The following is a 144179-nucleotide window of genomic DNA, read 5'->3' on the forward strand; positions in this document are numbered from 1 at the left end:
ACAACAATCACTCTTGAAACGCCCATTATATTGCTTTATTTAAATCTGAACGTAAAAACTAAAAGATGCACTTGCAGGAACGTTAAGCCTCATTACAGATCCAACAACTAAAACTTTTTCTTATTCATTTAAATCGAATCTCTTGCTGTCAAATGTTCGAATTGATTTTTTTTTTAACTTTTACCAGTCGTTCTTTACGATTTAGTCTCGATTCTCTCAGTCAACAATGCTGAGCAACATTGATTTTACCATTTGTGCTTTCGAATTTCAACTGCTCTCTAAATTTGTTCAACTGTTTTGCAAAAAACTCCACTTACCCAACTGACATCTTTAATTTAGTCACGATGACATGAAGCTAATTTAATCCATTTTGCTTTCTAATTTCAGATATGCTTTTGAATTGGGTTAATTCATTTATTGGATCACTTCAGTTATTTGTTGATTCATACGTTTATTCTCGCTCGAGTTTCAAGTTTTAACATCGACAGTGCATGAATCGAAGATCAATGAACAAGATCCTCCCCTCCTGATAAATGACCGATTTAATATTTGCAAGTAATTATCTCGCGAGCTTTTTTTATACCCATCATTTTAATCTTATTAGTGTTGGTAACACTAATTTGCTTTTTAGGACAAAGATCTACAATAAATATGGAGCTCTAAAGCAAAACTTCAATGAGAGGCCTTTTTTTATATATATAAAAAAAAAATCATATATAATTTTATTTAAATTTTGTATTTCTAATTTTTCATATGCAAAATTATTAATAATTTTATCTAATTCATTTAATTTCTCTTGAGATATACATGTTATGAATTAATAATTGAATCATTTCTCATTTTATGGTCTAGAGAGTGATTCCCAAAAAAATATTTTTTCTCAATTTATAATCAACAATTTAATCATACTTTTTTACTATGAAAATTTGTACTTTCTCATTTAAAACACTAAATATTCTTCTAAAAATAAATTAATATATAACCTATTAGAAATATTTGGGGCCCCAAAAATTATGAGGCCCAAAGCAGCTGCTTTAGCAGCCTTACTCTTGGGCCAGCACTGGATAGAGAAAGTGTTGGAAAAGGCTGAATGTTTTTCTGGCCTCTATCTGGAGTATGGTCTAGTGGTGAGCACCCTCCACTTCCAACCAAGAGGTTGTAAGTTCGAGTCACCTCAAGAGCAAGGTGGAGAGTTCTTGGAGGGAGGGAGCCGAGAGTTTATCGGAAACAGTCTTTCTACCCCATGATAGGGGTAAGGTCTGCGTACACACTACCCTTCCCAGACCCCACTAATGAAATTATATTGAGTTGTTATTGTTGTTGTATCCGGAGTAGATGCATCATGAGAAGAGGAGGTGCATTTATGGAGATTTAAGATATGTAAATAAAAGAAAAATGCATCACCCACTTACATGCATTTAAGAGCTTCAAAATCTAATGTAATAGGAATGTTTCATATTATCTCACCCTTTGTTAGGGGTGGGCATAATATCGACCGAACCGAAAAAATCGGCCGAATCAAAAATTTTGATTTTTCGATTTATTCGGTCGGTTTGCGGTTTATAGTTTTTAAAAGTTCGGTGCTCGGTTCGGTGTTAGGTTTTAACGGTTCGGTTTTCAGTTAAATAGAAAAACCGAAATTTTTTTACCAGCTTTTGGTATTTGTTTTTACTCTTTCTTGGTATTTTTACCTAGTTATACTATATTAGAAACCTATTTACCATATTTATTTAGGTTCATTATTAATTACTTTATATATCTATATTTACAAGTCATATACAAAACCATAAAAAAGAAAAAAATTCAAGATCCCTTAAATTTAGCATATTAGTTACACGACACCCACCCTCATTTTCAATAATCCCTACATTTAAGATTATGTTCCTTTTTCAAAGGATTTCAAAAATATTTTCTCTCTTAATAATCAACCAAAATCTCTCTTAATTTGTTATACCCACCGTTATCCCCCAAAATTATCGATTCTTTCCCTTTTCCCTTTTCCAAAGCTTTTCAAACCCAATTTTCCTCTTTCTTACGAATCACCCAAAAATTCTCTTTCTTATTGATACAATGCAAACGAATTTTGGAATATCGCTCTAAAATCAAGTTGTGGGTAAGTTTTGAATCTTATTTTCTTTCTTTCTAAATTCTTTATTGTATGTGACTTGTATATGATACATCAATTTCCAAAATAATACTTGATATAATACTAATACAATTATAGTATGATTATATTAGATTTTTAGTGTAGAGTTGTGATTGAAACTTGAAGAAGATGAAGATCATAATTGTATTATAATTTTTCAGAAATGTATTAAGATTGTATTATAATTATATATGTATCATAATTGTTGAAGGAATTGTATTATAAATGTATGATAGTTGTATATTCATTGTATATTGTTACTAGCAGTTGTGAATTCGTAACGAATTTCACAATTTGTATCACAATTATATGATAAATATATACTAATTTATTAGTATTGTATCGAGTATTATTTTGGGTATTATTGTACCATATACAAGTTAGATACAATTGTGTTTTAGGCATTGATGTATCTGATATAATTCAAATACAATTATGATACAGTTATCATACAATTCTTAAATATTTCTTTATTTTCAGTGTTGTCCAATCTCCCAGCAAAAGAATGATACAATTGATAATTTTTTTAATAATATAAAGCTCTAGGCAATGGTAGGAAGAGAGAAGATGGAGATTCTAGGCGTAAATTAAGGGATATTGATGTAAAAAAAGGAGGAGAAGGAAGAGGAAAGGGGAAAAAAAGAAAATGATGTAATTGAATCCCTAATTGAAGGCACTAATAATGGGGTGGGAGCCGTTTAAGGAGCAATCTACATAATTTGTAAGAAAAATTTAGATATTTATTAAAAACTACAAAATATAGAGAAGATAGGTAATTAAGTTTCTAATATAGTATAATTAGGTAAAAATCCCCTCTTTCTTAGTCTTAAAGCCCAAAACTAATTCTCAACCTAAAGAATCCCCAATCCATTGATGTGTCAGACCTATAGCCTGTCACCTTGTCCAAGACCGACATATCTTTTACAAAAAACATGTAATGCAGTAAATTTAAACCATCTGAATAATGAATTTGTATATACTAGTAATAAAGAGAAATTAACTACCAAAAATCACATAAATACATAAAACTAAAAGTCTATCACGGAATATCAATACAAAGAGAAACACAAAATGACAACAAGTAACAATTCCAATCTGAAACTTATCAAATAAAACTTACTTGTTACTTTTCAAATGAGTGAAAAATTCGAATCATGCCAGATTAATGTATGTTAAGACAAAAATTTAAATTGCGAAGATTTTGACTTTTTATAGTTTAGCTTTAAATATATTTTGCACCAATGCAACATACTGTTAATACTATTTTCTTTTCTGTTTTTGTAATGTAGAATGATTTTTTTTTGCATAAAGATTCTTATCTTTTTCGTGTATTTGATGGGATTTCTTATTTCTTTTGTCTTTTTCTGTCAACAAGAAATCTTTTTTCATTATTTCGCAACATTTTTGCCATGGCTCAAATGAGTGAAAAATTCGAATCATGCCAGATTAATGTATGTTAAGACAAAAATTTAAATTGCAAAGATTTTGACTTTTTATAGTTTAGCTTTAAATATATTTTGCACCAATGCAAGATACTGTTAATACTATTTTCTTTTCTGTTTTTGTAATGTAGAATGATTTTTTTTTGCATAAAGATTCTTATCTTTTTCGTGTATTTGATGGGATTTCTTATTTCTTTTGTCTTTTTCTGTCAACAAGAAATCTTTTTTCATTGTTTCGCAACATTTTTGCCATGGCTTAAAACCGAAAAACCGAACCGATTAAACCGAATCGAATATGAATAAACTGAATTGAACCGAAGTTATTATGGTTCTATTTTGGTTATTAAAATCACAAACTGAAAAGCGAATAAACCGAATCGAACTTCTACAAAATCAAACCAAACCGACCGACGTCCACCCTTGCCTTTTGTTGAAATGCTTATATTTCCTGTTGTCAAGACTAAATACTCTGTACTGAAGATAGTAACCAATTCATATTTTTCGATATACTTTTTTATAACTTCAAATATGCTTCCTGACTTCCTCAGATTTAGAAAATGATTGTATGATAAATTTTATATTTTTAAATAATCGCGCGAAGCGCGAAAAGTTCACTAGTTAAATAATAAATGTAATGCATGTACAAATGGCAAAGGATTCCGATTTTTGTACATTTTCTCACTCAAAATGATTAGCCAGTTCATCAAATATAACAAAAATAATATTCACAGCCATGCAAGAAAAATAATTGCACGTGGTACCTATAGCATAACAGTGTTGAGAAGGATTTTCACAATTGTTTGAAATATGTAAGAGTAATAAAATACACGTAATCACATGAATTAAGCAAAAGAAAGCATATGAAAGTAAGGATTTACCATCCTGTTTCATTGCTTATTTCTCAAGGTAACATGGAGATTAACTGTCACGGGCCAAAATCTCACCCGTCATGATGGCGCCTATTTCAATACTAAGCAAGCCAACAATCTCAATATGAATACAAAGTCTGACTGATAAAACACTGTCTGAAAGTATAGAAAAATACAATAACTGAAAGAAAGAGAGTCAAGGTCAGCGGACTCCACGCAACTACCTTGATTGTCTCCAACTGATAGCACTCTGAGATCTAACGGTCGCTGTGTCCGAAAGCACCTGGATCTGCACACGAGGTGCAGAGTGTAGTATGTGTACAACCAACTCAATAAGTAACAAGACTAACCTCTGAGTTGAAAGTAGTGACGAGCTCCGTAGGTACAGTCCAGTATAAATAATGGTACAGAAATGTAGGCATGCTTTCAAGTTCAACAGTTAAACTCAAGACAAGTGAAATAGATCAATATTGCAAGATATGAGGAATATGACATCTCCGTGGAAAGACCTCATGTAATACTGATCACAAATCATTCGGTCACTCGGTAATGTTTATGGCCTATCCGGCCCAGAGATATTCCATCCCGTATATATGTACACATCGACTAACAGTCAGTCACTCAGTACTGTATAAGGCAAATCTAGCCCTGGGGTAATTTATCCCCAAATATAAATGATCCGGACAAGATCCATGTCTAGAGAAATTCATTATAATATAAATAAGTAAGGCAAGTCCATGCCCTGGGAAGTCCATCCCGAATATATAATCATCTACGCTCACTAAGGGTGTGTACAGACTCCGGAGGGGCTCATTCAGCCCAAGCGTAATATAAAGCCGATATGGCCTACTGCAGGCGGGCAGTCCCGATCCGTATAATAAATAAGCTTATAAGGCCTGCTGCAGGCGGGTAGCCCCGATCCATATAATAATAAAGCCTATAAGGCCTGCTGCAGGCGGGCAGCCCCGATCCAGAACAATAAAGCCTATAAGGCCTGTTGCGGCGTGAAGTCCGATCCCATAATAATACTAATATATATAAAGCCAATATGGCATGCTGCGGCGCGCAGATCGATCCCATAAATATCCTCACAATGGATGAATATGACTGAGTGTGAAATGTATATTTTTAAAATAATTAATTCAGTAGAAACACGATCCCATGGGTCCCAAAATATCGGCACATAGCTTAAACATAATCTTTAATAAGAGCCTCATCTTAATTTCTCTAACACGTGGGAAATGTTCAGATAATAACATGATTCTTTAATTTTTACAACTTCACAGTATTTATTCAAGTCACAATTTCAATGGTGCACGTCCACACGCTCGTCAACTATCGTGTGCGTCACTTCCAAACAATTTATATAACACCAATTCGGGGATTCATACCCTCAGAGCCAAATTTAGAAGTGTTACTTACCGCAAATCGTGTAATTTCTTACTTCGCTATGCCCTTGCCTTGTGAATTGGTATCTGACAGCCTCGTATCTAGCCACAATTAATTCGATTCAGTCAATACAAATTATTGAAATTAATTCCATAAGAAAATACTAATTTTTCAATAAAATCCGAAAATTAAATCAAAAATCGCCCGTGGGGCACACGTCTCGGAACCCGACAAAAGTTACAAAATCCGAAAGCCATTCAACCACGAGTCCAACCATACCAATTTTACTAAATTCCGACATCAACTCGACCTCCAAATCCTCAAATCTTATTTTCAAATCTCTAAGTTCAAATTCTCGATTTACACCTCAAAAACACATAATCTAGTTGAATTATTCGATGATAATTAAATATTATGGAGTAGAAATGAGCACAAGTGACTTACCTTAAGATTTCCTGTGATTTCTCGCTCAAAAATCGCCTCAACCCGTGTTGGAAATGTTAGAAATGACAAAAATCTCGGACTATTTTGTTTTTAAGATCCTGTCCAGGATTTTCGCTTCTGCAGACACTTGGCCGCTTTTGCGGCACCACTTCTGCGGTCAAAATCCTGCTTTTGCAGGTGTGCATCTGCGCATAAACATCTGCTTCTGCGGACCAGTGGCTCCCAAGCCAAATGTCGCTTTTGCGATCCTCCACGCGCAGGTGCCAGTCCGCACCTACGAAATTCCTTCCGCATCTGCGCTATCTCCGCTTCTGCGCATCCCAGCTCGCACCTGCGACCAATGTTCCGCAGGTGTGATTGCACCAGAAGGCTTCAGCTTCAACAGTCTTCCAAATTCAAAAATCGATCTGTTAACCATCCGAAACTCAACCGAGACCCTCGGGACTTCAACCAAATACACCAACAAGTCCTAAAACATCATACGAACTTAGTCGAGCCTTCAAATCACATCAAACAATGCTAAAACCATGAATCATACCCCAATTCAAGCCTAATGAACTTTGAAATTTCAAATTTCTACAAACGACGCCGGAACCTATCAAATCACGTCCGATTGACCTCAAAATTTGCACACAAGTCATAAATAACATAACTAACCTATTCAAATTTCCAGAATCGGATTCTGACCCCGATATCAAAACGTCAACCCCCCGATAAAACTTTTCAAAAATTTATTTTTCGTCATTTCAAGCTTAATTCCACTACGGACCTCCAAATAATTTTTGGACACGCTCCTAAGTCCAAATTCACCATATGGAGCTATTGAAATCCTCGAAATTCAAATCCGAGGTCGTTTATATATAGGTCAACATCCATTCAACTTTTCCAACTTAAGTTTTCAATTATGAGACTAAGTGTCTCATTTCACTCCGAAATTCTTTCGGACCCGAACCAACTAACCCGGTAAGTCATAAAATAACTATAAAGTGCAATTTGAACAGTAAATGGGGAGACGGGGTTGTAATACTCGAAACGACCGGCTGGGTCGTTACATTCTCCCCCTCTTAAACAAACGTTCATTCTCGAACGAGTTTAGAATTATACCTGGAGTATCAAATAGGTGTGAGAATTACCATCCAGCTAGTAATTTTGAAAAAGAATTGTGGTGTGCTATATTTAAGAAATACCATACATATGTAAACTCATTTCTAGAATATAAGTTAAGAGTAAGGATAGATATTCAAAAATAAACGAACCTGACATAGCTGAATGAGACTTACATATGGCAATTAAAAAATGTGACTTATAAATCGCAATTAACAATCCGCGACTTGTAAAACGCAGTTCGCCTTTACGACAAAGTAAGCGACCTAGGAAGCTGGTTACTACCAGCCACATATAAATGCTACTTATATCGTGTTTAATAAACGCGACATATTCTCTCGCTCAGTCTCCCAAGTAGTTTCTCCGACTGGCTGGCCTCTCCACTGCACTTTCATTGAAGTTATGTTCTTTGATGTCAACTTTCAAACCTGTCGGCCTAAAATGGCCACCGGCTCCACATCATAAGTCAAATTATCATCCAGCTGCACTGTGCTAAAATACAAAATATGAGATGGATCCCTGACATACTTCCGGGGCATAGATACATGAAAAACTGGATGAACACTCGATAGACTAAGCGGTAATGCAAGTTCATAATCCACCTCTCTAATCTTCTTAAGAACCTCAAACGGCCCAATATACCGAGGGCTCAACTTGCCCTTCTTCTCGAACCTCAACACACCCTTTATGGGTGAAATCTTGAGCAGAACCTTCTCTCCAACCATGTAAGCAACATCACGGACCTTCATGTCGACATAACTCTTTTGTCTAGACTGCACCGTGCGAAGCCGTTCCTGAATCACTTTGACCTTCTCCAAAGCATCCTGAACCAAGTCAGTACCCAATAGCCTAGCCTCACCCGGCTCAAACCAACCCACCGGAGACCGACACTATCTTCCATATAAAGCCTCATACGGAGCCATCTGAATACTCGATTGATAGCTGTTATTGTAAGCAAACTCCGCGAGTGGCAGAAATTGATCGCAAGAACCTCCAAAATCTATAACACAAGCGCGTAGCATATCTTCCAATATCTGAATAGTGTGCTCGAACTATCCGTCCGTCTGTTTGAGGATGAAATATTGTACTCAACTGAACATGTGTGCCTAATTCTCGCTGCACTGCTCTCCAAAACTATGATGTAAACTGCGTGTCTTGATCTGAAATAATGGACACTGGCACACCGTGTAGGCAAACACTCTCGAGGATATAAATCTCATCCAACCGCTCCGAAGAATAATTAGTACCAACTAGAATAAAATGCGCGGATTTGGTCAACCGATCTACAATCACCCAAACAGCATCAAACTTCCTCAAGGTCCGTGGGAGCCCAACTACAAAGTCCATGGTAATACGCTCCCATTTCCACTCTGAAATTTCAAGTCTCTAAAGCAATCCACCTGGTCTCTGATGCTCGTACTTAAACTGCTGACAATTTAAACACCGAGCCACAAATCTAACTATATCTTTCTTCATTCTCTTCCACCAATAGTGTTGCCTCAAATCCTGATACATCTTCGCGGCACCTTGGATGAATAGAGTACTGCGAACTGTGAGCTTCCTGGAGAATTAACTCACGCAAACTATCTATATTAGGCACAAAGCATGCCCTGCATCCGTAACACACTGTCATCTCCTATAGTGACTTCCTTGGCATCACCATGCTGAACCGTGTCCTTAAGGACAAGAAGATGGGGGTCATCATAGTGACGTTCTCTGATACGATCATAAAAAGAAGACTAAGAAACCACACAAGCCAAAACTCGGTTCGGCTCCAAAACATCCAATCTAACTAACTGGTTGGCCAAGGCCTGAACATCCAAGGCTAAAGGCCTCTCTACTACCAGTAAGTATGCTAAGCTGCCCAAACTCTCTGCCTTATGACTCAAGGTATCAGCCACTACATTGATCTCTCCGGGATAATAGAGAATGGTGATATTATAATCCTTAAGCAACTCCAACCATATTCGCTGCCGCAAATTAAGATCATTCTGTTTAAACAGATGTTGTAGACTCCGGTGATCGGTATAAACCTCACAATGGACACCATACAAATAATGCCGCCAAATCTTCAAGGAATGAACAATAGCTGCTAACTCAAGGTCATGGACCGGATAATTCTTCTCATGTACCTTTAATTGTCTGGATGCATAGGCAATCACCCTACCATCTTGCATCAGCACTGTGCCGAGACCAATACGCGATGCGTCATAATACACAGTATAAGACTCTGAACCTGTAGGCAACACAAATACTGGGGCTGTAGTCAAAGCTGTCTTGAGCTTCTAAAAGCTCTTTTCACACTCATCCGACCACCTGAACGGAGCACCTTTCTGGGTCAATTTAGTCGAAGGCGATGCAATAGACGAGAAACCCTCCACAAAGCAACGATAATAACGGCCAAGCTGAGAAAACTCTGAATCTCAGTAGCTGAAGATGGCCTGGGCCAACTCTGAACTGCCTCTATTTTCTTCAGATCTACTTTAATTCCTTCACTAGACACTATGTGTCCGAAGAATGCCACAGAATTAAGCCAGAACTCACACTTAGAGAATTTGGCATAAAGTCTCTCCTCCCTCAGCCTCTGCAATACAATACCCAAGTGTTGTACATGTTCTTCCTGGCTACGTGAGTACACCAGGCTATCATCAATAAATACCACTACAAATGAGTCAAGATACGACTGGAATACACTATTCATCAAGTGCATAAATGCTGCTGGGGCATTGGTCAGCCCAAAAGACATCATGAGAAATTCATAATGGCCATAACGAGTCTTGAAGGTCATTTTTAGAATATTCGAATCCCGAATTTTTAACTGGTGATACCCAGATCTCAGATCAATTTTGGAGAATACCCTCGCTCCATGAAGCTAGTCAAATAAGTCATCAATACGCGGCAAAGGATATTTATTCTTGATTGTAACGTTGTTCAGTTTCCTGTAATCAATGCATATCCGCATAACACCATCTTTCTTTTTCACAAACAAAATTGGTACACCCCAAGGTGACACACTAGGCCTAATAAACCCCTTATTAAGGAGTTCCTAAAGTTGCTTTTTCAATTCTTTTAACTCAGCTGGTGCCATACGATATGGAGTAATAGAAAAGGATTGAGTGTCCGGCACCAAGTCAATACCGAAATCAATATCCATGTCGGGTGGCATACCCAGCAGGTCTGCAAGAAATACATCCGGAAAGTCTCGCACTACCGGTACTGAATCAATAGGAAGAGTACCTACATCAACATCTCTCACAAAGGCCAAATATGACAAACATCCCTTCCCAACCATACGTTGGCCTTCAAATAAGAAATTACCCTACTAGCAACATAATCTAAAGAACCTCTCCATTCAACCTTTGGAAAACCCCGGCATCGTCAACGTCACGGTTTTTGCGTGACAGTCTAGAATAGCATGACATGGAGACAACCAATCCATACCCAGAATTAAATCAAAATCAATCATATTGAGAAATAATAGATCAACTCTAGTCTCCAGTCCCCCATGGTTACCACACACGACCAATACACATGGTCCACAATAATAGTATCGCCCACCGGCGTAGATACACGTACAGGTAAAACTAAGGACTCACGGGGCATATACAGATAATGAGTGAAGTACGATGATACATACGAATAGGTAGAACCAGGGTCAAATAATATAGGTGCCTCCATGTGGCACACTGAGACAATACATGTGATCACTGCATCTGAGGCAACGACATCTGGCCTGGCACGAAAAGCATAGAATCGGGCCTGACCTCCACCTAATCGGCCTCCCCCTCTTGGGAGACCCCTAGCCGACTTAGCCCTACCCCGAGCTGGCTAGGCGGGTGGTAGAGCAATTGGTACAGAAATAGTAGCCTGACTCCTCTGCTAAACTGGACCTCGCGTAAGGCGGGGACAATATTTCCTCACATGACCCAGCCTTCCACACTCATAGCACTCACTCTCGAAGAATGGTGGCGAGTTCTGAGGCGGACCTCGAGAACCAGAATAACTACCAGAAGAGCCTGGTACAGATGATCCCTGAACTGAAGGAGCACGGGGCGTACTCTAGGCTGGAAGTGCACTGAGAGATGACTGACCCTGATGAGAACTGTATGAACCATGGCTGGATAATACACCACCGTGAACTGGACGACCCGTATGAGCGTGTCTGTAATGACGACCCCTGATGTGGTAGGACTTCCCTCCAGAAGGTACTCCACCAGATCTTCCCGAAACTCGAGGCCTCTTGGCCTCCCTCTAACCATGCTCCTGGCTACAAACCATCTCTATCTGCTGAGAAATGTCAACTACCTCATCAAAAGTAGCACCAGATACCCTTTCCCTAGTCATAAGTAACCGCAACTGATATGTGAGGCCATCAATGAACCTCCTAATCCTCTCCCTATCAGTGGGAACCAACCAAACTGCGTTACGATCCAACTCAAAAAAACTTAACTCGTACTGCGTCACAGACATGCCATACCTGATGTAACTGCTCAAATTGCCTGCGCAGCTCCTCTGTGCGAGACTGTGGCACAAACTTTACCAAAACGAGAACAGAGAACTCCTGCCACGTAAGTGGTACTGCACCGACCGGCATGCGCCTCTCATAAGCCTCCTACCATACTTTGACTCAGTACCGCTAAAATATGGAGGTCAAAGCCTCTCAAATCTCTCAAGTCTCCTTTACTCATCATCTGCCATAACGGGGACTACCGGGACCTGAGCAGCTGCAATCGACTGGGCTGGTAGTGCCCCCGGTATCTGAAGTCGATGCACTACCTGCTCTGGAGTATGGGCAATAGGGGTATGAGTAGCTCCCCCGGCCTGAGAAGTGGTTGGAATATGTTCCCGAGCTGGAGAAACTGGTAGTGCTACAGGTGTTGCTCCAACTACTGTACGAGCTACACCTCGACCTCTACCTCAGCCCCGACCTCTACCACGACCCTGACCTCTCACGACCCTAACTGGTGGCTGACTGTCCGATCCAGTAGTACGTGTTCTCACCATCTGTGAGAGAATAGAATAACAAAATTTTAGTTTTCCGGAATCAACAAGTTCGCATGACCGAATACAAGAAAGTGAAATTTTCCTAAGGGTTCGACAGCCTCTCGAAGATAAGTACAGACGTCTCCGTACTGATCTGCAAGACTCTACTAAACCTGCTCATGACTTGTGAGACCTATGTAACATAGGCTTTGATACCAACTTATCACTACCCAAAATCTCACATATTGTGATGGCACCTATCTCAAAACTAGGCAAGCCGACAATCTCAATAAACCATCATATCTTTTAAGCTTAAAAACATAATATTTAAATTCGGCGGAAGAAATCTCACAAATACAGATATAAACACTCCCAAAATCCGGTGTCACTGAGTACATGAGCATCTAATATGAATACAAAGTCTGACTGATAAAACACTGTCTGAAAGTATAGAACAATACAATAACTGAAAGAAAGAGAGTCAAGGTCAGCGGACTCCAGGCAGCTACCTTGATTGTCTCCAACTGATAGCACTCTGAGATCTAACAGTCACCGTGTATGAAAGCACCTGGATCTGCACACGAGGTGCAGAGTGTAGTATGAGTACAACCAACTCAATAAGTAACAAGACTAACCTCTGGGCTGAAAGTAGTGATGAGCTTCGTAGGTATAGTCCAGTATAAATAATGGTATAGAAATGTAGGCATGCTTTCAAGTTCAACAGTTAAACTCAGTACAAGTGAAATGGATCAATACTGCAAGATATGAGGAATATGACATCTTAGTGGGAAAACCTCATATAATACTAGTCACAAATCATTCGGTCACTCGGTACTGTTTATGGCCAATCCGGCACAAGGATATTTCATCCCGTATATATGTACATATCGACTGACAGTCAGTCACTCAGTACCGTATAAGGCCAATCCAGCCCTGGGATAATTTATCCCCAAATATAAATGATACGGAGAAGATCCATGTCCAGGGAAATTCATCACAATATAAATAAGTAAGGCAAGTACATGCCCTAGGAAGTCCATCCCGAATATATAATCATCTACGCTCACTAGGGGTGTGTACAGACTCCGGAGGGGTTCCTTCAGCCCAAGCGTATTATAAAGTCGATATGGCCTATTGCAGGCGGGTAGTCCCGATCCGTATAATAAATAAGCCTATAAGGCCTGCTGCAGGCGGGCAGCCCCGATCCAGAACAATAAAGCCTATAAGGCCTGTTGCGGCGTGAAGTCCGATCCCATAATAATACTAATATATATAAAGCCAATATGGCATGCTGCGGCGCGCAGCTCGATCCCATAAATATCCTCACAATGGATGAATATGACTGAGTGTGAAATATATATTTTTAAAACAATCAATTCAACAATAACACGATCCCATGGGTCCCAAAATATCGACACATAGCTTAAACATAATCTTTAATAAGAGCCTCATCTCAATTTCTCTAAAACGTGGGAAATGTTGAGATAATAACATGATTCTTTAATTCTTACAACTCCACAAAATTTATTCAAGTCACAATTTTAATGGTGCACGTCCACATACTCGTCAACTATCGTGTGCGTCTCTTCCAAACAATTTATATAACATCAATTCGGGAATTCATACCCTTAGAACCAAGTTTAAAAGTGTTACTTACCTCAAACCGTGTAATTTCTTACTCCGTTATGCCCTTGCCTCCTGAATTGGTCTCCTAAAGCATCTAGCCACAATTAATTCGATTCAGTCAATACAAATTATTGAAATTAATTTCATAATACTAATTTTCCAATAAAATACGAAATTTAACTCAAAAATTGCCTATGGGGCCCACATCTCGGAATCCGACAAAAGTTACAAAATCCGAAAGCCCATTCAACTACGAGTCCAACCATACCAATTTTACTAAATTCTGACATCAACTCGACCTCCAAATTCTCAAATCTTATTTTCAAATCCCTAAGTTCAAATTCCCGATTTAGACCTCAAAAACACGTAATCTAGTCGGATTATTCGATGATAATTCAATATTATGGAGTAGAAATGATCACAAGTGAACCTCACGATTTTTCGTGATTTCTCACTCAAAAATCGCCTCAACCCGTGTTGGAAATGTTAGAAATGACAAAAATCTCGGACGCCTCTGTTTTTAACATTCTGTTCAGGAATTTTGCTTCTGCGGACACTTAGCCGCTTTTGCGGCACCGCTTCTGCGGTCAAAATCCCGCTTATGTGGGTGCGCATCTGCGCGCAAACATCTTCTTCTGCGAACCAGTGGCTCCCAAGCCAAATATTGCTTCTGCAATCCTCCACGCGCAAGTGCGAGTCCACACTTGCGAAATTACTTTCGCATCTGCGCTATCTCCGCTTCTGCGCATCCCAACTCGCACCTGCGACCAATGTTTTGCAGGTGCGATTGCACTAGAAGGCATCACCTTCAATAGTCTTCCAAATTCAAAAATCGATCTGTTATCCATCTGAAACTCACCCGAGACCCTCGGGACTTCAACCAAATTTACCAACAAGTCCTAAAATATCATACGAACTTAGTCGAGCCTTCAAATCACATCAAACAACGCTAAAAACACGAATCATATCCCAATTCAAGCCTAATGAACTTTGAAATTTCAAATTTCTACAAACGACGTCGGAACCTATCTAATCACGTCCGATTAACCTCAAATTTTGCACACATGTCATAAATGACATAACGGACCTATTCAAATTTCCAGAATCGGATTCCGACCCCGATATCAAGAAGTCAACCCCTCGGTCAAACTTCCCAAAAATTCAATTTTCATCATTTCAAGCCTAATTCCACTACGGACCTCCAAATAATTTTCGGACATGCTCCTAAGTCCAAAATCACCATACGGAGCTATTGAAATCGTCAAAATTCAAATCCGAGGTCGTTTACACATAGGTCAACTTCCATTCAACTTTTCCAACTTAAGTTTCCAATTTTGAGACTAAGTGTCTTATTTCACTCCGAAATCCTTGCGGACCTGAACCAATTAACCCCGTAAGTCATAAAATAACTGTAAAGCACAATTTGAACAGTAAATGAAAAAACGGGGTTGTAATACTCGAAACGACCGATCGGGTTGTTATATTAACAAGGATGCCATACATCGTATTGGAATGGGATAGATGAAATGACGACTTGCATCCGATGTCCTATGTGATAAGAATGTGCCATCAAGATTTAAATGTAAGTTTTATAGAGTGGTTGTTAGACTAACTATGATGTATGGGTGGAGTGTTGGCCAGTCAAGAACTCACATATTCAGAAGACGAAAAGTATCAAAAATAAGGATGTTGAGATGGATGTGTGGACATATTAGGCGGAATATGGTTAAGAACGAAGATATACAGAGCAAGATGAGAGTAGCCTCCACGGTTGATAAGATAACGAAAGCGAGAATGAGATAGTTCGGGCATATGCAGAGGAGGTGCGTAGATGCCCCAATGAGGAGGTGCGAGAAATTGGCAGTGGCAAATCTTAGGAAAGGTAAAGGTAGACTGAAGAGGTATTGGGGAGACGTAATTAGGCGACATGACACATCTTCAGCTTATAGAGGACATAACCCTAAATAAGAATAAGAAGGCGTGAAAGATCCAGGATTTAGAGTAAAAGGTAATTAGTAAGTAGCCGAGCATTCTCTTTTCCGTAGGAGAGTACGGCTTTAGTTTGGAGCACCCTATTCTGCTCCCTTTGCGCCTTATCTGTAGTACTACAAGTATGCTAGTATTGTTTTATTCTTCGTTTCTATAACAACGTGATGTTGTTGCTGCTTAGGCTAGCTTACTATTTTTGTTGATACTTTGTTTTGCTAGTATTTTCGACATAGTGTCTTACTATTGTATTCCTTTTTACTAGTACTATCGTATTTTTTTCCTATTCTTTTACTAGTACTATTGTATTTTTTTCTATTCTTTTACTGTTGTATTATTCGCCAGTACTTTTGGCATAGTTTCTTTCTTATTTCTTCAAACCTATTATGGAATCGCTTTCTTTGAGCCGAGGGTTTATCGCAATCAACATCTCTATCTCTATAAGATAGGGGTAAGATCTGTGTACACTCTTTCCTTCCTAAACTTCACTTGTGAGATTTCACTTAGATATATTATTGTTGTTGTAGTTTTTTCTTCTTCTTTTTTTATTTTCTAACTTTGGGGAGACCTAACCTCAAAATAAATAGAAATAATGCAAGCGTAACCCCTTAACGGTCGCGTTTATTTTTGTATTTTCTCTTCTTATTATCCTTAGGTTGTTATTAGTTGAACTTTCGGATTTATCACGTTTTCTCTCTTTAACTTCTTAAAACTGTAATAATATCTGCCCTTCTCCTCATTCTTTGAATTCACTCTAGTCATATTCATTCACTAGTTAGTATATACGCGCTTCGCGCGGTCATAAGAGATAGGAGTAATATATTTAATATAATTTTTTTTTACAAAATTAATTGAGTTAAAGAGGATAAATTTTTGATATATATTATATGTGTGCATACGGACGGAATATATATAGTTCTATAAATGAATCAGATTCCAAATATACATATTTTCTTAATCAATTAACTCTTTGATCTTTTTAAAAGAAGTTTCAAGAAAATATCATTTCCTTACCCCTAAGAGAATTACGCGTACTTCTTCACCTTTAAATTATCTTCTTTTTTGGCATAAGGTTTATATTAAATTAAAGTTGATAGTTTTTCCTCCATATAAGTACTTATTTACTATAATCACAAGTCAATTACAGGCTTCAAGAGTGCTTTGTGTCACACATGTTGCATCATTCTAATATGAAGATAAATTTCGAAATCTTCTAAGAATAAAAGAAGTTAAAATGTAATGTCATATGTGTTAAAAAAAGAAAAATGTGAAAGACAGGACCAAAAGAAATCCACTTCTGTGACTACAAATGACTCTGACTTTCTTAGACAACCTAACTTCTTCTTCTCCTTCACCATTGATACTGCTTATAGGTGTTTGAAACTGCCAAAGTTCCAAACCTTTTCCTTGAACTCCATCCAGAAAAGGTTGTAGGCAAGTTGAAATTATTTTACCAATGATAATTAACGATCAGAAAGATCACTAAAGGCTCCACGAAAGTCGTGATCTCCACGAAAATCCTAACTAATTTATCAATAAACTGATCCAAGATTGACTTTAAAATAGACAGCACTTTGCTTCTCCAATTCATTCGAACTACAGATCTGCCTCATTTTAACAACCTCCTCCTCAGATACTCAAACAAATTATAGTTTATATCCATCTCGTACTTCGATCTCTTCACTATCTTTACACCTTCAGACCGCCAGTTACACATCCATTTCCGACATACTTACCCACTAAATTATCGCTTTTCCCACATTTTTTATCTCATGATTTTCCTATTTATAACCTCCAGAATTAACAAACTCTTATAAAAGTCCAGCCAAAATTGTGTTAAGATACAAATTCTCCTGAAAGTCAAATAAAAAATTTAGATGTAAATCTCACGAAAAGGAAGGTCGCAACTATAAGAAGCTCTAGGAATTTTTTCATGCCTTCTTTACTCAACTTTTTAAAGATTGATCATATCTCTGTATATAAATATATAATTTATTGATAGGTAAATAAAAGGAGGAAAACAAACTACCATGACATCCATATCCGTGTCTACCAAATTAGGAAAAACTAAGAATAAGACGTACCAACGATCGTAACGACATTGAACAAAAGGCTAGCAACAGACGCAATAAATGATAAATAGATGAGCGAATTTAGTAAAAATACTAAATCAACATGACAAAAATAGTGCTAAAGCTAGTAAGAGAAAAAAAGAAAAACACAAGCAAGATGAGAAGATGAATACCAAAGGAGGCGGCATATGAGCGGTTAGGGAAGAAATGTTTCTTTTATTTAATAGTGACGACTTTTGGGATTCTTTTTTATCGGATGTATCCAAAGAGACATGGCTTTTGGACTGCTAATATTAACTAGAATACGTACCCGCGCGATGCGCGGATTGTTTCAAAGAAAAAAATGATATAGTAGAAACATGTCTTTATTGTAGACTAAATTTAGCGATCACATTCAAAAAATAAATATATGAATTTCATAGGATTGTATCTATGCGAGGGACCACCAATATTTATGCACAGAAACATGATTAGCAGAGAAGGTTGGATAACTGTAATAAGCCAAAAGCTAAAGTAGATTTCCCAAAATTCATTTCGAGTTCATATACACATCGTCCATAGTTGCAGGGAAAGTAAAATAATGATACAAAATCTCAACCAATAATCAAACATATATTCATAGTAGATATAAAATAACCGGAGTTTTGTTATAGTTAATTTGGATAAACACCAAATCCAAGAGAACATACGTGCGATAGAAGGCAGCAACATTCAATTTTTACTATTAATTATAATATTTCTAAACGAAATTAGCGATTTCTGTGTAAATTTGAATAGCTTAGCTGTTACAACATACTGGAGTAATGCTACATAAGTACTTAGCTTTTAAAAACGATTAGGCCACCTGAAAAAGCAGAAATTTGTCTCAAGTTATTATCAGAAAAAACAAAGAACAGTTATACATATGTGTAATTTACAGTAATTAAGACATCACATTTTGTTGTGGTGTACTTTGGATCAGAAGTATATGAGAACATGATCAAGTCAGTCATGTTGGTTGATGATATAAACGACGACTCACATGGATAACTAAGATCTTGGAAATACCCAATCCTTGTTAGCATAATCTATATAACAGTTTTAAGTCTTAAATTAAATGCATACATTAAAAATATTAATTCTCATCAAAATTTTATGTCACTTACAAACATAACAGTGATGTTGTTGCAATCGAAAATACATTCATCATAAGCTACATGTTCCTTTATAGCTGAGGCAAAGTTTGCATACTTAAGGTAACTTTTCTTACCTGTAGAAACAAATGTATGTTGCAGACTATTAGATGAAATAATAAGTAGAACTTTTGGTACTCTTAGTGAAACAAAAGAATGTGAAATGTTAAAAGATTTTACGAACAATATGTTGCCTTTATTGTTCCACGCGAATCCACCCTCAACCACACATACATAGTTGCATAAAAAGATGGCAACACTTATTACAGTCATTCTAACTACTACCGCTGTGAAAGTCCACCAGCACGAACAACTATCTACATCAGAAAAAAATATCTCATTGAATTTATACAACAAATATATTTTTTTGAGCTGCAAAAATTTAAAAACAATACATTTATCAGCCTTTCGGCTTTGATCAAGTGAGGGAGATGGGGTTTTGCTTAACTCACAAAGCCACGCCTTTTCATCTTTGCCCCCACCCCCCACCCATCCAACACACCCAAAAGAAACACAAGAGTGGAAAGGATCTCTAACCTTCTCATGATCCCAGATGTTCAGTATAAAAGGATCTCGCCTAGTTTAGTTCCAACTCATGATGTTATTTCTTCAATTCTTGGGAAAAGGAGTCAGATTAAATCTATCATTTAATTACATTTCTGCAAAATTAGTGTGTTGTGTATGACTCTCAAGTACTACGAAAGCTATCTACAAACACAAAACAATGATGCAATAAAGTGAATAGGCAACTTCATGGAGAAAAAATTAGACTACATAGTTAGCTGGTCAGAAGCAAACCTTAGACATCAAAAGAATGTTCTTTGCATGTTCACCTAGCAGCTTCCGAACTTCCACGAGATCTGAACCCTTACGAACAAAAGAAAACGCAATCACGTCAATATGATTCGGAACTCCCCAGTTTAAAATGTCATCCTTGTCTTTATCTGTCAATGTTGGCAGATCCACAATTACTCCCAGGAGATTGACATTCTTTCTTTCACCAAGAACAACAGTGTTCTCGTAGCGGCATCGTACCAAACCGTTCTCTTTGTCACAAGACAAAACTGTAAAGGTGATTGTGCCATCTGCACAGAGGATCACACTTTGTGGCTTTACATCCTCTGCTAACTTTTTGTAGCTCATGCATATCATACTCTCATCACCTTTAATTTGTGATCTCCTGACCATGTTTAAGTTGAACAAGCTTAGAATCTTTTAAAAACAATGTTCGAATTTCTGGACCCTACAAGATGAAAATGAAGTGTCAGAACTTTCCCATAAAAAGGTGAAGGCAAGACAGGGCTAGACAATCACATATCAGTAAATATACTTCTTAATAGGCGTAATTCTGGCACGTCGGCGAGTCTTGCTGCTGCACAAATCAAAGATTTTACAGCTTCTCTACACTCCTCAGGACATGTCCTATAAACAAAAATTACCCAGAATGAACTAACAGGTGGTAAATCATCTTGTATTGAGAAGGGGAAAAAAAGGTTGTCAAAATCAGTTATGAAAATTTTCTGCAAAACCTTTGTATAAAGCAACAATCATTTTAACTAACACGAATATATCAAAATAAGCCATCATTAGAATAAAAAAGTTGACCAAACATTTAATTACCAGTATATTTTATGGGAAGCTCTAGAAGCAAGTTGCAATTTTCTACCTGTGTAAATATAAGCACAACTCATGTGCTATGTGCAAAGTTAATGATAAGACATGCAAAATATGATGGTTAATGCAATGTAACATGAAATTTAAATGATGACCTTCACACAAGTTGCTTTAAGTGAAGCATTTGACAAAATGTATCTCAATGTTCATGTACATACGGATGTTATCATCTTGCTTGATAGACTCTACGTCCTCATAACTCACAACTTCGCCGATGATATCTACAAAGCAAGGAAATATGTGCAAAATTAGTAATCATTATAGACAATATAAATGAAGATTGTAAAAGAATTAAACAGTTAGATGTATATTCCAAAGGCAGCTGGTATCAATTTTTCTGAGTTTTGTTAAAAGGGAAGGTTTCAGAGAATGCAAGGAAAGTGTGGGCATGAACTCCATTAGCTACCTATGGAAGTAAGAGATCAAAAGCTAACCTTAGGCCTTCATAAAACCACTGAAATACTATCTGTAAATACTATATAAAGTAGTACCAAAAATATACCGATGTACTGGAGATCTTCAGAGAAATGGTACAGTACTAACCTTTCTTTAGTTCCATATGCCTACAAAGGCCTTCTAGAAATCAGATTATGATTTTCGACAGAGGATTTAACAATGTCAAGAAATTCAACTTTAATCTAAAACTTAATCTTTGATCTTATGTACTGTAATTAGTATTGATTTAGTTCACACTTAGAGTTCATAAGATAGAACTGGAAAATAAAATTGGAAAAAATGAGAGAAATTTAATTACCAAATAGCTCAGTATTGTCAAATTCTTGGGGATTTGACAGCTGCTCATAGGTTCTAAATTTGAAAATACACATGTTGAAATGTGGATCATGTATTTCGTCAACAATGATCTTATGCGTGAACATCAACTTAAACTTGTGATCTTTGGTCTTCAGCTTCATATTATTTGGACAAACTACGAAATTCTTCATGATGTACAAACCCATTTCCTTAATTTCTTATTTGAACCTTTGGATAAAAAACCTGCCAATACTTGCGTGAATGCGGTCGCCCTACAAAAAAACTCAATTAGTTAAAATGACTAAGTTATTCTGTATATGACTGTAATATACTTATGCATATGTAAACAATGACAAAATAGAAAGTAATTATAAAGTTTTAAGCAATACCTTTTCATCCATCATAACAATCTCAATTGAAAAAGGGTTGTCAGGCCTGTCGCGATCCGGATTTTTCCAAAGCCTGACAATACGAACTTTTAACTTCCAATTCATTGACTTGCTGTTAATTTCAGTAACAAAATTGATTTCAGCCGCCATTATATCCTGAAATAGACAGAGGTATTTGTAAATATAAGTAGAAACTAAAACTTCACGGAAATATCAGTTAAAGGAATATAATCTCAACTGGAATAAAGATTGTTCATGAAATACAAATCATACTGGTCACCTCTTGTACTCTAGAATTGCTGTTTGATATGCACACGATGGAGAAAGAATATAACTATATACTGTAAAAGTAGAACTGATTTGATAAAAATGTGAAATCATGTTACTGGAATCCTGGGCAGAAGAGTTCGTGGGTAAGGAGTTGATATCGTGGTGAGACATCGTGGGTTTGAGGTGCTGAATTTGGAGGATAAAATTTTTAGGGCAAATAGATGAAAATGGCGTTCCCAGTTGCCGTTTTGAAGGTTTCAAAATGTATGTATATACCTATTTAATAGGAATTGCTTTTTCTTTAAAAAGAAAACGTAGAAACTACTTCTTCTTTTTTTAAATATAGAATAACGTAGAAACTACTTTTTTTTAAAATATAGAATACCTAATTAACTGTTTTCAAATTTCAAAATTTCAAAATAGAAACTAATTTAACCTAAAATAACTGATTTGTCCTAAAGTTGATGGCATTTTATATGTGGAACACTTGGCAAATTTTTAGGTCTGACTTCTTTCCTTTTAAGTAAATATAGATTAGGATTAGAAATGAAAAGATTTAGTGGGAAAATGTTGGAAAATGGAGAAAAGGATAAATAGGTTATTTGGCCTATTAGAGATGCCAAGTCACATATATATATATATATATATATATATATATATATATATATATATATATATATATATATATATATATATATATATATATATATATATATATATATATATATATATATATATATATATATATATATATATATATATATATATATATTTCTTTATTGTTTTTCAAAATTTTCATTACATAAGGAAGTTGGGGAAGGGGAAGAAAAGAAGGTAGAGGGTACTGTATAAAAGACTTCTATTGATATCATCAGATTAATTATAAGCTTTGATGGTGTATTTAGCTTTGAAAATGTTTTTATTGGCTTATAATAACTTTTCCCTAAGAATTATTCAAAGATGAGAGTAAATTTGAATCTTTAGATGATTATGTGTTTATCCACAGAAACATTATAGGGAAATGCATTGGTCAATAATTTCATTGGCAATTTTTACCTGTATTTAGACATCAAACTTGCAAGTCCCAAAAAGTAGTTCAAAATTTGGCGAAATCACACAATATGATGAGACTAAAGCTAGCTCAATTTGTTTTTACTCACAACTACTCGACTGCAATAACAAGCTCAAAGTTATTATCAAATTATACTTATGCACAATAATTAGGAACTTAGGAGTCTTGATTGTTTACCCTAAAAAAACGGATAACAATTGAATTTATATGTGATTTTAAGGATATGCGGATTAATTCAATACAAACGATAAATTGCGTTAGATTAAACAGATAAAAGATGTAATAAATTATCAAACCAATCAAGAGGAGTGATCCCGGACTTAGTAACAGCTTAATGAAATGTCTGCCTTCGATCCCGAGCTCATGTTACTGGTGATTTGATGAACAAAAATAAGAACTTTGAATAACAGAGTAAATAAGAGTATATTTCCTTGATATGCGTGTTACAGCGTGGTTAATGAATAATCAGACCCCTCTTTATATAGTAGGGGGAGTTTTACCCTAAGTACAATTACATAAAAGGTAAAAAATTTATGTTTAACTAATTACCGTTTCTCTGTCGATACGTGCCGAGATCCACGCCGTGATAGCCGGCTGGTCGCGGATATCATGGTCTTTTGTTTGTCGTGCTCGATTATCTGGTAATGCTCTCCGAGGCTTTTGGGGTTCGAACCGGACCTGGGGGTCATGGCCCCGATACTCCCGAGGGCAGGTATTTTGCCCGGACCCCGGATCATGGGGCCCCTTGCCTCGATTCCGATTTCTTGCCTTTGCGTTTCTTGATCCGTTCGCTTCATCGGAAACCGAGGCGTCCCATGGGCTCAATTTCACCCGTATACGGATAGTCCCCTCGTTTCTCGGAGAGTAAGTTTACAGAAATGACGAGAAACGACATGAGCACTTCGATTCCTTCTTCAATACGCCGTGACAAAAACGACAAAGAATCTGAAACGTCCCGTCAGTCGCATCGTAATGACTACAAACGTCCCATGGGCTCGATTTCACCCATATACATTATTAAAAAAGGATTTTATTTTATATTATGCAACGACAAGGACTTAGAAATATAAGGTGCTTCAAGGAACAAGTTGGTTTTAGTAACTTATCGCTACTACTCGCTTGAAGATCTTTTTTTTGTTAGCTCGAAAAGTCACACATATTAATTCACATTGAACACCTTGTGAAATTCTCACATTAAAGCATCCACTGTGCCAAGAACCCACCACCAACTCTAGCTCAGGAGTAGAGTTACCCTTAATATTTTTCCTTAAAAAAATATAATAAAGACCGAGTAAAAGCCTATGTCATAATATTTGTGTGATCGTAAGATTTTTAAAATTTGTAACTTTAAACCCGGAGTATAATATTTGTATGTTTATACAAACTTCTTATTAAAAGTAAGAAAATTTAAATTATTTTCATATATAAAAGTGTATCATTTTTTTGGAGTGAATAAATAAAAACAGAATTAGTTTTAGCACGATGATGGAAGGTTCCAAAAGTACCTCATTCTATGTTCCTATTTGTTTTAAAGTGGATGTTACCTTTTTCAAATAACCTAAATTTTGTGTTTATGTGATATTTTTGGGGGAAAAAACCTTTAAAAGTTGGGGAAAAAAATTAGAAGTCGTGTTGTACTTGTTTGACAATTCAAAGCGAGGTCAAAATCCATTCCAACTATAAAACTTGAAAAGGAAATTGGCAAAAACGCTTTCTCACATTGTTTTTGAGATCTTTTCTTTAATTTTTCTTTTTATCCCTAAAGGTATCTAATACGGAACAAACACGTTTGAATAAGACATGAGTAAAATAAAATAAAAAATACAATTGTACTTGCAATTGATGTTGAAAAGAAGTTTACGAAATAACTCATAAATACTAAAACCAATGAAATTGAATTTGAACAGAAACTTCACCTTGTATGGGCCAAAAATTATCCCTATGCATGGGTCAAATCAACATTAGGAAAGCCCATAAAGGCTGCCATGCGTCACCAATGTGACTTCAACAAAGGATAAGCCGAGGTCGAGGAGTCAACAATTCCCTCGGTCGAGGACGAGTTCTCCCTTTAACAAATGGCTAGTTTTTAGAATCTTAAAAGGAATATTCTAATGAATATTCCCAAAATCTGTACTATTAGGATTTTTGTGGCACATGCTTCCATATAAAAAGAAAGATATGTAGCTTTGGAAAGGGGGTGGGGACACTCATTGTAAAAGAAGCATCACTTAGACATTCTCTGAATATTCTCACTTGATATACATACAAAACATACCTTTTTCCAGATCAATTCTTAATGTTTTCTCTCGCGATCCGAGAAGAATATTATTATTCAAAGGTTCATCAATAACATATCATTATCAAAAGGAATATCACCAAATTCAACTTTTTTTGGTTATCTCACTTGCATTTATTTACTTAAATGCTATTATATTTCATTTATTGCTATTGAATGTTATTTCCTTTGTCCTAGAGTTATTAAATACCATCATTGCTACATATTCAGCATTGTTTCTATAGATTTTGTAACATCTTGCCATGACACTAGTTAAATAATCTAGTGGATATCATTATTGGCTAAGATTAGCCCTATCTTGTTAATAAAATCTAATTGTTTAAACTTAGATCTAGATTTTGGGTCAAATTGCGAGGTAGTTTTCTTCCAATATATTGAGAGTAACAGAGAGATCTTTATATGAAATTAAATCCCCATGTATCTAGTTTCTCACGCTGCAAACCGTTCGTCAATACGACATCGGTGTAGAGAGATATTTGCATTTTTGCGAGACTGCGTAAGAAGCCCCTATGGGACCCAACCTTCACTTATTCTTATCTCATTTTTGGGATGAGCTTTGCTCATTTTTTGTCCTACTTCCAGCCTCACACTCTCTGTAAAGCACAAAATGAGCAGTAAATAGGGAAATGGGATTGTAATACTCTAAACGACAAGTCGGGTGGTTACACTGCATCTCTCTTCTTCAAGTCTTCTCTCAAGGCCCGCACATTTTCGCCCTCGTGAAGCTGACTTTGGAGATCCCGGTATTTATTGCGGTACTCGGTATATTTCCCTTTCAGCTTCACAAAAATATCTTTGCGCCTTTTCTCCCTCCAAGCACTCTCGATTTACAGAATAACTGTCTACAAATCAAAGAAAAGAGGTTAGAACTTAAAATAAGCTAAGGCAGTAGGAAAAAGGCGGATAGCAGTCATACTTACCCTGAGAGTGCTGTCAGTTATCTTCTTAAGGGTCTCACCCTCGACGTCAGAACAAAGAGGACCAAGGGAAGGGACTACCTCCTCATTGTTCACAAGCAAATCACGATCCATTGGGATCGTGATGGTCCTCGAAGCTCTCTCCAGTCTCACCTCGAGATGGGTGAGCCCCTCATCGATCATTCTCATATCGTCCAAATCAATATCCAAGTCCGACTCATCACCATCCTCGGTAACAGTTTTCACTCTATCACCAGCGGGCGGAGAAACATCCATTGTTGCCCGAGAGGACGAAGTCTTCTCTTGCCTTGGAAGTGCGGGCCATCGATAAGTGACCCACAATGGCCGACTCTCCCTCGGAACACGCCATTGCCTCCACGGTCACCACTTCTAGTTACGGGGCCTCGGTGCTCTCCTCAGCATCTTCTCATATATAAATTATGGTTGTCTCGCTCAACGTGAAGCCTTATTCCACGGCATCTACGGCCAAAGAAACTCTGCCACCCATATCCACAGATCTCCTTTTACGAGGTCGAAGGTCCCTGTGACTAGGCGAGTGCTCTTCGTCCTCGTCAACGAGCGAAAACAAGGGAGGAGCAGAGGTTGAAACGGACAAAATAGGAGCGGAGGAAAGGGTTGCAACAGTTGGAATGGGGACGGAGACAGAAGCTACAACGGCCGGAAACGGGGGTGGAGATTGAAGTAATAACTCTCCTTCTCTGGAACGAAGGTACGGGGGCCCTAGCCCTCCTCGCGGTCCCTGTAACAGAGCCTAGAGTAAAACAAGGAACGGATTATCACAAACTACTAGAAAACACCGTGCAAAAATAACGTCGATGATAAGGAAGAGATTACCTGTCGAGGGGAGAGTTGGTCTGAACCTCTGGAAGAAGCTCGACTCCCCGCCGTATGGGGAAGGATCTAGCTGACCCAGTCAGCTAGATGTGTCACCAACTGGAGAGGTCGATTAGTAGCGGTAGAAAAATAAGAGTTAATTGGTCGGCCCATAACAAAAAAAGTTTTAAAGAAAACAAGGAACCTAAACGGCACGGGTACTTACGGGTGGGGTTACTGGCTTCAGGAAAGCCGGCGACATCAAAGACTGTGGCCTCAGTCTTGACGAAGAAGTAGTCGAGCCAGAAATGCCGACTACCCTTGTCGTCCATCCTCACCACCAAGCATTTTATCCCACGGTGGCAAAGGTTCACTAACGTTCCTTGATAAAAGTGGGGGGCGAAAAGGTGCACCAAGTGGTGCACCGTTATCTCGACTTCGACCAACTCAGCAAACTTCGCCAACATCTTGACCACCTTGAAGACGTAGGAGGCGAGCTGCATAGGGCAAACTTTGTAGTGGCGGAAAAATTCTTCTATCAATGGAGGGAAAGGGAACGAATAACTGATGGTGAACGGATAGGTGTAGAGGGCACATTATCCGGGATGATGGACTCGTACTTCATCATCACCCGCAGGAACTACCTCCACGTAATCAGGAAGGCCGAACTTAGCCTTAAATTCAGCTATACGCTCGACAGTCATCGTGGATCGAAATCTCTCGGTCACCACTTCCGATGACTTGTGAAAATCGGGTTTGGCACCAGGGTATCGAGGAACAATCTCCTCTACAGAAGGACGATTTTCCTCCTCAGCGACGACTACGACGTCTTCCCCCTGATCGGGGAATACGACGGCCAAGGGAACAGAGTAATCTTCCACATTAACATCGGATGGAAAATTCGACATATTTATAAGGAATACTGGAAAGAGAAACGTGAGTATGGTAGGAAATGGAGCAGGGGAGAAATTCAGAAAGGAAGTTTAAAGCTTGAAAATTCAGAAGGAAGGTTTAAAGCATGAAAATTTCGAGGGGAAGCTTAGAGCAAACAATTCAGAAGAGTGTAAAGTTCTGATTCTAATTTGGTCATCTCTATTTATAGAGAAGGGGGAACATGACCTGAAACGGGCCATCATGATTGACACAAGATCCGAAATGGTAGAGCCAATCAAAGGCCGCGCAAAAATCGATGCGGCGCTTCGGGAACAAGCGTCATCATGACCCCCGACGTCATGACGTCACATCTTTTCGTGGACCAAAGGTATCCAACAAATCGCCTGGGAAATTTAAGAATTTTAAAAGGTAGTTCAAAAAGAGCCACATCGCTTGCTTGTCACAATGATCTCGACCGATGTCGTGCATTCAGTGAACTCAACTGCGAAGACGGCCACGAGCAACACTATTCGCTCATTGAACTCGCTCGCGTGAACGACCTCAACAAGTGAAGGGACTAACTGTATGGGCCAAAATTTATCCCAGTTATGCATGTGCTAAATCAACATTAGGAAAGCCCATGAAGGCTGTCACGCGTCACCAATGTGACTTCAACAAAGGATAAGCCAAGGTCGAGGAGTCAACAAATCCCTCGGTCGAGGACGAGTGCTCCCTTTAACGGAACAGTAACATCTAGCTTTTAGGGATAGGATCTTAAAAGGAATATTCTAATGAATATTCCCAGAATCTATACTATTAAGATTTTTGTGGCTCGTGCTCCTATATAAAAAGAAAGATATGTAGCTTTGGGAAGGGGATGGGGACACTTATTGTAAAAGAAGCAACACTTAGACATTCTCTGAATATTCTCACTTGATATACATACAAAACATACCTTTTTCCAGATATGATCTTAACGTTTTATCTCGCGATCCAAGAAGAATATTATTATTCAAAGATTCATCAATCACATATCATTATGAGAAGGAATATCACCGAATTCGACCTTTTTCGCTTATCTCACTTGCATTTATTTACTTAAATGCCATTATATTTCATCTATTGCTATTGAATGCTATTTTCTTTGTCCTAGAGTTATTAAATACCATCATTGCTACATATTCATCACTATTTCTATAGATTTTGTAACATCTTGCCACGACACTAGTTAAGTAATCTAGTGGATATTATTATTGACTAAGACTAGCCTTATCTTGTTAATAAAATTTAATTGTTTAAACCTATATTTAGATTTTGGGTCAAACACACCTGAAAAAACAGTTAGTAAAAATTAAAAGTTTTGTAAATAAAAAAACAGTATTTCAATATTTCTAAATTCTCACTGTCATACTAGTATTGAAGTTAAATATTGCTGGAACAATACAAGGGGAATAATAACTCATAACCCAGAAATAGTAGGATAAATAATCAATATAACATTGGAGATACACACTTCAGCATAATTGTTGCATAGTATATATAGCTGGTAATTTCTTTATTCATTCTAGGAAGTTGAGAGATGAAATTAGCTTTCTAATGCCAATTATTGGTTTTAATTTGCGATATCCACTTATCCATTTCTATGTAATTGGTACTTGTCCATAGGATGTTCATACTAGTTTGTTGATATGTTTCATCTGCTAGAACTAGATTTGATCTAAGCGAGCGCAAGCAAGGTATGTGACGATGAGTGTTGTTGATCTGAGTTATTGATCTGAACACAATGACAAAGGAAAATGTAAGATAGTGAAGTATATTTCATATACAACACCAGTTACGCCTCAATCCCAAAAATGTTGAATCCTGATTGAATAATGTGAGTGCTTCAATTTATCAAACATGCAAGTCTGTGGTTACTCATATTCTTGAGGAATGATTTCTTACCACTAGATCAATGTGGCGACTACAACAACAACTCAATGGAGTCCCACATGTGGGATCCACGGAGGATAATATATACACAGACCTTACCTTTACCCTAGAATGATAGAGAGGTTATTTCCGATAGACCCTCGGCTCGCGAAAGATAAAAAGAAATAGTAGAAACACACAGTAACTACAACAAAGACCAGAAAGATAATAACAACAATCTAAGAGTCAAAAGGTAGATGGAAGGAAGCATAGACTTTTGCTAGGCACTCCATTTCACATTACCTTGTCACAGAAACAGAGTTGGTACTTGATCACGCCCAACTCTCATCCTAAAAAGGATAAGTGGTCACGCCCAACTATGCCTTATAAAAAGGACTAAGCGGTCGCTACAAAAATAATCCGGTTCAAGAGTCCGGAGTCGAATCGCACAGGGAACTAACCTATTTGCTACAACTTTTAGTATCGCTAATGATAAGCTCAGACAATTTTCAAATTTCAAGATTTTATTTGATAATTAACAAAAATTATTTAACTAAGGAAAAATGACAATAAAAACTATCAATAAGCAAGAATGAAGTTGAATTCAAGGGTAAAAGAATCTAGAGTTATTGATTTCTCCAATTGTCGGATTCATTTCTGACACGTTAGCTATAATCTCGCCGTAACACTCTATAAAGATGATGAGTTCTTGCTTACTGTACTTATCTCTCGATCAATTACGATAATTTACTAGAAGCATTCTCTCGAACTACTCTAGTTGACAATTTGTTCAATTCATAAATATCACACCAAAGCTTCGTTATCTCTAATCCCACTTTTAAATTCAACTAATTAATCTCTTAACTTACTTGAAAGTGGCATTGTTTAACAACAATCCAATCAAGTATTCTTTCTCAAGCAACACTAGAAAACTAGACACGATTAATCAAGGGCCCTTTCAATTAATCACAAGAAACACATAGTTAAACAATTATAGAGTAAAAACGGCTCAATTATATCAAAACGTAATCAAGACTTCATCCAACAATTAGTTCCATTAATCCTAGATGACGGGTTTAGCTACTCATACTACTATGCACGATTACAATATAAAAGTCATAACCAATAATGGAATTAAGAAGAAGAAGATGAAAAACTCGTAGGAGAATTCTCCGTCTTACTCCTTTTGTGTTCTTGCCTCCAAAGTTCTTCTAAAAATAGATATACCCTCTTTTTGAGCGATCTGGGCTTCATATAGGTCAAGGTTAGTCGCCTCACAAATTACAAAATTGGCCTTGGACGAGTTTTCTCGGAAGCACGTGCGCGGCCGCGCATCGACTGCGCACTTTGGCCAGTTTATGCCTGACATGCGCGGCCCAGTGCTCGGCCACGCATAGACCGCGCACCTGGAGGATTTTCTGCAACATTTTTTTTCTTTCTTCTTTTTAAGCGCGCTAACCTCCAATTGGCCTTCAATGCTCCATATTAGCTCCAAAACACTCTTTAACGTCCTCATAGCCCGTAATTGCTCCTGCAAAGCATAAAGTTCTTAATTAGAGTAATTTGTTATCATTAATATTCAAATATCAATAAAGTGCAGCTAAGTTAGAGTGCAAATAGTAGCTAAACTACATAATTATAGCCTACTATCAATACCCCACACTTAAACCATTGCTCGTTCCCGAGTAATCAAACCACACTCCACAAAGGCCTAACTTCACTAAGTGACTTCCCTAACTCATCACACCAAGAATATTTCACATAAATTGAGCATAGTAGTGTAACATCTTCACCTCAAGAGTTGACTCTCACGCACCACGCAATATTCCTAACTTACTTACTTACTCTAACGCAGAGGTCAATAATTACCTTTTCTTCATGAATCAAGTGCCTGCTCACAATAAAAGAGACTCATTCCACAATCAATAAAATTCACGCACAATGAGGGATTTCAAAATAGACAGAATTTACTCACCCTCAGAAACGATATTCTTGTGCCACAAAAGATGCTCCATAGGCTTGCCCGTAATGTACTACTCTACTAATCGAGCTCATTCAGTCTAGGATTAAGTAGGACTTTATTTGGTTGTAATGTAGGCTGCGGGTCGGGTAGGATATATTTGGATATAAGAGTGACTACACCTCCCTAAGCATTTTAATACATATACTTTAACATTTAAGTCCATACTTATGTGAAACCATAACTCTACCTTCACATCAATATATATTAACTCCATACTTCTTTAAGCACAATTATATCAAGAGTCACCACTAATCAAGAAATTTTTTTTTTCACAGCAATACCATTATTTTTTTTCCTTTTCTTTCTTTTTCAATTTAAGTGGCTCTTACTTTTTTCAAAACAGTGCATCTTTCTCCTTATTTCATTAGTTCCACTCAAAAGCCAAACCAACCACCACACACTTTAACTTTTACACAGTTCATAACAATTCAAGTGCTCATGAGAGGTTAGAAGAACCAAATATATGGTTAATTCAAACAATTGGGTAAGGCTTGTAATGTGGTTGCCAAAGAAATAGGATTACAGGCTCAAAGGGGTTAACTACGATACATAATAATTAGGTGGGTAAAATAAATATATATGGCTCAACAAAGAAACGCCTATATCACTTCCAAGACTGAACAAGACTATTATTTCGCTTTGCAAACACACATGGCACAAGAGTCACTCAGGATTGGATTCATCAAGACACTCTAGTCAAAACAGTTAAGCAAAGTTAAGATCATACAATTTAAGGTACTTCTACAAGAGTCAAAACTGAGCCTAAGCGTCACAGCCAAAGTACGCACTATTCTCAAGGCATAACAAAGTTAAGAGATATTGCTTCAATTCAGCCCATAGCCCAAGGGTTCCTAACTTAAAAAAAATCAAAAAAAAAACTAACTATACCCGGTTCAAACGAAACCCTTGGAAAAGAACTGTGGCCCAAAGAAAAACCAAGGGGGAATTGATACATTACTAATAAAAGAAAATCTTTTTGTGTTTTTTTTTCTTCAACTTGAATCTCTCAAAAAACCCGTCGAATGATATCCATCGTCGGGACAAATTGAAACTTGTGAAGATTTTTGTTTTTATTTTATTTTATATATATTCAGTTAACTAACGAAACTACACTACTCTACATAACTCTATACATACAACATACATACAAAATATCCCCCACCCCACACTTCATATGGTGGCATGTCCCCATGCCACACAAATAAAAAAAATTGCAAGGTAAAGGAAACTTCCCTGGTACATTAATCCTAATCGGAGATAATGACGGGGTCGAGATGGCACGCCCTCCCTGGCGCACGCAGCCAAGCCATGATCTTCTTCTCAGATTTTGCATTTTGGGTGGCCAATGCATCAATTCGAGTCCCCAAATCCATGACAGAAGTGCGTAACCCTGCCATATCATGTTCTAGGGCTGTCATTCGCGTATCACATCTGAACACAGATGTTCCCTCAGCTGCAGCAACTTACTCGTGTGGGGATGACTTAGCCACAGCCTCAGCCTGCCCTTCATCTCCCTCCTCTAGCGCATCAGACTCATCACTATTAGCTCTGCCAGGTACTACAGGATCCTTCCCAATTGTCACTTTATCTGCCCGGAACTTTGGTTCTTTTTTCACTCTTCCATCCACGTTCTTGTTCTCCGGCACCCGTGCTGCCCGGCATAATCTAGTGACTAGTGAAGGGAAGAAGAACCCATACCTCTGTACTGGACAATGGATGAATATCTCATCGTGAATAACCTTAGCCACATCAAAATCGTGGTCATTCATGAAGCACCAGATCAATGCAACTCTGGGACCGTTCACCTCAGTGGTGTTGGAGGAAGGCAGCAGTCGGTTATTGATGGTATAAAGCCAACACTTCCCTTCAAATGTGAGTGAGGTAGAGTGAAACTTTCGCCCCGGTGTAACCCACACTATGTCTTTGTTTGACACACAGATTGTTCTGAAAAACAAGTTCCAGAAGGTTAGTTCCCGACTATACGTATCATAATAGTCCTCCTCCCCACCAAATACTGGCAGTCGATACGCCCTCCTAATGGCGTCTATCGATGCATCAACACTCTTTTGTCGCACAGTGCAAATATGGTCCTCATGTTCAGAGCAGTTCGTGTAGAACTCTCGTACAACCATCAAGTTGGCCTCCTCAGGTTCTTCAAAGAAAATATCCAGCCTGCGTCGAACCAACTCCTGATACATATTGGGGCACTCAATCTAGAGGGACCCCCTATCAACACCCCGTTCTGGTATGGGCTTCTTAGGAGCCTTCTGACAAAAACATTCTTGGGCTGAGCTTGATGCAAACCTTGTGCTATCAAACTGAGGTGCATTGGTCGAGGCCCGTGCCCGGGACGAGCTTGTATAAACACTAGAAGAGGCACATGTGGTTCGTCTTTTCTTTGAGGGTGTCATAGTACCTACAAAACAAATACCACTATCAATACAAGGCGAGATGTGTGAACCAATAGCGGTTACTCAGACTTCACCCGCACAATTGGTCACAAATTACATTCACAAACTCACTGTGGCATTTAAACAAACACTTGATGTGCAAATTCACCCCAAATTCCCCAAACACCCAATTATACCTCAATTCCACCACAATCTTAACAATGTCTAATCCAACCCAACAAGATGAAATTCCACTATCCTCACATACCAACAAGTACACTTAGTAATACAAAGCAAAGAAAATAACAATAATGACTTCTACTACCATACAATAAAAAGAGAAGAAGAAAAGAAAACAATTGGAAAAACTAAAAAAAAATTGAAGAAAAAGGAAAATAGAAGCCATGGCACTTACCTGAAGAAGCTTGTGAGGAATAGATATTGAGGAGTGATTGAGTAGGGAAGAGGAGGAAAGGGAGGTAGGTTTTTGCTTTTGAAATTGGGGAGAAGGGAGGGTTTTGGGCGTGTGTTTGTTGTGAGAGAGGAGGGTTTGTTTTGTTGTTATTCAGATTTTAGGGGAGGAATAGGGGGGGTCGGTTATTAGTCAGGAAATAATAAAAAATAATAATGAAAAAATTTAACTAATGAAATAACCTAAAACCGGCGCCTAGTGCGCGGCCAGTGCGCGGCCGCGCACGTGGGGCAGTGGAGGTCGAAAATTGCGTGGTCTATGCGCGGTCCGTGCACGGCTGCGCATGTGCAGCAGTAGGGGTCCGAAAGTGCGCGGCCTGTGCGCGGCTTGTGCGCGGTCAGTGCGCGGCCTGTGCGCGGCCGCGTACATTTGTCCTTTGAAATTTCTCTCTTTTAGCCATTTTGTACCTATCTCCGGATGGATTTCCTCACCCTGAGTCCTTCTGTCGCGCACAATTTCATCCCTGCACATTAATAGACCTGTCAAAACTTTCACCGTGAAAAATAAAAATAAAGAAAAAATATTGGGTTACCTCCCAAGAAGCGCCTGATTTAACGTCGTGGCATGACGAATTACAACAAAACCATGGGTTGCCTCCCAGGATGCGCCTGATTTAACGTCGCGGCACGACGCATGCTTTTATGATTGCACTTTGCTCACATATTGAGGCTCTTCCAAAGACATCACAACTTTCTCCCCTTTTTCTTCAACCATTCCAAGGTAGTGTTTCAACCTTTGCCCATTCACTTTAAACCTATTCGTTCCATCTTCGGACTCAATTTCTACTGCTCCACTTGAGTACACTTGCACAACTCTAAATGGTCCTGACCATCTAGATTTTAGCTTACTCGAAAACAATCTTAATCTCGAGTTGTATAACAACACTAGATCTCCGGGTTTGAAGTTCCGATCTAGAATGTGCTTATCATGCATCATCTTCATCCTTTCTTTGTACAATCTTGCATTCTCGAATGCATGGAACCGGAATTTCTCGAGTTCATGTAGCTCTCTGACTCTACTTGTGCCTACAGTTTCCATATCCAAGTTCAACTGCCGTAGTGCCCATAAGGCTTTATGCTCAAGCTCCACCGAAAAATGGCATGCTTTTCCAAACACCAACTTGTATGGAGACATACCAATTGGAGTTTTAAATGTTGTGCGGTACGCCCATAATGCATCATCCAACTTCTTTGCCCAATCAGTCCTTGTCGCATTCACTATTTTGGTTAGGACACTTTTGATTTCCCTGTTGGACATTTCCATTTGCCCGCTTGTTTGTGGGTGGTAAGGTGTGGCAACCTTATGGCGAACTCCATACTTTTCTAATAGCCTTAAAAACGCTCTATTGCAAAAATAGGTTCCACCATCACTGATTATAGCTCTCGGAGTGCCAAAACGTATGAAAATATTTTTCTTTAGAAAGCATGTCACTCCTTTGGCATCATTTGTTGGAAGGGCCATAGCTTCAACCCATTTGGAGACCTAGTCAACTGCTACCAATATGTACTTGTTGCCATACGAACTGACAAATGGTCCCATAAAATCAATCCCCCACATGTCAAATACTTCCACCTCTTGAATTGTAGTCATCGGCATCTCGTGACGGCGAGATATGCTGCATGTCCTTTGGCACTCATCACAACTTTTTACCCAAGCATGGGCATCCTTGAATAAAGTCGGCCAATATAAACCTGACTCCAACACCTTCGCCGCTGTCTGAATTCCTCCAAAGTGCCCACCATATGGTAAAGCGTGGCAAGCCTGCAAAACAGAAGATTGATCTTTCTCGGGGATACACCTCCGGATCATGTTATCTACACATATTTTAAAGAGTAATGGTTCATCCCAGTAATAAGACCGACAATCGCGAAAGAACTTTTTCTTTTGAGTCGAAGAGAGTTCGTAAGGTACAATACCGCTTGCCAAATAATTAGCAATATCAGCATACCATGGCGTCTCCTCCATTGCCACTGCTAGTAATTGTTAGTCCGGGAATGTCTCAGTTATATCTTCAACCTCTACTTTCTTTTCAGCTCCATCCAACCTTGAAAGGTGGTCTTCCACTTGGTTATCTGTCCCTTTCCTATCGCGGATCTCTAAATCGAATTCTTGTAGTAAAAGAACCCAACGGATCAAGCATGGCTTTGATTCCTTCTTTGCTATCAAGTACCTAAGTGTTGTATGGTCAGTATAAACAATCACTTTTGAACCAATCAAGTAGAACTTGAATTTGTTGAATGCAAACACCACAGCCAACATCTCTTTCTCAGTCACGGTATAATTGATTTGTGCACCGCTTACTGTTCTTCTTGCATAGTAAATTGGGTGCACCAGTTTGTCCTTTCGCTGCCCCAGGACTGCTCCTATAGCATAGTCACTCGCGTCACATATGAGCTCGAACGGTTGCTCCTAGTTGGATGCAACGATGATTGGTGCAGTCACCAGTCTCTTCTTTAGCTCCTCAAATGCCAACCGGCAATCATCAGAGAACACAAAGGGATGATACTTTTCAAGGAGTTTACATAAGGGGTTAGAAATTTAAGAGAAATCTTTTATAAATCGCCTGTAGAACTCGGCATACCCAAGGAAACTTCTCACTGCCTTGACCGAAGTGGGCGGTGGAAACTTCTCAATCATGTCAACCTTAGCATGGTCGACCTCAATACCTTTACCGGACACTCGATGCCCCAACAATATACCTTCTTGTACCATAAAATGGCACTTCTCCCAGTTCAGCACTAAATTTGTCTCCAAACACCTTTTTAACACTCTTTTTAAATTGTGAAGACAGTCTTCGAATGAATCCCCCACCACTGAGAAATCATCCATAAAGACTTCTATAATATCCTCCACCATATCAGTGAAAATGGCTAACATACACCTCTGAAATGTAGCTGGTGCATTGCACAGGCCAAACGGCATTCTGCGATAGGCAAAGATGCCATACGGACAAGTAAAGGATGTTTTCTCTCTATCTTCAGGGGCTATTGAGATCTGATTGTACCCCGAATATCCATCGAAAAAGCAGAAGTGAGATCGCCCAGCCAACCTATCCAACATTTGGTCAATGAATGGCAAGGGGAAATGGTCTTTCCGGATGGTTGTGTTCAGTTTTCTATAATCCATGAAAATTCCAACCCGTGACTGTACGAGTCGAGATCAACTCGTTATTCTCATTTTGCACGACCGTCATTCCACCCTTCTTTGGCACACACTGAACTGGGATGACCTAGTTATTGTTAGAGATGGGGAAGATCATACCCGCATCTAACCACTTAATCACTTCTTTCTTCACCACTTCTTTCATGTTCGGGTTCAGCCTTCTTTGATGTTCTCTGGAAGGTTTGTCCCCTTCTTCCAAGATAATCTTGGGCATGCAAAAGGCCGGGCTGATACACTTTATATCTGCCTTGGTCCAACCAATAGCAGTCTTATATTCTTGTAACACCTGTAGGAGTTGTTCTACCTGCACAGCTAACAAACCAGATGAGATAATAACAGGTAAAGTAGAGTTAGGCCCTAAGAAAGCATACTTGAGGTGAGCTGGAAGCGGTTTCAGGTCCAACTGTGGTGGCTCCTCTATTGATGGCTTCGCAGGTGGTGTTGCCCTTTCTTCTAAGTGTAGTGGCTCGAACTGGGGTTCCCTTTTCCAGAACCCTTGACCTTCGAGAGCCATGACCCACTCTGCCAACTTTTCACCATCCACTTCTTCCAAATTCATCAAGCAAGCTTCTAATGGATCTCCTACATTAAGGGTCTCATCCTCCTCTTGTAGTATTACATCCATCGCCTCTACTAGTTAACAATTTGCAAATTCGTTGGGCCTCCTCATAGATTGTTGAACATTGAATATTATTTCCTCATTATTCAACCTCAATTTTAACTCTCCAGTCTCACAGTCGATCAATGCTCTCCCAGTGGCTAAGAACGGCCTCCCCAAAATTATTGGTATTTCTTCGTCAACTTGACAATCAAGAATAACGAAGTCGGCAGGAAATACAAACTTCCCTACTTGGATGAGCACATCATCCAGAATTCCTGTCGGCCTTTTGACTGTGCGATCAGCCAGTTGCAACAACATTAAGGTCGGTCTAGCTCTGCCAATGCCTAATTTTGTGTAGATTGCCAAAGGCATCAAGTTGATGTTGGCTCCTAAGTCACACAATGCTTTAGCAAAAGCATAACTTCCAATTATGCATGGGATAGTGAAACTACCAGGATCAGACAATTTTTGAGCCATAGGTCTTGTCACTACCGCGCTGCAAGTTTGAGTTAGAGTTATAGTAGACAGGTCCTGGAAGTTAAATTTTCGAGACATCAGATCCTTCATCATTTTTGCATAGCCTGGAATTTCCCTCAAAGCATCCATCAGCAGAATATTCAATTGAATTTGTCTAAGCATTTCCATGAATTTCCTGTATTGATCATCTTTATTTTGCTTTGCCAACCTTTGAGGGAATGGTGCGGGAGTTAGCTTCTGCCCACTGCTTGGTGTCTTTTCTATATTTGCACAACCTGTTCTGGGAGTTGTTCAAATTCCTTCTCCTTGCTTTGTCCACTGGTGCCTGTTCAATTACAACTTTTGTGAGCTCTGTTGACTCGTCGGTCTCTAATGTCAATGGAGTACTTGGCACTGTGTCTCTCCTAGATTGAACAACTTTTTGCTCTCTGTCTAAATCCCTTCCATTCCTGAGACTCACTGCCATTAGCTAATTTGGGTTCTGCTCATTTGGATTGATGTTTGTGTCTGCAGGAAACATTCCTTGTGGGCGATTGTTCAAGGCCATAGATTACTGGCCTAATTGAGTTTCAATGCCTTTAATAGCCGAATCATGTATGGATAACTTTTCTTGCATATTTCCATTTGTCCCCATGAGTTGTTGCAGCATGCCCTTGATTTCTATCATATTATTGTCCTGCGGTTGATGAGGCGGTTGGTAAGCCAACTATTGTTGGTGCTGCTGATTGTAGCCTTGCTGCCTTTGATAAGGCACGACTTGGCCTTGTGGTCGTGCTTCCCCTGGAATGGTATTGTATTGTTGTTGGGTTGGTCTGTACTGCTGATTTTGAGGTCCCCATTTATGTCCACCTTGCCTCTGACCCCCAAAATTATTGACGTAATTCATGTCTTCTCTGAAGCCCTGGTTATCATTCTCTCCACTCCACGAGCAAACATATGACTGATTTATACAGGGAGTGCATATGCCTCCATTTGTCGTATCAACAATGTGCACCTGTTTCGTACCCATCTCATCAATTTTCTTTGTCGACAAGCTCATCTGGGTCATGAGAGTGGCTAGGTTTTCTGCATTTGTATTATTTCGGTCAAGAGCAATAGAATGCACTATTGGAGTGAGTGTTTTATCTCTTGTCATCCAGCCTGAATTTTGAGCCATCTTGTCAAGAAGAATCTTGCACTCTGTGAATGTTTTGCTCAAGAATGCACCCCCGGCTAAAGCATCTACGTTGGCCTTCAGACCGTCAACCAAACCCATATAGAATATTTGTCCTAGCATCTGATCTGGAATGCCATGGTGTGGACACTTCACTAGCATACCCTTAAACCTCTCTCAGGTTTCCTGTAAAGTTTAAGTCGGTTTCTGCCTAAATTGCAATATCTCATCAATTTGCCTCGCAGTTTTGTTGGGTGGATAGAACTTGTTTAAGAACTGCTTGAGTAGTTCCTCCCAAGTAGCAATGGAGTTTATTGGGAGCGAATTCAGCCAAGTTTGAGCCTCCCCAGTCACTGAGAATGTGAACAGTAATAATCTGATTGCTTCAGGAGTCACATTTGGTTGTCTTTGAGTGACACAAATTGATAGAAAGGTCATCAGATGTTGTTGTGGGTCTTCGATGTACGAACCATAGAACAACCCTTTATTATGCAACAAGTGCAGCATGTTGTTGGTAATTTAAAATGTCTCTGCTTGTATGGGAAGGGCTGCAATTGCGGTCGCCAGGTTATCAGCAGTTGGTTACACCCAATCATATAGAGCAGCTTCCAGCACAAGAGGTGATACCACTCCGATATTTGGGTCGACTCGATCATTCTTATTGTTCTTGTTGACGTTCTCGACGTCGTCCATTTCAATTTCTAATTGTTCGTCTTGTTTTATCTGTTCGCCCTTCTTGTTAGCCCGATTCAATGACCTGAATGCTTTCTCGGGATCTTCAAAAAGTTCACCAGTTCTCAAGGAGCTTCTAGGCATGCACCTGAGTCACAGAAGAGTTCAAACGTGAGAATTTCAATGGAAATATTTTTAACACCACAGAAAATTGATCTAAACTAAAAATCCTAGCAATTCTTCCAAGTTGTAATAAATAACACCGTTAGTTCACCGGAAACGGCGCCAAAATTTGGTCACGCCCAACTATGCCTTATAAAAAGGACTAAGTGGTCGCTGCAAAAATAATCCAGTTCAAGAGTCCAGAGTCGAATCCCACAGGGAACTAACCTATTTGCTACAACTTTTAGTATCGCTAATGATAAGCTCAGACAATTTTCAGAGTTCAAGATTTTATTTGATAATTAACAGAAATTATTTAACTAAGGAAAAATGACAATAAAAACTATCAATAAGCAAGAATGAAGTTGAATTCAAGGGTAAAAGATATTGATTTCTCCAATTATCAGATTAATTTCTGACACGTTAGCTATAATCTCACCGTAACACTCTATAAAGAAGAAGAGTTCTTGCTTACCGTACTTATCTCTCGATCAATTACGATAATTTACTAGAATCATTCTCTCGAACTACTCTAGTTGACAATTTGTTCAATTCACAAATATCACACCAAAGCTTCATTATCTCTAATCCCGCTTTTAAATTCATGTAATTAATCTCCTAACTTACTCGAAAGTGGCATTGTTCAACAACAATCCAATCAAGTATTCTTTCTCAAGCAACACTAGACAACTAGACACGATTAATCAAGGGCTCTTTCAATTAATCACAAGAAACACATAGTTGAACAATTATAGAGTAAAAACGGCTCAATTATATCAAAATGCAATCAAGACTTCATCCAATAATTAGTTCCATCAACCCTAGATGACGGGTTTAGCTACTTATACTACTATGTACGATTACAATATAAAAAGTCATAACCAACAATGGAATTAAGAAGAAGAAGATGAAAAACTCATAGGAGAATTCTACGTCTTGCTCCTTTTGTGTTCTTGCCTCCAAAGTTCTTCTAAAAACAGAGATACCCTCTTTTTGGGCGAGCTGGGCTTCATATAGGTCAAGGTTAGTCGCCTCTCAAATTGCAAAATTGGCTTTGGACAATTTTTCTCGGAAGCATGTGCTCGGCCGCGCATCGATCGCGCACTTTGGCCAGTTTCTGCCTGACATGTGCGACCCAGTGAGCAGTCGCGCATAGACCTCGCACCTGGAGGATTTTCTGCTGCATTTTTTTTCTTTCTTCTTTTTAAGTGCGCTAACCTCCAATTGGCCTTCAATGCTCCATATTAGATCCAAAACACTCTTTAACGTTCTCATAGCCCGGAATTGCTCCTGCAAAGTATAAAGTTCTTAATTAGAGCAATTTGTTATCATTTAACATTCAAATATCAATAAAGAGAAGCTAAGTTAGAGTGCAAATAGTAGCTAAACTACATAATTATATCCTACTATCAATAAGCGGTCGCTGTAAATATAATCCAGTCTAAAAGTCCGAAGTCGAATCATACAGAGAACTAAGGTTTATATACAACTGTTTACTACCACTAAGAAGACAAACTCGAACAATTCCTAAGTTATAAATATTAAGATTCTTGTATCTAATTGTAACGACCCGTCTATTCGTTTTGTGAGTTGTAGCCCCGTTCCCCTATTTACTGCTCATTATGTACTTTATAGCTATTATGTAACTTGTTGGGGTAGTCAGTTCGGTTCTGGTGAAGATTCGAAATGAATTGAGATACTTAGTCTCAAGGATGAAAACTAAAGTTGAAAATTATTGTTCGGATGTTGACTTATGTGCAAACGACCCCGGAATAGAGTTTTGATGATTCCAATAGCTCTGTATGATGATTTTGGACTTAGGAGCGTGTCCGAAATATTATTTGGAAGTCCGTAGTTAAATTAGGCTTGAAATGGCGAAAATAGAAATTTAAGCTTGGAAGTTTGACCGGGGAGTTGACTTTTTGATATCGGGTCGGAATCCAGTTCTGAAAATTTTCATAGGTTCGTTATGTCATTTATGACTTGTGTGCAAAATTTGAGGTCAATCGGACTTGATTTGATAGGTTTCGGTATCGAATATAAAAGTTGGAATTTCTAAGTTTCATTAATCTTGAATTGGAGCATGATTCGTGGTTTTAGCATTTTTGATGTGATTTAAGGTTTTAACTAAATTTGTATGATGTTTTAGGACTTGTTGGTATATTTGATTGAGATCTCGGGGGCCTCGGATGAGTTTCGGATGGTTAACGGATCAAATTTGGACTTAGAACAATTGAAACTTGTTGTTGCCTACTGATGCAATCGCACCTGCGAAATTTGGCTCGCAGGTGCGAGCTCGCAGAAGCGAGCCTGGCATCGCAGAAGCGGATGAGGCATCGCAGAAGCGGATGAGGCGTCGCAGAAGCATGACTGCAGAAACGACGCAATGGTCGCAGATGCGGCCTGGGCCAAGGGGGCCTTGGACCGCAGAAGCGGACTCCTTGTCCGCAGAAGCGAAGGCTGTCGCAGGAGCGGGATATTTACCGCAAAAGTAGAACCGCAGATGCGGTTAAAGATTCTGCAGAAGCGAAACCTCTGGGCAGTATACAAAAACAGAGGGTTCTGAGTTTTTGTCATTCTTGGGAATTTCCAACACGGTTTTGGTGCGATTTTTAGAGAGAATTCATGGGAAAACTTGAGGTAAGTCACTTTTGATCATTGTTAGTCAATAATATTGGATTATCATTGAATATTTCGACTAGATTACATATTTTTGAGGTGAAATTAGAGGATTTGGGCCTAGGGATTTCAAAATAAGAATTTGAGATTTGGAGGTCGAGTTGATGTCGGAATTTGGTAAATTTGGTATGGCTGGACTCATGATTGAATGGGAGTTCATATTTTATAACTTTTGACGGGTTCCGAGATATGGGTCCCACGGGCGATTTTTGAGTTAAATTTCGAGTTTTTGTTGAAAATCTGTATTTTCAGATGGAATTAATTCCTATAATTTGTATTGATTGAATCAAATTATTTGTGACCAAATTCGAGCTGATCGGAGTCGGAAAATCAAGGAAAGGGCATACTAATTGATTGATTGAGCGTGATTCGAGGTAAGTGACTTGTCTAATCTTGTGTGGGGGAAATCCCCTTAAGTTTTGGAACTGTTGTAACCATTTATGATATGTGAGCGCCGTGTACGCGAGGTGACGGGTGCGTACACGGGCTGAATATGAAAAATTTGGTTCTTGTTGATTTTTCATCTTTTGAATTTCCTTAACTGAGTTGCCTTAGCATATGTAGTGATCGTGTTTAGCCTAGTATCACATGTCTACGTGCCTTAACTCTTACGTGCAATATGTGCAACATGCTTAGCTGAATTACATTCTTTTCTTGATTTGATTTAAATCTTTAACTATAAGATTTCTTGCTGAAAATTTATTGTTCCTCCAACTACCTGCTGCATATTTATTTTTGGGACTATGAAGCGGTTCCTCGGGAGATCCCCCGTTACTGCATATTTACTTTTGGGACTACGAGGCGATTCCTCGGGAGATTCCCCTATACTGCATATTTACTTTTGGGACTACGAGGCGGCTCCTCGGGAGATCCCATATACTGTATATTTACTTTTTGAACTACGAGGCAGTTCCTCGGGAGATTCTCCTGTACTACATATTTACTTTTGAGACTACGATGCGGTTTCTCGGGAGATCCCTTGTACTGTAGATTTACTTTTGGAACTACGAGGCGGTTCCTCGGGAGTGCCCCTGTTGTTTACCTCTATTTACTGTGCTGATATTTTCTGAAACTTCTTATTGTTTAAATCCTCAGTCATTTTAAAAATATTATTATATCTTCTGCCTTACTTTTCTCTTAAATCAGTAGAGCCCTGACTTGACCTTGTCACTACTCTACCGAAGTTAGGCATGGCACTTACTAGGTACCGCTGTGGTGTACTCATACTACTCTTTTGCACATCTTTTTGTGCATATCCAGGTACTTCATATCAGATCAGGTATCAGTGAACTAGCTGTACACGGAGACTTCAAGGTACATCTGCCAATGTCCGCAGACCTCGGAGTCCCCCTTTATCCTTATTATGTTGTATTCCTGATTTCTTTTTAGATTTCGATGTATTGAGACACTCAGAATAAATTCTTAGAAGCTTGTGACTTATTTCTACTGGGTTTTGGGAGTTGAAATTATTGGATTGCAGTTTTATATTTATTTCATATGTTGAGAATTTGGCTTCAATTTTATTTTATGTATTTTCGCAAAACAAAAAATTATTAGGCTTACCTAGTCTTAGAGACTACGTGCCATCACGACATCCTATAGAGGGTGAATTTGGGGTCGTGACAATAATTAACTAACAAATTAAATTAGTAGATTAACAACTAGGGATACTAAGGGTTGGAGATAAGATTATGGAGGTCTAGAGTTATGATTTCCCCAATTGTCGAAATCCTTCCCGCTACATCTTCTATAATTTTGCCTAAGTATTCTATACCGATCGTGAGTACTTCGGGTGTCATAATTCTCCTCCGAGAAACTATCACAATTTTCTAGATATATTCTTCCGAACTACTCTAGTTGGCACTAATTCACCGCTCACTAAGATTGCACCAAGATTTCGTTATTCCTAATCCCAACTTTACACCCTCCGTATTGATTCCTCACATACGTTAGGAGTGATGTTGTTCAACAACTACCTAAATATATACCCTTTTTCTAAGCAATACATACTAAATAAGCACAGTCAATTGAGGACCCTTCAATCAACTAAAATAATCATGTAGTTGAACAAGAATAGAAAATCCAACGGTAAAATTATATTAAACGCAACAGAAAAATCATCATTCAAAAGGTTCCACCAAACCCTAGATGGAAAAGTTTAGCTACTCATAACCATACTAACAATCATGATAATAATTGAAAGAATTAAAATATAGATTAAGGAAGAACGGAAGAGAAAACTCTTGTGATTCGTTGCTTCCAAGTGTTCTCGTAGCCTTCTTGCCTCTCCAATAATGTCCCCATTTTTGGTCGCTCCTACTCTAAAAAGCGTCCCTTCCCTCTTAGACACGTTTAGGGAGTATTGATAGGCTAGGGTTGAATTCCTTGAGTCCAAATCCGGGTTGGAGACTTTTAACTCGCGACTTTTAATTACCGGACTATAGACCTCGCGAAGCCAGGCTTATAGCGCGGTCAACCTGGCTATAGATCTCGCGAAGCCTGGCTTGTAGCGCGGTCAATCTGGCTATAGAACTCGCGAAGCCTGGTCTATAGCGCGGTCAAGCTGGCTATAGACCTCGCGAAGCCTAGTCTGTGGCACGGTTTGTGTACTTCGTGTTGTTGTGCTCGTTTCTTATATTTTTGTCCTCTTTTTGTGCAACTTTTACTTGTATTTGTCTTCCGATACTCCTACACATAAAATAATATAATTTAGCTCAAACGTTGCACAATTAACCTCTAAACTAACAACATGTAAGGCGGGTAATGTACTAAAATTATAGCATTTTAGCCAAACATCACTACCCCACACTTAAACGTTGCTCGTCCTCGAGTCAACCACCAATTCACACTAACCTTGAGCACTTTATTTTCTTTTAAAACATCCGAGCACACCGTACCTATGACTATGGTTGATAGCAACAATTATGCTTTAGCATATGCCTTCAACAGACACTTCCCTTTACTTTATGACATATTTCAAAAAATTATTCAACAACAAAACAACATGATTATAACAATCTTAACCTCACAAACCGACTCAATATCATAATGCATTCATGGCTTGAACACTTAACATCATAGAAAAATTTAATAACGTCACATATCCCTTGCGAAATCATGTGCCCTCACAACAAGAACAAAAGAGTAAGTTGAATCCACACATTCGAATCAAGTGCTCAAATATATTTTAAGAACTTAGATAAATCAAAGAAATTCATCACTCTTACAAAGAGGTCACATGCATGCACAAAGTACCATAGGCTTGTCCATTATGTAAACCTCCACTAATGTAGGCTTGCTCAATCTAAAATTAATTAGGACTTTTTCATGATTATAACGTGGGCTAAGGGAAGGGTAAGATATATTTTGGATTAGTGGTTCATCCTCCCAAGCACTTTAACATATCACATAATAAACTTTAAAAGTAAATTCTTCAATCCACTTCAATTTCACAAACAAGATCACACCCAAAAATATTTTCTATTTCTTTAAGCACTGCTTTACTTTATATCCCACTAGCAAGAACAAGACAATAATTTATCCATCTATATTTTTCCTTCTTTTCTTCTTTTTTTTTTCTAGTATTGTTTTTCCCTTTTCAGTTTCCGCTAGTGGTGTATTACTTTACAAAACAAGTGCACCTTTCTTTCTTTTATTGGTTCCACTCGAAATCCATCCCACACTTAGTCCTTACTTCTTCTAGCGCTCATTTCACAATTAAAGTGTTTTAAGAGGTAAAAGGATCAAAATAATGATAATTAAGAACAAAGGGGTGTAGGCTTGTAAAGTGGTTGCCAAATAAAAGTTTATAGGCTCAAAAAGATTGACTAGGGATAATTTTTATTTGTGGTAAGCATTAAGTTCAAAAAGATCAAATAAAGCCTAAAATTATTTTTCAAACTGAGCAAAACCTAAATTTTCGCTTCAACTCACATGCCGGGCAAGTTCTAGACTCTAATGTAATGACACGGACTATACAATTTCTCACCACACATGGCACATGACTCACTAAGGACGGTTCCATTTCGATTCTCAAATAATTGTAGGGTATTAACTGAGCCACAAAATATTAAGCATCAAACACAAAGTGAAGCCAAGAAAATGAGATATAGGCGTCAATAACATATTTTCTACTCAACAAGGCATCATAAGCATTTTCAAACCATAGGGAAGGTACTATACATGCTAGAGCCTAGATATGCTACTATCAAACAAGTCAAAAGGCGTCTAGAAATTTCAACTTCCTTCTTTTTATTCCCTAAATCCTAATCTACTCTAAAAATAAAAAACTATGGCCCGGTTCAAACTACATCCCATGGAAAAGAATCGAGGCACAAAGAAAAACCACGAAGGATTATTACTACCTACAAAAATAAAAGAAATATTTTTGGATTTTTCTATTTTTTTAAAAAAAATTATGTTTTTGGTTAGACTTTAAACCCTCAAGAAAACTAAATAATAGATCCATCGTCGGAAAAAGTCCAATATTTTTTATTTTTCTCAAAAATAATTATTCAATTAAACTAACACAACTAAAATAGCATAGAAAGTCACCCAGACAATCTCATCATCCCACACTTAAAATTGTGCATTATCCTCAATGCACAATCATAAGTACAAGAGGGTAAAAGAAACTCCCTGGTTGGCCAAAGGCCGAAGCATTAGCAACTCATGGGGTACTCAGACTTCTCCCATACTTGGTTCTTTGTGCAGGCACCCCACACTTAGTTCTAACCATCTCATTTGCTTTTGCTTTCTTCCAATGGCCTTGCTTCCCATGCTCCTAGAGAAATCAAAAACAACACTACAAGAATAATACAATAATAAAAAAAGAATTAAAAAAAAAGTAAAGTTGGGTTGCCTCCCAACAAGCGCTTGATTTAATGTCGCGGCACGACGCGAATCACTTTTTGCTTCCACTTCGAACTTATGAATTGGACCCCAAGTTTTGATTCTGCTCTATGATCATGCTCTTTGGGCAATACAAATTGTTGCGAGCCAAAAATTAAGTGATGCTTTATGCACTTTTGGCTTTCAACCGAGGAGTGTCAGCTTGCCTAGACGGCCTTGAAAATTTCAGAATATAGGGCTCATCCACCTCATCTTTTTGACTCTTGCATTGGCTCATACAGATCAGTTTACATACCTCCCTCTGAACATTATGTCGAAGAATGATTGGAGTGAGGACCAATATTAGTAAAATTTCCAAGTTTTAGGTCATTTAAGCATTTTATCAAACACCTCGAGTGCATAGATCTCTACATCTCTTAACCATGTAATTAGTTCATCCAACTACCATCATTTACCAACAATTTATAACTTCCAATCATCACATGGGTGACCATTTATCTACACACAACCAACAAAATTATATCAATTAATCACCTTTCAATCTCCACCATGGTTATGTATTTAAATTGAAAATTTATGGCTTCCAATCACCATACAGTGAGTTCCAATAATTAATTCATACTCATATTCCCATAATAAATCCGTACATGTAAGTCTAAGCGTGTAAGATTACCTTTTTGGAAGAAAAATCTTGCAAAACCCTCCTTTGAGTTATTAAAGAATTTTCTTGAACATCTAAGTATTTTATGTGTAGATTTCATCAATACTAGTGTAGAAATGATGGAATTTCATACCAAGATAATGGGGATTGCTTACCTTCAAGAAGAGAGAAGTTGGTGGTCTTGAGAGAGTGGAGAAGAGCTCCAAAATTCGTCCAAGTGAAATGAACCCCCAAGGTGAGTACTTAAAAAGGCTTCAGGTGGGGGTAGCGTGCCAGTGCCAGCGCAAACTTCTATACTTCACTGGTTTTTCAAACTTGCTGAGAGGGCTGGCGTGCCACAATCCGCGCATTGCACTGTCCCTAGCACGCTCCCAGTTATTTTCTTTTCAATTTCTTGCTTCACCACTCACCCTCATTTGATACCTTGCTATGATATAGACCCGAATTGACTTCAAATTTTGCACACAAGTTATAATTGACAGTACGGACCTATTCCAATTTCCGAAACAGGGATCCGACCTCGACATCAATAAAGTCAACTCCCAGTCAAACTTTCCAAAATCTTTCATTTTTTCAACTCTCGCCAATTCATGCCAAAACGACCTACATACCTCCAAATCAACATCCAGACACGCTCCTAAGACCAAAATTATCATACGGAGCTATTGAAACCATCAAAACTCCATTTTGGAGTCGTTACACAAAAGTCAAACTCCGGTTAACTCTTACCGCTTAAGCTTCTAAAAATAAGAATTCTTCTTCCAAATTGATCATGAATCATCCGAAAGCCAAATTCGACCGCACACGCAAGTCATAATACTAATGTGAAACTGCTCGAGGTCTTAAACCACCGAACGAGACGCTAATTCTTAAAACGACAAGTCGGGTTGTTACACCTAAGCTCCCATAATTTCAAGATGTCATGTTTCTCAAATCAACAAGTTGAATAAAAACAAAATATAAAAAAATAAATTTCAAACTTGAAACCTAGCAATATGTACACTTACATCTACACCGTTAGTTTTTCGGCAATTGCGCCAAAATTTGATCACGCCCAACTCTACTCCTAAAAAGGATAAACAGTCGTTGCAAATATAATCCGGTCTAAAAGTCCGGAGTCGAATCCCACAGAGAACTAAGGTTTAGTTATAACTGTTTACTATCACTAAGAAGACAAGCTCTAACAATTCCTAAGTCATAAATATTAAGATTCTTGTATCTAATTAACCAACAAATTAAATTAGTAGATTAACAATTAGGGATACTAAGGGTTGGAGATAAGATTAAGGAGGTCTAGAGTTATGATTTCTCCAATTGTCGGAAATCTTTCCCCTACATCTTCTATAATTTCGCCTATGTATTCCCTACCGATTGTGAGTACTTCGGGTGTCGTAATTCTCTTCCGAAAAACTATCACAATTTACTAGACATATTCTTCCGAACTACGCTAGCTGACACTAATTCACCGCTCACTAAGACCGCACCAAGATTTTGTTATTCCTAATCCCACCTTTAAACCCTTTGTATTGATTCCTCACATACGTTAGGAGTGATGTTGTTCAACAACTACCAAAATATGTACCATTTTTCAAGCAATACACACTAAATAGACACAGTCAATTGAGGGCCCTTCAATCAACTAAAATAATCACGTAGTTGAACAAGAAGAGAAAATCCAACGGCAAAATTATATTAAATGCAACAGAAAAATTATCCTTCAAAAGGTTCCATCAAACCCTAGATGGAAAAGTTTAGTTACTTATAACCATACTAACAATCATGATAATAATTGAAAGCATTAAAATACAGATTAAGAAAGAACGGAAGAGAAAACTCTTGTGATTCGTTGCTTCCAAGTGTTCTCGTAACCTTCTTGCTTCTCCAATAATGTCCCCATTTTTGGTCGGATCTGCTCTAAAAAAACATCCCTTCCCTCTTAGACATGTTTAGGGAGTATTTATAGACTAGGGTTGAAGTCCTTGAGTCCAAATCCGGGTTGGAGACTTTTAACCTGCGACTTTTAATTACCGGGCTATAGACCTCGCGAAGCCAGGCTTACAGCGCGGTCAACCTGCTATAGACCTCGCGAAGTCTGGTCTGTAGCGCGGTCAAGCTGGCTATAGACCTCGCGAAGCCTGGTCTGTAGCGCGGTCAAGCTGGCTATAGACCTCGCGAAGCCTGGTCTGTAGCACGGTTTGGGTACTTCGTGCTTTTGTGCTTTTTTCTCGTATTTTTGTCCTCTTTTGTGGAACTTTCACTCGTATTTATCTTCCGATGCTCCTACACATAAAACAACATAATTTAGCTCAAATGTTGCACAATTAACCTCTAAACTAACAACATATAAGTCGAGTAATGTACTAAAAATATAGCATTTTGGCCAAACATCAGTAAATTCGGCCAAAAACAAGAAGCTATCACCATTGAGAAATTGATTAATAGAATAGGTAAATAAACAAAGGAAAGAAATAAGACTTTCACTATTTTCTCCACATTTACTACAAAGCATCATTGGACAAGAAAATCCAAATACCTTCCATTTCCAGTATAACTGATTAATAGAGGCAGTCAACAAAGAGGAAAATATTCTAGACAGGATCAAGAAACATCAAGGAAAATTCGAAAGAAATAAGTAAATAAGCAGTCAGCAATCAGATGCCAAATAGCAGTAATACTCCATATTACCATAAAGAATCTTCCTGATCACTTCTATCTTTGATGTATACATCAAGCACCTCAGAATCATGAAATCATTCCTAAAAGACCGTACTATAAGAAGTTTGATTCAGAACATGTCACGATGGTGTAAAGCCTTGGCCTCGGATAACATTAACCATAGTAGCTGTGCTCACTGAAGCCCATGTTTTGTCCACACCACCATGTTATTAAAGAGAGAGATGATATTGACACCAGTGAAAAATGATCTTCTGAATAATTTGAGCCTAAAGTTTCTTGTATCGTTTATCTCAAGGAACACATTTTTTTCTTGGGCCCTGCTTAAAAAAGGCAATAGCCTATGATCTCTTTTAAAATTGTCAACCACAGGTTACATGCAACATGTAGTACTTTTCCTGTGCTGAGTAAGAATTTGTCTTAAGAATACTTTATCTGTGCTGAGTAGTGTTGGTTGTCACTTGACCTTTTGCTTACTATACCTACATATTAACCAAAGCTGAGACAAGATACTACCTCTAGAATCTAGAAGAACTTCACTAGGTCCAATAGGGCTTTAGGCGGAATACTATCATGCCCAATGCATGAAAACAGAAGAACCAAAAACATAATCTACAAGCATTCAAGAAAAAACATGTTATTGGACAACCTGCAATCTCTAGGAGTCCTACGGAAGTCTTGTGCAACTAGAATTCTTTCAGAATCTCTTCTTGTATCTATATCTTAGAGTCCTTGTATAGATACACCATTGTATTATAAATATTGTGTAACGATTGAATGCAAAATGAGGAAAAGTTTTTCCATTCCATAGTTTCCAATCGTGTGTCTTATTTAATACATGTCATTCAGATTGAGATAGCCACATTTGTAAAAACAACAAGAACAACCATGTAGAAACATAATGATTTAGCCTCTTTGATAGCAATGAGATATGAGCCAACAATAACTTTGAGCTCAAAAACAGAAAAGAAACAACATATCAATAAAGTTGGTAAAACTCTTAAAACTCATTCTGAAATGAGAATGATCATGCTTCGATTTCAACAGATTCAGCAATAACATGTCAATTTGTTGTAATATGCTTGATACTTGATAGAAGCTTGAAGAGGAATGAACAATATAAGTTGAAAAATTCAACACACAAAGAATGCTTTGTTGTCAGTGTCTTCAGACTCCTACATTCTACTTTACACACAAAGAATGCTTTGTTGTCAGTGTCTTCAGACTCCTACATTCTACTTTACACACAAAGAATGCTTTGTTGTCAGTGTCTTCAGACTCTTACATTCTACTTTTGATGTACAAATCATAGACCTCAGGCATTTCATCCTTGAAAGGAAGCACATATCTTTCTAAGAACTTCGACTCAGAACATATCACAGCAGTATAAAGGTTCAGACTACACTTTGTCGGCTCCTTTTGGCTGACTAGCTTCAAAACATTATGTCTAGGCAGAACTCTTTTCTCCAAGCTACATGTCAAAAACGTGGGATGAGAAGCCAGGTAATGAGACTCATATCCAAGTTCCTTCATTAAAAAATTTAATGCATTTTTTATCTTAGCTTCGGATTTTGTCAAACAGAGAGGACATGTTTGGACCAATGTAAAAATATCCGAGTCAGACCACCCGAAGCTCCTGAAGATTTCTAATCTCTTTTTCACCGTCAACTCGTCAAGCCATGCAAGTGCATAAACCCCATGTATGAACATGTTGCAATCGCGAGAAAGAAAGAAAGTTTTTTCTACTCGATCCACTAAGTCTTTGAGGCGCTCAGCCTTTTGTGTCAAAATTCTAGGATTCCAAAGCATAAGCTTCTCTATATCAACACTTGAAAACCCAAGATTTTGCAGCAATGATATATTGGGTGGCATTACTTCATGAAATGCATAACTAAAAAATACATTAGGATGCCTCTTAATGATCTTAGCAACAAAATCATCATTAAATAATAGGGTGTGAAGATAATCAACATTTTGTCTGATAGCACACCCTACCCTAGTGCTGAAATAACATCCACTGTTTTTGATGATTTTGACAAGGTCCTCTGACCCACATAACCCAACTTCTTTAAGAGTTTCAATTTTGGGCTTAAGGTATTTATCTACATCACAAAGCAGCAATGTGGGGACTGAAGAAACAACCTTTTTGATATGGGTCTTGTCTAAACCGACGTGTTCCAAGAAATTGAGCACTGAATTAGGGTTATAATTTCTGGGTCTCAAGCGACTTACCTTGGCACTTGTAGAAAGGGCTTCTCGTTGGGAGAAGCCAAGTGAGTTCACTAGTGTTTCTACCAAGAATTCGGTTTGGGAAGTTGCGGCAGCAGCTGTTGAGTAAAAGACATGAAATCTGAAGCGATAAACGTGAAGGAGATGCTTAACGCCATTGTTGAGAAACCCAGACATCTAGAGCAGCGTTTTAAGAGGGTTAAGCGTTTTACATATGCCCCGAGGTACGAGGTATAAGTCCCATAAATATTTAATTTTTAATATTTTATAAAATAATATAATAACAGTAAATATTTATAAACAGGTAAAATTGCATAAAAATTGAAGGAAATTATATATATATGTATTTCATCCCCACAAAAAATGAATCAAAATAATCTATATATATATTTATTTCATATATTTATAGTTTTCTTCAATTTTATATATTTCATATATATATATAATATATATATGCTCCATCCCCACAAAAAACTAGTCAAACAATCTATTATATGCTACTTACAAGCAATGTTTTAAAAGGCGAGGGCGTGAGACGAGGCGTTTTACTTGATATGGGGCAAGGCATAAGCCTGGAGGCACGAGGAGGGGGGCGTAAGCTACATGGATCTTTAAAAAATTTAATTTATAAATTAATAAAATAACATAATAACACAAAAAAATATAAAATATAAATTAAAAGTTAAAAACTAAAAGAAAATTAAAGGAACTCATAAAAAAAAATATCTAACATGATTCTTAAGTACAACTAATGCATACAAATCACGTATAACGTCTTTAACTTTCAAATAATTAAAAACTTACAATTTCTTTTTAAAAAAATGATCAAACTCCACATTTTACCTTCCTAAAAGTAAATAATTAATAAAATCTTATTAGTACGATAATTAAAATATTACTCCTTCATGAATAAATACAAATTAGTTTAAGATATCAAATTAATAAAAGTGTATAACAAGAAGGGACAAATGAACTAAGACACGACCAATAACAAGTGAAGATATAAATTCGCAATACTATGTCTCATTATTAGAGTTATGTTCAATCTTCATATTTCTATCGATGAATAGAACTTTTATCATTAATTTATTAAAGAATTTTGAAGGTCAACGATATTAATTAGGAAATTCGACACGTGATTTGCGTTAGAACTGTTAGGCGAGCCCCGAGCGTTGGGCGTTAGGCGTGTTTAGGGCGTAAGCCTCACAGAACTAAACCTCATACATGAAACCCAGGGCGTTTTGCAAGTGCCCCGCCCAGGGGCGAGTCCCAGAAATGCCTTTTAAAACACTGATCTAGAGTTGATAAATACAGAATCCTCTATTTGCCATGATTTGGATCTTTTTAATTTTCATGTCTTCCATTTCAATTTACGGAAAATGGGAAAATGCGCACATCTTTTTGACTTATTTACGGTCAACTTGACTTAATTTTTTTTAAAAATTTCAGAAATCATTTTATTACTGGTCCAATCCAATTAAATAAATAGAAAAGGGCCAAAACTATGACATAACTATTGGTTAGAGTTAAATATATCCATCTATTAGTTTAAAAATACCCGATTTTCTAACTTATCCAACGCAAACACTAATCCGCCCGTCCGAAATTAATAGGGCAATATTGGTTAGTGACTGATGGAAATCCGACCCTTCACAAAAAATAAGAATGAAATTACGCATATTCATTACTCTATGGTCAATATTAATTTGTTGTGGATAAGCTCAATTTGAGGCCAACGTTTTTCCTAAAATGCATAGAAATTGAAACTACCAAAACCTTATTTTATTTCTAATTAGAAGACCTATGAGAGAATCATGCTTCCGTTTATGATATTTAGTTGCTTCCGTTTATAACATATGGCCCATTTTACAGGCATGATGCAAGAGTGCTCAGTAGCATGGCGATGCTTTCGCTCAGCACAACAAGTGTGTGGGGGCATGAAATACATTGGGTAATGCCATGAGTTCTTAAATATGAAGTTAAAGCTTGGAATTCACCACTCCAATCAGCTTGAAATTGTTTAATGAGGCGGCCAAAAACTTAATATTCCTCATTAACTTAAATGTAAAATAAATGCTACTCTTAAGTCTACTGAGATCGCTCTTGCACTTCATTCAGGTGAATTTACTGTCAAAGGAGACCTCCCTGCCGCCATCTGTCAAAGAACTCAAGCCAAGATACATCGTCATCTGGATGATGGTCGACTTTCAACTCACGATGATTTCTCCAGATATTGTGAGTAAACTGCTAGTAAATGAAGCTAGGATTGAGTATCCAAATTGAAATAGGCATGTGTACATTGATGTTGAAAATGTTCCAAACCATTACACCAGTAGCATTCAAAATCTTATTGACATGTTCAGCACCAAGGAATCTTTGAAAATGGGGTAAGTGCTGATTACATATGTAAAGAAGCTGCTTTTAGAGCCTACAATGCTGATTAAATTAAGCATTTGGAAATATATTTTCAGCATATATTTTTACAAGAAAAAGCTTTAACTTGACTTCTTAACCAAATCTTCTTCAGCTATGTGTATTCTTATTAGTTTCTATCTTCTTGGAGTTTCGAATTACAGAAACCATAGTATAGTATTTCTTTTACTCTAACAAGCATTCTCCTTTTGGACTGAGATGTAGTAGTAGTAGTAGTAGTAGTTGTTGTTGTAACAACCCCTTCACCCTAGGGGGTCAAAAGATGAAAGACAGAAAGACAATGAAGGAACTTTAGCAGCAATACTATCCACTGATAAAAGATAGACTTGCAAATCATCCCAAGCAAGAGTATATCATTTGAATAGAGTGCTGCAGGTTATGGCTTTAGCAGCACCAAACTCAAAACGACCGAAAGGAGGTGGAAATTTCAGCTACAACCAGGAAATTATCTTGATAGAGATATACATTTATAAATCCACATAAAAAAAGGGAAGCCCGGTGCACTAAGCACCCGCCGTACGCAGTCTTACCATGCATTTCTGCATTTATAAATCCACATAATAGAAGGTAAAACTGTCTTCATTCTCCACTTAGGAAAACAGCATCAAATGGCAAATAAGAATCTATTCGTCAACAGAATCTCTCCTAAGCTATGAAAGGTGAACCAGCTAACGTTTCCAAGAAGAGATTTTCTTGAGAACAACATTATCCACAAAGTGGTTTCCTCGACGCATTCTACTATCGTCTACTATTCATGTATAACTCATAGAGCTCAGGCGTCTCATCTGTATAAGGCAGCACATAACTATTCAAAAATTTTGATTCAGGCACCATCAGAGCAGTATAAAGATTTAGGCTACTCTTTGCCAGCTTCTTCTGGTCAAGAAGTTTCAAGATTTCATGCCTAGGCAATACCCTCTTCTCCAAGCTGAATGTTAAGAGAGCGGGGTGAGAAGCCAGGTAACCGGCAAGCTCCTTCATGAAAAAATTCAATCCTTTTCCAAGCCTAGCCTCTGATGAGGTCAAGCATAAAGGAAGTTTCTGCACCAGTGTAAGAATTTCCAAATCGGACCACCCAAATCTCCTGAAAGTTCTTAATTTCATCTCCAAACATGATTCCCCAAGGGATGCAGTAACCATAAATCCATAGATAAACATGTTGGAGTCCCGAGGAATGTGTAAATTCCTTTCTACTCGATGCACTGCATTCTCAAGCCACTTAGTCTCTTTTAGAAGAAGAATCCTTGGATCTCGTAGAATAAGCTTCTCGATATCCTTACCTGAAAACCCAAGATTTCGCAGGAAAGCTACATTGGGTGACATTACTTTAGGGGCATTATACCAAAGGATTTTAGAGTCTTTCCTAATGGCTTTAGCAAGAGAATCATCACTACCTAACAGTTGTCGGAGATAACTAATATTGCGTCTGATTGTATTTTCAAGACTAGAAAGCAAGAAAATCCCAGTTTTTGAGAGGACTTTAGCTATGTCGGACCCAGATAATCCAAGTTCTTGAAGAACCTTAATTTTGGGTTTAAGGGTTTTGTCAACATCAGAAAACAGCAAACTAGGGGTGGCACAAACAAGGGTTTTGATGTGGGTCTTGTCCAAACCAATTTGTTGGAAGAAATTGATGACTAATTGAGGCTTGTTGTTTCCAGGTTTCAAGAAAGTTACCTTGGCGCTAGTAGAAATAGCTTTTTCTGTGGAGAAACCAAGTGAATTCACTAGCATTTCCGCCAACAAATTGTTGCGGGAAGTTGCAGCAGCAGCAGCTGTGGAGTAGAAAAGTTGAAACCTGAAGCGATACATTGAAATCTCACCAGTGAAGATAGAAGGGGGATATATGGCGATTGTTGCTTTTTCTCTTCAACTTTTTTATTTCAATGAGTCTCATTGCGTTTTTATCCCAATCTTCATTTGTGTTTTTGGGGTTCAAAATGTCTTTTTCCATAATGGAGAAATATACAAAAGTCTAATTCTTTGGCAAGAGACTTAAAATATAAACTCATTATGAAGCTTAGAATTAGATCATTATTTGTTTCCGAAGAGCAATTTTAATATCATTTGGATGTCAAATTACCTAGATTTTTACTTAATACTATTTCTTTTCTTTTTTTCTTTTAATTTCTTTTCTAAAGATATACAAAATAGTACTCCCTCCGTTTTATTTTATGTATATCACATAGATTTAGCACGTGGTTTAAGAAAAATAAATAAGATTTTTGAATTTTATAGTCTTAAACTAAAAATATGGATTATGTACCAAAATGCCCTTAAAATTTAAATGTGTCATAAAAAATGTTGAAGCTAAAAAGTTACTAAATATAAAAAGAAAAGTAAGACAAATAAATTGAAAGGGAGGAAATTATTCCCAATTTTATTATTATTGAAACTGCCAAGCCACCTGCTATACTCCATGTGATCCACAGTAAATGAAGAGCCGTGCAATCAAGATCACACTGTGATGGGACTCAAGCAAGCTCAAAGAACAATTACAACAAATTCGCAATCACAATCACGAGCGAGTTACATGTACGTTTGGCATTTTGCATTTGTTTAATCCTCTAATTAGAATTTCTGACTCCACCACAACTATCCACTAACTGCTATGACAAAATCAAAGGCATTATCAATTTGTAACTATGCACCAAACTCAGGACTGCAATTTTCATTTTTCCAGCGCGAACAGCAAGAACTCAGCAACGCAATGCACCTCAAGGAATATGTGGTAGTTACACAGATGAAAAAAGAAAGCTACCCTACTGATAACGCTTATCACTTCATTCGGTCCTCATTGCCGCTATCTGTCAAAGATACTCAACTAACCTGTAAAATTGTTAAGAGAAGAGCTCCTACACCGATAAATGGACATAAAGTTATCACCAAATATCTGTTTACTTGAGATGTAACAAAAAGGTGGTGAGGAAATGGGCAGACATAACAAAATCATCTGCGTGAGAACGACATTGTCATTATTTCACAAGACGACAACAACAACAACAACAACAAACCCACTAGTTTCCCACTAGTGTGATCTGGGGAGGGTAAAGATGTACGCAGTCTTACCCCTACCCTGAAATGGCAGAGAGGTTGTTTCCGACATTATTTCACAAGACATTCAAATTAAAAGCCTAAGTGTTTTCCAGAAACCTCAACATAAGTAGCTTCCCCTACACCAATCCATAGATTTTCTAGGCCAATCTCTTCAAGTACATGCTGATTGCTACCTCAAGGGGTTAGACATCAAAACCGTTGTTTCTAGGCCAATCTCTTCAAGTAGAAACAACGGTTTTGATGTCTAGACCACGTTGTTGTAAGAAATTGCTGACTAATTGAGGCTTGTTGTTGTAAGAAATTGATGACTTCCTCGTTCTTTGATTGTCTTCTTATCTCAACCCTTCATTCGTGTATTTGGGGTTGAAAAGGTTACTTCTTTATTAAGAGAATGAATTTCTCAACGTTGAATATACTCACTATGAATCTTAGACCATTATTTGTTTCATACGAGCAACTTTAATAAGTATCATTTGGATATGCATCTGTCATTTTCTTGGCAATAATTACCTAGATTTTTACTGAATACTGTTTTGTTTTCTTTGTAATGTTACATTGAACATTTGTTTTTGTTTTTTAAACGGCAATATTTGAGCCAATTTGTAAGACAATATTACTAAACATTATTTCACAATGTTATTCTTCAAAATTGCCAAGAACATCACATCAAATCCATTTTAAATGAAGTACCTGCAAACAAGATCACACTGCATGATTGCACTTAGAGGTGGCAAAATGAATAAATTTGCAAGTATCCACCTACATTATTTAAAAATGGGTTCTGATACCGTCTACTAAAAACGGGCCAAATATGAGCCCATATTATCCGCTAAAAAAATAGATAACGCGCAAGTCAAAAATGGATTTCACCCATCGATGACCTAGTTGTACAAGACTTTGGTTGACTTTTTGGAATTGATCCTTTGCAGATTTGCCATCTTCAGGACCTCAGCAATTGAGATTGCAAATTAAAAGGCACAAGTCAAGCTTCCAATTCGGACTCAAGCAAGCTCAAACAACCATACCACAATTTCCCACTACAACCAAGGGCAGACTTAGATGCAAGGAAGAAAGTTTAATTGAATCCCCTATGTCGGAAAATAATAGAGCGCAAATAGGGTAAAACCCCCTTTTTTGTTTACATTTAATTGTTAAATCTCCTTGACAAAAGAAAAGCTTTTGGTATGGAGATAAAGATGGTTCGATGAGGCATTCTTGTATTTCTTTTAAATTCTCCTCAAAATTTCCGACTGACCACCAATGTACACAAACCGCTATGGCAAAATCAAAGGCATTGTAAACTTGTAATTATACACCAAAAGGAACGTAGGACTGCAACAGCAAGGACTCAGCAAGTTACATAGACCTGATTGTCGTCATCTGTCAAAGAACTTAAGGCAACCTGCAAAACTGTTAAGAACAGAACTCCTACACCGATAAATGGACATAAATTCACCACCAAGTACAGATACTAAGATCTAGGCACTTGTTGACTTGAGATGGAACAAAAGAGTGGTGAGAAAGAGGGAAGACAGACATAAACGTGAAAGATGACATTGCTATTATTTCATAGCATAAATTCAAATTAAAAGCCTAAGTTAACGTTTTCCAGAAAACTCAATATAAGTAGCTTTCACCTACACCTATCCATTGATTTTCTAGCCCAATCTTCTTCAAGCATATGCTCGCTTCCTATAATGAATGCCCTGAGTGACCCCTCGTGGAACAGAAACCCGTGCACTAGAACAGATTGGGAGAAGGAAAGTATGGAACATGGAAGGCAGAGAGTTGGAGGCTATGGAGTACCCTGACCATGGCCGACTTTCAACTCAAAGTGACCTGTTTCACATGTCATTGTTTAGAATAAACATTAGACATCATATTTTCTGCATATACAACAACAAGTCAACAACAACAACAACAACAACAACAACAACAAACTTAGTGTAGTCTCACAAGTGGGGAACATATATTCTAACAAATAGCTGTTAATTTTCATTCTTAAACCAAATCTACTTCGAGCTATGTGTACGGTCCTTGGTTCCTATCTCTCCTTGATGTTACAAAGTACAGAAACCTTACCACCAGTATTTCCTCTACGCTGACAAGCATTCTCCTCCGCCTACAGGGACGAGAGAATGGAAAAGAGTGATTTGTTTACCCAGTTAGAAATCTAGTTCCAAACCTTAAAGGTTGCTAACAACTTGTAAATTAATAACCATGACGTTCTGCACCTCTAAATCGACCAACCAAAATATAGTCATTCCAGCACACCAATATCAACACATGTTGAAAGAAAATATGCAACGAACCAGATATGACTTTGCCATGGGCCTCACCTCATCTTCAAAACTCTTAGCGAGATTTTTCAGAAAGTGAAGAAGATGATGAAACCAATCCATCATGAGTATTCTTGTGTCAAAACCCATCAAAAAGACACTACACAGTAAATCAAGAACCTAGAAACACCAAAATGCCGATGAGAATTATGTTTACCATCATAAAGGAATGTTCATGCATATGAAAAGAATAGGTCTTCTAATAACGAAATGAATATGATACTGATGTTACCCAAGAAAATGAAGGTCCTGAGGGGTCTTTTGAGAACCTACAGCACAGAGGGTCAACTGCATCATGAAGCAATATAATGATTAAAAAACATCCCTGTAATCAACTAAGGAATTTTATGAGATATTACTTGGCTGATATGGATTACGCATAATCTAACATATGCACAAGATAAACTCTGAAAATAAACTTCTGGGAAAAAATAACAATCAATATAATGAGAGGGCTACATTTTAAGAGTGATTGCTAACCTTACAGCAGATTAAAAGATGGCGAGATCATTTCCTAGCTTTGCAGAAGCTACACAGAGATCTATGTGCCATGACATTAGAGGACATGGAGATCTGAGATACAATACTTAAGTCAATCAAGTTGCAGTTCTGCAGTAACTAGTGATATTTTTTCCTTATTAGTACTTTTTCTTTTACCTTACAAGGAGAAAAAAGCTATGATAGGGTACTGGGTTTGAACCAAATATAACAAAGAACTAATAAAGTGACAAACCTAATATTTAGAGAAATAGTTTCCATCTTATCATAGATTCACCGAAATACTTTAAACAGCTCTCAAATTATATATTTGAAAAGGAAACATTTTAAAAATCAGTTGTTCACCTTTTGTTTGTGCAGGTGAAGCGAAGCGCAGCTACAGTGAGGCCTTGAAAAATAAAATATGGAGAGTTTTCTTTGTCATAAAACATAAGTTGTTCAATGAACTCTTTCTGCGATCAGAGGAGGTCTAATCTCTTTTTATCTATGGCAGACAAACACCAGCTTCCAATCAATATAGTGCTTTGCTGTTTTTGAGTTAACTAATGACTTAACGGAACAGTGCATCCAGTGTCAGTTTACGCAATGGTATTTAACCAAGAAAAAGACGGAGAGGGGTGAAATAAAATATTTGCAGTTTTCTCAACATAATAGATGCTCTCCAGTTTTATGAAAGACTGTGAACCCAGAAGGTTAAGAAAGATGTTTTGGAAACAAGTGCCGTCACAATAAGAAGGAAAAATATATTTCATTTTGTTGCGACTGTTATAGTTTAATGTAACTGCTCTTATTTCTCCCTCTCACTCTTCCTCAGGTGCCTTTTTTCCTTTTGTTCTTTTTTTATTAAAGTAATAACATACCCTGCGATCAAAGCTTAAACAGGCTAATGTAAGAGATTTATAACAATCTCTTCTGAAGTATTTGCTCACCTCCCCTGGTTTATGTATTAGTGTCTTAAGGAGCAAAACCTCATGATCAATAATAAACAATAATCACCCTCGTTAAGGCATGCCTTCAGATCATTGATGTTCCAAACAGCAAAAGGGTTATCACTTTTCTGTTATCAAACCAAAATGGATTACATGATTTCGGAATGATAATGTCCTCAATCACCAGTTTCATCAATGAATGTTGACACAATAGCAGCCAGAATTACAATTAAAACTAACAGTATTCATAAACCAGGAAATCCTTGTATGAGAAAACAATAAACTTACTATCTTAGTTTCGACCTTTGATGTAAAAATCATACACCTCAGGCATCTCATCCCTTAAGGGCAGGACATAATTTTCTAAAAACTCCGACTCAGAACACTTGATAACCGTATAAAAACATGGCATTTTCTTTATCAGTTGCTTCTCCTTTAGAAGTTCCAAGATTTTATTCCTTGGCAAGACCCGCTTCTCAAAACTGAACATTAAGAGCGTGGGATGAGAAGCTATGTAACTAGATTCGTACCCAAGCTCCTCCATGTAAAATTTCAATATATTTCTAAGCTTAACCTCGGACGTAGTCAAACATAAAGGAAGCCTTTGCACCATCATAATAATATCAGATTCAGACCAGCCAAAACTCCTGAAAATTCCAAGTTTCATTTCCAAATTCGACTTACTAAGCGACGAGAGCATTTCCACTCCATAGAAAAACATCCGAGAATCCCTACAAATGCAAAAATCCTTTTCCACTCTTTGCACAATATCCTCAAGCCATTCAGTCTTTTGAACAAAAATTCTCGGATTCCTAAGAATAAGCTTTCGAATATCCAAAGTCGAACATCCAAGATTTTGCAGGAATGAAATATTAGGTGACATTACTCTCTGGAGAGGATAGCTAAGCAATCCAGGAGTTCTCTTAATAGCCTTAGCTACATAATCATCAGTTCCCAATAATTTCCTAAGATATTCAATACTTGGTCTAATGCCTGTATTCAGGCCTGTTCTGAGAAAAGCCCCACTTCTTGAAAGGACCCTAACTAAATGGGCCCCAGAAAAGCCAAGTTCTTGAAAAACCTTAATTTTGGGTTTAAGGGTTTTGTCCACGTCAGCAAACAGCAACCTAGGTGCGGGAGAGACCAACATTTTGATCTGGGCATTGTCTAAACCGATTTGTTTGAAGAAATTAACAACTAATTCAGGTTTGTGGTTATTTCTGGGTTTCAAGCAAGTTACCTTGGAGCTTGCAGAAATAGCTTTTTCTGTGGAGAACCCAAGTGAATTCACCAGAAATTCTGACATTAAGTTGGGCTCTGCATTTGCTGTAGTTGTTGTGGAACAAAAGAGTTTAAGTCTGATGCAATACAAATGCCTTGTTGCACCATTTTTACCAATTCCAAACATCTGACTAAAAGCGCTGTTCAGTTTCGGGTTTTTGGAAATGCAATTTACCCGTTTACTCCACTGAAAAGGAAAGGGAAAAAGGAAAACCCTAATCCTATTTGAGCGAAGCCGACGGGAAGGGGAACTGGGGGTTACTATTTTTTCGGTCAAAGGGTCTTGTCCTTAAAATGGGTTTAAGTGGTCTAGTTGGCATCTGATGTGGCATGGCAACTTAGCATTTTAGCTGACTTGGCGAGGCACATTAGCTTGGCGGTGTGAATTCCTAGACGCATTAACTTGATTTTTGGGTTAATTAAAATTTATTTTGAATTATTTTCAAGTGATAAAAATAAGACTAGTTACCCGCCGAGTTAGTTGAGCAGGCCTTCCCAAATGTAATGTGTGGGTTCAAAACTCACTTGCATACCTCCTAGGTCAATGTCGCCGTACAGAGTTTGTCTAATGCGATTTACTTTTCCGTGTGGTTGGCAAGTTATTATATACGAGCGAAGTTTATCCTATGTGTACCCAAAGAGTGGCGGTTGCATGTTCCATGTTAACAAAAAATAATAATAAGACTAGAGAGTTTTATGTTGTGAACATCCACTTGGATAAAATAACCGGTTACTACCTTGGCGTCTTATTCTGGGGTAAAATTTAGAAAATCATATATTCATACCTAGTGGTTACATCAAACTAAGCAATTTAACTTTAATAGTTAAAAATTAAAATGAAATAAATATTATTAATTATAATTAAGTGATAAATATATGTATGAAAGTTACATATCTTATATTCATTTGATTTTTTGTACATACTGTGTTACCGTCAAGTTGTTACCGCTCATGAACCTCCTTGCTACTTGGGAGTTTGGCAATGAAGTCACTCGAATAAGTTGAATTACAAGGAGAGCAACTCCATCCTTAAAAACAATCACGTAGAAATAAGGATAAATTCCAACGTCTAACATTGTGACCATTTGAAAAGGGCAAGTACACAGATAGTCATTCTCATGAATATTATTTAGAGATTAGTCAGTATTTAATTTGTCCTGAAATTTTAAACAAAAAATCTTAATTTTAGGACATCTCAGGACATTTTTGTCCTGAAAAATTGAATTGAAAAACTGAAATTCAAGATGCACTTGCTAATTCCTAAATAGCAATCCTTTAGAGTGGTTACCTAGTGTTATTTCTATGTTTGAAAATGCTAAGAACATGAAAGAAATTGATCCAAATTTGGAGACATGTTTCTCATGGAATTACCTATTTGACATTTGAAAATATTTTAGCCATGAATATCTTTATCATCTATATTATTCCTCGTGTTAAAAGGCAATTTTGACATTACATCAAAGCTCATCATCTCTAAAAACTACTAACAAAATATGAAAGTATAAATAGCAGCTCGGTACATAAAGCATTACATATTTACGTAGGATCCGGAAAAGAGCTTCACTCCAAGAATATAATGTATACAACCTACCTTAACGTGAAAGCATATGGCTTCAGTTTAATGGCAAACAAATACAATAAATAATCATTTTACTTTCACATATCATACTTGTAGTATTTCAAGAAAGCACCCTAAACTTTACTAGGAAATTCAATTACGCAGTTCAACTTTAAAGGTTCACCTCTATTCTTGCTTGAGGCGCAAGGGTGGCAAGTGGGACTGGTAGGACCGCTAGAGGTGGACTTGGGCCGGTCTCGTGGGCCGGTTCTTGCCTAGGAACCATTAGGACCGGACCCTTGGCGGGCCCAACAGATATTTTTTAAAAAAAAAATTAGTCGTTTGGCTATTTTAAAAAAGAGCTGTTGGGCTTTTAAAAATAGTCGTTGGCTATTTAAAAAATAGCCATTTAACCCTCCCAACTTAGTTTTAACCCCAAACTTTTTATAATTATATTTTTTCCTTATTTTCAACTATAAATACCCTAATTCTTTCATTTTCTTACAAAATCAATATCAATCTATCACAATCTCTCTCTAATATTCTTCTATACTTGCTACTATTGCTTAACGTCTGAAAGCTTTGACCGAGGAAAAAAGTGTACCTAGTCCTAGTCAGGTTGACCCTAGTACCGGTTCAAATCAATTTCAAACGGGAATTAACACTGCTACTGATGGTATTTTATATTATGATCTAAAAAAAGATCGGGAAAAATTGGCAAAAATGGTAACTGTTATGTGCTTACCCTATAGCTTTTCTTTTGACTCTGCGTTTGTGCATTATATTAGAAAATATTTTAATCATACTTATAAAGGTTTTACTCATACAAACTTATAAAGCTATATTTTATAAATATAAGCATGAGTATGAACAATATTTTCGTTATTTATTTACTCATATAAATTGTCGTGTTACTATTACAACTGATATTGGTAGAAGTAACAACGACTGTGATTACCTTACTATTATATGTCATTGGGTTGATGAGGATTGGATAATTCAAAAGCGCATAATTGCTTATAAAATAATTGCTTCACGTCAGACATGACAGTTTATTGCTAACACAGTTACGGATATTTGCAGATATTTTTGCATTAGTGATAAAATAATATCGGTTTCAATGGATAATGCTACTAATAACACAAATGCTATAGACTTGCTTACCACTACGCTAAATCCTGCATTTAGTAATATTTTTCATGTGAGATATATTTGTTATATTTACCATTTAATTGCGGGTGATGATATGAGAATTTTAAATATTCAAATTGAAAAGGTTAAAATGGCTCTTAACTAGCTTTTTCATTCAAACCGTAGAAGTAGACTTAGAGAATATTTTAAAAGATGCGATGAATGTTGCCTAAGAGAAAGAAAGGTTCATAAACCTTGGCCAACTAGATGAAATTACATGTATGAAAGTTTGGTTGTTGCATATGAATATAGAAACCCCGTAAAGTTAACATTTAATGCACATGTAAGTGATGATGACGAGCACTTTATGAATGGGGATTAGGCTAATGTTAAAATACTTGTTGGTTCTTAAAAAAAAAAAAATCATATTGCTACAAATGAATTTTTTAGGCAATATTATCCTACTATTTCTAACTGTTTAGTTTATATTACAGAGCTTGCAAATTTATTTGCTCATTTTTCAAAGGGTGGGGAAATTTATAAGCTTGCTATTGATTCTATGAGAAAAAAGTTTAAAAAAATATGTTTTCCCTATTCCTCTTATTTATGGTGTTGCTACTTTGTTAAATCCTTGTATGAAATTAGGAGGTCCTCAATTTTGGTATGAAACTGTTTATAATGGTTTAGCACTTGAAAGATGATGAGTTGCCTAAACTTCCGGAAGCAATAGCCTCAATTAGAATAAATGCTCAAACTATTTATATGCTTATCAAGTTGAATTAAATCATGCTAGACCAAATGTTCCAACTCCTCCTTCTTCTGATTCTCAATTATTTAAAAGAATTGCGGGAGTAAGAGCACTTAGTGCTTGGGCGGGTTTTAGGGGTTCTTTTGGCTCTAGTAGTAATAATTTTTCACAACTAAGAGATAGCATGTAACTTGTATGAACAAAAATTAGTATGTATTATGTAACTTGTATTTTGGCACATCTTAATTAGTTTCTTTTTTTTCTCAATGGTGGTATTAGCACCTTGTTGTGCTCATTCCATAGGGAGAGGAAGACTAAGAAAGATATTGCCATATTTTTTATTGCTATAATAAAATTACAAGGTGTGAGCACCTAAGTTTTGACTATATTTGAATTTTTATAACCTTCTACTATGTAAATATTTTTAGAAATTTAATATATATTTTTTTAGCTTTGTTATATTTTTTTTTATATAGGGTAAGAATTAAAAATAATTTAAAAGGTCAAATTATTACTATTAGTATTATTTTTATTTTTTATATTTATTTTAAAATAAAATAAATTTAAAAAAACCGAAAAAATTATTTTTTTTAAAAAGATTTCCTGATGGAAATAAAATAATAGAAAAATTAAAAGTATGGAATAAAAAAGTAAAAGTAAAAGTAGGTGAAAATTGTTTAATAAAAAAGTAAAAAAAAGTGAAAAATTAAAAAAAAAGAAGTAAAAGAATGTGGAAATTTTAAAAATGAAAAGAAAAAGAAATTTGGAATTAAAAAAGAAAAGTAAAAGAAATTGAAAATTTAAAAAAAAAAAGTAAAATAAGTGAAAATTAAAAAAAAAGTAAAATAAGTGGAAATAAAAAAAAGAAAAGTAAAATAAGTGAAAAATAAAAAGAAAAAAAGAAAAGTAAAAAAAGTGGAAAAATTAAAAAATAAAAGTAAAGGAAAGTGGGGAATTTATTTGTTTAAAAAAAGAAGAAAAATGGGAAGTGGGAATTGCTTTTTAATTACAAAATAATAAAATAAAAAACTGAAAAAAATTCGATTTTTTTTCTATAAATAGAAGAGAAATGTAAGGAGAAAGATAGAAGAAAAGAGAGGAGGGAATTGAGAGAATATTTTTTTTTCTCTTTTTCTACGCTAAGAGAATTTCTACTCGTGTCATTCTTTCTTCCTCTTTCTTTCGAAAAATCCAGTAAAAAAGGAGCAGCAAAACCAGCTGCGAAATAGCTCGAAAAGAACTTCAAAATCAGTCCCGAAACTATCGTTAAAATGAGGTGATGTTCGAGTTCGCCGGTTCGAGGTTCCGGCGATATCGCCTTTAGAATCCTTCGATCTTGGTTCAGATCTCTAGCAGAAGTATTAAGTCGAATCTCTTCATTGTACTTGTAATTGAGAGCTCCCATTTTAAATGAAAATTGCGGCTGATTGAGGTCCGTTCTTGCCTCTTTCGATTTATATTTTTTGGTCGATCTTTTCATTATGTTTGTTCACGAATCTCTGTTTATGTGTTTGCTTGTGGTATTTGTTGAAGAATTTTCATTGGTTCATATCCTGATTTGCCATGAGTTTTGATTGTTTTGCTGATTAAATTTTAGAGTTTATATTTGGTTAATTAGTTAATAAATTAGGCCATGTGATTTGTTTGTAGATGTGTCTTGGACAGTGAAGATTTGGCAATTAGTTGGAATTGGTTGACATATGATAGTTTAGTTTTGGACTATAATGAAAGAGAAGAATTTGGGCCTCAAAAAGCTGAACTTCATCCGACACAGTATAACAATTCTAGCCCTTTTCCTTAAATAATTGAATAAGCCAGCCCGCCTTTCCATAACCAATTTACTATATTTTCCATCAACAATTCCATAATTCTTGGACTTTCCCAATAATCTAAAATCTTAGAAAAATAATCAACTCATGAAACATTCGTAGAATACTTAGGCGAGTTTTTAATTTACTATTGTGATTGTGTACACGTTCGCGTGAAATAATTATGATTCCCAAAATAAATCAAGGTACGCGTTCACGCGACTTTGGCCAAACAATCCTTAAGTATAATAAAACTTGATTAATCGTGTACACGTATGCGTGACATGATTTTAGCGCCCCAAATAAAATGGATTCATGCACACATGATCCGTTTTCAAAGATAAATCCATAACGTCATAATTTAAAAGCGGTAAAAGAGAAAACGCACGTAGGTTCTTAAACACGTAATTAACAATTAAACCAGATATGATTGAAGCAACCGTGCTAAAACAACAGAATTCGGAAATTCCTAACACCTTCTCCCAAGTTAACAAAATTCATTACCTAGTCTTTTGTGTTCGCAAACCATAAATAAGAGTCAATTTTCTCAATTTGGGATTTTAAAATAAATCAGCGACTTGGGACACCATAACAAATATTCCAAGTGGCGACTCTAATCAAATAAATAATCTCATTTCGAATAATGTTACTTAAATTGAAAAAACTCCCTATCCCTCGGAAAAAAGGAGATGTGACAACTATGACGACTCTGTTGGGGATAAGAACCCAGAACTTCTCCTTCTTACACCTCCCTTCTAAGTCTTCTAAATTTATGGTGCATACGTGCGTGTGACCCACTTTTCTGTTAGAGGTCACCAAATAAAATGAGGCTGGATCAGTAACTAGGCCGGGTAGACTTTCGTGCTCCCGGTACGTTGCCTCCACCTCGGCTCGAGCTGTCCGCTTGGGTAAGTGAGGTCTAAAACATCCCCCTCCCTCCCCCCCCCCCAGAATTTTAAACCTAGTAGGAATATTTATTTTCATCACGTGCATTTGACTTTGGGGACTCAATACAAGGGTTGGGTCCGTCTAGGACAGGTGTACCCGATAATTACAAGACCATCCTGATGCATCTTATGTGATACATGTACATGATGTTAGATTCAGTTTGTGCATGTTGACCGGCTTCTAAAACATAAAAATAAGAATTGAGAGAAAACCAGAAGGAAGAAAATAGGAGAGAGAAAATTTACTTAGTTTTTAAAAAATCTCGGTATTTAAAAATCCAAAAACCCTATCAAAATTTTACCCCAAAACACTTATTACAGAATAAGATTGAATTTTTCCCAAAAATAAAAGTGTCATCCCATTCATGAAATATTGACCGAACTACGTGGGTCTGATTCTCACCGAATGTGAGATACGTAGGCAAACCTCATTGGTTCCGGCCCCAATTTTCAAAAAAAAAAAAATCTCTTTCCTTCATTCCCTCTTTAGAATTCTTTCCTTAGAAAATCCAAAAAAAAAAATATATATCCAAAAATATTTTCCTTCTTTTTCGAAGTATTTCATTCGAAAAATAAAGAACAAAAAATTTCAAATCAAAATTCAAAATATTTTTTTCCTTCTTTAGATTTCCTTCTTTTTAAAAAAAAATAAAAAAATAATATTTAAAAGTCTTTATATATAAAAAAAAAAATGGGTCAGTCTATTCCCGATCTCCCTGAACTACGTAATGATCTGATTCATGCGGCGACATGATACGTAGGCAACCCACAAAAGGTTCGATCAAAATATTTTTCAACGATTCTAAGATGAGGGATCAAAATGAGGTGTGAGGGAAAAGAAAAAGAATGGTGATAATGTTAAGAGCGTGGCATATTACGTGTGATTTATATCTATAAAATGCATAACCCTAACACGTTTGTTGTCACTTATAGAGTAAGTTTAAGGTGGTTGGTTTGTGGTAAAACTGGCAACACATCATTACTTCACCAGATCAAAGGGAACTGTAGTAATGGATAAAGGTGATGAAATCGAGTTGCTCAGTGACAATCCCCAGGGTCCGTCAGTTGAGCAAGAATAAGAGGAAATAAGAAAATTAAGACAATAACTGTCTGATGTATATCAAGCTTGGGTTTCCGGTGAGCCTCCACCCCAGGGTCCCTCGGAGGGAACTTTCACCGTACCTGGTGCTACTCAACCACCGCTCCATGCAGTGAGCGATCACATTCTACCACCAGGGTATGTGCCAAACTACAGCCTCCATGCTGCCCATGGTACCTCTAATATGCGACCTTCAGTCGCATCGGTGAGGAACACCCCTCTCGTTGTGTCTGGCGCACCGGTATATACAATCCCGCCGCCACCTCCTGTGATGAGGCCAAACAATGAGCCACCACCTCAGGCTTATGATAGCCAATACAACTCTCAAAATATGGCTTCCAGGGTCTCGGCTCCATACAATCAGGCTCCTCAGTACGAGTCACCAGTAGAAAATGAAAAGTCTACCAAGACAGTTGAGCCAGATGAGATGGACAAGAAAATGAAAAATCTTGAACAAAACATAAAGAACATACAAGGACTAGGTGGTCACAAAAGTGTTTCGTTCAGTGATCTATGCATGTTCCCTCACATCCATTTGCCACCAGGGTTCAAGACACCAAAAATTGAGAAGTATGATTAACACGGCAACCCTATCACCCACTTGAAAAGGTATTGCAACCAGCTAAGGGTGCATGTGGAAAAGAAGAATTGTTGATGGCTTATTTTGGGGAAAGTCTTGGGGGGGGGGTAGCCTCTGAATGGTTCATTGACCAAGATATCTCTCACTGGCATATCTGGGCCGACATGGCCTAAGCCTTCGTCAAACAATTCCAGTATAACATTGATATTGCACCAGATCGCAATTCCATGTCAAATATGAAGAAAAAGCTGACGGAAAGCTTTAGGGAGTATGCCATCAAGTGAAGAGAGCAAGCGGCTAGAGTTAAGCCACCCATGGATAATCATGAGTTGATCACTATTTTTCTAGAGGCTCAAGAGCCTGATTATTTCCAGAATATGATGTCTGCTATGAGTAGACCATTCGCTGAGGCGATCAAAATTGGGGAGATGGTCGAAAATGGTTTGAAAACGGATCGAATCTTGAGTCAAGCTGCTTTTAAGGCCGCATCACAGTCCGTTCAGAATAGTTCGGGGGCTTTGATGAACAGAAACGGGAGAGAATAGAGAGTCATGATGGCTTCCAGCTCGAAGGGGCCCCGCATGGCATTTAACCAATTATATATGCTTCCTGAGGTCCCACAACACTATTATCCCCATCAAGATGCTTCTTATGTCGTGGCACCGCATCCATATGCGGTGATGAACGCGCAATCTTACACGCGGCCACAACATTATACACAAAATCGAGCTCTACCTCCCAGAAATGCCCGTCACCATCAAGCTCCATATATTCCCCAACCAAATGTTCCCCAATACAATCCTCGCCCAAGAGAGCCCCGTAGAAGGAATCAGTTCACCTCTATTGGTGAATCATACTCTAGCTTGTTCCAAAAGCTAGTCAGGCTAGGTCTGCTACAGCCAGTGGCCCCGAACCGGCCAAACCCTGAGTCCTCCTCGCACCGAGCTGATGCTAGATGTGAATATCACTCCAGAGTAGTGGGACATGATACTGAAAATTATTGGACTCTCAAAAGAGTAGTGGAAGACCTCATCAAGGTCAAGGCAATAGTTCTTCAGGATGAGGAGGCTCATGATGTGACAAACAATCCCTTGCCTGCTCACAACACTGGGCCAGTAGTCGGAATGATTTGTGAAAATGACAAATTTGGTCCGGCACTGAAGGCCATTGCAGCCATTGCCGAGACAGAAGAAAAGCCAAAAAAGGTCGCCAAACCTGAAAGTTCCCTATGAGACGGGAGTCTCGTTAGCCGGTCTTGCTATCCTTTCCGCGTTCGGATTATTTCGGGGTGTGATCCGGATGTTTAACTTTGTTGTCTTACTTTCCGATGTAAACCCTTCTATATTTTTTTTTTTAAATAATAAATAAATAAAATCAAATAAAATTAATATTTCATTGTCTAGGAATGTCTCCTTTCTTAGTCTTGTCACTTTTCTTATTCTCTTTTCAGTTCTGTTAAATGCAGATTTTGATGACATGACATGCCTGCGGACTTCAGGCCCAAATCCTAAAACGCTGTCATACTTTGAAATAATGAATTAAAAATCAGAATGCAATGAAGATAATTTTAAGAAAATAAAATAAAGAATCGAAAATCTCAAAGGTCCATACATTGTAACGAGAATACTGCCAAAAGAGAGTATTGTACTTGGGAAACATCGAAGGAAATATCCCTCAAATAACTATTAACGCAGATGCAGTCAAAAGGTACTATGTTTGATCCTCTATATAGCATTAATGTTCTCCAGTTGGGATGAAGAAGGCTTTTATTCTCGTTACCCTAACACCATTGATCCTTTTGCCAACCCTTTGAGCTGGTTACCTTCCTTTGATTACCCTCTTTGGAACCTGAATGTGTTATTGAAACAAAAAAGAAAAAAAAGAAAAGACAAAAAGAAAATAAAATGAAAAATGAAAAAATAAGGAAAAAGGAAAGGAAAAAGAAAGAGAAAAGAAAACAAAACAGAAGAAAAATCAAAATAAAAGAAAATCAAAAATAAAGTTTATTGAACTACGTTTGACTTGATTCCGAAAGGATACGTATGCAGCCTCTCTCTGGGGTTCAGTCACACCAAAACAAAAATCCACATTCCCTCAAAAGTTAAAACCGGGGCAGATGTTACAATGGTTCGACGATGGTTTCGCTTGAAAGGTTCCAAAATTGTAATTCAATACAAATCCTTTTTACCCAAATCCTTTTCAAGTCATTCCGATCAATCAACGAGAATGTTCAAGAATCAGAGGATACAGTTACTTGGATCTGATACAAAAAAATGAGAGAGTCTTATTGATGAAAACCCTCACGGGTACTGCAAGGCGATGGTGAGTAAAGAAACTAAAATGAGAATCTTGTTAGTGAAAACTCGCAAAGAGCACTATAAGGCGATGGCGAGAAGAGAAATGAGAGAGGTTAGTTGGTGAAAACCCGCAAAGGGCGCCACTGATCGAAAAGAGGATCCTCATACCTATTGGCATTGACACAGTCCTAGGCAAGGTTTCTCGGTTTCAAGGCAAAAGTTGTGATGAATTTCTGAGAGTCGTACAGTGGACACAAATCGGGCATCCAATCCAAAAGGTATGTCATGTTCATTGAAGTCCGTATATACTCCAGATAAGTCCTTCTTTCCTTCCCCCGAAAGGGACATCTCTTGTCTAAATTCATTGTCCATTTTATTGTTTGTTGTTTTTGAATCCCTTTCGGTCTAACTCTGTTCCAAAACTAAGGCAAAGAAAATAGCAAGACTGATTTACAGGGCTTTCATTTGATACAAGCTAATATTTAAGAGGCACCCAATCTTGGCAGGGGCATCAAGTCAACCCCAATTGGCCATAGTGGCTGATGCTTTGAAATCAAAAACTCTCGAAAGGAGGAAATCAAATTGAAAGTGCCTACAAGGCAAAATGAAGTTGAATAGGTTAAGTACCAAGTGGCTAACCGTTTTGGCAAAGTTTGAAAAGCCAAAGGTTCCCTAATGCTCTGAAATTAAAAGTTTTGGAGGATGAAGTCGAAAGTGAAATGCCACAAAGGCAAAATAAAGTTGAAAAGATTAAGTCCTACGCGACCAACCGTCATATAAAAGTTTGAAAAGTCAAAGGCTCTCCGGGGCCAGAAATGAAAGTGGTATTCATGAAATATCTAGTGGCAGGTTGAAATCATCATCAAAAGAAGATGGGCATAAAGCCAAGCTGCCAAAGACATCAAGGCCACAAACCGACCACCACTTTTAAAACTCATAATTTTTCTTTATTTGCAGCAGGAACAAAGCAGTGCAAAATGGCGATTCCTAAAGGACGAATGTCACCAAAGGTGAGTTTCGCAAAATCTCTATTTTTTTAATTTTCAGTATGCATCACTATTACAGATTATTTCCGTAGCTTAACCCAGGTAGAACCTATTCGCCTAGGAGGATCCAGCTCATAGTTTCGGGTATAAGTATGCTTCGACCAGGCTATTTTTCGTAGCTTAACCCAGGTAGAGCCTTTTCTCCTAGGGGGATCCAACTCATAGTTTCCGGGTAGAAATACTCTTCGCCCAGGCTATTTTTCGTAGCTTAACCCAGGTAGAACCTTTTCGCCTAGGGGGATCCAGCTTATAGTTCCGGGTAGAAGTACTCTTCGCCCAAGTTGTTTTTCGTAGCTTAACCCAGGTAGAACTTTTTCTCCTAGGGGGATCTAGCTCATAGTTTCCGGGTAGAAATACTCTTCGCCCAGACTGTTTTTCGTAGCTTAACCCAGGTAGAACCTTTTCGCCTAGGGGGATCCAGCTCATAGTTCCGGGTAGAAGTACTCTTCGCCCAAGTTGTTTTTCGTAGCTTAACCCAGGTAGAACCATTTCGCCTAGGGGGATCCAGCTCATAGTTTCCGGGTTGCTCTGATGGTAAGCACCCTCCACTTCCAACCAAGAGGTTGTGAGTTCGAGTCACCCCAAGAGTAAGGTGGGGAGTTCTTGGAGGGAAGGATGCCGAGGGTCTATTGGAAACAGCCTCTCTACCCCAGGGTAGGGGTAAGGTCTGCGTACACACTACCCTCCCCAGACCCTACTAGTGGGATTATACTGGGTTGTTGTTGTTGTTGTATAGAACAATGAACTAGCACCTACAGCTAGCAAGCATCAAGGTTTAGATCAGAGTCTGCATGAAGAACCAGTCAAGACTCAAGATCAAGTTTCAAAAGACTCATATATAGGAATCTTGTAACTCGTAGCTGATAGGCTTATTTAGTTTCTTTTTTATAATAGCAGGACCGCAGACCGGAGCCTCGACGGAACCTCACTAGACTCCTCAACTCATCATTTCACCATTCTCCTTGAACTACACGTGACCTAATTTTTCTATAACCCGGGATATGTAGACTGTCCAAAATCAGGACTCGGTTGCACCCTATCTTTTATTTCTTTTCCTTTTGAATAATGGTTTGGTCAAAAAATAGTCACATGGCTCACCTAATCTTTGCCTGAAAACTCTTCATGTTTCTAAGCAAAGAGGGGTAGTTCTGAGCACCTACTTTTTGACTATATTTGAATTTTTACCACCTTCTACTATGTAAATATTTTTAGAAATTTAATATATATTTTTTTAGCTTTGTTATATTTTTTTTATATAGGGTAAGAATTAAAAATAATTTAAAAGGTCAAATTATTACTATTAGTATTATTTTTATTTTTTATCTTTATTTTAAAATAAAATAAATTAAAAAAACCAAAAAAATTAAATATTTTTTTTGATTTTCGGATGGGAATAAAATAATAAAAAAATTAAAAGTATGGAATAAAAAATAAAAGTAAAAGTAGGTAAAAATTATTTAATAAAAAAGTAAAAGAAAGTGGAAAATTAAAAAAAAATAAAAGTAAAAGAAAGTGAAAATTTTAAAAATGAAAAGAAAAAGAAAATTGGAATTTAAAAAGAAAAGTAAAAGAAAGTGAAAATAAAAATAAAGAAAGTAAAATAAGTGAAAATTAAAAAAAGAAAAGTAAAATAAGTGGAAATTAAAAAAAAGAAAAGTAAAATAAGTGAAAATTAAAAAAAAGAAAAGTAAAAGGAAAGTGGAGAATTTATTTGTTTAAAAAAAGAAGAAAAATGGGAAGTGGGAATTATTTTTTAATTAAAAAATAATAAAATAATAAAATAAAAAATCTGAAAAAATTCCGATTTTTTTTCTATAAATAGAAGAGAAATGTGAGGAGAAAGGATGGGGAGAGAGAAAAGAGAGAAAAAGAGAGGAGGGAAATGAGAGAATATTTTTTTTTTCTTTTTCTACGCTAGGGGAATTTTTACTCGTGTCATTCTTTCTTCCTCTTTCTTTCGAAAAATCCAGCAAAAAAGGAGCATCAAAACCAGCTGCGAAATAGCTCGAAAAGAACTTCAAAATCAGTTCCGAAACCATCGTTAAAGTGAGGTGATGTTCGAGTTCGCCGTTCGAGGTTCCGGCGATATCGCCTTTAGAAGCCTTCGATCTTGGTTCATATCTCTAGCCGAAGTATTAAGTCGAATCTCTTCAATGTACTTGGATTTGAGAGCTCCCATTTTAAATGAAAAATGCGGCTGATTGAGGTCCGTTCTTGCCTCTTTCGATTTATATTTTTTGGTCGATCTTTTCATTATGTTTGTTCACGAATCTCTGTTTATGTGTTTGCTTGTGGTATTTGTTGAAGAATTTTCATTGGTTCATATCCTGATTTGCCATGAGTTTTGATTGTTTTGCTGATTAAATTTTAGAGTTTATATTTGGTTAATTAGTTAATAAATTAGACCATGTGATTTGTTTGTAGATGTGTCTTGGGCTGTGAAGATTTGGCAATTAGTTGGGATTGGTTGACATATGATAGTTTAGTTTTGGACTATAATGAAAGAGAAGAATTTGGGCCTCAAAAAGCTGAACTTCATCCGACACAGTATAACAATTCTAGCCCTTTTCCTTAAATAATTGAATAAGCTAGCCCGCCTTTCCATAACTAATTTACTACATTTTCCATCAACAATTCCATAATTCTTGGACTTTCCCAATAATCTAAAATCTTAGGAAAATAATCAACTCATGAAACATTCGTAGAATACTTAGGCGGGTTTTTAATTTACTATTGTGATTGTGTACACGTTCGCGTGAAATAATTATGATTCCCAAAATAAATCAAGGTACGCGTGCACGCGACTTTGGCCAAACAATCCTTCTTAAGTATAATAAAACTTGATTAATCGTGTACACGTTTTAGCGCCCCAAATAAAATGGATTCATGCACACATGATCCGTTTCAAAGATAAACCCATAACGTCATAATTTAAAAGTGGTAAAAGAGAAAACACACATAGGTTCTTAAACACGTAATTAACAATTAAACTAGATATGATTGAAGCGACCGTGCTAAAACCACGAAATCCGGGAATGCCTAACACCTTCTCCCGAGTTAGCAGAATTCCTTACATGATCTTCTGTGTTCGCAGACCATAAATAAGAGTCAATTTCCTCGATTTGGGATTTTAAAATAAATCGGTGACTTGGGACACCATAACAAATATTCCAAGTGGCGACTCTAATCAAATAAATAATCTCATTTCGAATAATGTTACTTAAATTGGAAAAACTCCCTATCTCTCGGGAAAAAGGAGGTGTGACACAAGGCATTGCTTTGAATATCTTTTTATAATATTTTTATCTTTAAATTTGAATTAAAAAATTAGATCACAATTCTATAATAAATTTACAAGGCATTGCCTTAGATATTGTTTTAACATCTTTTTGTCTCTAATTTCTAAATTTTTTTTTAAAATCACAACTTAGCCGTTGGGCCACTCAGCGCGCGAGCCCGACCCATTTAGTCTGGGACCATGAGTTCGTGGGCCAGATCCCGGGCCGGTTCCTACAAAAAGACCGCTTAACCCGGGATCGCTAAGCCCGTTTATTTAAGGACCGGGACCGACCCGGAACCGCGGCCCACTTGCCTCCCCTATTGAAGCGGAACTAATTGTATTACATGCTCTGTCACGTGTTATTTTTCACTTATTTTTTATTTTTAAATTATTTTTAACCCCATCCCATCCTACTTTTCTTCCTTCCCCAACACCAGCACACTGGATTTTTCCCCAAAAAGTTACTCCTAGGACTTTACTTTTCCAAAGCTACTAGGTTCCGGGACCCGCGTCTTAGCCTCTAGATCCGCCACCGCTAAACATCGTCTAATGACAGAAGAAGTAGCAGTGCAAAGTGCAAACACCAGAGAATTCAGCAACTCGAGCAGCTGTCACCTCATAATTAGAACTACTATCGTCTATGCCTTTGAGTTTCACCTTACAGGCAGAAGAAATGAAGAATCTCTAGAAATCAAACAATTGCACCAGATTTTCTATGAGCATCTTGCCTTTTTGTGTATCATTTAAAAGATTTCAATTAAAATGAATGAGTTAAAGAAAGATTCTATTACAACCATAAATAAAAGGCAAGATAAGATGCCTTGGTGAATGAATGTTAAAAATGTGCCAATTATACAATAAAGAAGGAATTTTAAGGCTACTTGATCAATCTACCTGTTTTGAGCAGTATCACATTTGTGTACGTACTATCTCTGTCTCTTAGAGAAGGGAACATGAAGCAAATAACAGAAGAAGAATACATTTACACAATATCAATCGCAAGATTTAAGAAAATTCAAATAGAAAGCTTCAGAACAAAAATAGTACTAAAACCAATGAACCATAAGAAGTTGGACAAGGGCTAAGATACACCTCAATCTTGACTAAAGGAAACAGCATTATGTCTTTACAAGAGCGAACTACATAACATCTGATGACAAAGTTCGGAACGGGTTTAGCATCTGTACTCCAAAAGTACGATGTCTCGTTCAATCAGTAATGAAGGTATGTCTTTAGGGAGTTACTTAAATTGATTCATCGCTTTGAAAAAGGTGTTGCAGCAGAGTGTTTTAACATTATTTGAAAGAGCCTATCTATAATATAATGTTGTTGCTTATCATCTCGTCGGAAATGCAGTAAAATAATCTAAGGAAGCTTGCTGATAAATGGCTCATCAACAAAGGAATAGCAGCAATATTCTTGATTGGAGCTTGAAGATGAAAAAAACATTATCATCGGAAAAGTGGATAAACCTCAGAAACAAGCAATGGTCTAGTGCCAGCATCTCAACTAAAAAGAATTTTCTCTTAGCCCTTACTCTTCATATATAACTCATACAACTCAGGCAACTCATACCTGAACGGCAACACACAGTTCTCTATAAACTTTGATTCCGGATATGACACGACAGTGTAAAGACATAGCCTCCTCCTTAAAAGTCGCTTCTCCTTGAGAAGTTTGAAGATTTCGTTCCTTGGCAAGACCCTTTTCTCCAAACTAAGCTTCAAAAGTGTAGGGTGACTGGCAATATAACTAGACTTATATCCAAGTTCATTCATGAAAAACTTCAATCCATTTCTAAGCTTAGCCTCAGACGCAGTCAAACAGTAAGGAAGCTTTTGCACCATTGTGAGAATATCAGAGTCCGACCATCCAAAACTCCTGAAAATCTCTAGTTTCATCTTTAGTGTAGACTCACCAAAATTTACAATAGCTTCAAGTCCATGTTTAAACATAGGGGACCCTCTAGGAATGCCAAAATCCTTTTCCACTCGACGCACTACGCTCTCAAGCCACTCAGTCTTTTGAACCATACCCAACGGACGATTAAGAAAAAACTTGTTAATATCCATACTTGAAAACCCTACTCTCTCTAACAACACTATATTGGGTGGCATTACTTTAGGGAGATTCCGAGAAAATAACCAAGGCGCTCTTTTTATAACCACAGCTACGGAATCGACATCACTACCTAATAATTCTCGAAGATAATCAAGATTTCTAATACAAGTATCAAGACTTGTATGAAACAAAGCGCCACTTCTTGTAATTACTCTAGTTAAATTCGACCCAGATAAGCCAACTTTTTGAAGAACCGTAATTTTGGGTTTAAGGGTATTGTCGACATCAGAAAATAACAATCCGGGGTATGCCGAAACAAGGGTTTTAATCTGGGTTTTGTGTAAACCAATTTGTTTGAAAAAACTAAGGACTAAATTAGGCTTATTGTTTCCGGGTTTCAAGCAAGTTACCTTAGTGCTAGTAGAAATAGCTTTTTCTTTGGAGAATCCAACTGAGTTAACTAGCAAATCAACCAATAAATTGCTGCTGTTTGTAACATTTGCTGGAGCTGTAGAGTAGTAAAAGAGCTGAAATTTGGTGCAATTTATGGGAAGGAGATGCCTTTTTGTGCCATTGTCACTAAGTCGAAACAGCAGAGCAAGGCACATTTCTGATAATAACCCCTCAGTTTTGATTTTGTTCTGTAAAATTTAGGGATTTGCAAGAATTGGGGAAATTGAAAGTTGAGATTTGTGAGGCCAAATGAAGCAAATGTACTGTTCAAGAAAATATATTATTTAGCTCCCTTCCTAAAAACTTTTTTTAAAAGAAAGTGTTTTTTACGTGTTTGAGCAAGCTTTTGGAAGAAAAAATAATGTTTTTGAGCAGAAGTAAAAAAAAGTAATTCTCTTTAAAAATATTTTTTTGAAAAGTACTTTTGAAAAAAATATATTTAGAACCAGTTTTAAAAAATTTGGCCAAACACCAATTGCTGCTTAGAAGTGTTTTTCAAATTAATTAGTCAAACACAAACTATTTCTCACCAAAAGTCCTTTTGAGAAAAATAAATAAATCAAAATAAACTAATTTTTGTATCTTTGCCAAACAGGCTATAAATACTCGTATCAATGAGGAATTTTACATTATTGGTAGAGATTTTTACTTTAATGAGGAATTTTACATTATTAGCAGAGGTTATGTTCCTTTTGTTGGCTATCCTAACATTTTTACCACTTTCTTTAAATAAAGATTTTACTAAAATTTATGAGAAATTTTATATTATTACGTTATTTTTAAATTATGTGATTTTTTGTTACAAACGTGGTAAACTACAACGAAGTACTTGGGCCTGGGAATGAGTTACGCATGAATCAGAATATGAAATAGCCCAACACGAGGTTATTGAGCTACAATTGGGATCCAGGTTGAGGTACATGTGTCAAGGAATTAATGGACAATAGAAATTATAGTTACTATAACTATGCTCATAGAAGTGTAGGGTTATGTGAACAAAAGTCTTTTCATTTTCCTTTTTTCAGTTGTTCATTTGGTTGTTGTTACTTTGAGAGTTTCTTTTAGATTTATAATTTTTTTTTCTGGTCAATACAATATGGATCCACTACATTGGTGCTCTCGTTGCTCGTACTCCACGCCTCTGGACTCTTATGCCATGATCTATACTTCTATCGACACCATACATAATTTAGTGAATGTGATGCAAAAAAATAACTCTCGTATGCTCTATTCTATTTGCCGTATGCAGTTAGTGTTGCACGAAATGCAATTAGACTCCACAAAATTCGTTGGTGCTCCCGAAATCTCAGATGTTATAGTTATTACCTCTGCACTAGACTCAATTTTGGACGATACAAACACCAAGGTGGCCAATATCGTGAAACCACATCTGGATTCGCAATTTCCTGTTCTTGATGTTGGAGATACAATCCCCAAAATAGTGGTTCTCGACGACGTGTCCTGTGCTTATATTGTCGTAACGTAGCTTGAATCTTCACCTCTATCATTCTCAATTACGGGACCGAGTCTTCCACTTAAAGGCTACGGACAAGAACTTGACATGGAGTTTGGCTAAGGTGTTCGATATATTGCCAAAGAGGGAAATTTTTGCAAATTTTCGTGGTCGTGGTAGAGCTATTAGTTCACTTCCATATGATTTTGGCTTGCCCGACTGCAAGTGGGTGGATACTGGGCAGGGAAGGTCTTTGGAGGATGCAAAAACAGAGGAGACTACTATGGAAGACATATATAACAAAGAGTGTTGCGACAGTTTGTATCAGCAACTGTGAAGAGTAGCCAGCTGCACATGTTGTTATTATTGTTATTGAATCTGCCATGAATTATGAAAATTCAAGCAATATAGACAAGGTGTTTAACGAAAACGTCCAAAGAAATAATGACGACCCGCTTAACCCATTCGTTCATAAGGTCTCATTTTTTATTTCTCAGGATCTCTAGACTGTTTAATCCCCAATGTGACTCTAAATTTCTATGCAAATGAATATTTCACTACACATGCCTTAAAGCTTTGCACTCGCAACTGTCATCACCCAAAACCACGTGACCGGCACCCGGCACACTATTCGACCCGAGCGAACCAAACCATGTGATGTACCCAAATCATATGCATGAAAATCAATTTCACTGCGAAAGCTCATTGAAAATCATATGCATTTTCAAGTTAAATGATAAAATATTTATCAATTCAAAATCACCCATGACGCCTTTCATGATAATAACAATGAGACTAAGTAAAATAAATATATATTTCCATGTATGTCGTGTACAACCCCGTTACTATAACTTTTCACAACTATCTATGTAGCCTCTATACCAAAGAATAAAATTAAACACGTGGGATAATACCCGACTAGCATAAATTAAGAAAATAACATGATAGCTACCACAAAATAGTAGTGGTGCCTCACCATATACCTCAGGAAGAGAGTCGTCCTAGCCCTGATCGCATGCCACGTATCATACCTCATCCTGAAATATATAAAATAAGCAGGGCCCTTGAGAGGGCCCCCTAAGGGCTGAGTACACCACAACGGTACTCAATAAGTATCATAGACTCTCTCTAACTTAAGTTCTTGGGACAAACTTTATAAATATAATGCACCAATATTTGATATAAAACAATAAGCAATTTTATCAATTCATGATACTTGTCATTTCAAATAAAAGTTAAATATAACCCACAATATAAACTTTGAAAACATTTATATCAACCCAAGAATTTTGGATAAAATCAAGCAAAATCATTTCCATTTGCTTTAAGTCATTGAAATCACTTTCGGCTCCTTAGGCCTAAATATAAAAAAAATCATCCTTACCTTTCACCGGGAGTACTATACCATCACCGGCATAAGAAAGTCAACTAGGTTATGTACCTAGCGGCAAGTATAATATACCCTACTTGCTTAGGTCATCTCGTCGTAGTGCCATACGAATCGACTCAGCCATGCTAATAATAACACAAAATAGTACCCTCTCGAGGGAGAGCACTCTGGCATAGTTTATACCACAAAGTGGCCATCTACGCCTATACCGGCACGTCTAATTTCATGACGACGAACACAATATATCCGAAGGTGAGCACAAGTAACTCCCAAAACATTTGATACTTCAAAAATAGATTCATAACAAGGATATATTTTTTTTTTTCAAATCATAACATTAATTAAAAAAATCCGAACCATTTGAAAAACAAAATTAAATAAACAACCTTTTACATGTTAAAGCCTTTAGCAATTTAACATCAATCTTTAAAAGATACCACAAGTGCTATTATGCTCATCAATTTTCAAACGGAATACTTTCCATGAAAATATATCTTTAGTACTCAAATATGTATACTCTTGTCAATACAAAAGTTTTGATAAAAACTTATAACATTTACCTTGAGTGTCATTTTGCCAACAAGATTTAAATAAAATTTTATAAAACAGCATGACACTATACATGCAACATAATATTTTTCTACATGGAGACATCCATACTTGTTTGTCCCCACAAGCACGAAATCACGTTTGCAAATAACTTAAGTATTAGCTCGAAATATGCTTTTAGAGAAAGACCCTCAAGAAGAGTAAGTTTTAATCAACTTACCTCGCTTTCGCTTTATTAACATTCATAAGTTTTTAATCCTCTTCCATCATTCCAATGCTGATTAAAATGCTCAAACACCACCAACAAGTCGATATCTACAATTAGATATCCTAATTACATCAAAATATGACCTAAGATATTGATCAATATCCATATATGGCTCATAAGTTGGCTACAAGACTCCAACAACTCAAATCGCCAAATAGATTTACATGCTAGACCATTCAACTTCATTCTTATATTTTAATACCCATTCGAAGTCATTAATGATACTACATCAATTGTCCAATGCCACCAAGTAACTATTCATCGTCTTCCATAATCAACACTTGTAAAATATACAATTCAAGTGATTACTTAGTTGATCACTTTCAACTTTTGCTAACAAATAATTCCATAGGTTCATTGTATTTATTAATTTCATCGCCAAGATTACTATTCATCTTCTCTTATTTTCTCAAAAGTACTATTCATGCCATGGAGTAGAGTTTTATAATCCAATCTTTCAACCATTAAAACTTGTAACAAATGCTTCAAATACTTCTAACTACTCAAAATAAACGAGTTTGAAGTATTAGAATTACCTCTAGTAGATCAATCTTGAAAAAATCACAACTTTGGTAATTTTTGTGTTCTTGAGAATTTGATTATGAAATCTAGTATTTGGATGAAAGAATGATGTTAGAACTCATGTATATTGAGTAAGAATCAACCCAAAAGATCATTGGCAACTTACCTTAGTTGATTGGACTTGATTTGAGTTTAAAATTGCCTCTTCACCTCAAAAACCCTAACCCCAATACTCAAAATACTCTCTTCCCCCAATTTTGTATTTATAGGCCCAGATTTCTGGGTTTCGAAAGCGGCCCCGGATGCTTCGCATCCCCAGTTCACTCCTCTTCGAAGCTCGGATGCGGCCCGGACACTATGGTAGTACTTCACTGTCAGCCTTTGGTAATTTGATCGTAACTTCTTGTAGAAGTGTCCAAATGGTGAACGGTTTGAAGCGTTAGAAACTAGACTCGAAGATCTTTCATTTGATAGGTTCTCCATCATATAAATTTTTATATATATGTATATATGCTTGTCCACAGTTAGGTCTTGTGCGTACTCATTTGGAACTTTAGTCTATCATGTAATTTCCAACTTGACTTAGATTTAGGGCTTTCCTTAGACCCCAAATCACTTATAAATATATCTCGTACACTTATTATCATATCCAATTGATATACATCATATTAATAGTCCTCATCTGCACATAAAATAATATAATTAGCACACATCAACTTTCTTAATAGCGCTTAAGTATTTCGAAATTTTTCGGGGTGCTACAACAACGATCCTAATCGAAGAGAAATTTTGGAAATTTGGGGAAGTATGATGTGCCACTTGTTGGTTATGGAAGGTCCTGGTGGATCCAACAGAACTTTGTCTCTGTATACGGTCGAAATAGATTTCGGCCTTGGCACGTCCGATCGAGTTCGAAGGATGATCTATCAAAGAAAGACCCCTAAGGTGGAACAAACTGACCTCAAACCCGGGGAGGCCAATTCGTGTCGAGTTCGATATCTTCATCAAGCTCGAATCGAAATCGAACCATGATGCAGAGTAGATCTATCATACTGATAATCTAGAGACCAACCAACATTGGCCTCGAATCAATTCGAGGGCTCGAGCCAGGATCGTGATCAAACCAAGATCACGAGTTCGAGCCGAAATCAAGCTCAAACAAAAATCGAGGGTTCTAAGCAAGATCGAGCTCGCAGACAAAAGCCGTTGCAATCCCACTAGAGAAAATCTTGGCAGAAATTATGAAAAAGCTGACTTATCATGGGTCTCCCACTGAATGTTTATTTTATTATGCTTAGAGCCCGATCCCTCCACTATAAAAGGGCTTGGTTACCATTTCTGTGGAACAAGTTTTTCTCAGGCTTACACTGTAATAAAAGTGCTATATTCTTCTACAGTAAAGAATCGTTCTTTCATATTTCTTAGATTGATTCTATTTGTTGAATCCTAAGATTCATTATTTCCTGATAACTTTATCTATTTCGCATTCTCTGCAATTTATATTTACATTTCTATTTATCCTTACATTTTGTGTTAAGTTACGCCACATATCCTCGGAACTGCGTATAAATTTAACTCTATCCATTTTTCGGGTAAACAGTTTGGCGCTCACCGTGGGGCCGAGGATAATAGTGGTTATTTGATACAAATCTGAAAAAATACGCCATTGTGCTTTGCGCTTATTTCCGAAAACATCTTGAATTTCGGATCAGCTACGAATAACCACCAATCAAATGGCTTCACCGATCGATAACGAAGCCGGCCTTCAAGATGAAATCAATGACTTGACACCCAGGGACGGGAGGCAAATTAACGATGCCACCGAAGCTCGAGTCGAAGTACCGCTAGATGTCAATTCACAAGTGGCTCTTGAAACGAATCGACGTTCCGAAGCTCGAGACACCCATAACGCGGAGGAGATCGGAGTCAGCTTACGGATGATCTTCGAGATGTTGCAAGCCCAGCAAATAGCAATACCTCAGTTGCAGAGCCAAACTCAGGAACAAAGCAGGCCGGAGCCCAATCCGATTCGAGAAATCATCCATAGAACGGAATCAGCCATAGTGAAGTCGAATGAGCCAGAATCGGGGACTCCTCCCGGAATTACTAAATTGCTCGAGGAACTCACAAAACGAGTCGAAGTCAATGATAAAAAAAGTAGAAACGTATAACTCCAGGGTCGATCAGATCCCGGGAGCTCCACCAATGATAAAGGGGCTAGATTCGAAGAAATTCATTCAAAGGCCTTTTCCCTCAAGTGCAGCCCCAAAACCAATCCCCAAAAAATTCCGTATGCCCGAAATACCCAAATATAACGGAACGACTGACCCCAATGAGCACGTCACTTCTTACATGTATGCCATCATGGGCAATGATTTGGAAGATGATGAGATCGAATCTGTATTATTGAAAAAATTCGGTGAAACCCTGTCAAAGGGGGCAATGGTATGGTATCATAATTTACCATCTAACTCTATTGATTCTTTTGCTATGCTTGCAGATTGCTTCGTAAAAGCACATGCCGGAGCCATAAAGGTCGAAACCAGAAAGTCGGACATGTTCAAGGTAATACAAAAGGATAACGAGATGCTAAGGGAATTCGTAGCTCGTTTTCAAATAGAACGAATGGATCTGCCACCAGTCACAGACGATTGGGCTGTTCAAGCTTTCACTCAAGGTCTAAACGAGCGGAGCTCGATGGCTTCACGGCGGCTGAAGCAAAATCTGATCGAGTACCCAGTTATTACTTGGACCGATGTGCACAATCGATATCAATCCAAAATAAGAGTCGAAGATGACCAGTTGATTCCTAGGTCCGCTACAAAAAAGTAAAAGTCGACCAGGGATCGATACCATCCATATAGCGGAAACGATACCACTGCTGAGTATCCGAGGCCTCTTTAAAATCAACTTCGATATTTCATGACAAACAGTGTCTCAACGAAAAATGTTGTAAGGGCCAAATGATCAAAACGAACCATGCTTATGTAGTTGGCCCGAGTCCAGGCGTAGAACATGAACCCATGTATAATGACTTGCAAAGAAAGCTCTCTTCTTTACCAATATTCTATGTTCAAGATTTATTATGCAAACATGATCGAGTTCGAATAATTCGCTCTATTACCAAGCCTACGGGCTACCTATATTTCGAGTTCGAGTAATCACTCACTCGACCATTAAAGCCCACGGGGTACTTCAACTATGAAGCCCACGGGCTACATTGCATCGAGTTTGAATCATTCACTCGACTAAGTCCACGGGCTACTTCAACTATTACGCCTATGGGCTATATTGCATCGAGTTCGAATCATTTGCTTGACTGCCAAGCCTACGGGCTACATATATTTCGAGTTCGAGCAATCACTCACTCGACCATTAAAGCCCACGGTCTACTTCAACTATTAAGCCCACGGGCTTCATTGCATCGAGTTCGAATCATTCACTCGACTAAGCCCACGGGCTACTTCAACTATTACGCCTACGGGCTATATTGCATCGAGTTCGAATCATTCGCTCGATTGCCAAGCCTACGGGCTACCTATATTTCGAGTTCGAGCAATCACTCACTCGACCATTAAAGCCCACGGGCTACTTCAACTATTAAGCCTACGGGCTACATTGCATCGAGTTCGAATCATTCGCTTGACTGCCAAGCCTACGGGCTACCTATATTTCGAGTTCGAGCAATCACTTACTCGACCATTAAAGCCCACGGGCTACATTGCATCGAGTTCGAATCATTCACTCGACTAAGCCCACAGTCTACTTCAACTATTATGCCTACGGGCTACATTGCATCGAGTTCGAATCATTCGCTCGACTGCCAAGCCTACGGGTTGCTTTTATTTCAAGTTCGAGCAAACACTCACTCGACCATTACACCTACGGGCTACATTACTTCGAGTTCAAATCATTCACTCGATATTTCGAGTTCGAGCAAACACTCACTCGACCATTACGCTCACGGGCTACATTACTTTGAGTTCGAATCATTCACTCGACTAAGCCTACGGACTACTTTTATTTCGAGTTCGAGTAAACACTCACTCGACCATTAAGCCCACAGGCTACATTACTTTGAGTTCGAATCGTTCACTCAACTAAAGCCTACGGGCTACTTTTATTTCGAGTTTGAGCAAACACTCACTCGACCATTACACCTACGGGCTACATTACTTCGAGATCGAATCATTCACTCAACTAAGCCTACGGGCTTTGTGAAAATATTCATAAGGCATGGATAAAGTCCTCGCAAGACAGGAAACAAAAACAGAAGCAAGTCGGCAAAAAATGGGATATATCTATATATACAAATTTATGTGCACGGGTGATTACAACGTAAAAACTAAGAACTAAACTTCTCGGTCAGGAGCGATCTCTTCTTTATCAGGCTCCCCCCGTTCTTGGATCCGCTCTTGCTCCCATCATCGTCGTCATCATCATCGCCATCAAAAACCAGAGCTTCAGCATCAGCTTTGAGTTCTTTGGCCCTTTTTATCTCTTCAGCGAGATCGAAACCATGAGCATGGATCTCCTCGAGAGTTTCCCTTCGGGATCGACACTTAGCAAGTTCGGCGACCCAATGTGCTCGGGTATCGGCGGACTCAGCAACCTCTCTTGCCTGGACTTGGGTAGCTTCAACATCGGCTCGATAGACGGCCACGAATGCATCCGCATCGGCCTTTGCCTTTTCGGCATCAGATTCGGCCTTGGCAAGTACAGAGGCCAACCGAGCCTCAAGCTCCTCAATTCTTCTTGCTTGAACCAGCCCTTTTTCCTTCATTTTCTGAAGTTGGGTTTCGGACGATGATAACTGGGCTCGAGCAGTCTCTTTTCTACAGCAAAGCGGTCCATACCTTCTTTCCACCGCAAAGACTCTGTTCTTATCACGTCGACCTCCTCACGAAGCTTCTCGATCATCTCAATTTTTTGCTGCAGCTGTGAGACCGAAATGTTAGCTATCGTTCCGGTATCAAGCCCATAGGCTTTCAAAAGCATCATTACCTGCTCAGATAAATCGTCCTGATCTCGATAAGCCTTGGCCAGCTCAGCTCGGAGGTCTTTTATTTCCTCTTCTCTCTGCCCCAAGGAAAGTCTAAGGGAGTTCCTCTCGTCAGTAGCCCGTTGTAGGTCGACATCGTATCGATGCAGCTCATTTTGGGATCGAGAACATTGTTCTCGATGAACTGCCGCTGCCTACAAAGAAACAAGAAGCGAAGTTAACGAAAAATGAACATGAAGATAGTACAGACAAAATAATTTTAAAAGCTCACTTGATTCAAAGCCTGCCGCAATCCGTAAAAAAGATCCGATTCATCACCAGCACCGGTAACGTCCTCAATATCGGTAAACAGGTCACGAAAGGGATCTTCTTCATCGTGAGGCATGTCTAGATCGAGGGCTCCCATAGCTCGAGCTTCCCAAATCACCCCTGCGGAAAAAGCGGGAAAGGTAGGCAAATCCTCGATTGATGCTGCCCCAAATGAATCGCCTGGAGCATTCTCCTCGGTTCGGAGGGGTTCGGGGGCCTCTTCGATCGTATCCCCTACCCATTGACTCCGATGAGATGTGTCTTCGATATCCGATAGTTCGGGGACTCTACCCGAATCTTTCTCTGGTATATCCTCAGTACGAGGCGGAGCCTTATAGAGCATCATCGATCCAGCCGCCGATGAGGCATCGGTGGTTCTCTTTATTCGGATCGCGAGCGCGGACTCATCGTTTTCTTCTTCTTCTTCTTCTTCTTCTTCTTCTTCTTCTTCTTCTTCTTCTTCTTCTTCATCCCTTAGGCGCAGAACAGATTCCACGGTCAAAGGAATGACATTCTTGTTCGGCTTACGAGCCTTCCTCTTCTTCGGTTTTGGATCTTCGGGAACAGAGGCTTTTTTACTTTTATTTTCCTTCACCGGCTTTGGGACAGAGGCCGAAATTTCCTCATCATTGGTCAAGGGCCTCAAAATTGCTTCTTTACCCAAACCTGCATATGGAAAACCTTAATAAAATATTTTGAAAATCACCTCGTTTGGATCATCAAAGAGTGCGATAAATGAGCTTACCATAATTTTTGGCCTCCCATCGACCCTTTGACAAATCACACCATGAGCGCTCGGCGTATGTGGAGGTCGAAACAAGGGCTCGTACCTAATTCTTGAGATCAGGAACTGCTCCGGGCATCCAGGGAACCGCTACATCACAAAAAGAGGAGTGTTGATGAGAGAATAAATAAAAGAACAAAGTAGAAGTAACAGCAAGACCACACTTACGTTTCATATTCCACTCCTCGGGAAAGGGCATCTTTTCAGTCGGAATCAGGTCCGAAGTCCTTATTCGAACGAACCTGCCCATCCAACCCCAGTCCCTGTCCTCGTCAATACTCAAGAACAGAGCCTTGGTAGTCCGACGCTGAAGTTTTATTAACCCTCCTCAAAAAAGTCGAGGACGGTATAATTGGATAAGATGGTCGAGGGTGAACGACATTCCCTCGATTTTGCTCACAAAATATCGGATCAGGATAACGATCCGCTACAAAGAAGGATGGACCTGGCCTAGGGTTACCTAGTATTGTCGACAGAAGTCAATAATAACGGAATCGAGGGGACCTAAAGTGAAAGGGTAAGTATACACATTCAAAAACCCTTTCACATAAGAAGTGATATCTTCGTCAGGGGTAGGAATTATTATTTTTTTCACCCCAATTGCAATCCTTCTTTAGTTGTTCGAGGTGCTTCTCGGTTATCGAACATATGTACCTCGATACCGGCTCACACCGGTCAGAAATCGATGAACCTTTATCGACCTTAAAATTTGAAGTAAGGACACATGCACCGGGAACACACTCCTCAGGCCGTGGTTCTGCCGGTGTCTCATCGGCGGCACACTATGAAGATGAAGCCTTCTCTTTCTGAGGAATGGTTTGCGATATTTTTGCCATTTTCAAATTCGAAGGTGAGGAATAGAAGAAAGTGTCAAAGATTTGGTAGAATTGAAGAGGGGCTTTTGCATAAAGAAATCACGGATTTACTGGTAAGTTGGAGAGTACGAAGAAGAACTTGGGAAATTTGGAAGATAGAAGATGTAAAAGTGGTAAAAGATAAAAGAAAGAGTTATTTATAGGTTCAAGCGGTGGCGGTTCAGTATCAGCAGTGGCCGACCACCGCCTGACATACATTAAATGTCTTGAAAGACTAAACCGACGGGGCAGCTACCAGATACGTCATGGTCGAACCCGATGGAAACGACAGGTTATAATCCGATCGAACTGTTAAAAAATTATATCGTTTCTCGCCATATTCTTTCTGAGAAATGAGGGGACTATCTGTATACGGTCGAAATAGATTTCGGCCTTGGCACATCCGATTGAGTTCGAAGGATGATCTATCAAAGTAAGACCCCTAAGGTGGAACAAACTGACCTCGAACCCGGGGAGGCCAATCCATGTCGAGTTCGATATCTTCATCAAGCTCGAATCGAAATTGAACCATGATGCAGAGTAGATCTATCATACTGATAATCCAGAGATCAACCAACATTGGCCTCGAATCAATTCGAGGGCTCGAGCCAGGATATGGATCGAACCAAGATCACGAGTTCGAGCCGAAATCAAGCTCAAACCAAAATCGAGGGTTCTAAGCAAGATCGAGCTCGCAGACAAAAATCGTTGCAATCCCACTAGAGAGAATCTTGGCAGAAATTATAGGTGTCCCACTGAATGTTTATTTTATTATGCTTAGAGTCTGATCCCTCCACTATAAAAGGGCTTGGTTACAATTTCTGTGGAACAAGTTTTTCTCAGGCTTACACTGTAATAAAAGTGCTATATTCTTCTACAGTAAAGAATCGTTCTTTCATATTTCTTAGATTGATTCTATTTGTTGAATCCTAAGATTCATTGTTTCCTTATAACCTTATCTATTTCGCATTCTCTGCAATCTATATTTACATTTCTATTTATCCTTATATTTTGTGTTAAGTTACGCCATATATCCTCGGAACTGCGTATAAATTTAACTCTATCAATTTTTCGGGTAAACGGTCTCACACGTTCGCAATTGATTCGACATTGGGCAGTCGAACATTTTGGTTGGTGATGGATATAGACGGAGTACACACTCAATGTTCTTCTTTGTTGAATCAAGTATTGCTGGCTCAAAATTTTGGCGGAATATGTTTTTCGCCTTCGCTTTAGTTTGTTCAGTTTCTTTCACTAGCCATGAAGTGGATAAGTACTTCATCAACTCTTCTACGACTTCATGTTCATTCTCTGAAATATCTTCAAGTGATCGTCCCCTCCACCTGCTTGACAAGGTTGTATACCTTGCTTTGCTACTCAACAATGCCTTATATACCTGCTCCTTGGCGTTCACTAATATGCTATCTCCTGCATATATTATTTTCCATATGCCACATGTATCTACCAATTCTCAATACTCTTTTGTAGCAAATGGGCGGAGTTTTCTATTTCAAAACATATGTACAGAGGTTATTCTACCCCTTTTTCCAGATAGGAACCAACATACACGAGACACGAACTTCTGCTGCAATATTTCTTTTGATGTGTTGGATGATTTAGATGGGATGTATGACATGGAGTATGCACGCCATATTTTGGATCAACTGTCCGGCAAAGTAATAATTGGAGAAATGTGGGTGCTAAATCGACATTTGATGTGGCTTCAACCAGCCTTTGACTTCCCGACTTGCACTTGGTTTGGTACTGGGCAGAAAGATTTGGCACAACTTCCTTGTGCAGGTCAAAGGCTTATTGGTGCAATAGACCAGTCTATATTATTTAGGGAACAATCTGGAATTGTTGAAATTGATTTCACTCATCTTCATGGTACGGATGTACAACTACTTGATGTTGCAATAGTCTATTGGTTGGCTGAATCACAACAAGTTGTTACAGTGCAACGTGTCCATGCTTTTCACGACAAGCTTGTTAAGATTTGCCGAGACAATGAGCAAGTGTTTGAGGTAGACTACATAGATGCTAATTGGATCGATATATCTCTTGGCGTTATGAAAGTTTACTTACACCATGATAAAGTTTTGTACTCATGTGGATGTTATAGTAAAGATAGCTCAAGACAGGTGATTCTGTTTAGTTCTTGCATATTTGAATCCCTGAACTCTACTATCAAAATAGTATTGAAGGGGAAAGCAAATAACCATATTTCATAGGAGTTTGCTTTCTTGATGCAAAATTCAAGTCATCTTGTAGATACTCATAGACATTCTAACAAATTCTTGAAGCTGATTGGTGATCTCTGGCAATTCTCATTTGAAAACTATATTCTACATGCACATGTTTTCTCTGGTTTGGTAAAGGAATGGTTTCTGGAACTGCAGGAGGACTTGGAAAAATATTTACATGCTCGTTTTGTCTTCAGGAGCACTCCGCTAGGCTCAAAAAATAGATATACTGCAACTTGTGCATAACTTTCAATCAGATAATCGATGAATTCGTTCCTTGTATTTCATACAGGTATCGTGGTATTCCGTTTGACGCCTGTCACGACCCAAATTAACCCTCCGTAAGGTGTCGTGATGGCACCTAGTCTTTACGACTAGGTAAGTCTAACATTGCGAAAAATATAAAGAAAACACAATATTTTAAAGATAAACAGTATATTTTAAATAGCCAAGAGTAGTACCACTTGGCATATACAAAATAATTTTTCAAGACTCGGAATATCACTAAGTCACAAGCTGCTATAATCTATGTAGCTCTATACAAAAGTCTGAAGATAATAAGGAAAGTCTCTAGACGAGGGAGTAGAAGGGGACTCCGAAGATCTGCGGACGCAAGCAGAAATACCTTGAAGTCTCCTAGAATTAGCAGCACGCACTAACTCCAAGGCTGATAGCTCGTACCTGGATCTGCACACGAAAAACATGTGTAGTAAAGGGCATGAGTACACCACAATGGTACCCAGTAAGTGCCAAGCCTAACCTCGGTCGAGTAGTGACGAGGTCAGGTCAAGGCCCTACCGGAGTAAATATAATAAATTAAACAGTAAAAGATATAAGTAGAATTTACGGTAACACAGTTAAAGAAATTCTCGAAAATTTAACAGTTAAGGGAGCCCTCGACTCAAAACAAGGTAAACACAGTAGGAAATCTCTCGGGATACCGTCCCGTAGTTTCAAATGAATATGCAGTTACAAGGGAATCTCCCGGAATACGTCCGTAGTCCCAAAGTAAATATGCAGTATTGGGGGATCTCCCGGAATACGTCCGTAGTCCCAAAATAAATATGCAGTACAGGGGGATCTCCCGGAATACGTCCGTAGTCCCAAAGTAAATATGCAGTGCTGGGGGATCTCCCGGAATACATCCGTAGTCCCAATTTAAATATGCAACGCAAGATGAAATGACAGGTATGACATCGAGTTATACAGTTTATACTGGACACAGATAAGGCAAATAAGGACTTAACTGAACATGATGCACATAATGTCAATTAGGCAGTTAAAACACGTAAGCATGCTTTTCTAGTCTAAACTACACAATTAAACATATTAGTACAATTAATAAGAGAAGCAATTTACGATTTAAAAAGGTTAAACATGATTTTGCAATAATAGCCCGTGTACGTACTCGTCACCTCACGTATACGGCGCCCACACACCAAATAATATCAAGATATCCTAAGGGGAAAGTCCCCAACACAAGGTTAGGCAAGCCACTTACCTCGAACCGCTCAAATCAACTTGATATCACGTTCTTGCCACGAGTATCCGACTCCAAATGGCCCGAATCTATTCAAAATAGTACAATACCATCAATACGCGCTAATGGAATGAATCCCACAAGGAAAACTATAAAATTAGGCCAAACCCCGAAATTGGCTCAAACCCGGCCCCCGAGGCCCATGTCTCGAAACCCGACAAAATTCATGAAACTAGAAAGCTCATTCACTCACGAGTCTAACCATATCAAATTTACTGAAATCCGACACTAAATGGTCCTCCAATCCACAATTCAAACTCCCAAATCCCTAGTCTCCAACTTTCAATTTCCACCTTAAATACACATTAACTAGGTGGAACAATATATGGCAAGGCAAGATTATTGACAAAAAATAAGCACAAGGAACTTACCTCAAGAAATGCCTCGAAAATGCTCTCAAAAATCGCCCCAAAAGTTTGCAAAGCCAAAAATGATAAAAATCGCGAAGCCCTTTGATTTTAATCACTGCCCAGGTATTTCCGCACCTGCGGAACCTGGGCTCGCACCTGCAGGTGCGCTTGTGCGAAAAACTTGTGCATCTGCGCAATTCACTTGCCCGCTCTACCTTCGCACCTGCGACGAAAGGGCTGCATCTGCGCCCTCGCGCCTGCGGAGTCCCTTCCGCTTCTGCACATCTTGCGCATGTGCGAACATCCTTGCGCATTTGCGGGCATCGCAGATGCGGAAACTTCCTCGCACCTGCGACCCCAGGACAACTCTCGATTTATTGCATCTGCGCTTCCATCTCCGCATGTGCGGCTCGTGCACCTGCGGTCTCTTTTCCGCAGGTGCAAAAACACCAGAACCAGCAAAGTTTAGAGATTCCTCTACGTCCAAGTTTTCACCCGTTAAGCATCCGAAACACACCCGAAGCCCTCGGGACCTCGACCAAACATACCAACCAATCCTAAAATACTATACGAACTTAGTCGAGCTCTCAAATCTCATCAAACAACGTTAAAATCATGAATCACCCTCCAATTCAAATTTAAAGAACTTGAAACTTCAAAATTCTACAACCGATGTCGAAACCTATCAAATCACGTCCGATTAACCTCAAATTTTGTGCACAAGTCATAATCAACATTACGGACCTACTCCAACTTACGGAATTAGAAAACGACCCCGATATCAAAAATTCCACTACCGGTCCAAAACTCCAAAAATTCGACTTTCGCCATTTCAAGTCTAAATGAGCTACGAACTTCCAAAACATAATACGGACATACTCCTAAACCCAAAATCACCTAACAGAGCTAAAGGAACCGACGGAATTCCATTCCGGAGTCGTCTTCACACAGTTACGACTACGGTTCAAATCCTAAGGCTTAAACTCTCATTTAGGGACTAAGTGTCCCAAAACACTCCGAAACTCAAAACCAATCATCCCGACAAATCACAATAGCAGAAAAAGATTTGGGGGAAACAGTTAATAGGGGATCGGGGCTATTACTCTCAAAACGACCGGCCGAAACGCCTCTAAACTGTTCCGAACCGATATGTCTTCTTGGCCTGAAACTAGTGTTAAGCTTGAGGTACTTGATTTCTTAGAGATCTCTGTGCAAATAAGAGAAATTACAATCCTATATATGCCCTTTTTCCTACGTTGCCAGAACCTTCAGAAAGTGTATTTACCAATTCAGTTGAGTTTTATTGGCAACACTACCTTACGATCACTTGTAGGGAGTATTTTAGGTGCTTCCTACATTATTAGCCTAGACCTCTCTATATTGGACCATACTGACAAACCATAGCTAAATGTTGAACTATTTCATGTGCTGAGTGGTGTACTTTATTCTCTTAACCCAAGTTTGGTTTGTTCATCAAAATCAGTTTCCATCTGTGACTTTCAATTTACTTGTTGCTGGGTATGTTGTTAAGCTTAGATTTCTTCTTGAATTAGGTGCTTTTACTGCTAGAATAGATTGTCCATCACTGCTGCTCCTCCCTTTTCTATTTATCTTGCAAGGTTTTTGAAGCATATGTTGGAGTCTTGTTGCTTCAAACAGTACTCGTTGGTTTTATAGATATTGGACATGTACTTACTTTGATTCTTGAAGAAACCAGGGAAATGTATTTAGTTACTGTAAGAGCATCCTTGCATTGTGGCAAAGAAGTTGCAAATGGTGCATGGAGGCATCTTTCTAGTATTGTTTTCAATTTGCCCAATAGAGTACCATAATTCATTCTCCATAATCAATGGACAAAATAAGAAATTGTCATGATACTAATGGACTTTGGGATATCATTTGCAACCATATTGAAGAACCAGAAATCGACATTTGTTGGTTGCAAGATTCTTGACTCGAATCATGAGGATTAGGTTCTTCTTGAAGATTCTTGTTACAAATGAGGATTAGGTTCTTCTTGAAGATTCTTGTTACAAATGTGGTAAACCACAATGAAGTACTTGGGCCAGGGAATAAGTTACGCATGAGTCAAAATGTGAAATAACTCAACAAGAGGTTATTGGGCTACAATTGGGATCCGGTTTGAGGTACATGTGTCAAGGAATTAATGGACAATAGGAATTATACTTACTCTAACTATTAGCTCATAGAAGTGTAGGGTTATGCGAATAGTCGTCTTTTCTTTATTTTGGCTTAGCTCTTGTTGGAGCACTCTCGAACCTCCTCCATTCTTCTTTTTCATTTTACTCTTTTCAATTGTTCATTTGGTTGTTGCTACTTTGAGAGTTTGGTTTAGATTTGTAATTCTATTTTGTGGTCAATACAATATGGATCCACAACAACAACAATAACAACAACATACCCAGTATTATCCACACTATAGATTATGGATCCACCATATTTTTAAAATTATAAATTTTATATTTGATGATATTTTTCGTGAGTTGAAGTTGTTGGAGATGAAATTTAATTTTTATATACAATATTATATAATATTATGATAAGTGTATAATGTTGTATATCAAGTGTACAAATATTATTGCAAAAAAGTAATAGGTCATGCGACTATAAAATTAAAAATAGAAACAATATAATGTGTTGAGATGTATTTTTGTTTAAATCTCTCTGGCAGCTCGTTTAAATGGTTGTTATGTATCTCTTCGTTACATATCATATCGTATTGTATTGTACTGTATTATTTTGATATATATAATAGTTGGATAAATTGTATTGTTTGTCGTCATTTCATGATATCATATACCAACAATATGAAGAATAAATGTACAATATTACAAAGAAAAAGTAAAGTACGAGATAGAATTATTTATATAAGAAGGTATGGTAAAGGATAAAATAAAATTATTTAATAATAAGATCGGGCAAGATAAGTAAAAAAGTAAATTAACAACGAGACCACAACATATTGTTAGTGAGTAAAAACACCTCGCCACATTTCTTTATATAATAAGTAATTTAATTATACGATGCAGTAAGATTTAACTAACAGCTTGTTTGGATGGTTGTTACATATCGTTTTATAATGTATCGTATCGTATTGTATTGTACTGTATCGTTTGATGAATATAATGTTTGGATAGATTGTGTCGTTTGACGTTATTTCATGATATCACGCACCAGCAATATGAATAATAAACTTGAAATATTATAAAAAAATTATAATACAAGATAAATTTATTATATAAAAAGTAAGATAAATGATAAAATAAAATTATTTAACAATAATTAAGGGTGAGATTGAGAGAAAAAGACCACATCAAATCGGTCTTACAAAGTGACACATTTCGTTGTTATGTAACGACAAAATTAACGATACGAAACAATAAATCAAAACAAAAAATCATATTAAAGCAACAATACAGCAACTAACAACCATCCGTAACAATCAATAGAAAAAGGAAAACGCTATTCTTTCATCCCACGATCACAAATAGCAGGTCATTTTCAAAGCAATTAAAGGATTTAGGGTTTAAACTTTGGTTGTTAAGATGTGTGGATTTCTCAACAATGGCGTTAAGCATCTCCTTCATATTTATAGCTTCAGATTTCAAACCTACTACTCAACATCTACTGCAAATTCCCACACCAACTTCTTAGTAGAAACGCTGGTGAACTCACTTGGCTTCTCCCCAAAAGAAGCCATTTCTACAAGTGCCAAGGTAAGTCGCTTGAGACCCAGAAATTATAACCCTAATTCAGTGCTCAATTTCTTGGAACAAGTTGGTTTAGACAAGACCCATATCAAAAAAGTTGTTTATTCAGTCCCCGCATTGCTGCTTTGTGATGTAGATAAATACCTTAAGCCCAAAATTGAAACTCTTAAAGAAGTTGGGTTATGTGGGTCGGATGACCTTGTCAAAATTATCACAAACAGTGGATGTTACTTCAGAACTAGGGTAGGGTGTGCTATCAAAGAAAATGTTGATTATCTTCACACCCTATTATTTAGTGATGATTTTGTTGCTAAGATCATTAAGAAACATCCTAATGTGTTCTTTAGTTATGCATTTCATGAAGTAATGCCACCCAATATATCATTGCTGCAAAATCTTGGGTTTTCAAGTGTCGATATAGAGAAGCTTATGCTTTGGAATCCTAGAATTTTGACTCAAAAGGCTGAGCGCCTCAAAGACATAGTGGATCGAGTAGAAAGACTTTCTTTCTTTCTCGCAATTCCAACATGTTCATACACGGGATTTATGCACTTGCATGGCTTGACGAGTCGACGGTGAAAAAGAGATTAGAAATCTTCAGGAGCTTCGGGTGGTCTGACTCGGATATTTTTACATTGGTCCAAAAACTTCCTCTCTGTTTGACAAGATCCGAAGCTAAGATCAGAAATACGTTAAACTTTCTAGTGAAGGAGCTTGGATATGAGTCTTGTTACTTGGCTTCTCACCCTGCATTTTTTACGTATAGTTTGGAGAGAAGGGTTCTACCTAGATATGAAATTTCGAAGCTACTCAATGAGAAGGAGCTGATAAAGTGTAGGCAGAACCTTTATAATCTTGTCTCGTTGCCTGAGTCAAAGTTCTTAGAGCGTTATGTGTTGCCTTTCAAGGATGAGATGCCTGAGGTCTATGATGTATACATAAAAAATAGGAGTTGAAAAAATTACTTTCTGACTGAGCTGCAGGCAGACTGTAGAGAATGTTTGTCAAGATTTTCAACTTTCTTAGTAATGCAGAACTTTATTGCCACTCACATTTCAGCGTTGTGTATTCTCCTTTTCAAATCATGATAATTTCTGGTATATGGAGATGGAAAATAGTGGGAATTTCTCATGTTTTCCTTGTTCTGTACTGTCAATTGTATGAGTCCATATCTTAATGAGGACAATATGCCTTTTCTTTTCTTCTTTGTTGGTAGACTCATTTGATAGTAGTAGTCCTGTATTGCAACTAACTTTAAGCTTCTCTATGAGGTTGTCTGTGTTTCTTTGACTAAAGGGAGGTGGACTGAGGTCTTCACTTGTTCAATATACGAGGGAGAGTATCTTCTCTCAATTTGGTCTATTGTATTATTCAAATCAATAAAGAAGTTGACCTTTGGATTGCAGTTTTGAAACAAATTCATCCGAATTGGCTGTTTTATGGTGAGACACAAAAATATGAGACGAAACAAGCTGAAAAAAAGAAGGAAAAAGTACTCCACCATTGCTTATAAGGACAAATATGAGAGACTCTATTTTTAGGTCTAGGCCAATTACGTCACAAATACAAAACACATATCATATCTTTTCTTGAAATCATAATTTGTACTAGAATTTGGCATTGATCACTTTTCATATTTACTCTTTTAAAAAAACTAGCCTCTTACTGATATAGCTATCCTCAATGAATGTACAGATTAAGAGAGAACCTTTAGTGTTTCATCAAAGATGAGCAATGCGAAACTTCACTGTTTGTATGGGGTAGATACCAGCTACCTTGTGCTGTAGCTAACAACAACAACAACAAACCCAGTGAAATCCCATAAGTGGGGTCTGGGGAGGGTAGTGTGTACGCAGGCCTTACCCCTACCTTATGAAGGTAGAGAGGCTGTTTCCGAAAGACCCTCGGCTCAAGAACAGTAAAAATGAAGCAATAGAGAAAAAATAACAACAACAAGGTCATAAGACAATGGAAGCGAATAATCCAACGAGTAATAACAGAGATCCAGGGGTACGAAACTACAAGAATAGTACTCATAATAATGGCACACCGTATAAAAACAAGGGACTAGGAATAGGAAAATACCCGACTAGTACTACTACTACTGCTGGTAAGACAAGGCGAAACTCTAGACTGTCTATCTACCCAACACCATAATTCTTGTGCCGTAGCTAAAATAGAAAGAAAAAGGCCTAAATTTGTGTTTTAATTCAAGTCATGTGATTATTCAAGTCATTTGATTTTCTTATCGGATTCTAGGTACTTTTACACTCTAAAGAGAGCTGTTGTTGCTTATTGCTGTGTAGTCTGTGTTCAAGATCAAGTTATCCTTTGGTACTTCTTTTCTGGCTCATTGTTTTTCTGAAAAATGTCGGTGGGTGCGTGTTGGATCCTCCAAAACTAGTAATTTCTAGAGGATCCTACACGGGTGCGGCAACTGTTTTGGAGAGTCCGCGTAACATAGCAAACTAATGTCGTAAGGTACTAGACTTAGTGACTGACACTGGTTACTGCAGAACAGTAACCAAATTGATTTGTTGTAGTAGACTAGTAGTTACACCTTGCTTTGCATCTGCTTGTATTTGAAGTAGTACCTAAGTAATGAGGTATTGATCACACCATTTTCCTTGGATAATTCCAAAAAGCTATTCTGTGTGCATCTTGACTAATTCACTGGTTATCCTATCTAGCTCACAAGCACAGGTTGCCAAGGTATCCTGTCCGCCAAGATTGGAGCAAATGGGCTACTGGTTGGAGCAAATGCCCATCTAAGAATTCCCTTTCTAAAAAGAGAATTAGTATATCAATTGTATACAATCCTTTTTGAATTGCTACTGGTTGCCGTAATAGTAGATTAAAAGTTGGTGTTAACTTCATTGAAATGATAGCTTAGCTGTTCTCTTTAATTGTTCTATATTCTGAAAGGATTATCAGCATTTGCCAAAAAGCACATTATATTTACTAAAGTTGTGACATCGCAAACGATTACTCCTGTTGATTCCACATAGTTCTGTTGGAGAGAGCAGAAAAAGTCCACCCATTGTAGTGTTCTTCCATGATCATAATAATATGCAGAATAGTTCTCATTCTTATTGCTACTTGTAGTAAAATAAGGTTCTTTTTTGAGGCACAACCATGAAACTGGCGCTATTCCAGTATGGTAGGTATTAGGACCCGGCAAACTTATAACGTCTATAATTGAAAAAATAGGACTATTTTGAGAGGATATGTATGTATAGTCCCAGAAAGAAATGAAGCAAGGAATAGTTTGCATGGAAAGAGTTTGAAATGAATTCGGAGAAGAAATGAGAAAGTAAGAAAGAGACTGATGGAAGTGTTGGTGTGACAAATCCATCACCAATCTATGATGTTTTGGCTTCATCATTGCCGTAACAATGGCGTATTCGTTCTCCATGTACTACTCCACAGCTGCTGCAGCTACAACTTCCCACAGCAATTTGTTGGTGGAAATATTAATGAATTCACTTGGGTTCTCCACAGAAAAAGTTATTTCTACTAGCGCCAAGGTAACATTCTTGAAACCTGGAAACAACAAGCCTCTATTAGTCGTCAATTTCTTCCAACAAATTGGTCTAGACATTTCCCACATCAGAACCCTTGTTTGTACCAACCCTAGTTTGTTGTTTTCTGATGTAGAGAAAATCCTTAAACCCAAAACTAAGCTTCTTCAGGAACTTGGCTTATCTGGTTCTGACATAGCTAAAGTCATCTCAAAAAGTGTGTTTCCTGCATTCAAGTCTTGATTACTCTATTTGACTCAATCTTGATTATTTCCGGAAACTGTTAGGTAGTGAGGATTCTGTAGCTAAGGTCATTAAGAGAGGCCTTAGAATCCTTTGGCGCAATGCCCCTAAAGTAATGTCACCCAATATAGCGTTCCTGCGAAATTTTGGATTTTCAGGTAAAGATATTGAAAAGCGTATTGTACGAGATCCAAAGCTCCTTCATCAAAAGATGGGGTGGCTTGAGAATGCAGTGCATCGAGTTGAAAAGAATTTACACATTCCTCGGGACTCCAACATATTTTTCTATGGATTTATAGTTAGTGCATCTGTTGGGGAATCACATTTGGAGATGAAACTACTAACTAGCAGTATTCAGGAGATTTGGGTGGTCTGATCTGGAAATTTTTACACTGGTACAGAAAATTCCTTTATGCTTGACCTTATCAGAGGCTAGGCTTGGAAAAGGACTGAATATTTTCATGAAGGACCTCAGGTATGGAGCTGGTTACCTGGCTTCTCACCTCGCACTTTTAGCACACAACTTGGAGAAGAGGGTGATGCCTAGGTATGAAATCTTGAAACTTCTCGGCAAGAAGAAGCTTTCAAGGGGTAGCCTAAATCTTTATACTGCTGTGATATTGCATATTGCCTAATTCAAAGTTCTTAAAGACCTTATACGGATGAGATGCCTGAGCTCTCTGAGTTATACATGAAAAGTAGAAGATAAATAGACTGTGTTGTAATCATTTTGTTGATAATGTTGTTCTGTTGGATCCAGTCACCTCTTGAAATATTACAGCTGATGAGAGATTCTGTTGACGAATAGATTCTTATTTGTCATTTGATGCTTATTTTCCTAAGTGGAGAGTGAAGACAATTTTAACTTCTATCATGTGGATTTATAAATGCATGTCTCTATCAAGACAATTCTTGGTTTTAGCTGAAATTTCCACCTCCTTTCGATCTTTATGAATTTGGTGCTGCTAAATCCATAACTTGATTCAAATGATGTGTTCTTGCTGGTGGATAAATCTGCAAGTCTTTTGTATCAGTGGATAATATTGCTGCTAAAGCCACCTCATTGAATTGGTGTTTCTTCCTTTGTCTGTGACATGAGAGAGGTGGCAAAAGTCTTTCCTAACTCATTCTCATTTGTAGCTGAAATTTCCACCTCCTTTTTAGCATTATGATGACACTCTTCCTAAAGCCATAACCTGCATAACTCAATCCTGATGAGATATTTTCTTTTGTGGATGAAATCTGTTAGTTTCACATTTGTCAAATGATAGTATTTCTTCCAGGCCCCCTAATTGATCTGGTGTTCTTTCAGTCGTAGCTTAAGGAGCTACCTTATTTATTACCTTAATAACTTCATTGCATATTTCTTACTTTGACAACTTTGATTCATAAACAATGTCTTATGATTTTAAAATATTCATTGGTTTACTATTCAATGCTGTGAAAATTGTGGAACACCACATAATTAAACTGCTCACTTTTGTTTAAATGTCTACAAACTAATGGACATTGAGTTTAATTCTTCTTAGCCATATACCTGTCAGAAAAAAAAGGATATCAATACTTTGGTGTAGTTATGTTGCTACTCTCCAGAAATGTCTTGTTGTGCTGTCATATACCATTACCTTCACTTTCCTTTTTAATCAGTAAAGAAATAACCAATAAAATAGCATGGATCACTGCAATTTAGGTACCTGATGTTGTATCTGGGGTTCATTAAAAGGACTTCCTTTCTATACTTCTTTGATGGCATCAGTATTGAGATGAAGAACTGCACTTTCTAGGTGATGACTTTATCAAGGTGTAGACTCCTTCCATAATTTGGGGACAATCTTGAAATTTACTATTCTGCATGGCAGAACTAGAAGATTGGGGTAACAATTCTGAAGAGAAGTTGAAGTGAAACTATTTTTGTCGATAAGGAGGATACTACTGAGAGGACATTGTCGCCTCAATGTGTATTTGTTTCACAAATATGATGTTATTGCTGTCCTGTGACGCTGATTTACATATGGTGTGTTGATTCCCCCTTCCTCTCTCTCAAGCTTTTATACCTTCTTGAGTGCTATGGACTGTTGGTGGAGAATTGGGTTTTCTTTTGTTGCTTAGTTACAAATTGACAGAGTATCCTTTCTCCAGCCGAAGGTCTATTGGAAACAGCCTCTCCTTCCAGGGTAGGGGTAAGGCTGCGTACATCTTACCCTCCCCAGACCCACTTGTGGGAAATTACTGGGCTTCTTGTTGTTGTTGTTGTTGTTGTTGTTGTTGTGTTGTTGTTACAAATTGACAGAGTGGTTATATTGTAATAGCAAAAGTATACCATTCTGGTCCTGGGAAATCAGTTAAGTAATTTTAATTATCGTAAGTTCTTGACATGCTTCTTTGCATCTTGGCCTCGATGTTCCACTGTTGAAGTTGAACTGAGGTGACTTTTCTTACAAAACGTTGCATGTTGTCTTCGAGCTTGAGAATAGATCGCTCCAGTTAAAGATATCTGCTATGAAGAAGGGAGACTCCTCATACAAGCAGCTTGGAAGTTGGCAGAGCCACAGAAATTTGATGAAGAGTAAGCATGTTGTCTCCTGTATTATCCTTGCTAACGCACTTTGGACTTCGGGGGAGAAGCATCTACATTTGCCAAATGTAAGCTTCTATTCATAGTTGGAGCTGGCCATTGAAATGATCATTAGAGCTGGTGATGTTCTTTTTGTTTTCGGCCGACTGTATGCTATCTATCTAATGCCTTCTGCATCTGCATATAATGTTGGCTTTATTGCCTATCTTAGGAAACTACCTTTGGGCTCATGCTGCAATCTGAAATCTCTAACACTTATCGTTCGAGTTATTTGATTTCTGTCAAGTATGAGACTGTCATAAAGATGATTACTAAATGTAATTTGGAATTACTAGTGTAATACATCAATTGTATATGCATATGTGGACTATACTTACTAAATGGAAAGGTAATATTCTACTACTAACATTTTAGCTTTAAATATCATATATGAAGATACCGTCGAAGTTGATCCTGTGGCTTCTGATGATCATTGTCACTTTCCAGTTAAACATTAGTTCCCTTTTTTTTTTTTTTTTTTTTGCAGACATTATTATGTGTTTTAGAACAGTTATGTGGCCCCGCGCATAGCGGGAGCTTAGTGCACCAGACTGTCTTTTTTTAGAAGAGTTATGTGGATCGTAGATGCTTGCTTTTGTCAACTATACAATTGTGGCTATTTTGAAATGGAAATTTTACCTCCTATAGCAAGCTAGTACACTCTATTTATTATAAATTAAAATCATTTTAAAATATTATTTTCTATAGCTACCTTTTATATTTTATAGCAAAATAAGTATTTATGGTGTATACAACCATTGAGGCATGAAATACGCTATTTATGTTTTTTTTCCTCTTTCTTTCAGTTAACACACGATTTCTATCAAATCACAGCAAGATTTTTCTCTATCACAGTTAGATTTTTCTCCTTTCTCTCTCCACGATCTCTCTCTCTCAAAGATTGTAGGAGCAAATTTCTCAGAATTGATCCTCAACGTTTTTGCTCCAAAAATTCGTGATAATTCGTAAAGCTTTTGGCCGGTTCACGCCTTACTACTCTGCCATTCTTCGTTTTTTCTTCACTTTTATTTTTAGTTTTCGCCATTGTTAGGTTTTGAGGAAGAAACTTCAAATTTCGTCTTTAATGACTGATTCAACAACTCCGAAGAGGGTTACACTTTATTTTGCTTGGTCGAAAATGTCATCTCCGGGGAACTTTCTTCTCTTCTTTGCTATTTTAGTCACATACAAATACATTGTATTCTGTACAAATACATTGTATTTTTGTATAAATACATTATTTTTTCGCCTGCATTTATGTGTTCTGAAGGTCTGTATTTTTTAATACAACCGAATATTACTGTATTTTGTGATTTTTTGTTGTTTGAATACAGTCGAATTGAATATGGTGAATTGAATACAATGTATAATAGTGAATAATGAATATATGTGAATTGAATACAATGTATACAGTCGAATTGAATAGAACGGTATACACCCTATTTCTTAATTACCTCACTATATTTATAAATACAGTCGCGCGAATACATGGAATACAACATAGTACCAGCGAAATTTATGTAAAATTAATTTTGTTGAGTTAAATTAGGAGTAATACACGCTAATTGATCCTCTTTCCGTTATTAAACAACTGGACTCCCCTATTTTTTAGGCGAATTCCGACACTGTATTCATGATAACGCAAATATAGCGAATACAATTACACAGTTAGACTCCTCTATTTTTTAGGCGAATTCTGTTACTGTATTCATGAATACAATTAGGAGTGTTCATAAAAATCCGAAAAACCGAACCAAACCGAAAATCGAACCAAACCGACAAAAAAATCCGATATTTTTTAGGTTTGGTTTGGTTTTGGTTTTGAATTTTAAAAACCGATCAAATTTGGTTTGGTTTTAGTTTTAATAAAAAAAATAACCGAAAAAACAGAACCAAACCGACTATAGAAGTAGCTATTTAAATTTATTATTACACCTATATATATGTATATTTTTATATAAAGTTTCAAAAATTTTATGGTACATATTAGTCGTTTATATTTGTAGTCTAGTTTTTTTTACTATTATAATAATCTAATTCTTTGCATTTATATTCTAGTTTGATTGGTGGTTTCTTTTGCTAAGTACAAGAATTTATTTCATGTTAAAAATAATTAATTTTTAATTGAGTACATAAATTATTCATCACTATTTGATTCAATTATCATCAATATATCTTGGTAAATGATAGATTTCTCAAAGAGCAATTAGTTTGATAGTGTTACGCTGAAAATGTAGTCTTCGCAATATGTGTTTGGTAGTATATGTCTCATATTTAAGAAAACCCCCGATAAATAACCAAAAAACCCGAAAACCCGACCAAAACCGACAAAAATCGAATCGATAAAAAATCGATTTAATTGGTTTGGTTTTGTTCCAATATTTGAAGAACCGACTTACTTGGTTTGGTTTCTTTTTAGAGAAAAACCGATCCAAATCGAACCATAAACACCCCCAAATACAATAGCACGAATACAACGAATATAGTCGCAAAAATTTATGTAGAATTGATTTTGTTGAGTTAAATTAGGAGTGATACACGCTAATTGATCCTCTTTCTGTAATTTTTTCGATTTCCGCTACTGTATTCATGAATAGAGTAGCGCGAATACAACGAGTATAGTCGCGTACAACCGGACTCCCCTATTTTTTAGGCGATTTCCCCTACTGCATTCATGAATACAAAAGCGCGAATGCAGTGAATACAGTCGCGTAACAACTGAATAGTAGCTATATGAAATAATTATGTATATGATAGCTATAGAAAATTAATAGCCATTAAACAATAGCGGTTTCTGAAAATTCGTGTTTTTGAAATCTATTTTGGAGTCCAGATGTCAATTTGTATAGAATTGATCTATTTCAAAGCTTGTCATATACGCCTAGTTTTCATGTTATTGTTATGCATGGGCAGAAAATATTGAAATTTTAAGAAAAAATTAAATAGAAAGGTGACGGATTTGCAATGAATTTTTTTTCGTTGTTACCAATATCTTATTTTTAATAACATAGAAGGTGACAGGTTGAGCAACTGAGTTTTTCGTTGCTAATAATAATAAAAAAATTATCAGAATAATTGCGACATGATCATTGTTTTTTTAATATTATCTTTCATATAACGACAAAATATCAGTGTAATTTATAAATTGTCTAAATTATTTTGTTGGTTTCCCACCCGATATCCGGTACCCGCCTTGGAGTCCGACTATATCCGAATTCGCGCCGGATAGGGCTCCATCCGGGGGGAAGCGCTCCCTACCAAGGATTTTTCCATATTCAAGGCTCAAATCCGAGACCTCTGGTTAAGAGAGGAGCAACCCATCCGCTGCACCACATCCTTTGGTGGTTAGATTATCTAAATTGAATCTAGTAAACTTTGCATTCTTGAAATGAATGGGTAAAACACTACTAAACGTTCGTTAAAAATTGCTTTATGACACAAAACACTACTATGCATGTTGCCTATGAATACTATTTCCTAGATATATAACACATTTCTTTTAATTATATTTTATTTTTATACAATTTTAATGTATTTCGAGGTTGAACTTGTGATCAAACAATAATACTTAAGTGCAACATTTTGAGGTGACCGTATCTGCAACAAGTAAGTTATTAGGCTATCAAATATAAGCAATTTGTTTTTGTTTTCAAAGGTTGATTTTCCTTATTTGATTCCTATTGTTCTTGTCAAGTCTTTAGTTAGATTTAACTTTTTTTGAATCCTAAATTGGCATCCACATAATAAGTTAATAACCTTCCTTTCCTAGGGACTGAGGCAGTTGTTTCGAGATTTTCTTGTATACACTTGCTAGAGATAATTGACCATTTTCCAAACTATGAAAAGGCATCCAAATAAATATTAAGTATTTGAGCAATCTAAAATTAAGTAATTGAGCTAATGAAGTTATAATTTAATTTTTTCCTCATAGATTAGTAAATATCAGTTCCTTCTCTATTTATGTTCTGTAGTATTATAAATTTTCCATAACTCCTGAAAGTTAAAGACTTTGCATTCCTCCCGTATTAAATCACGATTTCACAATTCAAAGATAATTTTATAAGTAAATTAAAATGCATTTACATTTGAATCCCTTTTTGGTTATAGAATTTGAAAAGTTGATGTGGATTGCGTAATATGAAAATTTAGCAAGTAGGTAAATGTAGCAAATATAGTAACAATCTATCTTAACTAGGCAATATTATACTCTTACCCTAGTTATAATCTATCTTAGATATCGAAATAGGCAATTCGTTTTATTTGTTATCAAAAGTTGATTCCTCTTATCACGTTTTAAATTTGTTCTAACTTTTCTGGATCCTAATTGGCATTCGCATAACAAGTTAATGATTTTACTTTCTTAATGAAAATTTTAGGTTGTTTAGATTATATGTCCAAAATTAGCTTGTTCCGTTTTTCTAACTTAAGGGTGGCATGTGGGTCGGGTCCGGTCCTAAGTGGGCTTCGTGGGCCGGTCCTAAGTGGGCTAGTCCTAAGTGGTCTCGGGTTTCGCGGGCTTCTTGTTGGAACCAATCCGGGACCGGGACCACGAACTAACGATTCCGGATTAAGTGGGCCGGTCCCGGGCTCAAGTGGGCCTAAGTGGGCCCAATGGATACTTTTTATTTTTTAATTTTTTTTATAGAAGTTAGAGAAAAAAAATGATAATAACAATATCTAAGGCAATTCCTTGTAAATTATATTATAGAATTGTGACCTAAATTTTTTAATTCAAATTTAAAGACAAAAATATTTTAAAAAGATATTCAAAACAATGCGTTATAATTTTATTGTAGCATTAAAAAAATATGGCAATATCTTTTTTTGTCTTCCTCTCCCCTATGGAATGAGCACAATAAGGTGCTAATACCACCATTGAGAAGAAAAAGAAACTAATTAAGATGTGCCAAAATACAAGTTACATATTAATTTTTGTTCATATAAGTTACATGGTATCTCTTACAAATTTCATAAATCCTTCAAGGTCAGGAGGAATTTTCGTTGGTGGTGGCGGAAAAGAAGCTTGGTCATCACCGCTTCCGGGCGAAGCAGCATCCTCCGCAAGTTCAGCTAGCATTTCTTCGTAAGCTTCGTCTACCTCTGGTTGTGATTCAGCAAGTCCAAAATTTCTTCTTTCCGAACGGATCCAATCTTTGAAAAGTACTGATTTTTCCAAGCTCTCCCTCATAGGCGCTTTATAATCACCGAGTTGAAGTCTTTCTTGACTGAAAGCGCTCTCTGATGCCACTGTTGAAACTTGAATAGTTAAAATGTCTCGGGCCATCCTTGAAAGAATCGGAAAGTGTTTTTCTTTGTCATTCCACCATTCCAAAATATTAAAGGAGCCGTCGGGATTCACTTCCTCAATTCCCTGTGACAAATAAACTTCAAGTTCATTTAGTTGTGAAAAATTACTAGTACTAGAACCTTGAGAACCCCTGAACCCCGCCCAAGCATTAAGTGCTCTTACTCATCCAGTTCTTTTAAATGATTGAGAACTAGAAGAAGAAAGAGTTAGAACATTTGGTCTAGCATGATCTAATGCAATTTGATAAGCATTATAAATAGTTTGAACATTTATTTTAATTGAGGCTATTGCATCCGGAAGTTTAGACAACTCCTTATCTTCAAGTGCTAAACCATTATAAACAGTTTCATACCAAAATTGAGGACCTCCTAATTTTATAGTAGGATTTAACAATGCAGTAATACCATAAATAGGGGGAATAGGTAAAAAATATTTTTTAAACTTTTTTCTCATAGAATCAATAGCAAGTTGATAAATTTCCCCACCCTCTGAAAAATAATCAAACAAATTTGCAAGTTCTACAATATAAACTAAATAGTTAGTTCCCGGTTGAAATTGATTTGACCCGGTACTAAGGTCAGCCTGACTAGGTGCACTTGTCCCCTCGGCCAAAGCTTTCATACGAAAATATCTAGCTTTATCTTGAGGGTGTAGCAATATGTGTCTAGTCAAACTTCCCGTCCCCCCTCGACTTCCAACATATTTAAAAACTAACTCTTTGCCACAAGTTTTACACTTAGCCTTATTTTTTTTCTCTTAGTTGAGTAAAAAATGGCTAAACAACAGATGTTTCTGCCCGTTTAGAAGGTTGTCTAGAAAAAGTAGGGGCAGTAACAGGAGGGTCATACGGGGCATCATTTGGATTATTATTAGTTGGGTTAACTTCAAGAGCAAGACTAGTGGGTGTATCGTCATCCAGTTGCGTTTCATCAAAATCTATTTCTTCATCATCATTTTCATCAGTAGTTGGATTACCATAAAGAGCATTTATATATTCATGATTTAATTGTTCACCAGGTGCAATATTATGGCAAAATTGACTCTCGGTAAATTGTAATAAACTATTATCGCTATCAAGAATATGAGGTGTAGGACGGGTAACATGTTTGGGTCGGGGAGCCGGGAGAAGTGGAGGAGGAACAGATTGGCCACTAGATTCACCACTCTTGAATTTTTCCTTATTTTTATTAAATATTATTTTTAAGGAATAAGCCATCTTAATTAATCAAGCAATACAAAGTAAATAAAACAAACAAAATTATAATATTAAAACTTAAGAGTTGGAACGAATTTACCGAATTGACGAATAACTTGTTGAAAATTAATTATCGTTGAAGATTTGAAAACTTCAATTCACCAACTTCATAATTTTGCACAAATTGTAACAATAAAGTAAGCAATTATAGAAGAAAATTAGAGAGAGATTGATGATTTTGTGAGAAAAATAAAAGAATGAGGGGGTATTTATAATTGAAAATAAGGAAAAAGTATAATTATAAAAAGTTTGGGGTTAAAACAAAGTTGGGGGGGAGGGGGGGTTAAATGACTATTTTATAAATAGCCAACGACTATTTTGGCAGGTAAAACGTTCATATTTTAAATGCCATAACGGCTATAATGTGGCAGATTTTTTTTTTTAAAAAAATTAGCCGTTGGGCTCGGATAAGCCCGTTTAGGACCGCTTGAACCGGCCCACTTCCCAGCCGGTCCCGGTCCCAACTGGTCCTGGTCTCGCGGGCCTCGCCTATGGGACCGGCCCACTACCCAGCCCACCTCCCTACGGTCCCGGTCCTATCCGGTTAGGACCGTTTAAGTCCACCGCCCATTTGAACTTGCGATTCTGGGCCGGGTCCGATCCTAACCGGCCCACATGCCACCCTTATTCTAACTGCACACTTATATTTTGGGGAAGTCCTATTATCCCCTTATCCTTTTTTGAAGTGAAATAATTGCCGGCTTGAGAGCTGATGTGGCAAAAATAGTGCATCCACTCACATTAAAGCGCGTGAAAGCTGAAAAAGGTATAAAAATTGTAGCTTTATCTTCTACCTTTTGCTAAGGATGCTATTATTGGGTCGTTTAGTTGGAAAACAAGTTATTTCAGAATTAATTATCTCACGATAACTAATCTTCACCCTCCCATAAGAAAAAAAATAACACTATAATTCCAGAATAACTAATTCCGAGATTAGTTATACCGTAATTTTATCCCAACCAAACATGAGATAAACTCATCTTAAATTTAATTTCGAAATTAGTTATCCTTTATCCCTCATACTAGCCTAAAAGAGTAGAGAAGCTCATCAAAAGGGATTTAGTGTATCGACTACAAGTTCCCAAGAGTTCAAACTGCTATAAACGTTCCATTTTTCCCTTTAATTCCTTTAGAAGCCTGGTAATATCAGTGTCCCATAAATATAAATTTTAGTTCCTTCTTCAGTTCTTCCTCCTGTAGTACCTACAATTCAGCTTATATTAATGTGATGTTATGAAAAAGAATGCTTAAATACTACACAATTGCTCTTTAATATATTTCTTTAGTTTCACTTTGGAAAAAAATAAGGGGGTAATAGAACTTTTCTAAAATTTAAGTGTGCAGTTAGAAAAGGGGACAAGTTGGAGGGGGTATATATGTATTATTCCTCCAAAATTACTTAAAGTTGGACTCCATTGTAATTAAAGATTTTGAAAAATCGAATCAATAAGATTTATGCAAACTAAAAAATTGTTAGAAAGTACTTAAATATTGTGGACAACAATAATATATCTCTGATAGTTTTCAACTCTGACCTACGCACAATTCACTTATAAATAGTGCTTCATTTTCATAAAAATATTATACTATTTACCCGAAAAATGAATAGAGTTGAATTTATATGCAGTTCCGAAGATATGTGGCGTAACTTGACACAAAATGTAAGGATCAATAGAAATGTAAATATAGATTAGAGAGAATCCGAAATAGGTAAGGTTGCCAGGAACAAAGAATCTTAGGATTCAACAAATAGAATCAATGTAAGAAATCTGAATGAATAATTCTTTACTGTAGAAGAATATAACACTTTTATTACAATAAGCCTAAGAAAAAACTTGTCCTACAGAAATAGTAACCAAGCCCTTTTATAGTGGAGGGATTTGGCTCTAAGCATAATAAAATAAATATTCAGTGGGAGACCCATGATAAGTCAGCTTTTCCATAATTTCTGCCAAGATTCTCTCTAGTGGGATTGCAATGGCTTTTGTCTGTGAGCTCGATCTTGCTTAGAACCCTCGATTTTGGTTTGAGCTTGATTTTGGCTCGAACTCATAATCTTGGTTCGAGCCCGATCCTGGATCGAGCCCTCGAATTGATTCGAGGTCAATGCCGGTTGGTATCTGGATTGTCAGCATGGTAGATTTTGATTCGATCTTGGTAATGATATCGAACTTTGACACAGATCGGCCTCCCCAGGTTCAAGGATAGTTTGCTCCACCTTCGGGATCTCACTTCGATAAATCATCATTTGAACTCGATCGGACGTGCTAAGGCCGAAACCTATTTCGGCCGTATACAGATAGTCCCCTCGTTTCTCAGAAAGAATGTAGCGAGAAACAATATGATTTTTTAACAGCTCGATCGGATTATATCCTGTCATTTCCATCGGGTTCGACCATGATGCATCTGGTAACTGTCCCGTCGGTTTAGTCTTTCAAGGCATTTAACGCATGTCAAGCGGTGGTCGGCCACTGTTGATATTGAATCGCCATCGCTTGGACCTATAAATAACCCTTTCTTTTATCTTTTACCATTTTTACATCTTCTATCTTCTAAATTTTCCAAGTTCTTCTTCGTACTCTCCATCTTACTAGTAAATCTGTGATTTCTTTCCGCAAAAATCCCTCTTCAATTCTATCAAATCTTTGTCCCTTTCTTCTACTCCCCACCTTTGAATTCTAAAATGGCGAAAATATCGCAAATCATTCCTCAGAAAGATAAAGCTTCATCTTCATAGTGTCCCGCCGATGAGACACCGGCATAACCACGGCCTGAGGAGTGTGTTACCGGGGCGTGTGTCCTTTCTTCAGATTTTAAGGTCGATAAAGGTTCATCGGTCCCTGGCCGGTGTGAGCCTGTATCGAGGTACATGTGTTCGATAACCGAAAAGTACCTAGAACAGCTAAAGAAAGATTGCAATTGGGGTGAGAAAGAAATAATAATTCCTACGCCCGACGAAGATATCACCTCTTACGTGAAAGGGTTTTTGAATGTGTATACTTACCCTTTCACTTTGGGTCACTTTAATTCCGTTATTATTGATTTCTGTTGACAATACCAAGTAACCCTAGACCAGGTCCATCCTTCTTTGTGGCGGATCGTTATCTTGATCCGATATTTTATGAGCAAGATCAAGGGGATGCCGTTCACCCTCGATCATCTTATCCGATTGTACCGTCCTCGACTTTTTCGAGGGGGATTAATAAAACTCCAGCGTCGGGCTACCAAGGCTCTGTTCTCGAGTATTGACGAGGACAGGGACCGGGGTTGGATGGGCAGGTTCGTTCGAGTAAGGACTTCGGACCTGATCCCGACTGAAAAGATGCCCTTTCCCGAGGAGTGGAACATGAAACGTAAGTGTGATCTGGCTGTTACTTCTATTTTCTTCTTTCATTTATTCTCTTATCGACACTCCCCCTTCTTCTTGATGTAGCGGTTCCCTGGATGCCCGGAGCAATCCCCGATCTCAAGAACTAGGTACGAGCCCTTATTTTGACCTCCACATACGCCGAGCGCTCATGGCGTGATTTGTCAAAGGGTCGGTGGGAGGCCAAAAATCACGGTAAGCTCATTTCTCGTACTCTCTGATGATCCGAACGAGGTGGTTTTCAAATTATTTTATTAAGGTTTTCCATGTGTAGGTTTGGGTAAAGACGCGGTTTTGAGGCCCTTGTCCAATGAGGAGGAAATTTCGGCCTCTGTCCCAAAGCTGGTGAAGGAAAATAAAAGGAAAAGAGCCTTGGTTCCCGAAGATCCAAAACCGAAGAAGAGGACGGCTCGTAAGCCGAACAAGAATGTCATCCCTTTGACCGTGGAATCCGTTCTGCATCCAAGGGATGAAGATGAAGAAGTAGAAAAAGAGAACGATGATTCCGCGATGGCGGTACGAACGAAGAGAACCACTGATGCATCGCTGGCTGGATCGATGATGCTCCATGAGGCTCTGCCTCGAACTGAATGTATACCGGAGAAGGATTCTGGTAGAGTCCTCGAACTATTGGATATCGAAGATGCATCTCATCGGGGTCAACCGGCAGAGGATATGACCGTAGAGGCCCTCGAACCCCTTCGAACCGAGGAGGACGCTCCAGGCTATTCATTTGGGGCAGTATCAATCGAGGATTCGCCTACCTTTCCCGCTTTTTCTGCAGGGGTGATTCGGGAAGCTCAAGCTCTGGGAGCCCTCGATCTAGACAGGCCTCACGATGAAGAAGATTCCTTTCATGACCTGTTTACTAGCATTGAGGATGTTGCCAGTGCTGGTGATGAATCAGATCTTTTTCACGGATTGCGGCAAGCTTTGAATCAGGTGAGCTTTTAAAATTATTTTGTCGGTACTATCTTTATGTTCGTTTTTCGTTAACTCTGTTTCTTGTTTCTTTGTAGGCAGTGGCAGTTCATTGAGAATAATGTTCTCGATCCCAGAATGAGCTGCATCGATACGGGGCCGACCTTCAACAGGCTATTGACGAGAGGAACTCTCTTAGACTTTCCCTAGGACAGAGAGAAGATGAAATAAAAGACCTCCGAGCTGAGCTGGCTATGGCTTATCGAGATCAGACCGATTTGTCTGAGCAGGTAATGATGCTTTTGAAAGCCTATGGGCTTGATACCGGAACGATAGCTAACATTTTGGTCTCACAGCTGCAGCAAAAAATTGAGATGATCGGGAAGCTTCGTGAGGAGGTCGACGTGATAAGAATGGAGTCTTTGCGGTGGAAAGAAGGTATGGACCGCTTTGCTGCGGAAAAAGAGACTGCTCGAGCCCAGTTATCATCGTCTGAAACCCAACTTTAGAAAATGAAGGATAAAGGCCTGGTTCAAGCAAGAAGAATTGAGGAGCTTGAGGCTCGGTTGGCCTATGTACTTGCCAAGGCCGAATCCGATGTCGAAAAGGCAAAGGCTGATGCGGATGCGCTCGTGGCCGTCTATCGGGCCGATGCTGAAGCTGCCCAAGTCCAGGCAAGAGAGGCAACCGAGTCCGCCGATATTCGGGCGCATTGGGTCGCCGAACTTGCTAAGTGTCGATCCAGAAGGGAAACTCTCGAGGAGATCCATGCTCGTGGCTTCGATCTCGCTGAAGAGATAAAAAGGGCCAAAGAACTTGAAGTCGATGCTGAAGCGCAATGATGATGACGATGATGATGATGGGAGTAAGAGCGGATCCGAGAATGGTGGGGATCCTGATAAAGAAGAGATCGCTCCTGATCGAGAAGTTTAGTTCTTAGTATTTACGTTGTAATGCAGATAAATTTGTGTATAGATATTCTCCCTTTTTGCCGAATTGCTTCTATTTTTGTTTCCTGTCTTGTGAGGACTTTACTCACGCCTTATGAATGTTTTCACAATGATTTAAACAACTGGATCAAACCGGATCACATTTAGGCTTATTAGTTGTCAATGGTTTGATCTTGAAGAAACATAGCCCGTAGGCGTAATGGTCGAGTGAGTGTTTGCTCGAACTCGAAATAAAAATAGCCCGTAGGCTTAATGGAGTGAGCAATTCGAACTAGAAGTAGTATAGCCCGTAGGCGTAATGGTCGAGTGAGTGTTAGCTCGAACTCGAAATAAAAGTAGCCCGTAGGCTTAGTCGAGTGAATGATTCAAACTCAAAGTAGTGTAGCCCGTAGGCGTAATGGTCGAGTGAGTGTTAGCTCGAACTCGAAATAAAAGTAGCCCGTAGGCTTAATGGTCAAGTGAGTGTGCTCGAACTCGAAAAAAGATAGCCCGTAGGCTTAGTCGAGTAAATGATTCAAACTCGAAGTAGTGTAGCCCGTAGGCATAATGGTCGAGTGAGTGTTAGCTCGAACTCGAAGTAAAAGTAGCCCGTAGGCTTAATGGTCGAGTGAGTGTGCTCGAACTTGAAATAAAAAGAGCCCGTAGGCTTAGTCGAGTGAATGATTCAAACTCAAAGTAGTGTAGCCCGTAGGCGTAATGGTCGAGTTTATTTTCTGATTGCATAATAAATCTCAAAATAGAGGAATTTTCCTTGGATATAATAAGCCGATAAAGAAGAGAACTTTCTTCGCATGTTATTACACGCCTGGGTTCGGGCCAATCTATATGAGCATGGTTCGCTTCGACCATTTGGCCCTTACAATTTTTCCTATTGGAAACCTGTTGTTATGAAATAACTTCCTTGCGAGGCTCGGATATTGTTCTAAATGCTGTACGATCAACGGTTGCCTCATTAAAAACCTTGCCAAAAAACCCAATTGGGATAAAACCGGTCTAAGGGAAAAAGAGTGCAACACGTGCTTTCAAGCGAGAGAGCCATCTTAGCCCTTGTTCGTATTTCTGCAGGGATCAGTTTTGAGATATAAACGAATATGGAAAGGTTGTACCTTAGCAGTAGTACCGTTTTAGATGTGATACATTCCAGCTGCTTGATAGCTGTTTGCCGTTTATAATGCCGAGCCTGTACGATCCCTTTCCGATGTTCTCGAGCACCTGATATGGTCCTTCCCAATTCGGTCCTAGTTTTCCTTCGTTCGGATTTCGGGTATTGATGGTAATTTTTCTTTACACTAAGTCCCCAGGCTTGAAATGGCGGAGCTTGGTTCTTCGGTTATAATATCTTTCAATTCGCTGCTTTTGGGTGGCCAATTGGACGAGAGCAGCTTCTCGTCTTTCGTCTGATAGCTCGAGGCTGGTATTTATGGCCTCGTTATTTGATTCTTCCATCGCGAATCGAAATCTGGCACTGGGTTCACCAACTTCGACTGGTATCAATGCTTCGGACCCATATACTAAGGAGAATAGGGTCGCCCCCGTACTGGATTTTGACGTCGTCCGATATGCCCAAAGGACTTTGGGCATGATTTCTCTCCATTTCCCTTTAGCATCGTTCAACCTCTTCTTTAAGTTTTGAATGATAGTTTTGTTCGTTGATTCGGCCTGTCCATTCCCACTGGGGTGGTATGGCGTCGATAGTATCCTTCTTATCTTGTGGTCTTCGAGGAATCTCGTTACTTTGCTGCCAACGAATTATTTTTCGTTGTCACACACTATTTCGGCGGGTATCCCAAATCGGCATATGATATGATCCCAAATAAAGTTTATAACTTCTTTCTCTCTTATTTTTTCGAACGCCTGCACTTCAACCCATTTAGTAAAATAGTCAGTCATAAATAAAATGAATTTGGCTTTACCTGGGGTCGATGGCAGAGGGCCGACGATATCCATTCCCCACTTCATGAACGGCCATGGGGATAGGACTGAGTGGAGTTGCTCTCCGGGTTGGTGGATCATCGTTGCAAACCTTTGACATTTGTCACACTTACGAACAAATTCCTTCACATCTTTGCCCATATCGATCCAATAATACCCTGCTCTGATTATTTTTTGAACTAATGTATCGGCTCCAGAGTGATTCCCGCAAGTACCCTCGTGCACTTCCCGTAGGATATAATCGGTATCTCCCGGACCCAAGCATACTGCCAATAGTCCATCGAACGTTCTTCGATACAACATTCCGTCCGAAGCCAACGTGAATCGAACAGCTTTAGTCCGTACGGTTCTGGAATCTTTAGGGTCCGATGGGAGTTTTCCGCTCTTCAAGTATTCAATATACTTGTTTCTCCAATCCCAGGTTAAACTTTTAGAATTTATTTCGGCTTGACCTTCTTCGATTACCGATCTCGAAAGTTGAACAACATTCCCCGAGCCCGAATCATCTACCTCGACTGACGACCCCAAATCCGCAAGCGCATCGGCCTCATTATTCTGTTCCCTCGGTACATGCCGTAAAGTCCATCGTTTGAAATGGTGCAAAGTGACAAGCAGTTTATCTAAATACCTTTGCATTCTACCTTCTCGAACTTCGAAGGTTTTGTTTACTTGACTCACCACCAGCAAGGAATCGCAATTGGCTTCAATGACTTCTGCTCCGAAGTTTCTAGTTAGCTCGAGACCTGCAATCATGGCTTCATACTCGGCCTCGTTGTTAGTCAACCTGATAGTTTTAATAGATTGCCTAATAGTGCTACCCGTGGGTGGTTTCAAAACTATGCCCAGCCCAGACCCTTTTACGTTCGAAGCCCCGTCCATAAAAAGAATCCATACCCCTGATGATGTATCTGATTTCAACAGTTCTTTTTCGACTCCAGGTACGAGGGTTGGAGTGAAATCGGCCACGAAGTCTGCTAAAATTTGAGACTTGATGGCCGTGCGGGGTTGATATTCGATATCGTACCCACTGAGTTCGACGGCCCATTTGGCCAGTCGGCCTGATAACTCGGGTTTGTGCAAAATATTACGAAGCGGATAAGTGGTTAACACACATATGGGATGACATTTAAAGTACAGCCTTAACTTTCTTGAGGCGCTTATCAGTGCAAGTGCCAATTTTTCTAGGAGCGGATATCTAGTTTCCCCTTCTCCTAAGGTTCGGCTCGTATAATAAACGGGGAATTGCATACCTTGCTCCTCTCGAACCAGGACACCGCTTACGGTGACTTCGGATACTGCCAAGTACAAACAAAGTTTTTTGTCTGTTTTTGGAGTGTGGAGTAGTGGTGGGCTTGATAGATATCGCTTCAGTTCCTCTAATGCTTGTTGGCACTCCGGGGTCCAAGCAAAGTCGTTCTTCCTTTTGAGTAGAGAGAAGAATTTGTGACTTCGGTCAGATGATCTTGAGATGAACCGGCTTAAGGCTGCAATCCGACCCGTTAGCCTTTGTACGTCCTTCACGCTGTTCACAATGACGATGTCTTCGATGGCCTTGATTTTATCGGGGTTAATCTCTATTCCCCGATGTGATACCATGAAGCCGAGGAACTTGCCCGAACCGACCCCGAAAGCACATTTCTCGGGGTTGAGCTTCATATTGTATTTCCTAAAAATCTCAAACGTTTCCTGCAAATGGGTCAAATGGTCCTCTGCGCGCAGGGATTTAACTAACATGTCATCAATATAAACTTCCATTGATTTTCCTATTTGTTCTTCGAACATTTTATTTACTAGGCGTTGGTAAGTAGCCCCTGCATTTTTTAGCCCGAAGGGCATCACATTATAACAATACGTTCCATATTTGGTGACAAATGAAGTCTTTTCCTGGTCCTCCGGGTTCATCTGGATTTGATTATACCCGGAATAGGCATCGAGAAAAGTGAGGATCTCGTGGCCGGTCGTGGCATCGATCATGCGATCGATGTTGGGCAGCGTAAAGGAATCTTTGGGGCACGTTTTGTTCAAATCCTTATAGTCCACACACATTCTAAGTTTGTTCCCTTTTTTAGGGACTATAACTACGTTGGCTAGCCATTCGGGATATTTCACCTCCCGAATGGACCCTACTTTGAGAAGCTTGGTTACCTCGCCTTTTATGAATGCGTGCTTTCTCTCGTACTGGGGTCTTCTCTTTTGCTTCACCGGTTTGTAACTTAGCCGATGCGTCGTTATATCCGATGGGATCCCTGTTATATCTAAATGGGACCAGGCAAAATAATCTATGTTATCGATAATAAATTGAATGAGTTTCTTCCTGAGTTCGGGGCTCAACCTCGTTCCCAAGTATACCTTTCGCTCGGGCTAGTGTTCAATTAATATGACTTGCTCTAGTTCCTCGATTGTTGATTTGGTGGCGTCGGAGTCATAGGGAATCATGAAAGATCTAGGGACTCTTTGATCATCATCCTCTTCGATCTTCTGGTTGTCTGGCTGGGTCGAAGCCAATGTCTGTGATTGCTATTTGGTGTCCTGTTCTCCTTCCGGGCCCGATCCTTTTATCGGTGAAAGTGAGGACATTGGTTTAGCTTCGTCGACGGCGAACATTTCCTTTGTGGCTGGCTGTTCTCCGTACACCGTTTTGACACCTCCCGATGTCGGGAATTTAAGGGCCTGGTGTAGGGTCGAAGGTACAACTCTCATGTTGTGGATCCATGGCCTTCCGAAAAGGGCGTTATATCTCATATCGCCTTCGATCACATGAAACTTTGTTTCCTGGATGGTTCCAGCCACGTTTATTGGTAGGATTATCTCACCCTTGGTGGTTTTGCATGCCATATTGAACCCGTTTAGGACCAGAGTTGCGGGTATGATCTGATCCTGTAGGCCGAGCTGCTCTACTACCTTCAATCGAATGATGTTGGCCGAGCTACCTGGATCGATTAACACACGCTTAATTTTAGTTTTATTCATGAGTACGGATATTACCAGTGCTGCGTTATGAGGTTGGATGACCCCCTCTGCATCTTCATCATCAAAGGACAAAGTCCCCATGGGTGCGTAATCTTGAGTCCAAGATCATTTTCCCCTTACCGTCGATGTTTTAGTGCGTTTAAGTACTAGTCCCTGAGGGGTATCGATACCTCCGATGATCATGTGGATGACGTGCTGCGGTTCTTCTTGCTCGTTTTGCTTGCTGAAATCCCCGCTTTTAAAATGATTCTTCGCCCTATCACTTAGAAATTCCCGAAGGTGCCCTTTGTTAAACAAGCGAGCTATTTCCTCCCTTAGTTGCTTACAATCTTCCGTTCTGTGGCTATGGGTACCATGATATTCGCACGTTTGATTGTGATTTCTTCGGGCAGGATCGGTCTGCATGGGTCGAGGCCATTTAGTGTCTTTGATGCGTCCGATGGCTGACACGAGAGCGGATGCACCAATGCTGAAGTTATATTCTGATAATCGAGGTGCTTCTATAGGATCGACATATTTATCGAAGCCGCTCTTACTCATAAGCCCCCAAAAATTTTGTCCTCGATCGATCCTTCGACTATTCTGAACTGCATTGCATGCTGAACCGTTGTTCACCCGATCTGCGACATACGGTCGATATCGGTCTTTGTTCGACCTTTGTTCTCTGTCGATCTCCTTTTGGTTTTTAGTAACTGTCCTGTTCTGATGAACGGGTTCGTATGGAGCTACCAACTGATCATCCTCGACCATAATTTTTGATTGGTATCGGTTATGTACATCTGCCCACGTTATCGCCGGATACTTGATCAAATTTTGTTTCAGCCGATATGATGCTGTAGAACTTAGCTCGTTCAACCCTTGGGTGAAAGCTTGTACGGACCAATCGTCTGTCACCGGGGGTAATTCCATGCGTTCCATTTGAAATCGGGATACGAATTCCCTCAGCATTTCATCCTCCCTTTGCTTTACTTTAAAGAGGTCTGATTTCATTGTTGCAACCTTTATGGCACCAGCATGTGCCTTTATGAACGAATCTGCTAACATGGCAAAAGAATCGATGGAATTCGGTGGTAAATTGTGGTGCCAGATCATCGCTCCCTTCGAGTGGGTCTCCCCGAACTTTTTCAACAACACGGATTCGATCTCATCGTCTTCCAAATCGTTGCCTTTTATGGCACATGTGTAAGAGGTGACATGCTCGTTAGGATCGGTTGTACTGTTGTATTTGGAAATTTCGGGCATACGAAATTTTTTGGGGATTGGCTTCGGTGCCGCACTCGACGGAAAAGGCTTTTGTATGAATTTTTTCGAATCAAGCCCCCTTATCATTGGTGGAGCCCCTAGAATTTGATCGACCCTGGCATTGTACGTTTCCACCCTCTTGTCGTTGGTTTTGACTCGTTTTGTGAGTTCCTCGAGTAATTTAGTAATTTCGGGAGTAGTCCCCGATTCTTGCTCGTTAGATTTCACTATGGCGGGTTCTGTTCTGGGGATGACTTCCCGAAGTGGATTGGAATCCGGCCTGCTTTGTGCGCGAGTTTGGCTCTGTAGCTAAGCTATCGCTACTTGTTGGGCTTGTAGCATCTCGAAGATCATACGCAAGCTGGCCCCGATTTCTCCCGCATTTTGGGTATCTCGGGCTACAGATCGAGTACCGCCCTGAATGCTTCTTTCCGGTTCGTAGCGCTGATTTGCCTCCAAAGCTATTTGTGAATTGATATCCAGTGGTATTTCGGCTCGAATTTCGGGTACTTCGATTTGAGCCTCGGTGCCATCGTTAATTGGCCTTCCGTCTCCAGGTGCCAAGTTGTTGGTTTCATCTTGAAGGCCGACTTCGTAATCGATTGGTGAAGCTATTTGATTGGTGGTTATTCACAGCTGATCCGAAATTCAAGATATTTTCGGAAATGAGTGCAAGGCACAATGACGTATTTTTTCAGATTTGTATCAAATAACCACTGTTATCCTCGGCCCCACGGTGGGCGCCAAACTGTTTACCCGAAAAATGGATAGAGTTGAATTTATACGCAGTTCCGAGGATATGTGGCGTAACTTGACACAAAATGTAAGGATCAATAGAAATGTAAATATAGATTAGAGAAAATTCGAAATAGGTAAGGTTGCCAGGAACAAAGAATCTTAGGATTCAACAAATAGAATCAATGTAAGAAATCTGAATGATCAATTCTTTACTGTAGAAGAATATAACACTTTTATTACAATGTAAGCTTGAAAAACTTGTCCTACAGAAATAGTAACCAAGCCCTTTTATAGTGGAGGAATTTGGCTCTAAGCATAATAAAATAAACATTCAGTAGGAGACCCATGATAAGTCAGCTTTTCCATAATTTCTGCCAAGATTCTCTCTAGTGGGATTGCAACGGCTTTTGTCTGTGAGCTCGATCTTGCTTAGAACCCTCGATTTTGGTTTGAGCTTGATTTCGGCTCGAACTCATAATCTTGGTTCGAGCCCGATCCTGGATCAAGCCCTCAAATTGATTCGAGGTCAATGTCAGTTGGTCTCTGGATTGTCAGCATGGTAGATTTTGATTCGAGCTTGGTAATGATATCGAACTTTGACACGGATCGGCCTCCCCAGGTTCGAGGATAGTTTGCTCCACCTTCGGAATCTCACTTCGATAAATCATCATTTGAACTCGATCGGACATGCTAAGGCCGAAATCTATTTCGACCGTATACATATACATCGCCTCTTGCTATATCTTTATTTTAAATAATAGACTTTCTTTATTTCAAGTGAAAATGTCCTATTTCTTTTTCAATGTCATTCATTTTTGTTCGTTAAATTGCTTTACTTCAACTAGTTACTACAGGCTAAGGTGATATATACACTATTTAGTGATATTCCTAACATCAACCAGCAAGGTGGATCTTTTGATTATTTTTCAAAAAAAAAAAAAAAACTATTTACTGCAAAAAGTTGGTGACTAGTTATTTCTATTCAAGTAGACAATTATAAGAGTGCATATTGATTTTAATTTCACATACTATTATTTTTATAAAAGCTTTACTATTAACTTTGCTTGGAACTAAATTTCGCCAATTTAATCTAGTTATTAAAGATGACTACTATTTGTTGCATTTGTCATCTATTGGCAAAACGTCGAATCGTTTTCCAAGTACATTTGATGGTTAGATTAAACTTAGGACTTGTGTCTAATAAGAAATAACAAAGCCTTTTTAGTTTCCACATGACTTAGGATCCGTTTGACCAGTCGTTCAAAATCTTATTATTTTCAAATGACTTCTTCTCAAATTAAATTTCAAAAGTACTTTAGGAGAATTAATTTTTGTGCTTGACAAAACCTTAAGGAGATTTAAGTAATCTTGAGTAATGGTAGAAAAAAAATTTCTATTTCCAAGAAAAAGCATAAATTCATAATTTCTCATTGGATGTAGAAGCAAGACATTACTTTTTAGGATATAATTACCCTAATCAAAAGTTTATATTTACTAAATTATTCATCCTTAATTTAACACATTCGTTTCTCATGCTCTCCTTTGTGATTTAAAAAAAAAATATTTTTATTAATTAAATTAAAAAACTTAGTTAAATCTCTCATGATAAATATTTAAAGTTTATTTATCCATTTAAATGATACTAATCATAAACTGAATATTTGCTTATCCTTCATCGTAATTTAATTCTCAGAAGCACTTTTAGTAACTACTAGTATCTAGATTGCACGTGTACCCCATATTGGTGAGCATAAACATTTAAGAATCACATAAATATTAACGTTTTGAGTTATAAAATAAGTTAAATTATATTAGGACACAAATATGCAGGAAATTCAAAAGTTAGAGCGAGATATCATAGTAAGGTTTCACTATGGCAACATTATTTTCCGATTCGACACATATTTAATACGGATAAAAAATGGGTTAATCAATGGATAATATGGTTCATGAATATGATCACTTTTGGGAGAATTCCTAGTCTTCCAAACTTGAGGAACCCTCAATTTGAAGTTTTACAAATGTAAAAGTTAAACCCATTAGTTATCCATTTTCTAAATGGATAATATGGTTTTTATCCATATTTGACCCATTTTTAAAAAGTTCATTATCCAACTCATTTTTAGTGGATAATATGGGTAGTTAACTATTTTCTTTTAACCATTTTACAACCCCTAGTGTGGAGGAATAGGAAAAAGAAAGACCAAGAGTCGAGAAACTTAATCAAGAGTAGTGGAAGAGGTTTGCAATGTTAATACAATATTTAATCATTATAATATTATTGTTGTGATATTTAGTTTTGCAACATTATTCATTTGAAGACGAAGAGAGTAAGGCGTAATAAAAAGAACTTGAAAAGTCATGAGTTTTGGTTGTTTTAAGGTAGCCCATAAATGGAAAAATAGGGGAAAAGGGAAAAATTTCAGAAAAAGAAAAATATTCATTCAAATCCAAGATAATTATAGATTTCTATTTCACTTAGCTTATATATCTTGCTTTGAATTAAATTTCTTGCTCATCCTACCATGTACTTTGTTAATCATGAATTACCATATACTTCGTAAATGAAAATTATTTATATATTAGAAATGAGTATTGCATATATTATGCATCAAATACAAGAAAACAAAAAGATGAACAAACACTCCAAATAGGTGTAACGGTTCGCCAAATAATCTTATATCAATGATTACATCACAATTTGAATTCAATAAGGTGTAAAATTCTTATATACTTTTTGAAAGAATAATTTAATTTAACTTAAAAGATATTTATCATTTATTGGAATGTAAATTTACTTTTTGGTACAAAACTATTACAAGAATTATAGTGTTTAAAGGAAGGGTAAAATGGTCTTTTAAATTTTGATGGGCATTTTGGTAATTTAATTTCAACTTTGGAGCTTCCAACTTATAATATAATATATGATATATGATATGATCTGATGAAATATATACTATCTTTATTATCACTAATAAAAGCGCTTCTTCAAGTGAATTTTGCCCTGTTTGTCAAGCTTCTAAAAGTTAGTAGTGCTTACTATTTTCTTAAGAAATTATTTTAGGAGTTAAATTGTCTGATTAAGTTTTTAGGAAAAATTAAATTAGTCTGAGCCGTAGAAGAAGCTTTTTTAGTAGGAATGGCACATGGCATCCACTCTAAAGGGTTGATATTTAGAAATTAGCTAGTGTGTTCTGATTTTTAATTTTTTAGTTTAAATTTTCGAGACAAAAATATCCTTAATTGTCCTGAAGTTATAATTTTTAGCTTAAAATTACATAACAAAATAAGTACAGGCTAATCTTTAAAGAACATCCCTGAAAATGGCTATATGTGCTAGGGATGGGCTAATCCAAACAACCGAAAAGCCAGACCAGAGCGAATTAATTCGGTATTTCAGTATCAGTTCTTCGTGTAATAATTCGATCGGTCGTTTTGAGGATTTGCGCCCTGTACGGTGGTTTAAGGTCTCGAGCAGCTTCGTATTATGTATTATGACTTGCGTGTGTGGCCGGATTTAGTTTTTGGATGATTCGGGATTGATTTGGAAAGATGATTCTTGTTTTAGAAGCTTAAGCGGTAAGAGTTGACCAGAATTTGATTTTTTTGTAGACGACTTTGGAATGGTATTTTGATGATTATGATAGTTTCGTATGGTGATTTTGGATTTAGGCGCGTGTTCGGATTTGGATTTGGAGGTACGTAGGTTAATTTGATACATTTTGGCGAAAGTTGAAAAGTTGAAGGTTTAGAAGGTTGAGAGGTTTGAACGCGAGTTGACTTTGTTAATATCGAGTTCGGATTGCGATTATGGGAGTTAAAATAGCTCCGTTGTGTCATTTGGGACTTGCATGCAAAATTTGACGTCATTCCGGGTTGATTTGATATGATCCGGCGCGAGTTGTAGAAGTTAAAAATTCATAATTCATTAAGCTTGAATTGAGGTGCGATTCATGGTTTTGATGCTATGTTTCGGGATTTGAGGCCTCGAGTAGGTTCGTGTTATGTTTTGGGACTTGTTGGTATGATTTGACGGGGTCCCGAGGGGCTTGGGTGTATTTTGGATCATTGGTTGAGAGACTAGTTAAGTTAAAAAATTTGGAGTTTGACCATGGTCAATATCAGGTCAAGACGACCTCTTTTCAGTGTTTTGAGTGAGCGAGCAGGTCCTTGGCGTATTTTATGATTGAAATTCATATATAGTTTGTGTCCGGGAGGTTCCGGATGAGTTTCGGGGTAGTTTAAGATAAATTCGGGTGAAGTTTGGGATTGCTTGTGCTGGTACTTCGCAATTGCAAACTTTTGGTCGCAATTGCGAACCTTGGTCGCAATTGCAAACTTTTGGTCAAAAATGCGAACATCCACAATTGCGAACTTTTGGTTGCAAATGCAACATCTACAGCTAGGTTAAGAGTTGGAATTTCGGGATTTTAGCTCATTCTTTCATATTTTGAACCCTAGACTCGGTATGAGGCGATTTGGAGGGGAAATTTTAATCTACAATCATTGGATAAGTGATTTTGATCAATTTTCAACTATTTTACATGATTATAAATGAGATTTAACATCAAAATTATGAGAATAAAAGAGGAATTTTGAGAAACTTTGTCTAAATTTTGAAAAATAAAAATTTAGGATTTGAGAGTCGAATTGGACTCGGATTTTAAAATAAAATACATATATAAACTCGTGGGGTCATGGGTAGTCTACCCTTGAATCCGGGTTTTGACTGGGCGAGCCGGGGTTGACTTTTGAGAAATTGTGTAAAGATCATTGCTTTATTTATTGGAATTGATATCTCTTGTATTATTTGATGTTATTAAGTCGATTTTGGTTAGATTTGAGCCGAGCGGAGGTGAATTGTAAAGGAAAAACTATTTTAGAGTATTGATTGAGGGCTTTTGAGGTAAGTATCTTGCCTAACTTTGGGTGGGGGAACTACCCCTTAGGATTTGAGTCTTATGTGCTAATTGTGTTATGTGAAAGCCGTGTACGCGAGGTAACGAGTATGTCCTCAGGCTTTTATGTGAAAAATTGATCGGTTTAGACTCTTAGGCTTCTCTTATGTACTTATTTGGAATTGTTAGCACATGTTATATCTTTTATTAGTCATGTCTACTATCACATGCTTTATTTGAAGTTGTCGTTACATGTCACATTCCTTTCTTGTAGAGTTTGCTCTTATATGATTTATTTGAAGTTATTATCACTTTTATCATTATGTGATTTCTTTTATTGTGGATTTACTCTTAGTTGAAATTATTGTTACATGATATCCTTTTGTTGCCGGGTTATTCGCATGCATTTAGACGTAGTACTAGTTCGTGCCATCTCTTTCATTGTTAGCCTATTCATATACTAGAATCCGAAGTTTGCCATTTCATAGAAATACTTTCACTATTGAGTTTATCCTTAAATAATTAATTGGAATTGAGGTTATCGGAAGTCATTGATCTATTATAATTAAATTTGTGTTTAAATAGGGTGTTATTCCGTGTCAAGTTACTTTTCCGTTCATTTTATTGTTATTGAGATTCTATATACGTTGTGTTGAGCCGTGAGCTATTTGTTGTGGAAATATTGATATCGTTGGAAAGGTTGTGGCCTATGGGCACTTGTGATACGAGTTGATATGTTGTGTTATTGTGATGATAGCACATGTGAATTATTGTGTGGTTTGGTTGTTGTTATGCGGAGTATAAGGGTGACATTTCACCGTTATTGTTATGCGGGGCATAAGAGTGGCATCTCACTATTGTTGAATGTACGGAGTGATACGGGTAGCTATTGTGTTATTGTTCGGGCAGAGCGATAAGGGTGGCTATTATACGGAGTGATACGGGTGGCTATCAGAGAGATAAGGGTGGCTAATGATAATGTCAGGGCGGAGTGATACGGGTGGCTATCGGAGAGATAAGGGTGCAATGTCAGGGGTAATGTGTGTTGGCTTGGGGCCATTGTGTTGGTGATTTTTGTGTGATGATGTGCTTTTCCTTGTGTATGTCATACACCTTGCAAGACTTGTTTTGTTTCTTCAATGATTTGTTCGATGTCTTTGATATTATTTGTTGACTTGGGGTGTAGCAGTACACTCGCACAAGCATACACTGTAGCATGCCACTTATACTAGCTCAAGAGTATGAAACTTGACCTTTATTGATCATGCCCAGTGTTCTTGTATTATCCGTTTTTATGTTGCTATTGAGCCCATGATCATGCCGGGCGGATTATGATTGTGAGCCTGTGACCATGCCGGACGGAGCCTGTGACCACACCGGGCGGATTGTGATTGTGAGCCTGTGACCACGTCGGGCGAATTGTGAATGTGAGCCTGTGATCATGCCGAGCGGATTGAGATATTGGTACGCGAGTTGCCCATGCGATTGTGATTCGAGATGTGGGCACGAGGTGCTGTGAGTATATGATGGTGGGTTGAGACCCATGACTAAGAGATGAAGTATTACAGAGTGATTTCGTTGTGAACCTTGTGTTAGAACGACTTGATTTATTGGTTGTCATTCTGTTCCTTATTTGGTTTCAACGATACTTTCATAGTGTTCCTATTGCCTTACTGTTTATATCACATGTTGATTCTTCTTGCCATTTACTGATTCTTGCTTTCCATTATTAGCTTTATACTTCTATACTGCACATGTTATTTTGTCTAGTGAGTGTCTTGACTTGTACCTCGTCTCTACTCCACCGAGGTTAGTCTTGATACTTACTCGGTACCGACCGTGGTGTACTCATACTACACTTTTGCACATTTTTATGAAGAGCTAGGTATTGGAGATATCAGACTCGGGCAGAGTTAGCTTGTTGATCGCAAGGATTCAAGGTAGAGCTGCTTGGTCGTCGCAGTCCCTTGGAGTCCTTTCCTTATATTGTACTGTCAGATTGTCACTTGAACAGTATTGTATTTCGATCTTTGAGATCTTTCCATGTACTTAACTAGGGTTCGTGACTCTGTACTACCAGTCTTGGGAGGTTGTTATGATTATTTCCGCGTAGGCTCATTTCGCTATTGTATCGGTATTCATATTTAACCCTGTTTCAAATTAGCATTGTTAATAATTGGTTTAATTGTTATAGTAATCAGCTTACCTAGTCTTATAAATTAGGTGTCATCACGACACCCTACGGAGTGAGTTTGGGATCGTGACACTTCGATTCTTCAGTACTAATTCGGTATAAATATTTTAAAAGTTCTACGGTTCTCGATATTGATCTTTCGATACTTTGGTAAACCAAAATATTTTAGTAAGCCCGTAAGCCTAGCCCAGTTCTCCATTTCCCACCCAAGTCCAACTGTCCAACCCCTAAAGTCAGTATGCCCAATTCAACTACACTATTCCAATCTTCGACTTTTGGCTTGCAATCAGATATGTATACCAAGATTACAAAATCCAACTTAGTGGAATGTGTTGATATCTTCATTTATTTGATTATGGAACTAAATAATATTTTAAAAGTTCCTCTTTTTATTGTTGTTTTAGATTCTTTGGTTCCTCCGTCCTTTGTTGCTATATTGCGGATTCTCAGTTAGAACATAAATTTGGCAGATTTGGTTTTTAAGGCTGGAGCTTTTCATGCTAAAGGAACAATTAGTGATTACCATAAATATGGATTATGTACGGTACTAATACAAGGCATTTGAAGATAGATTGAGTGGAATAGATGAAAACGTTATTCCTTCGAATTCGTTGTTAAAACCAATATGGTTATCTCATGGATTTGGATTATATCGATGAACTATTGTTAGAACTCCACCGACAAATAAAAAAACTAACAGCAATCTTACTGAACCGTACCGAACCAAACTGAAAAATATTGAATTGTATCGAACTATTTTGGTACGATATTTGATATACACAATTGATATACGGAATACCTAAGAACCGAATCAAAGTTTTTAAATAACGTACCGAAGTACCGAATGCCCGCCTCTAATTTATGTTTACTTACCCGCTTTTCTATGCAAAATTTGTAACTTCTTGGAAAACAAAAACAGAAGCGGAAATGGGAAAATATTACCCTTTTACTATATAAAATAGGACCATTATACCCCTCGTTTAAAGTTGGTAGTAGATACACCCTTACCGTGACCGATCAGGGTCATCCATACCCTTTATGATTAACAGATTAATTTTTCAGTATTTTTTAAGTCCAAAAATTATTTTACCCTTTTAAAAATCCATGTGGCTTTTAAAAATACTCTTCACACTCCTCCTTTTTTTCTACCCCACCACTCCCCCACCCGTATTTTCTACAATAACCTGGATTTATCCGGTCAAACGAACATCCTTTACATAAGAGAGGCACAAACTGATAAATGATGGAGCCATCTTTAAGTACTTCCACGTAAAACTGATGGCACGGGCGCCCACTTCGTCGGAATGGTGTAAGGAACTGCAGCAGCAGCAACACCGGATCGTTGTTCTTGCTTCTAGTCTTCTTAGATGTCTTTACTACTACAACTACTTTCAGAAGGTTCTGTAGTGTTTTGAAAAATAACAGGGGAGTCTATTTTCAATCAATCTGAGTCCGAATTGAGTAAAATGTTTGGAGGTGGAGGTTTCATGGAAGTTGATATCAGTCAGAGTGTCAAAAAAGAAGGTGGAGAATCGAAGATGGCAGAGAATTTTGGTGCTGCAAAGAGTTTTTTTGTTGTTGAGAAGGTAGATCCAAATTTTGAAGCCATCAGGATCCGGGTTATTGCAAAAATTATGGGTGCGAGAGTGGTAGGGTAGGAATAAAAGAACGGGGTTGGTATTTTTAAAAGCCACGTGAATTTTTTAAAAGGGAAAAAATAATTTATGGAATTAAGAAATGCTGAAAAATCAATCTATTAGTCGAGAAGGGTAAGTGTTTACCCTTAAAATCGGATAACAATTAAATTTGTAAGTGATTTTAAGGATATGTGATTTCACTTGACACAAACTGAGAAATATAAGAATTGAAGTTAGAAATTAACTGTAAAATGAAGCAAACCAATATAATGCGCAACTTTGGCTCTCGAGTTAGGTCGTCCTCAAACCAACTGAGTATATTATTGAGAAGCAAGAACTGGATATGAGAGCTTAAGAGAGAAAACATAACATATTGCTTTGTTATGCGTCAATCCCCCATTACAAAATGATTAGAACCCTCCTTTATATAGTAGAGGAGTTCTACATATGATACCATTCTAAATATAGAAGGAAATCTTCTGATTGGCTAATCAACCGGTCTTGACTTGATATATGCTGAGATCTCTGCCACAATCCTCGCCCGGTCACGGATTCCTCGGCTTTCTGTTATTCGACTTAGCAGGCTTCCTTCGAACTCGCTAGATCCCTATCCTTCTCGGTCTCGACTTTAGCTGGTCTCGATCTTGATCGATCCTTGAATCACGAGCTATGCAATATTTATTCACGCAATGATCCAATATAACTTGGGATTGAACCTCGGTCTTCCACCCCAGTCTCGATTAATAATACAAAATTGGGTAAGCACGATTTTGACCGTATACAGATAGTCCCCTCATTTTTTGGAGAGTAATGACAAAAAATGATTTAAGCCTTCGATCATGACATAATCGTCGTGACATAAGCGGTAGAAGTGACATAATTGTCTCGTCGGTACAGTTTCCCAGGTATTTAATGCGCATCAGTTGACGATCGGCCACTGCTAGTTTTGAACCGTCGTTGTGAAAACGATAAATAGCCCCCTTCTTTATTATTTTAAACTTTACTTTCAAATCTTTTTCATTCCAATCTCCATAGTTCTTTGCTATCTTCAAAGCTTCCTATCTTCAAATTTTTGAGTTTCTTTGCTTGTTCTTCCTAAAACACCAAATACTTCAGTCTCCATTCTTCTTTGCCCACAAAAACTAAATGGCCAAAACAACTAAAATTGTTTCGCAGAAAGAGGCTGCTTCCTCATCTCGGCCGTTCGGCAGAAACCAGTAGTGGAGCCACGCCCTGAAGAACTTATTCCCGGGGTGTGTGTCATAGATTCCGACTTTAAGGTCCAGAAAACCTCATCGGTTCCTGGTCGATACTAGCCGATATCGAGATATATATGTTCGATACCCAAAAGCCTCCTTGACCAGGTGAAGAAAGATTTCAACCGGGGAAACAAAGAGGTTGTGATACCGGTACCAGACGAAGTGATCACCACCCACGTGGAAGGGTTCCAGAGTGTTTACACTTATCCTTTCACACTGGGTCCCCTCGATCCGATCATCGTAGACTTCTGCAAGAAATACCAGGTGACCCTCGGTCAAATTTACCCCTCTTTCTGGAGGATCGTGATACTGCTCCGTTTCTTCATGAGCAAAATTGACGGGCTTGCTTTCACCCTTGACCACCTCATAAGATTATATATCCCTCGACTCTATCGAGGTGGGCTGATAAAGTTGCAACGTCGGGATATCAAGGAGCTCATCTCGAGTATAGATGAAGACAAAGATCGGGGCTGGATGGGCCGGTTCGTTCGGGTGATGACCACGGACCTAATCCCGGCTGAGAGCATGCCATTTCCTGAGAAGTGGAATATGAAGCGTAAGTATGATTCCGTCTTTAATTTCTATTCGTTGTTTTTACTTCTTCATCCTTTCTTATTAGTGTTTTTATCGATGCAGTCATTTCTTGGATGTCGGGTGCGGTTCCCCACCTTGAGAACTGGGTTAGGAGCTTGGTTTTGACGTCAACATACGAGAGCGCGCATGGCATGATTTGTCAAAGGGTCGGTGGGAGGCTCGTACTCATGGTAAGCCTTCTTCCAGACTTACCGATTTGCCTATCGTTCAAGCATATTCTCAAACATGAGTTTACTTACTTTCTCTTTTTGCAAGTCTCGGAAAGGATGCAACTATGAGACCCCCGCCCGGTGATGGAGAAGTTTCACTACCTATTTAGAAACCGACGAAGGAGAATAAGAGGAAAAGGGCCTCGATCTTTGAAGGTCAAAAACCCAAGAAGAGAACAGCCCGTAAACCCAAGGGGAACACAATCCCGCTGACTATGGAGTCAGTCTAAAGACTAAGGGAAGAAGAAGAAGAAGAAGAGAAAGAAGATGATTCCAGGTTGGTGGCCCGTGCGTGAGCTAGCACCGAGATTTGGAGATCTTCGGAACCGGTGGGAGTTGATACTGATCTGTCTAGGCTTGATGAGGTCGAGGAGGAGACTTCGGCCTAAATCCTCGAGCCAAGAGAAACCGAAGATATTTTATCTCAGGGCGAAGAGACTGTTAAAAAGGTGGTGAATGTCGGTGCAGAAACTGGGCTTGAGGCTCCCCAAGACGGAGGTGGTGCCCCAAAAGACCTACTTGGGGTAATAGAGATAGGGGATTCTCCCTCGTTTCCTTTATTCTCCGAGTTGATGATACGCGACGCTCAGGCTGTGGAGACTTGTCACGGGGAGGGAGCCCACAGAGAGGAAGATCCTTTCTGTGGTTATTTTGTTGGTATAGAAGATATCACCGGTCTGAATAATTTGGAGGCTACGAAGAAGAGCTCGGGCGAGGCTTCCTCGAGTTTTAAACTGACCAATCGGTTTCCCTCCCCTAGTGCCGATCCCGGGCATAAGCGAACAATCGTTATCACGGTACCAGAGGATGCCAGGGTTCTTGGTGCCCCCGTAGGGGTGGCTAGCTACCTCCGATGTTTGGTCACGGAAGAAGATCAAGCCTAGATGGACAAGGTGGGAGTGCCTTGTCTTTTAATCCAAGCCCAACAGGCCCTGAACCGGGTAAGTTCATATTTTCTTTGTCAATTTTCATACTTGTACTTTTCTCCCCTTGTATAATTTTTTCTTTCTATTTTTGTAGGCTTCTGTGCTTCATCACGAGGATTTCTTCCAATCCCAAGGGGAGCTGAGCCGGTACGAAGCCAAAAACCGAGGGCTTACTGAGGAGAGATATGCCTTCAAGTTTCTCAGTGAGCAGAGAGAAGGGGAAGAAAAATGACTTCGGGCTGATCTAAAAGCATCTCAGAAAGAACAAGCTGATCTGGCCGAGAAGGTAAAAAGAATCTTTGAAGTTAATGACACTGACTCGGCGTGATGGCTAATTGTTCGGTCCCACAGGTCCAGCAAAAGCTTGATGTGATCGGGCAGCTTCGTGACGAAGTGGACACAGTGAAAGCGGAGGCCGAGGCGTGGAAGAAGAACATGGACCGCCTTGCCTCAGAAAAAGAAGCTGCCCGAGCTCAACTGGCCTCGGCTGAGACCTAACTCTGAAGCTTGAAAGAGAAAGCCTTGGTGCAAGCCAAGAAAATTGAGGAGTTCCTGTCTCGGTTGGGTTCAGAAACTTCTGATCGAGAGAGGCTGGCCACAGAACTTGTAGCAGCCAAATCGGAGGTCGAAACGGCCACGGCTAATGCTGATGAAATGGTGGCCGTCTACCGGTCCGACGCTGAAGCTGCTCAGGTTCAAGCAAAGGAGGTTGCCGAAGCTGCTCAGGCTCAAGCAAACTGGGTTGCCAAGCATACTAAATGCCAGTCTCGAAGGGAGACTTTCGAGGAGATCCATGCTCGTTGCTTCAATCTTACTGCCGAGATCGAGAATGCTAAGGAGCTCGAAACTAAAGCCAGAGTGTTGGCCTTTCCTGATGATGATGATTCTGGGAGTATGAGCGAATCTGAAAGCGGAGAAGGCCTCGAGAGTGAAGATGTTGTTCCCGGAGAAGACTAAGTCCTTTAGTATTTTTTGTGTTTCTTTTAAGACCGTTTCGGTCTTTTGTAGAGAAATTTGATCGGGCCATGTTGCCTTTGTAAATTATTTTTGACATTTATATATATAAAAACTTTCTTCCTTATAAAATTATGAAGTTGTATTCTAGGGTCCGAGGTTTAGATAATTTGATTGAAACAGAACTAGTATAGCCCTTAGGCTTTATGATCGAGTGAGTGCTTGCTCGAACTCGAAGTAAGATAACCCTTAGGTTTTTTATTTGACCGAGGATGGTCTCTCGAACTCAAAGCAAAAACAGCCCTTAGGCTTTTGTATTAGGCCGATATAGCCTTTGTAAAAAGATTGTTTATGGCTTTCTCCCCTTTTCAGATTGAAAAAGTTTTTTATCATTTGTATTTGCAAAACTTGTAATGGCTTAACATGCAATAAGGAACTGTTCGGGAGTTCGAACAATTTTGTACTCATTAAAGTTTTCGAGGCTTGATATTATCGAAGCCTTTTATGATTTTACCGGGGTAGCCCTTTTAACCGGCTTTATGAGGGAATTCGAAGGCCTATTTTGTTACAGAATTCGGACGTCTCCGAACCGTGTTAATTCGGCTGTAGCCTTTTTAGATTAGGATTTTCCCCTTGGGCTTTTTTTCTCGTTTTACTTCGAGCTTGCCCGAAGTGTCAGTCCCCGAGTGGGGTGGCCGTGGCCTATAAAAATCGAGGGTTGCCTAAAAGGTCCTATGATCTCGAAGTTTTAATGATTCGATCTCGTTTATTTTTCGGACGGCAGTCCCCAAGCGTGGGGGTAATTATCCGAACTCTGGTTATGGTCGACCCTTAATCCTGTTTACATAATAGATCGAGAGTATAAAATTGTAAAGTAAATTTTTTTTTCTAAGGCATGAGATATCGGCAAAGAAAAATACTTCTCTTTATAAATTATTATACATGCATATGTGTTTTGTGTTAGGGCTCGAGAAAACTATGCGGGTACGATTTATTTGACCATTTGGCCCTTACAAATATTTCCTATTGAGACCCTGCTTCCATGAAGTAATTTCTTCGCATCAAAGTTGACATTCGATGGTAATGCCACCTAGTATTTGAGGTTGATTGTAAAGAAACCTCGGATACTGTTTAATTGTTCTAAGTTAGCATGATCAATGGTTGCCTCATTAAAAACCTCGCTGGAAAACCCATTTGGGACAAAACCGGTCTAAGGGGAAAAGAGTGCAACGCGTGCTTTCAGACCTAAAGGCTTCATGTGAAAGAATCCATCGTTGTTTCTGGTCGAACACCTGCAAGGGTTATTTTAAAATATAAATGAAAATGGAAGGGGCTGTACCTTAGCAGTAGTATCGTTTTAGGTGCGATACATTCCAATTGCTCGGCAGTTGTTCGCCATTCATCGTGCCGAGCTTGTAGGATCCTTTTCCGATGATTTCGAGAACCTGGTACAGTCCTTCACAGTTCGGACCCAATTTCCCTTCATTTGGATTTCGGGTGTTGAGGGTGACTTTTCTTAGTACCAAGTCCTCGATGTTAAAATGTCGAAGATTGGCTCTTCGATTGTAGTACCTTTTGATCTGCTATTTTTGAACGGCCAATCGGACGAGAGCGGCTTCGCGTCTTTCGTCCAACAATTTTAGGCTCGTGTTCATGGTCTTGTTATTCGACTCCTCTGTTGCATATCGAAACCTGATGCTAGGCTCTCCAACCTCGACCGAGATCAGAGCTTCGGCGCCATAAACTAACGAGAACGGTATTGCTCTGGATTTCGATGTTATGCGGTATGCCCATAGAACCTCGGGTAGTATTTCTCTCCATTTTCCTTTGGCGTCGGTAAATCTATTCTTATGATTTTGGATGATGGTTTTGTTGGTCGATTCGGCTTATCCGTTCCTGCTGGGATGATAAGGTGTTGATAGGATCCTTTTGATCTTGTGATCCTCAAGAAATTTAGTTACTTTGCTGTCGATGAATTGTTTTCCATTATCACATACAATTTCGAAGGACATCCCGAATCGACATATGATGCGGTCACAAATGAAGTCTATGACTTCCTTTTCTCTGACTTTCTCGAAAGCCTGTGCTTCAACCCATTTAGAGAAATAGTCAGTCATAACCAAAATAAATTAAACTTTACCTGGGGCCGACGGGAGAGGGCCAACGATGTCCATTCCCCATTTCATGAAGGGCCATGGGGATAGGACCGAGTGGAGTAGTTCCCCGGGTTGATGAATCTTGGGTGCATGCCTTTGGTATTTGTCGCATTTTTGAACGAACTCCCTTGCATCCTTCCCCATATCGGTCCAATAGTACCCTGCTCTGATTACTTTGTGGATCAGCGATTCGTCACCGGAATGATTTTCACAAGTGCCCTCATGAACTTCCCGTAGGATGTAGTCGGTATCTCCCGGTCCCAACCATATTTCCAACGGTCCATCGAACGTCTTTCTAAACAACGTTCCGTCTTCGGACAAAGTGAACCGTGCTACCTTTGTGCGCAGAGCTCTCGACTCCTTTGGATCTGATGGAAGCTTCCCGTTCTTTAAGTACTCTATGTATTTGTTTCTCTAATCCCATGTTAAACTTGTGAAGTTTATCTCGGCGTGACCTTCTTCGATTACCGATCTCATGAGTTGTACGATAGTCCCCGAGTTGAGTTCGTCGTCTTCCACTGACGAACCTAAGTTTGCAAGAGCATTGGCCTCGTTGTTCTGTTTTCGAGGTACATGTTACAAGGTCCATTCCCTAAATCGATGTAGAGTTACCTGTAGTTTATCCAAGTACCTCTGCATTCAATCTTCTCGGACTTCAAAAGTCCCGTTAACTTGGTTTACCACGAGGCAGGAATCACACTTAGCCTCTATGATCTCTGCTGCCAAGCTTCTAGCTAGTTCGAGACCGCAATCATGGCCTCATACTCGGCCTCATTGTTAGTCAATTTTGTAGTTCTGATAGACTGTCTAACTACATTACCTGTGTGTGATTTTAGTACGATCCTAATCCGGACCCCTTTGCGTTCGAATCACCATCCGTAAAGAGGGTCCAGACTCCCGAAGATGTACCCAATTTGATCAGTAGTTCTTTTTCAAACTCGAGTACGAGCGCCGGCGTAAAGTCAGCCATGAAGTCCGCCAAGATTTGAGACTTGATGGCAGTTCGGGGTCGATACTCAATATCGTACCCACTGATTTCTACGGCCCATTTGGCCAATCGACCTGAAAGCTCGGGTTTGTGCAAAATATTTCTAAGAGGATAAGTCGTTACAATACATATTGGATGACATTGAAAATATGGTTTTAGTTTCCTAGAGGCGCTTATTAAAGCAAGCGCTAATTTTTCTAAGTGTGGATATCTAGTTTCGGCCTCACCTAAGGTCCGACTAACATAATAGACAGGGAATTACGTACCTTGTTCTTCTCGGACCAGGACTCCACTTACCGCTATCTCTGAGACTGCCAAGTATAGGTAAAGCTGTTCGTCCACTTTCGGGGTGTAAAGCAGCGACGGGCTCTATAAATACCGATTTAGTTCCTCCAAGGCCTGCTAGCATTCCTGGGTCCATGCAAAATTGCTCTTCTTCTTAAGCAGCAAGAAGAATCGGTGGCTCCTATCTGAGGATATCAAAATGAATCGTCCTAGGGCGACTATCCACCCCGTCAGCCTATGCACGACCTTTACATTATCCATTACCGTGATATCCTTGATAGCTTTGATTTTATCGGGGTTGATCTCGATTCCCCGATTGGACACCATGAAACCAAGAAACTTGCCCGAGCCAACCCCGAATGCACACTTTTCGGGGCCGAGCTTTATATTGTACTTCCTCAGTATATCAAAAGTCTCCTGCAAATGCTTTAAATGGTCCTCTGCTCGCAGGTACTTAACAAACATGTTATCAATATAAACTTCCATTGATTTTCCTATTTGTTTTTCGAACATTCGGTTTACTAGGCGTTGATTAGCTGCACCAGTATTTTTTAGACCGAATGGCATTACATTATAACAGTAGGTACCGTACTTAGTGATAAACGAGGTCTTTTCCTGATCCTCCGGGTTCATCTGTATCTGGTTGTACCCGGAGTAGGCATCGAGAAAACTGAGAGTTTCGTGACTGGCCGCGGCATCGATCATACGATCGATATTAGGCAAAGGAAAAGAATCCTTGGGGCATGTTTTATTCAGGTGTTTATAATCTACACACATTCTAAGTTTATTTCCCTTCTTAGGGACTACCACTACGTTTGCTAACCATTCAGGATACTTTACTTCTCGAATGTATCCTATTTTGAGAGGTTTGGTTGCCTCATCCTTGATAAAGGCATGTTTGACCTCGGACTGGGGCCTTCTTTTTTGCTTCACCGGGCGGAATTTAGGGTCCAAGATCAGTTTGTGAGTGGTAATTTCTGGTGGGATCCCTGTCATATTGAGGTGGGACCAAGAAAAGCAATCCATATTAGATTTAAGGAAATGAATAAGGTTTTTCCTGAGCTCGGGGGTTAGCCCCGTGCCCAGGTATACCTTTCATTCGGGATGATGCTCGACCAGTGTGACTTGTTCCAGCTCTTCGACCGTCGATTTGGTGGCATCAGAGTCATCGAGAATTATGAAGGATCGAGGGATCCAGTAGTTGTCATCCTCGTCGATCCCTTGCTTTTGTAATTGGGTCAAGGCTGGTGTCTGTGGTTGCTATTTGGTTTCCTGCTTTCCCTTCGAATCCGATCCCTTCATTGATGAGAGCATCGACACCGGTATCACTTCATCGACTGCAAACATCTCCTTGGTGGGGGGTTGTTCCCCGTACACTATTTTGACTCCCTCCGATGTCGGGAAATTCAGAACTTGGTGAAGGGTCGAGGGTACTGCCCTCATGTTATGGATCCAAGGCCTTCCAAGCAGGGCGTTGTACCTCATGTCACCCTCGATCACATGGAACTTTGTTTCTTGGATGGTCCCGGCCACGTTTACTGGTAGAGTAATTTCACCTTTGGTGGTTTCGCTCGCCATGTTGAAGCCGTTAAGTAATCGGGCTGCGGGCACAATTTGATCTTGTAGGCCGAGCTATTCTACGATCCTCGATCGAATAATATTGGCCGAGCTACCTGGATCAATCAAAACACGTTTAATTTGAATTTTATTCATGAGGACAGATATAACCAGTGCGTCGTTGTGGGGTTGTAAGATCCCCTCTGCATCCTCGTTATTGAAAGACAAGGTCCATTCTGGTACGTAGTCTCGAGTCCGCTTTTCCCTCGTGATCGACACCTTGGTACGTTTGAATACGCCTCCTGAAATATTGACCCCTCCAACAATCATGCGGATCACGTGCTGCGACTCTTCTTTCTCATTCTGTCTGTTTGAATCTCTGTTCTTGAAGTGGTTTTTAGCCCGATCGCTTAAGAATTCTCGAAGATGCCCTTCGTTGAACAAATGGGCTACCTCCTCTGTCTGCAATCTTCTGTTCTATGACCATGGGTGAC

The 144179-nt window shown here is 38.2% G+C and overlaps 4 protein-coding genes and 2 long non-coding RNA genes across 23 annotated transcripts; 2 read left to right on the forward strand and 4 right to left on the reverse strand.

The window, feature by feature from the left end:
* Positions 1 to 38906: 38906 nt before the first annotated feature.
* Positions 38907 to 39515, reverse strand: LOC107782569 (uncharacterized). The gene has a single exon (XM_016603452.2). It carries the CDS (start codon positions 39513 to 39515, stop codon positions 38907 to 38909), a length of 609 nt encoding a protein of 202 aa, XP_016458938.2.
* An 11681-nt stretch (positions 39516 to 51196) lies between these two features.
* On the reverse strand, positions 51197 to 54648 carry LOC107782570 (transcription termination factor MTERF15, mitochondrial). 2 transcript variants are annotated; one of them, XR_012708988.1, is made up of 2 exons: positions 54431 to 54648; positions 51197 to 51805 (listed from the first exon to the last, which is right to left on the reverse strand). XR_012708988.1 is itself a non-coding variant. In XM_016603453.2 (2 exons), the coding sequence occupies exons 1-2, from the start codon at positions 54602 to 54604 to the stop codon at positions 51790 to 51792; spliced, it is 1137 nt and encodes a 378-aa protein (XP_016458939.2). In that variant the 5' UTR covers positions 54605 to 54631; the 3' UTR covers positions 51197 to 51789. The 2 variants fall into 2 exon arrangements, 1 of the variants encoding a protein (XP_016458939.2); XM_016603453.2 differs by having other exon boundaries at positions 53484 to 54631.
* A 1547-nt stretch (positions 54649 to 56195) lies between these two features.
* On the forward strand, positions 56196 to 56941 carry LOC142180377 (uncharacterized). The gene is made up of 2 exons (XR_012708989.1): positions 56196 to 56378; positions 56546 to 56941. It is a non-coding gene; the product is annotated as an uncharacterized LOC142180377 (long non-coding RNA).
* A 4514-nt stretch (positions 56942 to 61455) lies between these two features.
* Positions 61456 to 65233, reverse strand: LOC107782572 (uncharacterized). 17 transcript variants are annotated; one of them, XR_012708998.1, is made up of 6 exons: positions 63972 to 65233; positions 62737 to 62829; positions 62489 to 62544; positions 62257 to 62376; positions 62000 to 62039; positions 61456 to 61756 (listed from the first exon to the last, which is right to left on the reverse strand). XR_012708998.1 is itself a non-coding variant. In XM_016603457.2 (2 exons), exon 1 carries the CDS (start codon positions 65089 to 65091, stop codon positions 63976 to 63978), a length of 1116 nt encoding a protein of 371 aa, XP_016458943.1. In that variant the 5' UTR covers positions 65092 to 65233; the 3' UTR covers positions 61456 to 61756; positions 63972 to 63975. The 17 variants fall into 17 exon arrangements, 4 of the variants coding, with proteins under 4 accessions (XP_016458943.1, XP_016458942.1, XP_075108665.1 ...); XR_012708996.1 differs by lacking the exon at positions 62000 to 62039 and having other exon boundaries at positions 62737 to 65233; XR_012708997.1 differs by having other exon boundaries at positions 61456 to 62039; positions 62737 to 65233.
* A 15267-nt stretch (positions 65234 to 80500) lies between these two features.
* Positions 80501 to 82231, reverse strand: LOC107830412 (transcription termination factor MTEF18, mitochondrial-like). Its single transcript, XM_016657957.2, has one exon. The coding sequence runs from the start codon at positions 82125 to 82127 to the stop codon at positions 80985 to 80987; it is 1143 nt and encodes a 380-aa protein (XP_016513443.1). The 5' UTR covers positions 82128 to 82231; the 3' UTR covers positions 80501 to 80984.
* An 18503-nt stretch (positions 82232 to 100734) lies between these two features.
* Positions 100735 to 107693, forward strand: LOC142180378 (uncharacterized). The gene is made up of 2 exons (XR_012708999.1): positions 100735 to 102778; positions 106942 to 107693. It is a non-coding gene; the product is annotated as an uncharacterized LOC142180378 (long non-coding RNA).
* Positions 107694 to 144179: the final 36486 nt, after the last annotated feature.

Source organism: Nicotiana tabacum, chromosome 4, assembly GCF_000715075.1.
Source record: "Nicotiana tabacum cultivar K326 chromosome 4, ASM71507v2, whole genome shotgun sequence".
Taxonomy (NCBI): Eukaryota; Viridiplantae; Streptophyta; class Magnoliopsida; order Solanales; family Solanaceae; genus Nicotiana; species Nicotiana tabacum.

Bases quoted from the DNA above. Each gene is read 5' to 3' on its own strand.
- LOC107830412 (XM_016657957.2), bottom strand. From the start codon at position 82,127: ATGTGCCTTGCTCTGCTGTTTCGACTTAGTGACAATGGCACAAAAAGG.
- LOC107782572 (XM_016603457.2), bottom strand. From the start codon at position 65,091: ATGTTTGGAATTGGTAAAAATGGTGCAACAAGGCATTTGTATTGCATC.
- LOC107782570 (XM_016603453.2), bottom strand. From the start codon at position 54,604: ATGTCTGGGTTTCTCAACAATGGCGTTAAGCATCTCCTTCACGTTTAT.
- LOC107782569 (XM_016603452.2), bottom strand. From the start codon at position 39,515: ATGGAAATGCTTAGACAAATTCAATTGAATATTCTGCTGATGGATGCT.